Source organism: Tachypleus tridentatus, chromosome 11, assembly GCF_004210375.1.
Source record: "Tachypleus tridentatus isolate NWPU-2018 chromosome 11, ASM421037v1, whole genome shotgun sequence".
NCBI classification, from domain to species: Eukaryota; Metazoa; Arthropoda; class Merostomata; order Xiphosura; family Limulidae; genus Tachypleus; species Tachypleus tridentatus.
In genome coordinates, this window is record NC_134835.1 from 66,896,971 (window position 1) to 67,041,149 (window position 144,179).

Sequence of the window (144,179 nt, forward strand, 5' to 3'; positions counted from 1 at the left end):
CACTACTAATAAACTTCGATTACGTGTGTTTCAACAACTGATACCCACTATTATACTTCCTTGAACGGCGGAAAGACACTTGCTGTTACCTAGAGCCTTAGATGCTTATGAACTCTGATATGATCACATTTTTGCATTTCTAATATTTACGCAATCATACATCACATAATTGCTCATTTCGCGTGAGCAGACAAATGGAATGTATTACTTATTCCATCATCAATTTCTGACACCGTCATGCCTTAGGTTTCTTAACTTGAACATTGTATGTCAAAGTTTAGCTGTCAGTATTTTTTGATGAACTAATTATTGCGATCAAAAAGCATCGAAAATTGAAACCCACACATATAATTAAAAGAAAATTTATACACAGAATACAACTTCTTGAAGTAATAATGAAAGTACAATATTGTTTATTCATCCTCAGTTCTGGTATACACAAGGTTCGAGGAAGATGAGAAATTCCATTTAATAATATATGCCACTTGTAAATCTAGGCTTTGATCAAACAAGACCAGCGAAAAAAGCTTGTTCAGCCCATCAATCTGATATTATACAAAAAAAGACAGATAATATATTTCCTTAAATATTATGATACAAAATACGTTTCTAGCTTATTCATCCACGATAAGGACCCTGTGGGTGTTATAAGTTGGAGAGTGAGATCCGTGCGACAATCCCCTATGTCACTCCCCAGAGAGTATGACAGGTTTCGTGAAAATCGGTTTAACAGTTCACTAATTATAACCGGACGCACATGCACACACAGACTTTGGTGAAGTTAAGTTTAAACTCAAATGGTACATACAAAATAATTTCATGCCATTATCTAATCTTTAAACAGCGGGAATGTTGTAGGTAACAATCAATTGATGATGGGCACCGTCTAAGGGTTAAAGAGCTTTATGTCTGACAGTCAATAACTTTGGGTAAAGCCCATTTGTTGTTTATACTAAAAAATTGCTATAAAAATCTATAATAATAGCAAGACAAATTATCGAATAAACAATCTGAAGCTATATAGATATTTAACCTTAAAACTTAAACACTGTTTTATTTGACAAAATCAGAATAAACTAAATACACTAGCTAACTTAATAGAACTCGCAAATGTAATACTTGTACGAAGAGAATCTTTTTAACAATTTGTAAATTATCTTAGTTCAATGTTAAGAATTAAATGACGAAAGCGTAAATTTAGCAGAGTTTGTAAAAGATATTTCCGGCATATATGTATAAAAATGTCTAGTTTTATTTTTTTTCTAAGAACATTTACTAATTATATTAAATATAGTACATGGAACGCAATTGCCACAAAGCCGATCACCTAAATTTATAAAACGTTTTATAACACGCCGTGAAAAAAATTACTATGAAAATGCAAATAATAACCCAAAATCGGGTTTGAGGTAATCCTCGTTCACAAAGACTTTGTTACTTTTGTGAAATTTAACTACAGTTGTGACACAGTGAGCTTTTTAAATACAATGTCATTCCATTTCACATGTGTTTAAGATATTTACACGAAAAGTTTTATGCATCTGTAACAGTGTCTATACACAAAGTAAAGCAAATATATCTTTTGAACATTTTCTCCTACATACAAACCTAGGTGGTTTTGTTACAGTAAGATTTCCTACACTTTCGACGTAATTAGAATGCATTGTAGCAGACAGAGAAAACCCTAATGTATTGCTCATTCTTTTCAAAGTATTTCGCTCAGATTTACTTTTGAAGATGTACAAACGAAACAAAATAAACGTAGACACGTTTAAAGCTTCTATAAAATGAGAAAGAAAGAGGAACAGGCTGAATGCAATTTGTGAAAAATAACGAAGTCAGACATATGTTCTTAGATCTTTACAGAGGAGTCAGGGACAAGTAAGGGCCAAAGAAAACCCGGAGAATATTCTGGAAGGAACGGTTGGATGTTTGAGGGCGAGTTGTTCTAGCTTGAACGGGTACAAGCGTTGCTACAATACTGAAAACTCCCGCCAACACCAGGATAACACTCAGGGTCAGCCGAAGTCTTGATTTTAAAGTTGTATTGTCCCACTCTCTCAGTTCCCAAAAAATCTTACGAATTATAGAAGATTTATCCCTACAGAGTGAAGAAAAACACATATCATCTACATAGCTCTTCCTTTACGCTTTTGATAGTATTTTAGTAAAATTAGAAATTTATGTAAATAATTTTTAAATAAAATAAATATCCTTTTTACACTACAATTTGCAAGAGGTTGGTATTATTAGCTTACATAATTAGTGCTTAAACATATGACAACAATGACATGCTATAATTCGGACAGACACCAACACCAATGAAGTTGCAAGATTTTGCATATCACGTTTCATCCATCTTTTTTGAAAAGTTTGCAATCAGAGATGCATAAATTCTATTATTTTTATGCAAAGCGACAACTATAATGTTTTTAAAATGTTAAATTTAGAAGTTTCGCAGGAATTCGATTAGATTAGGATTACTTATGTTACTCAGTAATCAAGTCTGGCTAATTATTTAGGTTTTAAAATTCTGTTAAATATTGTTGTGATAACATACATTTCTTGTTATCATGTATATTAATACGAATATTTCATATGCTTACAATATTCTGTTTCGAACAGCCCAGTGTTCATGAATACCATAGTTTCCACCATTATCTCCATTATCGCTTCCTTGTTCCGTTAATCCGTCGTCTTCTAATGAACTCTGGGAGTCGAATTCTAATGGCTCTTCCTCACATATTTCATTGGAAATCTGTCTTGCTAAACTATCAGGAAAAAGAGCACGTTCTAGAGCAGAGGGTAGTGTTATTGTTCTACAATCATTTACTAGAGGCTACGAGATCGGTACAGTACAGCTTAGTTAATATTAACTTACGATCTGTATTAATGACATGTATAGTAATTCACAGCTTCTTGAATATTGTTCGTTTGTCCGTGTATAAAACAGTGGGATTAAAACGTAACTGTCAATCTTAGAACAATGCAATTGTGGAAGTGATGGTTTGGGAGTATTGTTTATATTTCTTATAATTTGAAATATGCAAGTTATGGATCTGTTATATTTTCGGAGTTCCTTATATAGAAAATTACAGAAAATAACCAATTTGTTTAGACCGAGCTTAAAGTGTCTTAACATGTAAACAGTTTGTTCTTTTGTTTTACCAGATATTCTAAGTTCTTGCTACTCAGATGTTAAACTGTCGTTTGTGTCTTTTTAGCTTACATAAAACCAGATGTCTCCACCATTTACATAATCACCACGATGAATTATTGTGGAAGGTTTTACGACTGATTAGTTCAAAACAGTAGCCACTATAAAATAAAGTAACACATTTAAACAAGAGTTTTATTAAGTGAATGACATGAATAACAATAATGTATTAAATCAATTTTACAATCGTTGTATCAGGTATTATCTTAACAACTGTATCCCTCACTTGTCTCTTGGTGTAAACTTTTATTGTGTACTGCACGTGCAAAGCGAGTCTTAAAAGGTTCTCCTATACAATAAAAAGTTATAAAAATATTACATGCCTAACGTTAGTTTGGTCTGACCTATCAGATAAACCTATATTCAAAAATCTTATTTTTGTTCAAGTAATTTGTATAAAAACTTTAATACTTGCTTCTAAGACATACGTGAACATGAGGATTTGTTGTACAGTTTGGATGAAAACTATACACGCATTCATCGAACACTGTAAACACCACGCATCCGACTGTATGATTACATACGAACATGACATTACCTCTCAAACTCTGGTTTTCTCTCTGCTGAAATCTTTCCAGCTGAGTCAGTAGAACAAGTTCTCATCACGAACACATTTTCCTTTCTACCTTCTTCAATGGTCTGATCCAATTTGCTCGAGGAATCGTTTTTCAAGAGATATTTATTTCTGTAAACAAAACAAACAAATTCATCGTGATATGAGCAATTACATTACACGACCAAATGATACATGGCCACGAATTTTATACAGCTAACATTCTGAAAGTATGCGTCATAAAGTTGCTGCTAATTCAGTAATTATGCTGAAACAAACATTATGCAATGGTTATGCAGTAAAAATTCTTATTATGCAACCCTTACCAAAGTAAAAACATCTTAACATTTAGCAGGATGTCAGACGTAATTAATGTAATTTTACCATCAACAGCAATTTAACAACAGTAAACACTTTTTGACTTAAGAAGTCTTTTGACAGGTCATTATCGTTTGGCTAGCATGCTCCACATGTCAATCAACAAATCAAGATCAAAATATGGCGGCACTACAGTAAACTCAAGATTATTAGTCCAGAACTTTTAGACTGACTGTACACTCAAACTCAAAACAAAAAATGCCGTGTTTACGTAATCTCTTTAAAGTAAGCTACACGGTAAATATTCTGGTGAGAAAGTTGAAAAAAACAACTACTTAAACTTGACTGACTATATTTATACTTCATATTAATGGTTCTACGGCCAATGTTTCGTTCTTAGATAATTTATCCAAATCTAGCGAGTACAAATAGTTGTATTAAGACTAACAAAGTAGATATCACACCGCACCCACTACGAATGGGAATAACGAGATTCGTTTGTAACTCCTCTCTCTGGCGAAGCCATTGCTAACTAACTATACATGAAAACACTTAATTAAAACTTGAAGATCTGTATTTAACCTCATTATTTAATGTATGCATGTACATCCAAACGTTTAATCACCCTTCGTTCCCGTTAGGATAATAGTCCAACTCCTGCTCAGGAATGTCTTCTGCGTGTAGACCCTTGCCGTTCAGTGGGGAGACAGTAATCGATGCACGGCCAAGACCAAACACAGGCCCAGTAGCCGCCGGTAAGGAACTACGTCTACTCATGAACTGTTTCGGGGGTGTAGATGAAAGATGCGTTGAAAGTCTACTTGATAAGTTAGGGTTACCTGTGGTTGTTCCTAAACTACTAACTGCAGAGACCACAGTGCTCAGTAAGCGACCACGGCTTTCCTAGGGACAAACATTTAATATTTCTATTAGATATCAACTGACTTCACGAAAGTAAACATCACGAAAAGTACTGACAACAAATTTCACTAGCATTACAAAAATCATTATCTACACACACACACACACACATTTTCAGTTCTATAGGACTTAGCTGTTTGTTTATTTTGACATAAATGTTAAATATATTACTATTTAACGAATATATTTAACATTTTATCTTCTAAATGTTCCGAATGTTGGTTAAAAACAACCACTAGTGTTTCCAACATCTGAACTTGACTGGAACATTAAAATTCCTGTCCTCACAGTATATATAAAACTAGGCCTTCTCTTTCTACAGTACAAATTAAATCTTTTTGAAGTGCCTTCCTATAAACAATACTTCAAATACAAACTACGTTGATTTACAAAACCTTCCAAATCTTTGTACGAGTTGTAGTTTTATTTCTAGCATTCTTTATTTCAAATTAAAAGAACATTTGATCCCATTCATATGAATAAACCTATTTGTTTTTGGTATTTTGATTGTATAATAAAATCTTAACTTAGTAACGATCTGGAAACCAGACGCAAAGCTTCTAACTTTGTTTTTGATGTTTTAAGATGAAGGTTTTCTACACACATGTAACGCGCTCACTTCACTACACAATAAAAATAAATTGCATGTGTTTAGTAAATCTCCTACACTGAAGAAACTTACAATTATAAAACAATCAAAAGATCACATGAAAGATCTTCAAAATAAAACAAATGTGGGTTTCTACAGATGTGATGTAATCGATAAATCTATTGTTACGTTAATACAGCTGACCACAGATTAAACTTTTTCTGATAAGCAAACTGAAACTTTCAATTAATGAATGCTCTTATTAATGACACTATCAATAATAAACTAAACTTATACTCACCCTATTTGGCAAGTGAAGATTTCCCTTTATGCTGGCATGTAATAAACAGATAATGTCAGAACGTTTAACACTACTGTGAACGTAGACTGACACGTTTTTATATGTTTCAGACCAACGAAGTATTAAATTAAAAAACAACACTTATTTTCAAACCTGTATCACAAATACGATTTCAGGTATGATTACTATTGGAAAGTAAGGACTGCAACCGAGTTAGTACATCTGTTACAGAAATAAAAGGGGAAGGAAGTTTTAAGACCGGTTTCACGAATTTTAAGCCGTACTTTATCCTAAGACTTATTAACAATATTAAGAGTTGAGATTAAATTCAAATATTACAATTAAATATTTAGTAGAGAGTTACAAAGTTTCGTGTTCAAAAGTTCCATTTTCTTTTTATTTTAATCAGCATTCTACCAAGTTGAATGTCGAATATAATTCTAAACACAACGAGCACAAATAAATAAAAGAATGAGATGTGGTCTTGATATATATAAAAGAAATTTAATCAAACCAATACATGCATTATTTCACTTCCGAAGTTTTAGGCTTGTTTGTTGTTAAGCACAAAGCTACACAAAGAGTTTTCTATGCTCTGCCCAAAACTGGTATCGAAACTCGGTTTCTGTCTAGCATTGTAAATCCGTAGACATACCGCTATGTCACTGATGGGAGAATTCTAAAGTTGTTTTTAGAACTACCTCGGCCATAAAATATTCATTTTATCAAGTTTGAAAATTATATGAAAATTCTATTTACTATTAGTATTTATATCAAATACTTCACGAATAGAAACTGATTCAGTGTGCTATCATCTAGCTTCAACAATTAATTTGTATTCTTAAAGTGTTCCAGTTTCCGATTTCATTTCTTTACTGACTTCAACATTAGGCTACAGCTATTATTATTTTAAGTACTTTTAGTTGACCTTAGTATAAATACAAACAGATGTATTATTGTGTGAATACAATAAATAAATATCACATTTTAGTTCTTATTAGTGCTGTTTTATCAACTAAAATACAAAATGCTGCTATTAAAAAATGACAAACTAATTGTATGAGCTAATCCAAACCGGATGGTAAACCAAATTTAAATTAACATATAAATATTCAAATAAAGGTGAATGTTTTCTAATAAAAGGTGGTTGCATTCTTGCTTTTTGTGACTTGACTTTCAGAGAATATTTCTTGCACTGTAAATTTTCGAAATTCTGATAAAAACAGAAGTAGAACTGTGGGAACGAAAGTTTCGTTGTTTTAGCTCTTACCACACTATTTGAAATTACAGAACCACGTGATCTGTCAGAAGGTAAATAATGATGCAAAGTAGAAAAACTGGCTCTTCTGAGGCTAGCCTGCAACGAGAAAAAAGGCATAAGTTTGCTGTTATCATGTGCGAGTCACAATGTGACTAAAGAAGATAATTATCTACATAAACGAACACAGATTTGACTCTGATGTATATTCACTTTTGTTACCTAATTTTACAACTGTTACCATTGGTAAACTAAACTGAAAATTGCATGTCAAGTTGAAAAAACGTGCTTTTGTTATGATGAACGTGGTTACTTTTGTTCATCTAAACTGAAGGCTACTATGATTAATTAATGATAAGAAACGATAACTTCTCAATGGAGGTTTTGTCATATAAATGAACTTTACGTTATTGTTTTCCACTTCATTCACCTATTCGTAAAGTTGTTGCTATATCGTAAAGGAAACCTACTTAAAATTTAATATTTACTCAAACATAAACAACGATTTTTTTGTTGAAAGACCATAATACATGACTAGCCTTTTATCCTGCATAGCTTAAGTGCATTTTAAAACTAATATTATTTCAGTGTAGTACATAAACCCAGAACTTTCCTCCAAGCATTTTTATTAGTTTCTAAACCAAAACGAAACTCATTACTAGTAGTATTTTTCAAATTATATTTACTAGAAACAAACCCATTTACAGAAGCCTCATTTATGGTGTTAAAAATATGAAAATTAACTTTAAATCTCTCGAACATTTTTCCTACACTCCAAATCCTCCTTTCTATTTATAAATACAACTACAGATCTAATGTGCATACTATTCAAACATACTAAAACATATCTTTACACATAAATGCGCAACACACCCCGAAACATGAGACAGGAAACGCATCCTGTCACACTGATTAATAGTAGGAAGTTATCCCTGACACAAGTCAAGTATTCCAAAATAACAATAATATAAAAAATATTTATCCACACAAAACTCTTACACAATTTTATTAGTAATATAAATTTTACAAATAGCCTTTAAGTTAACAAGCTAACCATTATTGTTCTCAAGACTGTAATCCATGAAAGTTTTTAACGAAATTTTATAGTATTTTAAATGTTAAAATAAATTTAAAAAAAAATAAAAATGAGAAAGTTACGCAATATATAAAAAGTAGAAAACAAAAACTACAAAGAATTAAACACGTCGAGGAATGAATAAATGTAAAACATAGTTACCTGTAGCCAGTCTTGAAGGTGCTGACATACACAGTAGTGGAGAATGGTTAGACACTTACATCGACAAACCACAAATATTTTACATCTTACACACATCCACAAAAGCAAAGAAGGCGCTGTAATGAAGACACTAAGTGCTGACTGAAATAAAAGCTATACAGACAAACAAAACTAACAGGAACTTGTTTTCATTGCAATGAATCATACAAATCACTTTCACCAAATATAACTCATTAAATATACTTTGATTTAAGATAACAGAAAAATCATAGTGTCTAAGTTAGAGAAAAAAAATTGTTCTCGCGCAAGATTTTTGGAAATGGTCGCCTAAATCAGTCTGTAAATTATGTAGTTTCGTTGAGAACTCCGGACGTCATATTCCTAAGATGTTCCTTTGTTAAACAGAACTAATCAATTACATTGCTTTTACTATATTTTTCAAAAGAACCTTTTTTCATGCCGAGCACTACATTTAAAAAGAACCTCTTTTACGTCCAGCACTATTTTGGAGTTTGTTAAAAGTTGCGTTTACCTTTGAAAATACCAACAGCTAATACAAAGCAAGAATGCAACACACCACCTTCATTGCACTAACTTAAAGTAATTCGTATCGTACAGACTAGATAACATACCAAAACCAGTAAACAGTATCCAACAGAACACAAAAGCATCAAATTGTTAAATTAATAATCCCGAGTAACTTGAAAACTTAAGTTTCAGTTGTAATTAATCATATCCTTAAGTGTAATAGTTAGCCTTACAGAAAAGGATACAATGCAGTAGAGATATATCATCAGCACATAAACACATTCTTTACATCTAATATCCAGTGTTTGACAAACTTTGTTTTACTTAAAAAAATTCTCTTACTTTGTTTCAATTCACAAGTGTTTAATTGTGAATATTTTCACCCGTTTCACAATTGAAATAACATTTTTGATGCTGCGTAAATGAAGATAATTTACATGTGAAGTCAATTAGAAACCGAAAACATGAAATGTTCAAGTTCAACGAGATGTTATAAGTGAACGTTTTCAGGAGCTTGCGTTTGTAAGTTGTTAATAATATCAGATTTTTATGTGCGATTGAAAAACAAATCCAGTTTTATCAAGCACATGGAGATAACACAGATACGAAACAGCGCACAATACATTTTACAAATAACACTAAAATACGTCACTCGTCAAGTACAACAAAATACACGTTTGGTGTTTTTGAAATAAACAGTTACTCTGCGAAAGCAAAACTCACAGTTTTTCCAACTCCACCAACAGACATTGACCTGAGTGACCGTAACATTTTGGACTCGTCATTTCCGACTTCACTACTGTTGCTAGGCAGTAGACGATTCTCTATCAACAAACGTCGAGTCTCCTCTAACTCCTGGTGCTCCTTTTCGTACACTCGTTTAAGGTTCTCGACGTACATGACCATAACTTCAAAAGCTCGGTTCATTCTTTCTTCCTGTGTGGAATTTATTGAAAGTATTCCATAAGATAAGCAAATGAAAAAAAAAGGTTTTGAAAACCAAAGCTAGAATTTTCGATAAAATAACTAAATTCATAAAGTTCGTTGATTATAATTTTTACATATTTTTTATCTGTTTTTAGTTCTTTTAAGTATATTTCAGCTATTGGGTACTTAACTACGACTAATGCAACACTGGAATAACTTGAATTTATACAATACAGAGTTAAAAGAAAAGCTACAACATTCCAAGGCAAGTGGAAGAATGTAAACCTTTAGGTATTGTTTAACTATGACAAGTATAAATCTTTTAAAAAAGCTATCAATCATAGAGAACACTGTTAAAAGACAGTGACTATCATATTTTACTTATTTTAATAATAATTTTTATTAATTAGTTATGTAAAACTGATTTTGCACAGATACTGTTTGCGCTTGATTCTAAAGGAACAGGATAAATAAAATAATTAGGACTTTAAAATCTTGCTAGTAGGTATAATAAAATGTTAGCAAACAAGCCTGGAGATACTTTACACATTATTTACTCAAACTGCAAACCCTTATTTTAGCTCCATGTTATTACCTAGAATTATATTTGTTGAAGTCCGCAAGGTATTAAATTTCCAGTTGTTTATTTATGTTGTTTGTTGGCTGTTGTTCTTTTTTGTTCAAATATGGACAAATTATTACTTGATATGGTAGATATTTTTATAAATTGTATGATAATAAACATCGCTGATACAGCTCATGATGATTTACTGTCACTATTGACTAGTTGATAACATTAGTTAGAGATGTAAAATGTTAAACTACAGCTGGGGATTGCCATGTTTGAAAACACAGTGAGCATTTATAGTTTGTACAAATAAATTTTCTCTCATAACGTATAGCAATAGGCAAAAGCATGCCTAGACTAAGACACAACACCCACTGACCACATGAAATTTTACCATAATAAAAGCAGCCTTTTAAAATGAAACAGTCTAAAACACCTTTTAAAATAAATCTCTGTCTTTTGAAGTGATTATAATTGTTCTACTAACGTGTGCTTATGTGTGTAATGAAATTTAATGTTATGTGCATTGGATATTTTTTGTTTCTTTATTTCATGTATAACATGGGAGTTGATTCACTAAATATAACAATTACATATTGTACAAAGTATATGCTAGTCATCAAACGTTTATGTATTATTTGCTGCCAATTCCCGTTTCATTCTGTACTTAGGCTTTTTAAAATAACACCATATATTTTGGAGTAAGATAACTTCAAATGGTAATGACAAAATTGTTTACTACAGATTTAAGATGTTGTTTAGCTTATGTAAAATATGTGAGCTCAGCAGATAGCCCGATGTGGCTTTGCTACAAGAAAAACACACATGTAAAATATAGAAGAACCTAATCGACTTTAAGATCTCTCTACTCACCCTCAGTGTCTTATTTAGTATTATATTAAAGATTCGAGTGCATTATACCAAGTTGTTTTTTTTTTTGGAGGCTGGGGAAAAAAATAATAAAAAGAAATACAAACAGGCCGAATTTGAGCGGATTATCTTATCCTTGTAAATATTAAAGTTTTACGAAATTCCTATTGTGAACCCTTATAGTGGTTCATGGTAACTATTTCGCGATGAATTGCATCATTTTTATTATACCTCGCACATAGTTTTGCTTTGTTCCTTAACCATTCTATAAGTAAATACAAGTAAAAAAATTTAAGGAGACTTTGAAAGATGGACTTAAGACGCTTTTTTTTTTCTGTACAAAACTACTACTCACTGCCATAGTAAGAGTTGGTGTAAATCTTATGATTTTCAAGTTTCCTTGATTTAGAATTAGAAAGAGCAAAAGAGTTTCGAAAATGATGCCTTAAACAGATTTATGGGGAATTATTCTTTTACTTAGACTTGATTTGAACCAGGATCTCAATTCACATTAGAAGGCTGAGGTGTTTTTTTTTTTAACGCGAATGAAACGAGAGTTGACCAACTAGACAGTCGCTTTTCAGTAGAAAAATTGGTATGGTCTATATTGTTTCTTTTCTTTCTGTCTGTGTGTGGAGAGAGCGGTTTTTTTTATTTCCATTTTTAATTTTTTTTTCAATGCAGTGTTTTAGGAATGTCACGAGTTGTGCTGTTTCTTTGGTAATTTGCATTCCAGCGTCACGTCAGATGTAGGTTTGGAAATCACGTTTTACGTCACTTTAAGCAGTGACCAGTTCATAATTATAAGCAACCATAACGTTAACTTAATGATAGAGTGAACGTTCTCAAACCTGTTGGACAGCACCATATATTTCGGCTCGACTGGACACGCGACAGGTGGACCGGTGCACAACATCTACCTGTTGTTGGATCTGGCTAATCAACTCTCTCATTTCATGCGTGGTGCTAAGTTGGTTTAATGCCTTGATTAAAAAATTAATTCTGTTGTAGAATAACTCAAGTCTTACACCATAGAAATTAGCTTTTTCTCCTTTCAATAAAAAAAATTCGTCACTTGTATTAAAAAACTGAATTAAGTCATTTTGTGTACTTATTACATACGGATCGATCTAACATTTTAAAAGATTTGTTTATTTTCATAAACTACCAAAAACAAAATTACCGATCCTAGGTTACGTAAAAACTAGAATATTAAATCATCCTAGATTTGCAACTTGTAGGAAAGTAGTTATGATATGTCAGTACAACGTTTCTCTTATAAAAGAAACTTTACGTTATATTCCAATTTTGTTAGTTTCTTTAATAGATATTCTTACATTAAGGTATTCTTTCAGAGCTTTTGTTTCATTTTCCACGTTCTTCTCAGCGGTATCTCTTTGGCGTTGTTGAAGTTCTATTCTTTTGCTTAAAGTTAGCTTATCTGTCTTGAAGCCCAAAGAGAGTGTGCTAAACTTGCTCTGAAAACACCAAGAAAAGTAAAATACCCAATATGTTTAATCTTTGATTAGTTAGTGGACAGAATAGTCAAATCTCAGAAAGATAGATGTAATTTTCCCTCTCCCATTTTCATGTATTATTGATGCTGACATATATGGCACAATTGGATGATACCACACTTTCCTTTCAGAAACTCTCACCAAGTCTATAATATTTAATTTATAGGTTTCCTTAGATGTTCATTCTTTAAAACAAATCATACAGACCCAAAAGTTGTGAGTATTGCTATGTTTTAAGAATTCTTAACTGTATTATTAATACTAATACTTTTTAGTAGCTTTACGTCACCAATTCAGAGGCTTTAATGTCGTAAGAATATAAATGTTATGTTCACAAGTAATTTTGCTTTTACTGTCAGATCAAAAACAACAGTTTACACAAATACAGAGATGCCAACTATTTCAAATGACTGAGCGTAATGATTGTAGATAGAGCCCTTTCACAGTTTAGTTCTTTTAGATTTACCAAAAACAAGACAATCTGGTGAACGATGCCTCTTTTTTTACATCTTGTGAACGATCGCATTGGTGTTTCTATGCCGCTTAGAAATACCCATCTACGCGAGCGCTGATTGGCTGACAAGCACTAATGACGTAACTATAGATTCCCCCACATACCCAGTATGGAGAAGCACCGCACTCAGACTATTGGCAGACATCGAAGATACAAATATTTTTTTATTATTTCAAGCACAAACATGATTATCGCAGGTAACCATTTGGACTATGTCTTTTATTTATTATCAAAATTTACTTGTATCTTACTAGAAGTTTTCTTTTTACCCCTTTCAAGCCTTGGTGGAACAATTTTTCACTTTATTGTATAGGCCTACATAATATATAATAATTTGGGAGTTGCAACGAGTCGTAATATTTGTCTGTATGAGCATATAGTTGTAATGTATACACCAAAATCGTAATGGTTGGCATCTCTGTAAATGTAAAAAAACAACTTTTGAAATAGATTCTAACACGAATAAAATAATTCGTTAAATGAGCTACAAGTTTGACTCCAGAATAGCTTAGCAATAAGATTTTTTTTTTTATTAAAGTAGGAAAATAGTTAAAGAATCTCACCTAAGAAAACAGTTGATCTGAAAAGAAATGAGTTGCACTGAACGACAGGAAACAAGTCAGGCATGACACACCGAATGACAGGACAGTGAGTTAAATGTTTTGCCTTTAGTGACAAGGCAATAAATCAATTCGTAGTGGTATTCATCACTGATACCAGTACGTTTTAGTTATTAAAACTAAGCTGAGGTTATGAAAACATCTAGCGTCATTATGTAAATATCCAGTTAAATGTAAACTGAAGGATCTTCAAGTGGGCGATGAAAGTTAAATTAAAAAAAATTTCAAGAGTCAGTATCATAAAACTAAATAAACGGAAATAATTAATATTTTAAATTTAAAACATTTTAAAAGAATGTTGAAATTTTATTTCTTTTAATTTAGACCGATTTATCTACATTGTTATCCTTGTTATTACTATAAACTAGATAAACCAACGAAAATGTTAAAATAGCTGTAAGAAAAACAAACAAAAACAGATTGCCCATGAAGAAGAAAGGTCCACCTTTTGAAAACGATCGGGTTATAAAGGTTTCTGTTTCAGTTTTATCAAGACATTTTGGACACACGTGTTTTTAGCACATCACAAACAAAAACTGTTGTATCCAATGGTCATTATTGGTAATGTTGTTTCTCAGCATTATATTTGAATTTCCCCAAACTTTGTAGTTCTTGAAATGAAGCAAAAGTGGACAATTATTGCCACCATTCCATTTGAAATTTGTTTGGTTGAACGTTTCTTGTCCCTATTCCCTACGCAAGTTGTTTGGTTGAACGTTTCTTGTCCCTATTCCTATGTAAGTTGTTTGGTTGAATTTTAAACACAATTGTTTACATTAGTGATTTTAACAGTTTTCTTTCACTTCCAGATTTTATTTTGTGGTTTTCCTTGTTTCTTAGCTTATTACCTATGATATATGCTCAGAAGTGTAGTCCCTTTACCCCTAACAATATAAAAATAACTAAAGTATTTTTAGGATTACAGTTACAAAATTTCAAACTTAAATTCCTCAACTGTAACACTACTACGAATTTGAAAATTCAAATAGAAACAATGCATCTAATATACAGAAAATAACAAATGAATACTACCATTAGATTATAGTGATGGAATGTATTGTTAAGCTATAGAAGTGCAGAATATTGTTAATGTAATAATTTATTTTCTTACACTTACTTCCAAAAGCCTTGACAATCTGTTTATTTGCTTAAAATATAATAAAAGAAATACAATGTCATAATTTTCTTATAACATTTTAAAATCCGAAAATACTCGATTGAATAAAACTAAAAATAATTGATGTAAGTCATAATTACTTCTTACCTCAATTTGTTGTTCACTTAGTTGGTCATTGCTAAAAAAAACAAAACAAATCCGTTAATTATTGCGCACAAACATACAAAAGCATTTTTTAAGAGACCTATAGCTTACCTCCCCTAGTACATTTCAAAAGATTCGAATACCTGAGTACTTTTTGAACTATCACTAATGCAATAATCGTATTCATTGTTTTCATACAATATTACGAACGTGTCAAATACAAAAACTTATTTTAATTTTGTTTTTTAAACAATTTGAATGACAACACACATACGTATTTCATCAATGCTTGGCCCGGCATGGCCAGGTGGGTTAAGGCGTACGAGTCGTAATCTGAGGATCGCGGGTTCGCATCCACGTCGCACCAAAACATGATCGCCCTTTCAGCCGTAGGGGCGTTATATGTGATGGTCAATCCCCCTCTTCGTTGGTAAAAAAGTAACCCAAGAGTTGGCGGTGGGTGTTGATGACTAGCTGCCTTTCCTCTAGCCTTACACTGCTAAATTAGGGACGGCTAGCGCAGATAGCCCTCGAGTAGCTTTGCGCGAAATTCATAAACAAACAAACATCAATACTTACGAGTTCTGTAACCGTTGTGCCAAACCAAATATGGAGTTCATCTGAGGCATGCTGTGTTCATTCATGTGACGTAGTACAAACCTTTTTTTTTTTTAAATAATTTTACAAGTTCCCACACCAGGATATAAAATTCGTGTTAGAATATCTTGTAGCAATCTGGATAAAATGGGGCATAAGGTGTTTCACTTACTGAAGGTGTTTTTGTATGTGTTAAGAGTTCTCTGTAGGAACTTTGCCCCATCTACAATAATGATATAAAAACCAGCTTTCCGCCTCTCTAACTCTGTTTCTTATTGATAACCAATTCGCAGGAAGCACACATGATACCATGTGCTCGTGTACCTCGTTTTCACTACCGGTGTAAATGTACGTAACGTTGCAAGTGTCTTCTAAAACTAAATATTTAGTTGTCAGGTTGTTGAAAGAGATGTGACACGTGAAGAACAACATTAATCTTATTCAAACATTACAGTTCTGATTAATGACATCGCCTGCTTGAGTATTATTATATACTTGCGACTTTCAGATCTCAAAGCTGTCTTAATACACTATGGAGACATTGTGCTATTATGTTTATCAAGTGACTATTTTAATTTATAAGTGTCAAACCACAACATAAACCACCAGAGGAACCGAGCGCACCTTGTTACGTTCTTTAATCTACAATTCACTCAGAGGAACTGAGCGTACCTTGTTTACGTTCTTTAACCTGTAGTTTATTCAAAGGAACTGAGGGTGCCTTGTTTATGCCATTTAATCTGCAGTTTACTCAAAGGAACTGAGAGTACCTTGTTTACTTCCTTTAATCTGTTGTTTACTCAAGAGGAGCTGAGCGTACCTTGTTTACATCGTTTAATTTATAGTTTAATCTTTACTTGAAAGTCAACTTTGTTCGTACCAGATCTTATCAGCACATTTTGTTATATGTTGTTTAACATATTCATTGTACTAAAGACTTGCTAGCGACCGCTGTTTTTCAATTCTGGAAACATTCAATGTTGACATTTTTTTTTAAACTTGTGACGAGCCAGATTATGAACGAAACCTTTAATTGGAATATTGATAGAGTGTTGTTACTTTTGGACATTAATCGCTGACTATCACTCACTTTAAATTGTATTCCTCTTCAAGAATCAATTCATAGCTTCATACCTCTGAGGTTGTTATTGATTTACTTGTTTTCTATGATCCAACACGCGTCATTTTTGTTCGATCACATGCTCGTCATGGACTCACTAAAATATATATAATTAAAAAAATTAACATGTATGCGTGAGAAATTATTCATACTTCATTAAACTGTGCAAAAATGATATTAGGAGTAGGGAAGTACAGACGGCGTCACCACATGCTTAACGGAGGAGTAGATGATACTTACGAAATAGATCTGGTATCCTTCAGAATCCCACCTTGTATATGTGTTTGTGTCTGTATTTCTCCATTTGTTTGTAGACGCTTAGAGTACTGGCACTACCAGCTTGTCGAGTTTTAACATTTGTCCCCGGTATCAAGATTTGTATCTGGTGTCTTTTACTAGACACGTCGATCTGTTTGCCATTTATTTATCACACCACTCTGCAAAAAGTGTCTTGTACAAAAGGCATCTTGTGGGTATCATGTTTTGTTTAATTGGTTCAATCTCACAGTCACTGCAACGCTTTGCTTGGCCACCAGATTCGTTAAGAACTGAACATATTTAAAATTTTACACGAGTGGTTCAGACAGGGCACATAACTGCTTAATCACTTTAAATAGATCTGACTGCCTTTACATTTATGAACTTTCTGTATTTAATTAAAAGACACTACGACCCCTAGTGTGTTTCTTACACGAAGCCCGAATTCTTCCCCGTAGTGTTTATTCAATGCCTGTGACTCATCATCATAAGGAATAGTCTAGGTTATCCTTTAATTTCACAAATAGTCATGTCACAAAGTAGAGAATACCTGGGCACCTTTATCATAATACCGCGTAGTTGAAGATGACGGTGGATAGATCATGATATTTAATAACATTACTTCAATTGACAAGCCTGATCTCCAGGTGTTTTTTGAATGGCTCTTTGATAGTTGTACGTGAGCTAGGAGGCTTACGTGAAGACATACTCTGGCATCTCAGACACTAACTTTGTGAGTGACAACGCAAACACACCCACACCGCCCTTCATTCTTGGAATTATTTAAGAGGATAAATGTCCAACACCGCCTTTGGGTCTTTGAGGAATTATTTTAAAGGAAAGTGGCGCAGGACTTTATATCGGAGGAAAGGAAAAAGTTTCAGTAAACTTAAAATCGTGAGGTATTACACATGAAATATATTAACTAGTGATTCAATATACACGTTGTTTTGAAAGTTTTAATCTTAGGTTGGAAATGTTATTGTTGATTCGGTCCTATGAGAATTTCCGTCGTTAAAGAAGTCTGAGGTGAGTGAGGTGGTTCCACTGTGCTGTACACCACTGTCAGTGTTTTTTTGTTTTTGTTCACATGTTAACCCACTTCGATATCTAGTTAATCTCGAACTGTATTAACCTTCTCAGTCCACACTGACTCTACAAGCTGAGAAAAGTTATTGTAAAGATATGGAACATCGACCATAGATAAGTACCTACAATCTTTCAAGAATCATTCAGTGGTTGTGCAGTTTGATGGACACCTTACTGAGAAAGCTTGTTTCGTTACTTGTTATTTTCTGGCATATTAAAGAAAAACTTCCACATACCTATAACGTTTAATTTTCAGGGTATCTTAATTTATCTGCAGTTGTGTAAAATCACGCAGGAAAACTAAGCACAGTGTTTTAGGACAAGTAAAATAAATAAAGTACAGTGTTATCAGTTGGCCTATAGCCATCTGTTATTTGTTATATTAATTAAGAAGTAACCCCATGTAGCTTTTGAGCAGTATATTATTTTACTCTATAACATATAAAAAATTACGATTCTATTTCTTACAGAAACCTTGGAAACGTGATTTAAAACAACCTGTAGCTGTACACAGTATTTTCCGTGTAGTTAGTACAGTATCGTTTAACTCTTGTATTGTAATAATCTTGATAATACTAAGGGCAGTCCTCGCTAATACAGCAGTAAGACTACGGATTTATAACGCTAAAACCAAGGGTTCGATTCCCCTCTGTGGATTCAGCAGATAGCCTCATGTGGCTTTGCTGTAAGAAACACACACAAACACACATTAAGGGCAACTTTGAGGCAGCAAAAGACCATAAAACCTTCTCAAGACTCTGACAGACCAAATGTTTATTTTAGAAAATTGCGTGAAAAATCGCTTCACAATAAGTTGTTTTATTACGTTAAAAGCTCAAGAGGCTTTTCATCAAGAAAGAAAAATACTTAAATATACATTTCACATTTTGTAAGTATAAATAATTTGCATACGTGAAACAGTTGCTAACATTTTTTCTAAAAGGTAAAAATTTCTCTGAATGAATTAGTCAATGAATTAAATTCATTCACTTTTAGTATTTTTCAAAGTATAATGTAATTAAAACTTTAGAATTTTTTGGTTTCATTATAAACGCTTGTAGGTGGTACCAAAACTGGAAGGGCTAATCCTCAAATTACAAACTTGTTTACACCATCATGGGATCACATATTCCACAATACTGAGTAATTATGTTATTTTTGTTTTCTTACACAACATTCAGTGTAAAGAACTGGACAAACGAATTTGGAGAAATCATCCATTTTCTGTATGAAACATAATAGGCCACAGAAGAATTAGTGAAATTAGTTGTAATATTGGCGGTATTTTTTATTTAAATATTTGTAGCTTCTGTTATTGGGAATCCTTTATTTAGTGAAGAGAGTTTATATTATGATGAAAGATAAAGTAAGAACAAAAACACAAACTTTAAGCCGGAGTTTCCCAAAGTGTGGGACAAGCCAACTCGGTGTGTGTGAAACCTTTGATATATTTTTATTAAAGAAAATAGATAGCAACACCTAAAACGTTGTAATGTGTATCCACCATGTATGACATCTGGTTACATAACTCGATCTTTCACTTATCTAAAAGTAGGTGGCGCGACCAAGAAACTATTTCTATTGATGGAGAGAAACGCGCGATGAGCAACTGCAGTAGACAAACCCTAAGTGGAGGTTCCATATAACATTGAGGTACTTATGTCCCCAAATTAATCGTATGTAAATCAACTAAGAACACATTGATCACAGCTTTTGTTCTTTAAATGAGAGCCTTGATTTGTACACGTATCTGTACAGTTGCTATAACACACAGACAATCACTCTTTGTACCACGAGAAATGTTACTGCTCTAATATTTACTATAAACACTACTTTTTACCAACCTGAACTGAGCCAGTAAGTAGCTGTTTTATGAAGAAAAAAACTAAGCTCCTTCCTATTAGGGTTTATTAATTACCAATCACCTACTCCTGTGTGCAAACAAAACCTACTAAGTTGAAAGAAATGTTAAAAATTCTTATATAACACTTATGATAAAACACTGTTGCTATAGGCGTAGCAACAAAGAGGAATGTGTACTTATTTTCATACAGTTTATATCAACGATAATTCCCTAACATTTACCTGTAGTGTTCTTACTGTGTATATACTAAGCAGTTTCCTCAGACTGAGGAGAAAGTCTTCCTAACAGAATAATACCGACACGTCCAGCATGAATGGAGAAATTATTCTAAAGCCCTTTATGACACAAATACATATCTTTTCCCTTTGCTTCCAGTTATATCACAATCCGACGTCACTTAACGCCTTACAACGACAGTTGAGAGAGTAATGCGTAATGTACGTGTTACAGTCTTATTCACTACAACAATAACTGATATTAATGAGAAATATTCAGGCGGACTTTTCTGTCTAATTGTCTACACGATTGTCATACGGATGAAGCTAGTACTGTCCTTACAATGTGACATTACAAGAAAAATATGTTGGAATATTAATCACTACGTTTTACACTAACTGATTACATGTCTGATAAACTTTACAAGTTTTCTCTAATTAAGGATCTTTAACTGTCAACAATGACAACAAAATATTTAGAGAGTTGTTAAGAAACCACTTTCGCTCCTGGATAAGTATGTAGTAATTTGGATTATAACACAAGATGCGTAATGTTAAGACAACAATATTACAATTACACCCAGCTACGTACCTTATTATTTATATATACAATTACACCCAGCTACGTACCTTATTATTTATATGTACAATTACACCCAGCTACGTACCTTACTATTTATATGTACAATTACACCCAGCTACGTACCTTACTATTTATATGTACAATTACACCCAGCTACGTACCTTATTATTTATATGTACTCCTACCTAAAAGAAGAACTTCCATGAAGACCTAATCGCTTGAGGAATGTGTCTGGAAAACTCGGATATATCGGATTATTTCCTGGAGCAGAGAGAACAGCCATTTCCACAGCAGGCTGTTGGTCGATACTTTCGCTTTCTTGATTTACATTGGCACTTCCTTTGACAATTTCTGTCTCCGACGTCTCCATTAAGTCTGGCATGAGAAATTTGTGTTTCGGTGTTAAAGATAACGCTCGTTTCCTAAACGTATCCTGTTGGAGTATAAACCCATTATCTGAATACATAGTGGAAACAACATGGTTACTTAATCAAAACAAATGTTTTTGCAAGCCAATTCAAAGATGCTGCCTATACATTAGAGAAAAACTAAAAATAAAATGTTAATCAACAGGATAGCCAGATCATTTATGTTGTTCAACTTTATTGCGCATTAAGAACGGGTCTTAGTAGTAAAAGAAATAACAGCAAAGTTATTTGATTAGAGCGAAGAGTAGCATCTCTGAAGTGCAAACAGCCGATGTTGTAATTCAGTGTAGAGTTACTTGTACCTAAACTAGTAAAAACATCAAACAACAAAATAGGATTTAAAACCTAATGTGAGCACAAACAAACAGGGGCTTTAAATCATTGACCTATTCCGTGAATTACACTGCAAGTTAGTCGTAGTTCAGGGTTCGATAAAGTACTTAAAGTATTAGGTCGCCAACTGCTGTTTCATACGACAGCCCAGTGTTTTCTAATATTCAACGAGTTTAAAGTCAGAAAGAAAAATATTAACTTCTGTGTATATAACTAAAATGTACATTTCAGATACAAATAGCCTAATATATTACCTATGAGTTGTAAACATACACACATTACTTCTAAATGTCATCTGAAAATGCGCCATTTGTCACATTCACATCTGTACAAGTATGTCTTCGTATTTTTATGCATGTCTCAGTTGTAAACACTTTCATTAATTACAATACCTAGATGGTGTTTGTAAGAAACAAATGAGTGGTTAAATACCTAGCTATTGTTTGTATGTACAAGATTGAACAAATGGTAATTTAATAACCTGCAAATAGGAATCATATAAATGTAAGGAAACAAAGCTGGAGATACTTCAGACATTATTTACTGAAACTACAAATCCTTATTTTGATTCTAGGTAATAGTATGGATCACTATAGCAAAACTAACGTCATTTGTAATTAGAAAAATTAAAAAAGGGGAATGTCCTGAAACATAGCGACTAGATAATTAACAATAATAACCTAACCTGACTAAACATTTGTCGGCGACATGAGAAAACAGGGTACAAGTCATGTCGCAAAAGGGATTATGTGCAATGCAAATTACAACTTTAACAATTAGTTAGACATGCAGAGAGAAGAAGGAAAATTCCAAGACGAACCATGAATAGCATCAGGCTAACATGCTGTCACCATTATACCTCGAGGTAATACCATCTCTAGAAGGAGCAGATAAAGTATGGTTCCATCGAGACAAAGCATACAACCACAAATACAATTCAACATACCATTTGCACCACAAAATGCGAGTACAAACATATTCACTCATCACAGTTTGCTCTTCTCTCACGAAATTCTGTACTTTTGAAATGCTCAAATGTGAAAATCGTTATTTGCACTCAGACAATGGACTACAGAAAGGAAGTAAAGTAAAAGTTTCGGTATTGCCTTCACAATATTGCGCAAAAGCCTTCAAAAGTGGACACTGCCGAAACAATAATAATAACCAAGACTATCATGTGGAATACCAGGTGACTGGGTTAGACATATAAGAAGCTATTAATATATTCCAGTTAAACTAGATCTTGGCTACTAGTGCTGTACCTCAAGGAACAGTGTACGGGGTTTTGCTTTTTTCTTTGTGCATTAATGATAATGATAGATACCTAACTAATATGTTATTGACGGCATTACGCCGACGTGTATTTGTAGTTGTATTGAGAATTTCTGTTATTGCAGAATGACTTGATTCAACTTGTAAACTTGACAAACATCTGTAAATTATATATTTATATTATATACTGGAATTATAATTTAAACATCACGTTTAATATAATGTAAGTAAAGAATAATGACAGTGTGGATGTGTTTCTTGAGCCATCGAAGCAGTGCTCTGTTGCTGGAAGTAAAACTAATATAATTTTTGGATCTATTTAAACAGTTACCGTTTACAAAGCAGAAGTTAACGTTTTAACGGTTTAGGAAATGTCAGCATTAGTGAAAGCAAGCACTTTTAGGAGTTGAAGAGGGAATTGTTACTTCCTAAAATATAATTGGTGGGTTTATTTTACCTTTCCTTAGAGATGTTTGTGAATGGCTACATTATATGTTACTAGTATGTCATATTACCATAGAACTTGTGTACGCCACTTTGTTTTTAATTACTTTTAAAATCATTATGTCTATAAACAATGTTATACACATGGGTTGAAGATATACTAACTTCCACTTGATTACAGTTAAACTCAAACAAACTTAGTAGGCCAAACATGGAGTTAGAACAACTTCAGTAAACACGTGTGACCCTGAAATACGGCATTTAGGTGGGTCATTCATTCATGTAAACATGACGTGCGGATGACAAATTGTTCTGCACGACGTCCCCGACTGGGTCTACGTCACGAGCTGAAAATATTCAAGAAAAAACATCCCTTGACTTCGTCCCAAGACAACATCAACAGTCTTTTACACTTTCTATGAAACTTCACACAAAGCTGTGCTGTTAAAACTTTGCGCTACCTATTACTCTTAAGCCAAGGATTTCATTTCTGAACCTAAAGTGATTGTGGACTGACGTTTAAACAGTCCTCACGCTTTAATTGCAATTATGCTCAAGTGATTTATAGGCTACTGGATATTTTGTTTGTTTGTTTGTTTTAGAATTTCGCACAAAGCTACTCGACGGCTATCTGTGCTAGCCGTCCCTAATTTAGCAGTGTAAGACTAGAGGGAAGGCAGCTAGTCATCACCACCCACCGCCAACTCTTGGACTACTCTTTTACCAACGAATAGTGGGATTGACTGTAACTTATAACGCCCCCACGGCTGAAAGGGCGAGCATGTTTGGCACGACTTGGATGCGAACCCGCGACCCTCGGATTACGAGTCGCACGCCTTAACACGCTTGGCCATGTCGGACTCCCTACTGGATATAATGGAATAACGTTTAACATAAGATACAGGTGAGTTTTCGTACACCATGGCTCCAATATACAACCAGTGCAGGTTAGCCCTCAAACATGACGTCAACACAACATAAGCGGATTAAGTTACAGTTAACAAGTTTCAACAAGTTCAGATATTCTTCTTTGGACATTTTAAAGTTAAAAAATCACCTCAGATAGCAGGGCCTGATCATTGAAATGTAAATGATGAAAAAATAAATATTGTGTACAGAAACTTTATTATAGTTCTGTCCAATAAAATATTACTGATAAGGGTCTGTCACAGAAACAAGGTCCTCTTAATAAAGTTTAATTTTGAAATGAATTATTCTAATTGTACATTCTGACAAGTAGGAAATGATATTAGCCCTAATATCTGAACCATTTTCATGGATTATAGAATCATTAAAGCCAAAACTGTCATTTTCCTCATTTTTGAGTGTATGTTCATGTTTCTATGTGGATAATCTTTGCACAACTGAATACGTTTCTGTTACAAGTTTGACACGTAATTTGCGAGCTGATGTATGTATAATTAGTTCGTACAAGCTTAAACTGAATATAGTATCAGAATTCCGTATTATTTAAACAATGCCACAAAACTTAAGCACGTCACCCGGTTCTGCATAGTTACCATCTACTTTCTAAACACACAAAATTTAGTTACTCGTTTTCAACTCCCCACAAAATATAATTATTCACACACGGACGACCAGAACTTACAGTACCCAATCATTCATAACGAACTGAAGAAAATGTCCTTGGTTCTAATGTTCTACATGGATTATACATACCATGTTAGAGAAGGTGTCAAGAAATGGACATTGTACATAGAACATGTGGTGAGTAATTCTATAAAGTAGGCGGCCAGCGTGGGTTCTCCTAATAGACGTAGAAACAGAGTTTACTTAACGTATGTTAAACGTAGCCGTGTTGAATTTAATTACACGAAAACACTGCGTTATTAGAATTAAAATACATACATTTTATTTATGTCTTTTCCACGTTGAATGGATGTACAATACCTTATTAAATGAACATGTTTCACAATACATGTTTCTCTTCACAATCAATTACCACTTTAATAGAGACGTTAGATAATAAGACACAACAAGTATTTACTATTATAATAAGAGTAATTTCTAACTTAGTTACGCACCATAGCTCAAACTTCTTAGGAGTTATAATATAACACTATGATCTTTGGTCTAAAAGTTATCCTATTTTTTTCAACAGCACTAAAGATAATTTACAAGTATAAAAACTTTTCATTTTTCATCATCAAGTTATGTAGAAAGAACAAACCAATGAACTCCTCACTCAGGAGAGAAACTCTTTACACACATACACAGATGTTTAATGTTTGATTTCTGTGTTACTGAGAGTTGGAAATGGTAACGTTAAGGAGGCCGCCTACCGAATTTAACATTTGACATAAGTCTGTATTTTTGTTATAGCTGCTGTGTACACGAGGGTAATTGAATCACTGATTTTAGCGTTCTAAATTTATAGACTTATCGCAGTCCCAGCGAGGGACGTTGTAGTGTTGTAACACATTCGAACGCAGATTATAAATGTGAAATAGTTGGGAAGTCTGTAGAATATTTAACACGAGAAAATAAAACAATGTGTATCGTGGTTACTATGTACAAGAAGTTTGATTTGTTTTACATGAGTTAACGCCATTAGTAACGTAGGATTAAAGCAATTTTTGGCAATGTAAAAAGGTTCAAGCTTATAGAAACGTTCATAAGGAAAAAATATTACTGTTACGAGTTTCATTAGATACCCGCCAAAGGAAGAACTGCGCTACAAATCAGGTGTCAGAAGTGGGATATTTTAGTGAAAATAGAACTTGAATCTACTAGAACAAGAATATCAGCTATGGAAGATGGCGACCACGAGTTCAAATAGCTTCATTTGAAAAACGACTTCAACCAGGAAGAAAAATTAATCAGTGAGAAAATAAAACACGTGAAAATCGATTCATTAAATACAAACTATGCCAGTACCACTTCTTTCCGCATAGACTCAGTAGTTGATCTGTTACAAAATATGGAATATGAGGACGCATTTTGGTCTACACGTGTTACAGCTACACCATTTGTTACTGAAAGATATCTGGTTTACTTCAGACACAATATTACTCAATTTAGTTCCAAAATTTATCTGGATTAATTCCACAAGATAATTTTAAAAACCCGCCAATAAAGGAACTACGCTACAATGTTGTTTAATTTAAAGTTTCTTGTTTTTCGCACAAAGCTACACGAGGGCTATCTGTACTAGCCGTCCCTAATTTAGCAGTGTAAGACTAGAGGGAAGGCAACTAGTCATCACCACCCACCGCCAACTCTTGGGCTACTCTTTTACCAACGAATAGTGGGATTGACCGTCACATTATAATACCCCCAAGGCTGAAAGGGCGAGTATGTTTGGTGCTACGGGGATTCGAACCCTCGACCCTCAGATTACGAGTCGAGCACCATGCCGAGCCAAACTATTGAAATTAGTGTAGAGATCAGTGAAAGTTATTTTATGATAAACAGAGGTATAAAACTGCTTAGCTCCTTTGGTAACCCTGACGATAGTTGTGTAATATATATATATATAATCATTGTTTTATCCGTTCATTTACTGCTGCGAACTCGCGACCCTCGAATTAGGAGTCGCACGCCTTAACACGCTTGGCCAACTCTTGGGCTACTCTTTTACCAACAAATAGTGGGATTGACCGTCATTTTATAACGCCCCCACGGCTGAAAGGGCGAGCATGTTTGGCGCGATGGGGATGCGAACCCGCAATCCTCAGATTACGAGTTGCACGCCTTAACACGCTTGGCCATGCCGGGCCTTTAATTTAAAGTATTGTAGCGTTATGTAGTATATGTTTTGCACACGCAAGTGCTACTGACATCTCTATCAATTAAAGTCAACAACCAGACATTCTAACTACACATGTTCTCACCAACAGTGGTACTCTTCGAAACGTGACCTATTTTAGTATTGAGTGTTGAAATCAAGCCTCATAAAATAACACTAAATATGGTTTGGCGTGAGTTAACATATATCCCGTTGTGTTTTTTTTTTTAATATAAATATAACAAGTGCAGGGTTAACGAAAATACTTCGTTTATAGTTATTTAATTGTTTAGTCACATTGTAAAGTATTGTTAAAAAATTTCTCCTCCTTTCATGGCCGGTTTCTAGTTAGATAAAATATAAGTTCTCCTTTCGTCAAAAGTTAATAACTAGTCCTTTATGAAGTTTAACTTTGCTATGACTGCAAGCATAACATTTCTCCTAGTTTTTGAATTCCAGTAATTATGAAACATGCTACACGTATACACATTAAGCAGAAAATTATACTGCAAGTTTTAGTAATAGATTCAGAGTGCGAATATTTTAAATGCTTCGTGATTTTAATCTGAATATAAAACAACCGTAGCAATATGGTATTTGGAAGATGTTTCATTAACAGTTGGAAAAGCATAACCAAACCTTGAAATTAAGATGTTTAAATTACCTAAAGTATACTTAGATACCTTTTACTAATTTTATTCGAACAGCCACACACGTATGCACAATCTCATTAGACAGACAACACTGACGAAGTATTGTTCACATTAATACATCCGAGTAAATAAAGTTAACGACAAATGTAACAAGACGGAGATATTACATAATTTGATTTATGCGTTTGAAAAGTTGAACATAACTTAGCCTTTAACTTACCTGATGATAACGACGAAAGAATTTTTTTTCTAAACTTTGTATGCTTGTCAGATAATATTACAAATATAAAAACAACAAAACAATACATTAAGATGGCGTCTTACTCTTACACAGATGCAAAAAGTAAGTGGACCTGTATCAAAAATTTGTCATTGAACAGATCAATTAAACAATCAGTTGGTAACAATTGTTGATAATATAACATTAAACAAATTACCTACGCATAGCAAATGTATATTTTAATTAATGGAATGAAGTAATTGGTGAAACATTAAAGATAATAACTAGTATCATCAGTATCCAATGAATAATTTAATAAGTTTATTTGTGATATTTAAAAAAAATTAAAAACTATTAAAGAAGTTGTAACTGTACAAGTATATTAGTACTGTACGTCCATGTAACTATGATACTTTGCAGGGTGTCACCAAAACCGGTAAGGAAGTTCATTATGTTCATGTGGCCCTACATACAAATTTTAAGTACTTCGTTCTGCGTTTTGAGGTTTTTATCGGATTTTTTAAACTACTTCTTCATCCACTCTTTATGGATTTTTACGAAATATGATATGAATGTTTACGGTGTCTATACAGAGATACACACAAAGTTGCAGTTTCATATTTTGTGTTTTGCTGTTTACATGGGCCTTCTTCTTTTCAGTTGCAAATATGAAAGTAACTTTTCATGTTTTTAGATAACCTTTCGTTAATCACGAATTTACGTCCGTACACGGGACGGATTCTCCAATTACTTGAACAATATTTCTTTAATAGTTATCAAGCAACTCGAGTCTAGTGCTATTCCACTGCCATACATGTTTAGTACTGAAAAAATATTTTCAATTTCTTTAAAAAGAGCAAAAATACTGATTTTTTTGAAAAGGGTGATAAAAGACAAATTAATAATTATCAACAACTGTATAAAGTTTATTCTAAAAGTACTAGAAATATCAATTTAAATACGATTTTGGGATTTTGTTAATAAAATATGATTTATATCCTGAATATCAGTATCTATGTCGTAAGGCAATATATTCACATTATATTCGAAATTATTATTGACAATATGAAAACATTTTGTTATAGCAATGTTTTTAAGGATAATTTAAAGTTTTGTGTGAGCTATAAAACTATACAACATGTAAATAAAACATAATCGGTTACTTAAAAAACAGAGTTTAAAGAGCTAGCTCTGAAAACATATATTCTGATGAATGTATAAAAATATGTTTGGTTTCTCAGAGTTGTGTTCTGGGGTCACTGTTATAATAATAATATATCAGATTTATTATTTGATATAAAGCATGTTTTATTTATGGATAATACAATTTTAGCTCACAAGTCTAGTGATTTGTAAATTGTACTTTTTCACAAAAATAAAATATGAAAACAATACTTGAATACAAAAGTTTTGGGTATGGTCTTAGCACATAATGACTATTGGAAAAATCGTTGCAAGTATAACAAAAAACAAAAATATTAGTTAGCAGGAAATTATGGCTTTTGATAGCTTTGTATCATACTCCTAGTTATCCACATTTAATATAAATACAAATATATTAAATATTTGTGAAAGTCCATAAGAATATAATTAATTCTCCATTGCTTCTTCAAAGAAAAAAAATAGTAATTTTTGGGTTTAAATTATCAAGTTTCTGTGTATCAGTTAAATAAGAAAAGCCATATTAAATATTCACGAAGTTGTTACTTAGTAGGTAATTTTATGTTTACGATAAAAATAGATATACCCAGTCTTCCACACATTATGTTTAAACAAGACAATGATTGTCATAATTCAGTAAATAAATGTTTAGAAGTTTGATGTTCAATAACTTTTATAGCGGTAACATTTGAAATGCTACACTCAATAACATGGAAGAAATTAGCTGAATAACAACAACAAAAACTCGTTTTAAAAAAAGTGTTTTTAAATATATAATTTATTTGGTTATTTTAATTTATATTAATATTTATATATAATATTGTTATTTACTGGTGTGTGTGTGTGTAATACCATTCTATGTACTTATAAAAACGTATTTCTAAATTAATTATACTTCTTCATTTGTTAGAGCAGTGTTTCCCAAAATTTAAATTGTGGTGAACCCTAACTCAGGGAAGGTTCTGTTATGTCCCATTCTTCCAGTAAAATAATTTTCGCAAGTGATAACAAAGTCAACAATTCTTTTACTTGTTCTTAATATGATTTTAAAAATGGAAAAACGCTTGTGAGCACGAGTGAATGTCAGAACAAAAAAATAATACAAAAGTATTGAGAGAAGGGTGATAGTTTCGTTAGGTTATCGTTGTCTCCTACCCACATTAAGCACATAAATAAAGTTGACTCGTGTTTGATGATATTTAATAAACTGATCTAGATGCATTTCCAACTAAAATTTCGTATGCCTTGCCATTATTTATATTACGATAAATTAGATCATATTTCTCACTCATCTTCTACGACGAACCAAAGGAAGAAAAGTCGTGTACCACAACATTCTAGTTTCGAAGCTCAAGTTCTAGGGCGAGCGTTCATGTTTTACTTCAACGTAATGTGTTTTATTTAATAGTTATCGATTATTATAGACGAAAAACTGTTGTATTTATGACATACAAAGCGTTGCTTGAGTGGGGCGAGATTATGTATGTCTAACAACAAGCAGCAGATATTCTAAAACAATGTAACAATATATTAAAAGTATAGTTTGTATACTAAATGCTACACTTTGTATAGAAGTAGTTTTCTGTTTTTGAAGGGGTCTTTATACTTCTCGGGACGACGATATTGTTACATTCAGCCGACAAATCGAGGCAAACAGTTCTTCAACTAAAATGTTTTGTTTTTTAACTTCTGTATGCGCTGTCATGCGCGTGCCACATGTACGTGCGTTTCATGCGATACTGTCACCTCCTGTTATACACGAGGGCGTCGTTTACCGTTTATACTTCCTTAAAAGGATACAGCTTTTCCACATAATATTAAATTCAAAATAAACGCTTAAAGGCGTTTGAGAACTAGAACTTTGTCTCTCACTTCTGAACAGTCCAGTTTCTCATTAACATGACCATATCAATTCTTGTTCTAGAGATTTAATGGCGCACTATCTATAATTACGTGACTAGCAAGTTTATTTCCTATTACGCTACCTAGGTAACCACCTAGGACCCAGCACTTTCAGGGTGACAAGAGTGAGAAGGAAAGTTCATGTAAATCCCCCCTCTTCCTTTCAGACCACTGGACCTGACGGGGGAGCTTACAGCGCTTCACTCAAATCCCTTGTTTTTAATTAACTTCTGAAATTTACTTTTACTTCTGAAATGTAACATTTCTTTTGTTGTTGTTTTTCGCTGGAGGGAGGGCTCGTTATGAAATATTCATTGCTCAAGCAAAGCATAATTTTCATAGGCTTCAATTTTGTTTGTTTACAGAGTCATCAAATATAAAAAAATCAAACCCCTCTTTTTGTTTGTTTACAGAGCCATCAAATAAAAAAATCAAACCCCTCTTGCCACGCGCATCTGTCTCATCCTTTCTTTCAGGATTTGTCAATAGCTGTTTTCTTACGTTTAATATTATTAATATTTATAACCAATACAGAGACAAAGTCTTCATCTATCAGATGAAGTATTTTATTATGTTGATTATTGTACAGAAAAAAAATTTAAATTCATATTTTACTACAAAATTGGTTCTTACGGAAAACACTTTGACTTGCTTGAATGAGTTTGTAATGGTTTTTGTATTCACGAGGTCCAACAAAGTAATTGTACACGTTAAGGTATTACACACTAGACCAGTGATGGCGAACCTTTTAGAGATTGCCTCAATTGGAACCCAAAATTATTTTGTCTATCCGAACGTGCCAGGATTTTCATAAAAATGACAGTTACTTTCCAATAAAAAACCGACTTTTTGATAAGTATCTTTATTTTAAAAAAAAGTCGAATTACAAAAGTTTCAATGAAACTAATAAATAGCCTTGACTTAAAATTTGCATATTTTGTCCTGAATTTTATTAAATCAATGCAATCTCTGCTGTTGTGAACACTGGGATAACTTGTTAATTGATGGTTCATATTTTGTTAATTTGAGAGCAACACATGCAGCACTCAGTTCATCTGTAAGCTTGTTTCTTCTGTCTGATTTGATGAAATTCAAAGTTGAAAACAGCTGCGTAAGATGATCCAAACAAAGTAAGAAGAGCTATTCCAAGTAATTTCATTTACTTAAAATTAACTGGTAAAGAATTCCACACTTTAAGAATTTCATTTTCACAACTCTTTGCAACGTTTTCTTCCAAGATCCTTCCACACTCTATTTTCTCAAGTGTTTTACGCAGGGCACAGAATTTATTAGTCCAAGTATAGTTTTCCTGAAATTCTACCAGCTCCATTTCTAGAGTTTTCAAACCCAACCAGTGTAAACAGGGAAGATCGAGATCTTCAAATTCAGTTTTATCGGGAAAGGTAAGAAAATAAAGTTTTTTCTATCTTTCGAAACTGCATAAATCTGTTACTAAAATTCTCCTTCGCTACCGCGATAATGCTTGAAAATTCTTTGGAGATTTCCTGTTTGCTTAAGGAACAGTCCGCAAATGTTGTCGAGTTTTCTAAATGCATTTTCAGATTTGGAAAATATTTGAGTTCCCACCTTCGATGTCTTTTTCAAAACTTGCAATTTTCTCTCAAATGCCTTTATATCACAGAACATTCTTTCTGCTGTTTTCCTACTCCTTGTAGTTTTGTGTTCAGTGCACTGAAGTGTGATATAAAGTCTGTAAAGAACATGAGGTTATTAAGCCAAGCCACATCAGTGAGCTGTGGAAAGTCTTGTCCTTTTTCATGCATAAAAAATCTAATTCCGTTCAAGCAAGCAATAAATCTTTCCAGAAAACGTTCTCTGCTCAACCATCGGACATTGTTATACATAATTAAAGTACTATATTGTGCTTGAACCTCATCAAGAAGTGTTTGAAACTGACGAAAATGAAGCGCACGAGTCATAATGTAATTCACCATTTTTGTAACATCTTTGAGTATATCATCTAATTTTTTGCTACTTTCTTTTGCACAAAGAGCTTCTTGATGTATAATACAATGAAACTGGATGACTTGATGTTTTATTTTGTTCTCAAACAACTTTATGAAACCAGATGTTGACCCAACCATACATGGTGCTCCATCACTAGTGATCGAAACTGTCTTTTCGGGCTTAATACTTTGTGTCAAAAAACATTCCATCACAGCATTGTAAATATCTACTCCTTGTGTTCTTTCGGTTAAAGAAATCAGTTTCACCAATTCTTCCCTCATGGAGTCACCAACAGCATAACGCAAAATTACTGCTAACCTTGCATGATTATTTATATCCCTACTCTCATCCAAACACATGGAGTAACAAGAAGCCTTTTGTAAATCAGTACTGAGTTGTTGATTGACATCATTTGCCATACGTAAGATACGATCTTTCACGGTATTTCTGCTAAGTGGTACCTCACAGATTCGTTGTAAAATTTCACGTTTATTTGAAAAATCACTAAAAGGGAATCACTTCCAGCTAACATAGTCGTTTTTATGAAATCTCCATCAGATAGAGACTTACCATGTTTAGCGATACATAATGAAATTTGAAAGCTTGCCTTCGTCAAATGATTAGGTTTAGAAAGAAAGTTTCCAAGATTAAGACATTGAGAATGATATTTCCTCAGTTCGTTTGCAAGAAATTCCTCCTTTTCTGTTTCATCAAGTTCAGCAACATTTTTGTGGTTGGTTTCAAAATGCCGTTTGACACTTGAAGTACGACACACAACACTTTCACCACATAACATACATAACGCTTTTCCGTTGCGTTCAATGGTTCCAAATAATTTTGTCCAATTTTCTTGAAATAATCGTTCACTATCCATTAGCTTTGCCTTCTTTGCATTCATTTTGGTATAACTTAAACACACAAAAGTAAAGTTTAATGAAACAAACTTTTAAAAATTTACTTAAACAAAGAACAGTTAAATATTTAAACAAATTAAATTGGCCCGTTTCGTTAATGTAGCTTTTTTAATGCCATGATAATGTGGAGTACAAAATTTAAAACTAAACACGATTGGTTGAAAAATATTCTCAAGTTAATCAATAGTTTATAATGTTTTGCATTTTTAGCTGCATTTAGCTTGTATTATATTCAAATTTTCAATAAAATTACAAAGAATGATTTATGACAAGTTTTCTGTTTTTTGTATAATTCTTCATGATTGCAGAATAATAAGTAACCGATATAATTATTTATTCATATTGGTTGAAGACCAATACGAATAGATGTAATGACTTACGATGCCACCCCCGTCGTTCAAAGGGTTCGACATGCAACCTGTAGGGATAATATCCCTAATATATCCCTGGGATATATTATAGTATTAATCTAACCCGAAGTAGAGACAAGGGCTGACGTTAAGGCGCTTTAAACTGGGAACAACGATTTCCCAGGCTTTACCGATATCCAATCCTTCTCATCGATCCTACCGGGAATATCCCTAGTTCTAGTGTTAGCTACACTTACGCGCATTGCCTCCTCTGCACCACGAGGAGGCCCTGAAAATCGAAGTACTTGAACCCTAGTGCTCTCAGGTCATGCCACCTCTCATAATTACCTAGCTCGCTACATACTTCTTAGCAAAGATGCGGGAATCCTATCACGTGCCAGCAATCGTGGCCTTGCGTGCCACCTCTGGCACGCGTGCCACAGGTTCGCCATCACTGCACTAGACTATTGTGTTGCGTCGTTGATCCACAACTCGGCAGAGTGCTGAACAATTAATTCCCATTATTTGTACCCTTTAGTCGATACCTCGATCATGCCTCAGCCGTAACTTCTCGTATTGATAAGACATTACAATGGATAATTTGACTAACACATAATAATATACGAACGATAATGGTAGAATTTGTACAACAGCTTCAGTGGTAACATTGATATACCGTAGACTCATAGAAATTGCGCACACGTAGCTATACTCGTTTCTATATTGTTTGCCCCTTTTCCAAGTTAGCGATCGCGTTACTGGGCAAAATCACATAACTATGACATCATGCCGACATCAAGATATATTAGAAAGCCAGAATAACTGTGGTAGTTATCAGACATTCTCTGCCTTTTTTTTTATGTTATTATTTTATGAGCCGTCGGGGTGTATAATGTGACGGTCAATCCCACTATTCGTTGGTAAAAGAGTAGCCCAAGAGTTGGCGGTGGGTGGTGATGACTAGCTGCCTTCCCTCTAGTCTTACACTGCTAAATTAGGGACGGCTAGCACAGATAGCCCTCGAGTAGCTTTGTGCGAAATTCCAAAACAAACAAACAATTATTTTATGTTCTTTGGTGTATTATTTAATTAAATAAACATTATGGTTAGGTGTCTTGGATGACCGACAGGAAAAAAAAAGTGCGGATCAATAAGTATTTTATTTCTTGTTCTTCATGTGTAATCTTTATTTATTATGCTGAAAGTAACTAAAATGTAAAAGTACGAAATCTTACATTAGTTAAGGCTTTGGTTAAAATAAATAAAATACTAAAATATTTTCATTAGACACTGGTGAGTAGCTCGGAGTCATTTATATTTGATAGTTTACAACTTATAATGGCGCGAATAGTAGTTATACACGGCTTAATTATATGCATATTGTTACGATAAACAAATGAAGTTTCATCTTAGAAAGACAAAATTGTGATTTTCTAATTTTTGGTGGTTACGAGGTCAGTAAAATTAACCAACTTTATATAATTGGGGTTGACAAAATAACAGAAAATAAAGTTTTACTGTGAAAAAAACACGTTTAAAATGTATTTGAGGAGTTTTAGAGATTATGCAAATGATAGATGTCATTTGCAAGGTAAAGAAAAATATTATTAAACTTAACATGAAAGTCACTTTACACGCAGACAGGTGAAAAGAAAGGGCACAATATATTCTTGTACAAGTATTTAATAAAAAATACTCCATTTAAAAGTTGTACAAACGACATAACATATCAAAATTTATGGTATTAAAACTATATACGAGTAAAATTCTTCACCCCTGGGATCTGGTCCAGAGAGAATTCGTAATTGGCTCAATGTTCACTGTGTCGAAACTTAGGCAGTTATTACAGTTGAATATTTTACCGGTGCATTCCGAACTTCATGAACATAGTACTATGCATGCGCATAGGATACATACATGATAAAGTGTGAAAATATTGTGTGTCATTTGGAGGGAAGTTCCGAGAAATGAATATTAACTTTTTAACTTTGATATAATAAACTCAAACCTTACGACACTCGCTGTGTTGTTGTAGAGAGAAAGTCTTGATTTATACGTTATGCCAAGCAAAGAGGAACGTGATTTGCAACTGTTTTTTTTTTATTTGAGTATCATACCCACCAGTAGGTTAACACCTTTCACGATACTAAGTGTACCCTTATCCATGTTAAACGAAGAGATTCAAATTATCACAACTCAATCCCTTACCTTGCAATTACTATAACTTATAAGGCGGTTAACCGTATATTTTTCCAATTTACTAACTGATCCAAATCCATCAAAAGCTTCTTAATATCCTCAGTACAGCTGGATGTACTCAATAGTTTAATATTCTCAGCGAAATTCACTCCTTTGTTAAGTCTATATTAGTATCAATTACGCAAATGAGAAAGATCGGAGCACTGACCCCTGAAGCTCACCATTAGTATCAAGGGTACAGTTTGGCTGGCCCCCCAGTGGCACAGTGGTATTTTTGTGGAAGCGCACCACTAAAAACCGGGTTTCGATACCCGTGATGGGCAGAGTACAGATAGTCTATTGTGTAGCTTTTGCTTAATTCTAAACAAACAGTTTGACTGAATTCCAAAAATAACAATATATTGCTCTTGTCACAAGGTTCTCTCGTCCAATTCCAAACACCTAACAATCCAATAGAATAGCCCTTTCCACCTTCCTTTTACCAACGCGAATTTTTTAGCTTATTTTTTGTGGCACCATAACAAAAGTTATTTTTAATCGATATATAACACCAGATCTATAACCGTCTCATCGCTCACATTATAATTGAATTAGTAACATAGTCAAATATTATGAAATCTAATTCGTATAGCATTTTCATTTTAAAATAGTGTTTGCAATTTTAGAAAATATAATTTGCGTTAGAACATTTTGCATAACACGTGGTAACAAGGTTAAGTAGCTTTTGACAGTTGACACATACTTATGCTAATTGATTTGCCAAAACGCGAAAGTTAAAACCTTCCCAAGACTAGTTTAATATTTATCAGATAAACTGCTAATTAACCGAGTTTTCGTTTTTGTTCGTTACAAGTCAAACAGCTTGTGTGAAAAGTAATCTAAAACATAACTCACCTCAATGACATCTATCAAGCCAGACAGTAAATTGTGACTCGATCTCAGCTCAGGAAAGACAAAACTTATCAAAAGTATGCAGGCACTCACTACCAAATATGCCCAACTCACACGTAGGAACTATTTATATTTTAGTACGCAAACAGAAAACGTGTGACAAAATACACTACCTACTACGTTTCACACATTTTGAGAAATAGACATTTTATTATTAGCATCGCTCTTAATTTATTTTAATTCTCGGCGGTAAAACATTAACTTCGTTACGTTTTCCTTAATCAAACTTTCGACCTATTTGTAAACAGACTTTTAACGTCATTGCCTTTACAGGAAGTGGAATATATGGTCTTACACATGCTACCACAACGCCCACTATGAAATTCATAATTTATGCTGAACACGTTCTCTGGTTTAGAAAAAAAAAAAAAAAGAGTCAAGGGTTTTGTCTTTTTTGTTTGCATGATGAAAGAATGAAGTCATTGGTAAAATAATAACTTTTTTATACGTTGTTACATTTATAAAGATGAAAAGGTTTAGCCTGAAAGTTAGTAGCTTTAGTTTCACTTTTTTTGTTACTCAGTGTAGAAGTGGAAGATTACCATAAGAAAAGTGATAACATATAACAATCTAGAAAATAATGATTGGTTGGTTGATTTGGTGTTTTATGACACAAAGCAGCAAGGCTATCTATGCCAAACATCAGGTAAAGAGATAAAATTAAAGTAAATTTAGTAAAATTCATAAAAGGAAATTAAAGTGAGACAAAACAAAGTTTTTTTAAAAAAAAGAATACAACCAATGTTTACATCTAGTCTACAGCATTAAGAGAAAAACTACAGTAATACATGTTGTAAAGGACTTTCTGTAATATAACTGTAATTATCATAACTTGCCAGGAAGACTAAGAGATAAGTACAAAAAACAGCGTCAGTCACCTAAAGTTGGCTTTTTCAGTCCTGGTTCCGAGTTATTTGACGTTATGGCCATTTTTGAAAAGTAATAAAGTTTTAAAAGAACTGTAGCAAAATTTTAATAATAACTCGTCAGGATGACTAACAGGTAGTTCAAACATCAACATTAGATACCTGAAGTTTGCATTTCCAGTCCTGGTTTTGAGTTATTTAACGTTACGGCCATTTTCTAATTTCAAATTGAACTAGATGGACCGTGATTCTTAAAAGAGAGTCACATTAAAAAGGTCTAATGTATATATTTAAAAAACTTAAATGGCATTAAAAAGATTAGTGGCCTTTAAAAACCTAAAAAAATATTTCAAAGGTGGACAGTGTCACCATCACTAATAACACTGTCTAAAGTTATGGACAAACCTTGGGACAGAACATGTTTAAAATGGTACCGTCGTTGAGAGTCATAACGAGTAATGCTTAGATTCTATGTGATCCAGGGCAAGAGAAATGGCGTACAGTTCAGCAGTGAACATAGAAGCTGTAGAGGAGATTCTGCGTGCAACCACCAAACCACAACCACAACAAACCATGACAGACCCAGACAGTCACTTGATTTTGAACCTTCTGTATAAATAGAAACGGAAGGATGGTTCGAAAGATGTTCAGCAAATAGCAGACAGTATTTCCAGTCAGGAGTGTCTACTTTTCTCAGATGACTTAAAGATAGGTCACATTTGGGGATTGTAAAAAGATTGTGGGTTGGGCTTACCAGTGAATACAGCAATGTTATTCAAGGACAGACCCAATTTATCCAACTGCGCCTGGACACGAAGGCCAAAAGGAGCAATGGCAAGTCGTTTGTTCTGAAAATGTATGGCCCACCGAGAAAGAAAAACACAACCCCAGGTGGGATGCTTTTGTAAGGAACAAAGTTTTGAAGCATATAGTAAAAACAGCTTCAAACGGCGGGGGTGCAAAGAAGGTTCATGAGACTCTGTTTATAAGCTCTGAATTGGGGAAGTGCGAAAAGCCCCAGCACAGAGCCGAAGTCCTTGATGATGAATGAAATCCAACATCTTTAAGACCGAGGTCCTGGCAGAGCCATAGACCAGTGATCCATAGTCGAGTTTCGATCGAATAAAAGCACGATAAATATTTAGCATAGAACATCGATCTGCTCCCCAAGTAGTTGAAGAAAGGATACAGAGGATGTTCAGTACTCTTGTACATTTGACCTGCAGCTGTTTATATGTGGTATAAAGATCAGCTTACAGTCAAAGATAAGTCCCAAGAACTTTGTTCCAGGGACCACAAATAGCACAACTTCACCGATAAGGAGTTGGAGATCAGGGTGAATAACCCGTTGGCGGCAAAAGTGCATGCAAACGGTTTTAGAGAGAGAGAGGTAGAAGCCGTTTGGAGTGGTCCACTTCAGTAAACGATTGAGGGCTGTCTATAGCTGCCACTCAATATACCTCATGTTCCACGATTGGCATGAGATATTAAAACCGTGGACATAGAGTCCGTTTGCAACAGTAAGAGGGAATTGTTCAGTGATGGCATTAATCTTTATACTGAAAAGTATAATACTCAAAACACAGCCCTGAGGGACTCCAAGATAATGTAGAAAAGAATGAGAAAGTGTCGAACCCACATGAACTTCAAATCTCTTGTTCATTAAAAAAATTAAAAATGGGCAAGTGACCATGCCACCCATATAAATGGAGGTCTCGCAAAATGCCATACCTCCATGTTCTATCATAAGCCTTCTCAATGTCAAAGAATATTGATACAAAATGTTGTCGTTTGAAAAAGGCTTCTCTAATTGACGTTTCAAGTCGAATTAGGTGGTCTGTGGTGGAGGTCTGTCGTCGGAATTCACACCAGATAGACGAGAGAAGATTGTTTGATTCGAGGAACCAAACAAGACGAGCATTAATCATCCTCTGTAAGGTCTTACAGAGAGAGCTCGTCAAAGCAATTGGACGATAGCTTTGCATCTTGATGTAGGAGAAAAAGATGTACCGGAGGAAATGCCCGTACCCGGAACCAAAGGAAGTGGATTTTGGGATTTGCTGGAAAGTATGTGATAGACAGAGATGGATGTTAAAGTTGATTCATCAACTTTTTTAATCATCGTGGTCAAAAGACTTTTCATTTGTTTTGAGAACAATTCTTTTGAAGGCACAGAGAGATCCGTTTGCACTCCCACTCTACTAGTGGAACGAAGTACAGCAGCATACGTCCGAAATGAAGTGGTGTACAGCAATTTTCGAGCCTCAGGTGAATCGTTTCAAACGTTGCACCTCTTTTTCTTCCAATCATTTAGGGCAAGAACGAAAGTAGGACAGGTGAGAGCCATTGCAATTGATGCAATGAGGGTCCATTTCACATTCATAGTCATCATGGTCCTTGCCAACACAACGAGCACACGTTAGGGAACCACGATATGATGTCTTCGAGTGACCGAACTGCTGGCACTGGAAACATCTGAGAGGACTTGGAATGTACGGCCATACTCTGCAATTAAGATAACCTGTCTTGATGGTGGCAGGAGGACGTGATGACGTAATTGTGAAAATGATGACATTGGTCAGCACCATAATTCTATCTTTGCGAGTTGACATACGCCTCACTGCAGAAACTCCTTGGGTGGAGGAAGCAGCGACAATCTCTGATGCTAGGATGTTCTGCAAGTTCCTCTCAACAATAACTACTCGAGATGAATTTAAAGTAGCATGAGGTGTAATCTCAATAGGTATATCCCCAATCACCTTTTAATGCAAGAGAAGTTCACTGTGTTGAGATGTGGATGTTTTCCACCAACATATCACCAGGTTGAAGCTTCATTACTGACTTTGGAGAACCAGCAAGCCCCTCTAGTCCCTTCTGAATGAAAAATAAAGACATTTGCCTTGAAGGTTTATCTAAAAGAGAATGTGGTATAAGAAAATGAGGTACAACAGGAGTTACAGATGTTGAAGATTGCTGCTCAGAATCTTCAAGACGTGATCGTTTATCTATGGACTGTTTTTCACTATTTTATTTACGTTTTATTTTGATGATCCATAATAAAAAAAGGAATACTTCAGTGCCCACTGACTCCACCCACCATGGAGCCCTACGAGGGGATACACTACAATGTCAAACAAGGACACTGCAGCAACGCCAGGGTTTCGTGAGCACTATACCTAAACACCAGCATCAGATACAATGTCCACAACGCCTGTTAAGAACATCGAACACTGTTACTTGGTTAACAGTAGCCCAAGTTGACCACATGATTGACCAAAGGGGGCTACCCCAAGGCCGCTCGTCTACAGGAATTCAAGGCCAAAGTGGTGTGTAAGGGTTGGATCTCTCAGCCACCAGGATCCTCTCCTCTCCTTCACGGGTCACCACACATGGCAAAAAAAAAAGGGTGATGTTTAGATCCCAGAGGAGGTAAGCTGAAAGAACAGAAACTTCCTTGGCCCCCCAGTGGCTCAGCGGTATGTCTGCGGACTTACAACGCTAAAATCCGGGTTTCGATACCCGTGATGGGCAGAACACAGATAGCCCTTTGTGTAGCTTTGTGCTTAATTCAAAACAACCTTCCCTAGGAGGTCCCCTCACAAAGTACATGAATTCACACCGAGGGGAAGAAATAATGAACAAAAAATATATGTAATAGCCAAATGTATGCCTGCTTATCACGCTTTTTATCTTCCGAAGGATTAATCGCAAAAATTATATATCAAAATGCTTATTTTTATTAATAATACATTACAGGATATTTATTCTCTTTTTCTTTGGAATTCCTTATTTGGAGTTAAGTAAAAAACTACACAGTTGACAATTTATGCTCTATCAATTACGGATATTGAAACCCGAATTTTATCGTTATAGATCCACAAGTCCACAGACATATCGTTGTGCTACTTGGGAACTTGCAAATCTTCCTATTTAATATCGATGTCAGCATTGATCTGTCAGTCTTCATATGAGCTGAATAGTTAATCTAAAAGAAACTTTACTAAAAACAAAAATATATCTTTTTTCGAAGGTATTTCACAAAAAGAATGGAACATCCTTAGTCGACTTATTGAAAGAAGTATTTCAAAGATAGGAATATGAACATAAAAACGCAAAAAGAGTGTAACGTGCTGGAGCATGTACTTGTTGTTGTTCGGTTTATATATATATTTTGTTTTCATGTCGATATTATATACATGTATGATTTTATTGTACAAAGTACAATAAATTGAATTAAATTGGATTGAATACCACTTTCTGACACTATGCATAGAAATAATAACTGCCCAAATGTTCAATTTTTTAGCGACCTTTCCTTGCACTCAGTAAAAGTTTGTTTGTTTTGAATTTCGCACAAAGTTAATCGAGGGCTATCTGCCCTAGCCGTACCTAATTTAGTAGTGTAAGACTAGAGGGAAAGCAGCTAGTCATCCATCACCACCCATCGTCAACTCTTGGGCTACTCTTTTACCAACGAATAGTGGGATTGACCGTCACTTATAACGCCCCCACGGCTGAAAGGGCGAGCATGCTTGGCGCGACAGAGATGCGAACCCGCGACCCTCAGATTACGAGTCGCACGCCTTAACACGCTTGGCCATGCCGGGCCATCTTAGTAAAATGACAAGGAACAATGGCTGTTAATGAATATAATATCTCCAGTTACTTGGCAAAGCTGGAAGCTCTGTTGTGAAGGATATACTCATTGCATCAAATACCAAATATTTTTGCCAACTGTGCACTGTATTCAGTTTTTCTTCTTTAAAAAAAACAAACGCAATGCAATTTTATTCACTGAAATGATAAAATACAGTTGTAAACGACCCATAAGAAAATTACATTGTACGTATGCTATGATCCAAGATATTTTGTTGACTGCACATTTTATATTTATTCATTATAACTCTTTGGAAAACCCTAATTGAATTGTTTTAACGGATATTTGTTAGTATATTATAATTAAATTTTTCGTATAATTGTATTTTGATAATGTTTAGCCATTGGCCTTTTACTTTCAATTTTCATTACATCATATCCATAAATGTAAGAAAAGTAACAAACGCATGCTTAAAGTTGAATGTTAATCATAACACTTTAAGTGTGATGACATCACTCTTTGTTTACATTTTCTGGAATAAATTGAGAATATATATTCGTCTATATGTATATATATACACACACACACACACACATATACTTACATTTAAAATTAAGAGAGAAATTCAAAGGTCAAATGTTCGTGACAAAAGATTGCTTTAAGAACTGTGCCAACTGTCGTTATGAACTGGAACTTGTTAATAACATTCCATAGGACACACTTCCACTTTGTGTCAAAGTATGTTCTTTAGTTTCGGATATAAGGCGAAAAACTTCAATTTCTGCAAAGTTTTTACGTGTAAATTCAATTGGTTCGCTAGTTTGAGAGGCAAAATTCTTAATAATTTTCTCTTAGCAGCCAGGGTAAATGTGTATGTTTATTTATATACATTATATATTTGCAGTCACATATAACCATGTGATTGTGCGTTCTACACCACGTTATTAATCTACGAATGTGTGAAACTTGTTTCAAAATCTTCACTTTTCTGTACTCTGCAGATTAACATGAATGGAAATGAAGGAACTATACCCAACGTGCAAAAGACACAACAGCCTTACTTTCTAAACTCAGTGCAGATATATCCTAGTGGGTGAGAGATAGCTTTACATTAGATCAACGTTTGTGCAGTCATGTCTTGCTCCGTGCCAGAAGTTATTGACGTCAACTTATACGACTATCTAGATATAGTATGAAATAAACGGGCATTGTCAGAACAATACTGTAATCCTAGTGTGCTGTATACAGAATCATGAAATACCACATCATCAGACTACTGGAAATTTTCTGGACGCGGAAAACGAATGTCCAAAATGGCCGAGTTGTGATCAAGTTAACATTTAAAGGTCGAAAGAAGTCTTAACAGCTTAGGACTGGAATGGCATGAATACATTTAATCCAGGGTATCCAGTAGAATAGTGAATGGGAGACTGATCAAATGAAAATATTTTTGAGAGAAGTACTATTTGCAAACAGATATTAACCAGAATTCATCACTGTCACTGTGTTACTTATATAAAAATAACAACTTACAGTTAGGACACTATCAACATGTTATCTTTTTAGAACAGTAAGATATCCCCAGCGTACTCTATCCAGAATCCTGAAACGTCATCAGACTACATGAAACATTGTTCCAGAAAAGTTTACGAGCAAACACTGAAAAACTATTGCCAGATATAATCGTGTTTTTCTCAGGTTAACACGTAAAGGTCGTAGAAACGTTTTTTAAGCAATACCTTACAATAGGAATGGTACGAACACATTCATTCCAGAGACAGGAGAAAAGTTAAAAGAAACTGACCAAACAACTTTATTTTGCAAGAAGAGCGTTCTGCAAACAGATATTAATAATAATTCACTGCTGCTACCATGTTACTTGGGTAAGACAGCATGTCACCTTATAGTTAGAACACTGGCGACATATCATTTTTTCAGGTGAATTCTGTTTCCGGCTTGTTGAAGGTGACTGTAGGATTCATGTTCGCTGTTTAACTGAGAACAGATGCGGGAAGACAATATTTTCCACAGAGAAAGACACAGAAGGTTGTATAGTACATGGTTGATCATTTTTTCTTCATGCTGGAAAAACTGCTCTAAATTCCTAAAAAAAAACGTAGATGGCGCCTCATGTAGGCATCACACGAGGATCATATTTCTCTTATAAACTAGAATAAAGTTTGACAATAACTTTGTGTTCCAGGATAACAATGGCACTGCCCACAGCGTACGTACTGCACATCATTATCTCGACCAGGAGGACGTTATAAGACTGCCATCAAACTCTTCAGATTGTAATCCCATTGAGAACTGTTGGGCAGAATTAAGCCTGAAAGTTACTAACCATGACCCTAAACCAGCTATTGTATCTCAGCTGCAGCGTCTTCTGTTGACAAATGGGGATAAAATCATGGTAAACAGTTATCTCATCAACAGCATGCCACATCGCCTTCAGAGGTTATTATAGTAAGAGGAGGACCAGCCATGTGCTGAATGTTTATTGTTAACTGATGCAAAAATATAGATGTTATTTGTAATAAATTGATGCTATATTTGGTGATTATATATGTTTTGGTACGATTTTGTTGCGGTAGATGATGTGTTGAAATACACATCTTTCTATAAGATAAAGTTGTTCGCAGTTCTAATAAATCGTTCATGATGTCCATGGAACCTGTGTCATTATACAAATTATATGTATAAATGTTTAATATAACATACATTTTTAGTTTGACAGCGTTTAGTGTATTTGTATTTCATCTTAATAATAATGTTACTAAATATACAAATATTTTGACCAAGACTTTAAGTTTTAAAGAATCAAACTATTTCAGTAATATAATTTCAATGTACAAGATACGTAAAGTTACGTACCGTGTTGTTAAGTACGAAACTGTACAATAGACTGCTTGCGCTGTGCTTCCTGCAGGGATCTAATCCTGAATGAGCATTACAATTTTTCAAGATTACAACTGAACCCCTTCAGGAGGTCATGAAAGGTTATATTACCTCTGACAAACCACACGAATTTCCTCTGGGAACATAAGTAAATGTATCTGATTTCAGCTAACCAGATTATGATTCAATTAATTTGATGAATAAAAATTTTAAGAAATGCATGGTATTATTTTGCTAAAATTAGGTATATAAGTATACGTTATGGTATTTGAAGAATTTTAACTTAACTATAATTTAAGTACTTTTTAGTGTGACATGTTAGAGTCACTCAAAATTATTGTGGTTAAAACTCAGCAGAGGTTAAAAATTCGAAACATTTTTACATCTATAATAATCCATTTCGTTCACGAAAGGCCAGGTGAGTTAAGGCGTTCGACTCGTAATCCCGAGGGTCGTGGGTTCGAATCTCTGTCGCAATACACATGCTCGCCCTTTCAGTCGTGGGGGTGTTATTATGTGTGATTAGTCCCACTATTCATTGGTAAAAGAGTAGCCCAAGAGTTGGCGGTGGGTGGTGATGACGAGCTGCCTTTCTTCTCGCCTTACACTGCTAAATAAGGGACGGCTAGCACAGATAATCCTCGTGCAGCTTTGCGCGAAATTAAAAAACAAACAAACATCGCTTATATAAACACTTCGGTTCGTTTTTACTTTTCATCTTTTTTTTTTTTTACTTAGTCACTACATCGAAACAACTGTTCTTGTTTTTCGGCAATACTGACGTCAGCCATTTTGATTCTTTTCTATACAGAATATTTTTTGCTAGTAGCTAGAATTCATTTTCAAATCTTTTCACTGTTTCTGTATTATAGCACCTGAGTGCGAATAATACAGCAGTTTATCAAGTTTTTAGTATCGTGTCATGAAAACCACACAAATAAAATAATTACATACAGTCAATTCAGAATATTTCCTAAAGTAGAAGAGTTTGGCTACGACTCATGCACGAGGTGAAATCACTGATAACGCAAACGGGCTACGTGAAAATGGCATGATCCCGGAAGCAGGAGAGGCCTGTTTTTCATCTCTCTCTTAAAGCTGACGTTTGGTGTGTGGAGTTCTTTATCAAATGAAAATTTAATTTTGATATAAGGTATAACAATTAAATATATTTGGATGCTTATATTTGATGTCGATGATAAATGGTTTTAGTTATTTATTAGACTTCCTCATAGATAATAATAGGATAGTTTAAACTCTTCTACGTAAATTCAGACCATTAATGGTTTATATTGAAGAATAGACAACATATTAATTAATTTCATCATGCTGTCAAATCTCGCATACCAAACTCAGAGTCAGTTTTATGTCATTCATTTTTCTTTGTTTCTGAAACATAAGTGTAATTCTTTGCTTCTATGTCAACTGTACTTTCATATATACACGTCAATGTATTTATTGCTATGCATAAGTTTCTTATTACAAACGTATAATAACCCTACTCCTCCACATTAGCGTCAATCAGTTAACCAATATTTTGCACTTCGTTACGACTGCGAAACTTGTGAGATCGGACTAACCTTGGCACACTGCACCTTCCATACTAGTTTACAGTACGTCGCTTAAAGTAATTACCTACCTCTCTAGGTTTATCTGAAGCCACAAAACTACTTCTCTTTTTTTCTCCATCAACTGTAGTGTCATGTATCGCCGCAAGGATTTCTTTTTTGATGTCGCTTTGAGGCGGTACAATTTCTGGGACCTGAAAGAACCCATACAGTATTTAACAGAAGTAACAGAATAAACTGTTATTTTATTAATTTTAAAGTCAGCGAACCTTGGCCTATTTTCTATGTATTATCCTTTATGAAGTGTACACAATTTGTTTCTACAGTGAAATCTGTGACTACCTGAACTGGGATTCACTTGAATGTGCAACAGAAACCCTTGTGTAATAATGAACGAAATAAAATATATAATAGTTAAAAATGGGTATTCCTCATTTCCAACTAAAATCCACGCTTATAATTTTAAATATTCTTTTCAAAAAGTTTGATACTTGTTAACATAAATCAAACCAGGAATAATTATTTTATTGTTACAATTTAGTATTAATGTATTTTCCTAAACTTTACTGGGCTTATCAGTTACGACCAGAAGTTCTAAACAATCACAACTGTAAACGTTAATTAAAGATTCATAAGTTAATTTAACATTCGATGCGATATTTCATGTCAAACATTGGTGTGATGATTTCCCTTATACACTGAAGAACTGTGAGTTGATTTGGTATATGTCTATTCGTAATTAGAGCTAAACAAGTGCAGAAAACAGTGGCCCATAATAAGTTTATTTGTTTGTTTTTTTAATTTCGCGCAAAGCTACTCGAAGGCTATCTGCGCTAGCCGTCCCTAATTTAGCAGTGTAAGACTAGAGGGCTACTCTTGTCCCAACGAATAGTGGGATTGACTGTCACTTTATAACGCCTTTACCGCTGGGAGGGCGAGCATGTTTGGCGCGACCGGGATTGGCCCATAATAAACACTACATTATAGTTGTAATTGGTATCTTTCAACATCATGTCGAACTGTGAATTTTAACTATGGTCTAAGTAACTAAGATACAGTGAAATTGTTTTGTGTTTGTTTGTTTTGAATTTCGCACAAAGTTACACGAGGGCTATCCGCGCTAGCCTTCCCTAATTTAGCAGTGTAAGACTAGAGGGAAGGTAGCTAGTTACCACCGCCCACCGCTAGCTCTTGGACTACTCTTTTACCAACGAAGAGCGGGATTGACCGTGACATTATAACGTACTCAAGGCTGAAAGGACGAGTATGTTTGGTGTGACGGTGATTCCAAGCCGAAATTGTTCCGACCGTTTTGCAACAAAATAAGATCGCACTATTATATATATACAGGTAAACATATCCATATCATGAAATCAGAAATGTGATTCTAGTTAAATATATCTATAAAAACACATAAAAAGAAGATATTTTTAACAGAAACTCAGACATAAAATCTCAATCTATGTATTAGTTCTGATGAAAGTAACAAAGAGCAGCTTCAAATTCAAAAAGGTGCAAGGTAAGTGATAAAAATAACAAAAGCTCTTGAATTTTATCTCAACACGTCAAGCCTAATCTCTCCTTACGGAAACAACAAAACACCATTAATCCTGCAGTTATTAAAGATAGCATATGTGCTAAAATGTAACCCCCCAAAAAATTATGTGACGAACTATTCTTTTCACTTGTATATCAATATTTAATATGGCCCTTCTACCATGCAAGCTACAAAAACTTATAGTTTTCGTATTGTTTTTAAGAGTGCCTAATTCGGCACATTCAGTTCCTCAAGAAGTACGGCTCTGATTCTATAAAGCAGTAACAAAGAGAGCGACATGGCACACTGATACTATCTAATCTGCAACGTATACAAAGCGGGTTTTCCTATAACAAAAGTAAATGAAGACTTGCAAGTCACGTTTTGGAAGAGAGTTTTATCTTGTCCAGCCTGTGAATTCCTTGCCGCAAAAAACACATTCCGCAAATTTTGAGGTTGTGGATGCGCTATAAGTGTGACAGTCAAATCCCGCTATTCAGTCACACAAGAGTAGTTCAAGAATTGGCGATAGGTGCTTTTAATTAACTGCATTATCACTAGCCTATCAATTAAAAATTAGGAACAAGTAGCTGTTTGTATAACTTTGAGTAAAAAATCTGGATAAAACAAACAAGTAACATGAATTTTAAATCTTTTTACGGTGATCTAATTACCCGAACGTGAGTTTCTTTCGTTAAATACATACTGTTCAGAAAACAAAAGCTACGAACTCTCAGAAGCCACAAACAAATGTTGACCAATACAATTATCCAAAAGTATAAAGTAACTCGAGAAAATTGAAGTGGGAAGATAATTTGAGTTTAGGTTGGTTTGTTTGGTATTAAGCACAAAGATACACAATGAGCTATCTGTGCTCTGCCTACCACGGGTATTGAAACCCAGTTTGTAGCACTATGAGTCCGCAGACATAACATATCGCTGTGCCACTGCGGGCTTGAACTTTAAAAGATAAATGTTTAAACTTTACTGAATTAACTGTCAGGATTGGAGCTGGTGGAGAGTAATATTATGGACTTCTCCAGTCAAATATCAATTTAAAATATAACTGAGGCAGTGTTAAAAATGATTTTTTTTCTTCAATAAAATCAAAGAAGATAAAAATTAACGTAGCATTAAACAGACTGTCTGACTTTATATGCCTACCTTTTAGAATATAAAACATTTATTTTTTATGAGTTTCTAAAGTATATTTCAAGTTCCCCAATTTCATTTCGGTTTGTTTCATAAATCAGTCTACTTAATTCCAATGTAAGGTAATATGGCCGCCCACAGATATATCTTATAGGGAAGAGCAAAACATGTATGTAAGGTTTGTTTTTTGTTTGAATTTCGCGCAAAGCTACACGAGGGCTATATGCGCTAGCCGTCCCTAATTTAGCAGTGTAAGACAAGAGGAAAGGCAGCTAGTCATCACCACCCACCGCCAACTCTTTTATCAATGAATAGTAGGATTGACTGTAACATTATAACGCCTCCACGGCTGAAAGAGCGAGCATATTTGGTGTGATGGGGATTCGAACCCACGACCCTCAGATTACGAGTCGAACCCCTTAACCCACCTGGCCATGCCGGGCCACTGTGTGTAGGAAATCAGTTTTTACAGTGCAACTCAATAGACTAAAGGAACATGTTACGTGTGCTTAAACGCAAACAGAAATTTATAGTTTCAATAAAGGTTACTAGAGATATTTAGTTTATCTACGATGTTAATTTTACATCATAATATGTGAAATGTATGTGGGGTGATTGCCCTCTCTTGTCCCTTTCTGTGAGTGCCCATGCAACGCTGGTGTACTGATTCTATTAATAGTTAAATAAACTTTATTCTCTTTTAATTTTTCAGTGTTGATATATTTAGTTTGTATTTTCACTTTGTTAAAAAACAACTCAGTCCTACATGCTTCGAAATACAATATGGACAAACATTTTTAAAGAGATAGAATAAATTATTATCACATGAAATATAAATAACAGACAGGAATAGTAAACGAGATTTATGTAAACTAGCGTTCGGTAAGTGCATTTCTATTAAATGTAACGGACTCGTTCGTTTCATTGTACATATCTTTGGATTTATTCTGAAAAAAAAAGGTTATTTAAATAATTACTTTTTGTGACATACAATCACATTCTTTCTTATCTACATTTTAACGAGATTGGTATAGATTTATTTTTCTGTGTGTGAAACTTACAATAACTTACAATATATTCCATTGCTTCATCCATAATTTGTTTATTTCTTCCTTTAGTTTCGTATATACTCCGCTCAAATCGATCGTTTTCTTCGCCTATTATACAAAAAAAAAAAAAAAATAGAAATGTAGAGTTCTGAATTCCCAAAAACGTTTTAGTACATTTGCCTAGTTGTTGACTGCTTCCCCCAGTGGCTCAGCGGCATGTCTGCGGACTTACAACGCTAAAATCCAGGTTTCGATACCCGTGGTGGGCAGAGCACAGATAGCCCATCATGTAGCTTTGTGCTTCATTCAAAACAACAACAACAACTGTATGTTGCCAGCACAAAACTACACGAGGGATTTTGTACTCTTCCCATCCCAAGTATCAAAAACCAGATTTTCAGCATAATTACTATTAAAAGTCATTGTGGGGCGGAAATTTTAATTAGTTACACTACAATAGTTTCTTCACAATATTTGTTATTGTGAATTTTGTTGGTAATTTTAAAATCACTATAACATAAGAAATTATCTGTTACTGATTCAACTCCACTTAACCCTTACTATATGACAACAAATATTATATACATATTATTACTTAATAATTTTGAATATTACTGTTTTTTATCAAACCCCTCTGTCGGTTATTTGCAGTTACCTTAAGGTGAAAATATATTTCTTTTTGTAATTAGCCCAAAACTTCTTTCTATCTTACGATGAAAAATTACGGAATTGGTCCTGTTTTTTGTTTTTTTTTCATTAGGGGCAGAGAAAGCTGAGTTAGGCTAGACATACAACTGAGGGTGCTGCCCTCTACAGCTTTATAATACACATACTGCAGCATTTATGAAGTATTTAACATTAAGCATTGTTCGTAATTAAGGCTGAGATACAAGTTGGGGTAGTTTCAGCCAAAACAAGCCCCCTTAGAACCCAGAAGATTGACTATTTATGTGGCTTTTAAGATTAATTATTCTTAGAAGTTATCATTTCTCCCACTAATTTAACAAAAAAAAATGTTTTAGAACATACGATAAATCAAAAAGTGACTTAACATACGAATAGTGAACGTCGATATGTACAATCACTTAAAGGAAATATTGAACATAGTTCTATAAGCTTAACTTACTTGAGAGTTCCGCTGTAATTGGAGCAGATGATTCCTTAAAGCTGCTAGTAGCGCCCTCTCGTTTATCGTCATGAAAGTCACACGTCAATCCGTTATGTTGCTTTTCCATTCGACAAAACTGTTTAACGAAACAGTGTAAATATACAAATATTTTTTTCTTATATTGCAAATAACCCTAGCATAAGTACCTTACATCCACACGAGAATTACAGAACCAAAGACTTAGTAGAAAAAGTGCTTTAGTCGTTGTTGTAGAAAAATATAGGAATTTCTTGGGTATTTGTGTTATAAATAATAGAAATGGTTATTTTATACTTAATGTTTCAACCTATCTTGTATTTACAAAAATTATGTCTTGTAATTTTGAAAATATATTGTATTTCTCAACGGCTCTTTGTTTGAAGAAAAAAAACATGATTAAAGCAAAGTTTCTTACAAAATGTCTACAAACGATAATAAACAACTCTGCTGAAAGAATTTCACGAAAAACTTTTAGCACGCTCATGAGTTAATAGCGAAGGTGTGTGTTATATATTTTTTATTGTTGTTTTGAATTAAGCACAAAGCTACTCACTGGGCTATCTCTGCTCCGCCCACCACGGGTATCGAAACGCGGTTTTTAGCGTTGTAAGTCCGCAGACATACCGCTGAGCCACTGGGGGACCGTTTTTTTGTGTGTTTTTTATCTTATAGCAAAGACACATCGGACGATCTGCTGATAGTAGCGAAAGAACAAATAACAAAACGCGTGTATAGTTAAGTATTTTTCAGTAAGAAACAAACATGAATCTATATTTATTGACAAGAAACACAGTTACTAACATGCTTATAAAGAACATGCTCACTTGTTTGGGTGGCTCCTTGAAGTTCTTCATGTTTGAGAAAATTTCCTGAATAGATGGACATGGTCTTCCAGAATCCGGAACGCTACTTGATGAAAAATGTATTTATTTTCAGATTATAAATAATAGTAATTAACATGAAGAAACACAAACAAACACTGTATATAATATTTCACATGATTGTAATGTATTTAAAGTATATATATCTATATCTATATATAACTATCTAAAATCGGTAACAATATATCCTGAATGAAACTTATTAGATTTAATATTATGATTTAAATGGACTCTCAGTGAATAATTACTGCCAAGATACTTAGGCTGGTATTTAGAACCAAGCAATTAACTGAATAATTCGTGCTGCAGGGTATAGCAGTAAGTTATCTTTCATAACGCTAAAACGTGTGTTGTCGCTGAGTAAGTTCTTTTTAAATTGAGGAAATACACTAATAGTTCCATCTGTAATGATACTTTAAAAGTAGTCTGAATACATTGAGTTAAAGTGGATAAGTATTTCTTAACAGTTAACTAGTTGGCTGTTCTTACTTTCAAAGATAATCACAGACCTTCAGTTTAACACCACTGCCCTTCTACATAAACCACATTATTGACACGTTTGACTACAGCATAGAAGTTTTTGTAACATCTGCTTAAAGTTAGAGATACCTCTTTTTAGGGCGTTTCATTATTTACCACTAATGCCATTCTAGACCATTCTTATCCAATAAGTAATCGGCCTGAGCATCTTTCTTTGAGTGCTGAATTATACTGGCTTATTATCCTCATCTTATTTGTGAATTTCTTCTCTGTTGCACTTTAGGCTAGTCATATTGTTCATGATAATGCACTGGTATTTTTATGATTTTTTTAAGGGCAATGTGTGATGTTAAAGTTGTAGTCCTGAAGTTTCTGTATCTATTTCACTGTCTAGCCTTCTGAAGTGTGAAATTTCATCAACGTCTTCAATGATGTATAATATTTCTTTAAGTCCTCCAGAGCTTTTGTAAATGAAGTGGTAAGTTCTTTTTTAAAAGAAATCTGATATCAGACTTTAATACATTTTGTCTCTCAGGTGACCACTACTTACGTTGTTGGTGTGGAAGTACTCTTTGTACAGCTTCATATCTTGTAATGTTCTATCAAGAGCTGGTCCTGATTTCACGGTTTACTGACGTGTTTGGTTTTACCACGCCTCAGTTGTTAGATGTAAAGTTATTCCTAGAAACATCCTGGTATGTGTATATTGGGGTCCCGGTATAACGTGGTCCGTTAACGCGAAACTTGGTAAAACACGTATCCGGACCTCAAAATTTCCATCCAAATTTATTCTTTCAGAAAGTATTTTCAGTCTTTTTCTGATGTATCGAACATTGTTCAAGTGTAAATGTTTCACTAGTGACAAACTTCTACCCAAGAAACAATTCAATACAATGAGACATTATTGTCACACTTCTTTATTTTCGATCAATACTTTACACAAATATATTAATATATATAAATATGACATTTAATATAAAAAAACTGAGTTTTTATCAACTGCTGAATTATTAGTTACGGCTTCATTTGTTATTTTAATAATAAATTATTGATAACAAACCATGTTGTTAAATTTATAATGCGTCGATCATAGAGAATCCTCGTAGATAATGAAGGAGCTTGGGCAATGCAATTTCCCCATCTGGTAAGAACGGGTCGACTTTAAAATAACGCTGTCTCGCGACATGGATCTCGCGCGTCCCCAGTGTATTTCGTTTCTTGGTTGTATTAGGCAACGGTAGCATGATCTATGTGGGACTCGTTCGGATTGTTCATCAAAATGGTATTTTAAATATATTTTCAGTAGATCATCAGAACTTCACAATACTATACAGTGTTCCTTTTTTAAAATATCTATGTAATGACTGAGTCTCATGTTCTGGGAATGTCTGTAAATATCACGGTAAAAAAGTTTAAGTTTGAATTCCTTGTTCTCCTATCGTCTGCTTCTCTTTTTATCACACGATAACTCAAAATCCAAAACAATGGTGTCAATTTCAATGAAATAACATTGTTTCAAACATAATACCAGATTCTATAAGTATTATTAATAATTAGTAGTGCTTAAAATCATAACTCTATTGTAAACGAGGTTATCATTATCTCTAGAAGTTAGCTTTCTTATAAAATTTAAATACAGGGTGAAAAATCTTCAGATCAATCTGTCTCTTCAGTTGGCTAGGTAAACTATTTGTGTGTATCATATCAAACAAACTTGTTCTATATTGTGAGAATAACAATATGATTCCCCGTCACACCAAACATGCTCGTCCTTTCAGCTGTGGGAGCATTATAATGTGACAGTCAATCCCACTATTCGTTGGTAAAAGAGTAGCCTAAGAGTTGGCGGTGAGTGGTGATGACTAGCTGCCTTCTCTCCAATTTTACACTGCTAAATTAGGGACGACTAGCGCAGACAGTCCTCTTGTAGCTTTGGACGAAATTTAAAAAAAAAAACACAAAAAATAAACAATCTGATTCCGTATAGGTAGACAAACCATAGATCATCTAACCAGATTAATAGAATTCATTCACAGAGCATTTGTTAACAATTAAACCTCTACTGCTGTATTCTTCAACGTAACGAAAGCCTTTGACTGTGTTTGACACAACGTTCTCAGATACGTATCACATAAAATGAAAGTAAATGACATGATCCTCAGATAATTATCAAATTTCCTTAGTGATCGAACACCATCTTTTAAAGTTAATAACACCATCTCTCAACAATTTAACATCACAGCAGGAGTTCCACAGCATCTGTCAAAGTTAATAACACCATCTTTCAACCTCTCAACATTACAGCAGGCGTTCCACAAGGTTCCGTCCTCTCACCATTCCAGCATAATCTCTTTGTTAACAACATCCACTTTCCGAACTTAACAAACACATTATTCTAACAATATTCGCTAAACCCTCTTATAGCTACCGATAGAATTAATAAATCCCTAAACATTATAATCAGCTGGTGTAATAATTGGAAAGTAATTCTTAACTTAGTCAAAATGACGTCAAAAATGTCAATTAAAATCAAAGGATCAACACTGAAATAAAAAAAATATTCCTCACAACCAAGTTTCTAGATGTAGCTTTCAACAGCCGTCTCACCTGGACTGAACACTTCAAGCACGTACACAGATATACGAGTAAAAGTATTTCACACTTAAGGTTAATTGCAGGAAGAAACAAAGGTTGCAAGCCATGAACACTAATAAAAATCTATTCAGCCTATAAACATCTGATGGAATACGTGTGTCGTCACCATCGACATGTCAAGCAGAATCAAAAACAAATTACAACAAAACAGAGCTCTCAAAATAGTCCTAAAACTCCCATAATTTACCCAACAAGTTATTTACATAAAACATGTAACAATCAAATAATAAATGATAGATTAATATCCCCTGCATTTAAATATTACAGTAAAGCAGAAAAATAGAAAACCATAATGGCTGTTTTTCACACAATAAAACGAGCACTATAAAAAGTAATATCTCCGTACAGTGAATATCAAGCCTCGAAAGAAACCTAAACACACGCCAAAAGTTTTAATAATCCATTTATGTTGTTTCATTTTCAGCTCTGGGCACAGGACAGGTAGATTATTTGGCGCCTATCCTGTTAAAGTTGGTTTTCTCGGGAGCTCCCGTTTCCCTTACATTTAATTTCCTCGTGCTCTTGGATTTTCTGATCCTAGCAATGGAATTGGATTCATCGATTCAAGCCACTAGGTGACCCTGTTAAAAGGGCGTCCATTGTAACATACTTTGTACGATCGCTGTCAATTTTCTTCTTTTCATCAAAGCCATCTTCATCATCGACCTTGTTCTCTATCTCTACGTCCACCAAACATCCTCCAAGTTTCTCTGCCGTCAAAAACCAACAATCACTATAATTACCATTAAACCCCAATCTTATAAATAATTTAACATGCAGGAAGAAAAGGATAATAATATTCCTGAACACCCCAATTTAGGAAAATATGAGATCTTTCCTTAAAAAACATTTTTTTTTTAGTTTTTGAAGCAGGAATTACCAGCCAACAAAAGACAAACAATAAATATTAAAGTTAAAACCTCATATTATTTATAATTTGGTTATAAATATAATCTTCCTATGTCTAGTAAAACATTGCAGAATAAAAACAAGAACAACAAAAGAAATAAGTAAAGAAAAACGTTTGTAAAACAGATGTAAGTGCAGGGGTGGCTAATATCAACCCTTTCAAAACAATACAAACAAGATGGTAGGGACGACATTTGCATTTTTCCTACATAATAGAAATGTGTTTTTTTCTTATAGCAAAGCCATATCGGGCTACATGCTGAGTCCAGCGAGGGAAATCGAACTCCTCATTTTAGCGTTATAAATCCGTAGACGTACCGCTGTACCAGTGTGGTACTACATAATAGAAGGCAAGAATTAATATATAGTAATATATATATATATAACTTTTCAATCACGAATGACAAATAACTTTAATTTATCCTAGTTTTGTGTGTTAACATTCTTCTATTCTGTGTGCTTGTGCAATTATATAGGGATGACACAGTCCTATCCCTACTGTCTTGTATTAATTGAAGTTTAATGCAAATACCACAGACTGTGAAACTGATTGAAGCAAATCAAATCTCACATTTATCTATTTTCTTGTTTGTACATTGCTGTCTTCTTTGTGCTTCATCTATGGAGGTAATTTCCTGATTTTCATGACCAGATCTTGTCTAACAATGGTAGCTATAGAAACAGTTAAACGACATACCAGAAGGTTTCCAATCAATGAATCTATTAACACCCCTGTAACACCAAATATTCTCGCTATTTTAGGTATGAGGCGTTATAATGTGATGGCCAATCCCACTATTCGTTGGTAAAAGAGTAGCCCAAGAGTTGGCGGTGAGTGGTGATGACTAGCTGCTTTCCGTCTTATACTGCTAAATTAGGGACGACTAGCGCAGATAGCCCTCGTGAAGCGTTGCGCGAAATTCAAAACAAATCAAACCTATTAACCCCTTAAACTTGTTTCTTTAAATAATAAATCTGTGTTAATTGGTCTAGCCGACAATCTACATTACTTTAATGCCCTTTTGAACTTCAGCTATGACATTTTGAATTTCTTTAATTTTATTATAGTTTGTCTGTACTTCTCTATTCTTGTTGTAGTGACTCTTCTGCACTTTCCCTTTATGTTGATCAGTCTTGTCTTAAACGACATTTGTTTTTATTTGTAATTTTTCTTGAAGCCATGTCTTGTTTTAGTAATTCATCTTTCAAACTATTGTCTTGGTGTTTTAATCTTCTCTTAACTTACTGAAACTTTTTCTAATCTTTTTGTCTATTTCTTCTTTATCATCTTTCAGTTATTTCATCATTTCCAGCAATTATTTTATATTTCGATTTCGCTTCTAATACGTATCTTCATTTTTAAGTTAGGTCTGGATTCTATTTTCTTTTCACTCAAATGATTCTACTTTCCCAAACAAGCAATGTATCATCTGTTTCCACCATTGGTCAGGTTCTTTTGGATCATTTAAAAATATATTATAAATTTAAGTTAATTTAATGATAACAAAACATTTTATTTCTTCGAATATACAATTTTTTTAACTTGTAGAAATTATCTCATATATAAGTACTTCTAAAGCACAAACTCAAATTTATAGATTTGAAATGACTGGCTGATTCAATAATCAAGCAAGAACACAAATTCGTTTCGCCAAACATGCGTTTTATAGTTGAAATCATTTTCTCCACTTTCAAGGAAATTACGGACGTTCATCTCAAGATGTCAAAAATACCTTTAGCCAACATTACTTAAATTAAATTATAACCTTATCTTACAACAATGTATATATATATTAAAGCTAGTAACAATAAAAAATAATTTCGTGTGCGTTTCTAATTGTAACATACTGAGAAAAACTATTGAACGCCAACGTAATTTGGTGATATGTAAAATGTAGTGACAATAAATAAATCAATATTTGAGCCCAGTCAGAACAATCTGATGGTTTGTTTGTTTTGACTTCATACAAAGCTACACGCGGACTATCTGCGCTAGCCATTCCTAATTTAGCAGTGTAAGACTAGGGAAATGGCACCTAGTCATTACTACCTACCGCCACCCTTTAACAACAAATAGTTGGATTGACTTACAGCTGAAAGGAAAAGCATGTTTGGTGAGATGGGGATTCGAACCAGTGACCCTCAGATTATAATTCGAGTGCCCTAACCACCTGACCATGCCCAATCTGATGGATGTCGGACCTCATAATCAATAGTTTAATATTTGAAGTAAGAAATATTATACAAATGTTTGAAGCCAAAGCATTCACGAGAGTAAATAAAACAGACTTACCTAAATATTAAAAATCCAGAATAATTATACAAATGTTCAGTATTTTAAATGTAGCAGGGGATACGTATTTACTGGATAGCAGATATAAATTTTACGCAGAACAACTTGGGAAATATTTAACATCAGAACTAATAAAACCTCATCAACTTCATGCCAAAATATATAGGTAAAATACCTAATACTTAAACAACTAGTTAAGTGGTATATCAGAAGAACTAGATATATTCTAACATAAGAAAATTAGGTAAATACTTATTACATGTTCGGCCTGGCATGGCCCAGCGCGTAAGGCGTGTGACTCGTAATCCGAGGGTCGCGGGTTCGTGCCCGCGTCGCGCCAAACATGCTCGCCCTCCCAGCCGTGGGGGCGTTATAATGTGACGGTATTATTCGTTGGTAAAAGAGTAGCCCAAGAGTTGGCGGTGGGTGGTGATGACTAGCTGCCTTCCCTCTAGTCTTACACTACTAAATTAGGGACGGCTCGGTGCAGTGGGCTAACAACCTACTCACTTAAATACTTGTTGAAGAATCCGCAAGCGATTGCGGCCCTATGCTCCTAGATGGAATCTAATGGTGATAACTAGCTATTACATGTTCAATAAGTAATATGAACTCCCAATGCTAGAATAAATTGATAAATATCTAATCTCTGAATAACTGATTAAATATAAAACCAAAGAAATTTGGCGAATATCTAGTCCCAGAACTACAACGAAATATATATTTAACAGAGAACTTTTTCGAGCAAAGCCACTATGGACTATCTGCTGTGTCCACCACAAAGAATTGAACCTCGGATTTTAGTGTAAGACCTTGAACTTATTGCCGACCCACCTAAGGACCTTTGTAGAGTCCATGTTACACTAGTTTATATATTAACTATATTAGTGAACTGGGTTAATATTTAATTCTGATTGATGTGGTAGCTTACTTTGATAAGAAGTAAATGATACGAAATATTATCATCCGATTGTTTGCTAAGCACAAAGCTACACAATGGGTCGTCTGAGCCGTGCCCCAGCATGAATATCGAAACCTGGTTTTTAGCATAATAAGCCTTTACACTTACCGCTTTTCCACTGGGTACTGAGCACCTAATATTCCAAAAACTAGCCTAAAAGCTAATACCAGAAAAAATAGGTAATTACCTAATGCCAGGACAAGTAGGTAAACACGCGGTGCTAGAAAAAAACCCAATACCATAATAAATAGACCAGCAGGTAGTGAGAACAACTACTTACTATACTGATAACAACTACGTTAGATTAATATATAATGGCACCAGAAATACAAAGGAAAATGTCTAATAACAGAGCAGCTTAATATTTTGAAACCAAAACCTGTATAGAAGTATACAAAATTAGAATGCAGATTTAAACATATTTAAAATTCATACAGAGTACAGTGTAAATTATTTGGAATCTTCATCAGGTGATATGACATCCTATTATTTGTAAGTAAATTATTTTTAAAAAACATTAAACTCTTCGAGTCCAGAGATACAGATATAATTATCTTCCGAACAATCTCAACATAAGTGGCAGGGCTAAACTAGTCATGAAATGGGCAAAAGTTAAAGTTACTACTTTTTGGTAAAGGAAATCCAAAGTGACATTCTGAACCAATGGTTAGGAGTAGGGTATTCAGTTCCTCACTTGATTCCTTCCAGTACCTAATGAGAAACTACAGACACAAATTTACATCAATGATTAATAGGAGAGTATAACATGTCGTTATTTAGGTCTTACAAATATAGAAAACTTGGTCACTTGTAATATCCATTTATCTGACAAAAACAAACCTATTTTATTTCCACATTCGGACCTTTATTTCTTTATTGACCTAACACGAGGCTCTCTAAAGTGTTTTAAAAATGTCACATCAACCTATAAACCCTCGTCAAGGAAATATTTGTACAACAGGATAATTACAGTAAGAACCTATGTGTGAAAGAAAGATTGTACAACAGGATAGTTACAGTAAGAACCTATGTGTGAAAGAAAGAATATATAAAACAAACTACATCTGCCATATCCAGTGCCAATGAGACCTTTCGCCCAATACCAGGTCTCATAAGGCCCATGGGAACACGACAGTCTTAGAAGATGTCTAGGCGCTATATAAATATACATCACCACCGTTAATAACACATATAAGCATGAACTGTTAAATTATGAAACAGATTAAATAAGAAACTTATAATTATTTTTTATTTAAGCCACAAACCAAATTTTACATATTGTTTGTTTGTTTTTAATTTCGCGCAAAGCCACACGAAGATTGTCTGCGCTAACAGTCCCTAATTTAGCAGTGTAAGACTAAAGGGAAGGCAGTTAGTCATCACCACCTACCGCCAACTCTTGTGCTATTCTTTTATGAACAAATGGTGGGATTGACCATCACTTATAACGTTCCCACGGTTGAAAGAATGAGCATGTTTGGTGTGATGGGTATTCGAAACGGCGACCCTCTGATTGCGAGTCGATCACCTTGATCACTTGGCTATGCCGGGCCGATCTGAGACCGTAACAGGTTCTTTTCCGATCTCTTTCTTGGACAACAAGTTCGTTTGTACAATGTTTCAATCATTAAATATGTTCTTATTACGTTCGTGTATTTGGAGATGCATAAGCGCAACGTCTAAAAGAGACGCATGGTTGTGCCCTACACAGTTGTTTTTGTGAATTATTTGCTATAATACCTTTATGCATACCCTAGTCACAGAATCTGTCCCAGACTATATTTGCAACCTTAATGATACAGGTAAAAAAAAACAACAATTATTTATTCTTCATCTTAACAATTTACAAGTTACTTCTGTTTATTAATTTACACATCTTAGAAATATTTAATATTAGAAAAATAGAAGATAAAATATTGACACGTTATCTAAGCAAAGATATTTAAACACAATCCTATTATAATCGTAGTATTATATAGGAATATAAATTATAGCATCCAATGTTTGTTTATTTTAGAGAAAGCTACAAAATGGACTCTGTACGTATGCCACGGTTAATCGCGCCCTGAGGTTCATCACTGTAATTTGGTAAACTTACAAATGACCCATCGGGGGATAGTTTGTTTGCTTTTTTATTTCATGCAAAGCTACACGAGGGCTATCTGCGGTAGCTATCCCTAATTTAGCAGTGTAAGACGAGAGGGAAGGCAATTATTCATCACCAACCCTTGGGCTACTCTTTTACCAATGAATAATGGGGTTGACTGTCACTTAACGCCCTTACGGCTGAAAGGGCAGGCATGTTTAGTGTGACGGGGATTCGAACTTGCGACCCTCGGATTACGAGTCGAGTGCCTTAACCATCTGGCCATGCCAGGCCATCGATATTTGCACAATACAAAATAAGATATATAGACAAGAGACGCTTTAGCGCTTAATGATTGACTCTCGATATGGTTTTGAGCTTTCAAGTATTATGACTGGTCAACGGGAGATCCTATAATAAACATTCGGTTTCTTATATGAGGATTTGTTAAAATTTTCTGGTCAACGTGAGTACAAACCGATTATTTAAACGCAAAATATTGATAATATAATAATTCTGTAGCTGAAATATAAAACTAGAATATATTATTGAATGCTATTAACACACCCGGCCAAGCCGGGCCTCTGGGGATGATGTGAGATTCAAATATAAATGTTAAGCTGTATGCCATCTTTGTTACTTCTGTTAGTAGAGAGTTTTTTTTTTCGTCTATTTTTCTGACGTAAGAACACAATATATTTATTTCTATAATGTTTGGAGAAACGGGCTGGTTTTTCTTAATCTGTCTCTCGAAGAACTACACAATTTCTATGTAATGAAAGTTTATATATTCTTCACCCCTACACAGACTTCTTTAAAATAAGAAGGAAAATGAAATTAACAGCTATTCCCAAGTTGTGACGGCCCAGCATAGCCAGGTGATTAGAGCTTTCGACTCCTAATCCTAGAGTTCACGGATTGAAATTCCTGTCATATCAAAACATGTTCGTCCTATCAGCTGTGGGAGCGTAATGTTGACGGTCAATCCCACTATTCGTTGGTAAAGAGTAACCCAAGAGTTGGCGGTGGGTGATGATGACTAGCTACCTTCCTCTAGTCTTACACTGCTAAATTAGTGACGGCTAAGGTAGATAGCCCTTGTATAGCTTTGTGCGAAATTCCGAACAAACCAAACCAAACTTGTGTTATTTCAATATATGGTTACCAACCGCTAAAGAAGGCACAGTTGTAGTCAAAAACATTTTACTTTATCTCGAATGCATAGGATACATCCTCTGTAAAAGTCTCGTATTCAGTAATCAGGAATTACTACTGACACAACATGTACATAAACGTGAGATAAAGCTTGTGCCAATCTGATAAATGTCTTTAGTTTGCCCCAAGTAAAAGACATAAAAAGTAATGAGGTCTGATGGTAACATCTAGAACGATGTAAAGATTTCAGATTCGTAAGAATTACTACACCTAAGATTCAGTTCAGAGGTTTGCAGTTCATTTTATTTATCTACTAAATGAAAAGACTGGGGAATTTATGTCAAACGATATTCTGATTATAACTGAAAATTCCAAGAAAGTCACGCGCCGTTTCTTATATGTAATGGCAAACGAGAAAAAAGCGTCATATGTCGACACGTGAATCGATTTGTGGTATTATTTGTAACTCGCTTGTTTGCTAAAAGGGAAGAAAACAAGCTGTGTCCAAAACTTCCAGGAGTGGTTTTAAAATAAATATGTATTAAAACACAAGTTAGTTTTTCACAGTAAAGTCATTCACTTACGTGTTTTATTTTATTTTTGTTCTTGTTCTTTTCTTTCTATTACTGACTACAGAGTGCGTACCACACGGTTAAGATACATAAACGTTGGTTAAACAAAAATATTCTTTTATATTTGTCTGGGGTGTAAAGGTCGTTTTTTTTAACTCTTATCAAAATGTGTGAAGCCCTCTGGTATGCACTACACAGTTTGAAAGACAACAAATAATATTAAAGACAATAAATAAAATTGAAACTATTACGATTCTGAGCTTCAGAGTTGTAACCATGGTTATCCTAACCGCTAGGTTCTCCATAACTTCATTTATTTAACATACAAAATGTATGTAATATTTCTAGACTTGGTTATTTGTAATAGTTCAGTAAAAAGTGTATTTGTTCTTTTTAATTATTACAAAATCCGAATTTACATCAGACTCTCTTTGCACTGTTTCATGGCGGTCCGATGTTTGATTGGAGACCCTTCTTTCGATTCACGACACAGAGAAATTAAACATCTTAAAAGTAAACCTTCATAGGGGAAAGATCTCTTCCCGGCGGACATACACATCCTTTGATGCATTCTTTCGTCAGGTTGTTTATAATCAAGTTATTACTGATATACTTTTCCAGTGCCCATACACACATTTAAAGATAACATATATGATTTTTTCTAATACTCAAACTATTTAAGTTAAAATAAGTAAATACTGATGATAAAGGTGATAGATATCACAACGACAATCATGCATAAACTATCGTTCAGCTACTAATATATCAATGATTTATGTTTATGTTTATTTTTGGTAATTCAGTTTTTTTCTCCTGTATACTTCCTTTTACCTTTCAGAAACGCTCTGAGTAGCACAGTGGTATGTCTGCGAACTCATACTGCTAGAAACTGGGTTTCAATACCCGTGTTTAACAGAGCACAGATAGCCTTACGTGTAGCTTTGTGCATAATAAAAATGAAACACACAAACCAACCTCTAAAAACAAACCTTCGCCCTCGAAGCCAGTCTGTATGCCACCTTATACACCTTCCTACTTTCAGAATCCAGGAATTAGCACTGTTCAGAAATTTGCTGAATTCCGGTTAAATATTTAATGACTTTTATGCGATCCTGGTTATAAACAAATCAACTATTTTTTTTCTGTGTGCATACAGCTCAACTCTTCCCGAATAGGTATCTTACTGCGTACTGCTGATCTAACTTGAACGCTAGATTTCATATGTTTTTATAAAGATAAGTCGAAATAATTTAAATAACTTCGGGGTAGTTTTGAGTTGAAATATTATAAATATTTCATCTAAAGCAGTGTAATTATTATTTTGTTTTTGTCTCTAGAGGCTTAAGGTTGACTGGAGTTTATCTCAGGTGGAAAGGCTTAAGAACTCTATATTATTGACCATTGTTGTGGTATCACGAATGAGACTAATTTCCTTACAAACATGAAGCAGAATATTTTACAATAATCAGGAAATTTACAAGGATTGCGCTACAGAGATGTTAGACCCTGGTGTTCGTTTCTAGTGTATAGGTAAATACGCTGTAGACGGTTTGAACAAAAAAACAGAATATTTATTTTCACAATAAGAAGGCTAGCACGAGGACTCTCCAATAGATAATCATTTCTCTTTTTAGTTGGTGCCCAATCTAATTAATTTTCCTCTCTCGAGAATGAACGCTCCAACTCTAAGTTAGCACATCGTCTAAAAAAGACAAGTCCTCTGTTGAACATCTAAAGGAGAACTGAAATAAGAAAGCATGCTCGGATCTAAGATATTAGCCACTTTCTATGTCCAGTGGATAGTGTTATCTCGTCATTTATGTTTCCTGACAGCACTGGTCAGCTGTCACCTTCAGTAAAAGTCATCAGGGATATTTTAGTATTAACTCGTTCAACCCGGATTCTACACAGCAGTTAGAACAAGACTAAACACACTAAATGATCTGAAATATAAAAAAAAACACTTTAGAAAATAGAGAATATACTATATAGACGAATTTCATATTATTATTAGGGGTTAAGGCAGGAATTTCCTAAACATTTGCTTACGCGAATTCTTTGTTTGCTTGTTTTCTTCCAAGCGACCTCTCCCACATATATTTTGTTATAGTTATAACATGACAGGGTTTCAATATACTATTCATTATAGACCTGAAAAAATGGAATGATATTAGTACTTAATACCATCGCGAAATCTAAGATTTCTAATTTGTCTAATGTTAGACAAACCAGATATCTGATTCTTGAAAATGAATTTTATATCAGCGGTAACTTAAAGTTTCTAAACATCACTCCTTTTGGTTTCTCCTGTAAGTGTTTAGTGGGTAAACGACTTTAATTGAGGGCGTTTTCTTACGTATGTGAAAGAGTAATCCAAGGAACTTATATTTTTATATCACATATGTGATACAAAGGTTTCTTTTGTTTGTTTTGAATTTCTCGCAAAGCTACACGAAAGCTATCTGTGATAGCCGTCCCTAATTTAGCAGTGTAAGACTAGAGGGAAGACAGCTAGTTATCACCACCCACGCCCACTCTTGGGCTACTCTTTTACCAACGAATAGTGTGATTAACCGTCACATTACAACGCCCCTACGGCTGAAAGGGCGAGCATGTTTGGCGCGACGGGGATTCAAACCCGCGACTCTCAGATTACAAGTCGAACGCTGTAACCCACATGGCCATGCCTGGGCTGTGATACAAAGAAGTTAAAAGGTATCAGCTACTTATAGCCAAACTTACTAATATTATTATACGTTTATTGTTTAACATGTTAACATGTATGTAATGACAAATTGATGGATATTTTTCATTAAATGAAGTGAAGTGCTGAAATAACAAAGATGCTATATGTATTACACCTTAAGCAAGTGAAATTAAGTATTCAGATAACGAAGAAGTTATTTGTATTGCATCATACAGAATTTCATTGAAATAATGAAAATCTAAATTTCTGAGTTATATAAATTTTTTTCTCTTATCGTAATAGAAATGTATCAACATTCAATTTGTTTACACCTTATGAAAACGACACGTATGAGTTTTAAAGGAACCAATCAGAAAATGATGTAATTTAGAATCAATATGATTAAACGAAGAAAAAAAAAGGTGACAAGTTTATTGTTTAACGACCTGTCACATCAGTCTGTTTAAAACTTTGAAAAGTTAAATAAATCTAGATGATGCTCACGTGGAACTTAAATCTATATTTATCAATAAAGCCCGTCAGTACGACATAAACATGTAGTATTTCAATGGTGTTCATTTGAAGTTATCAAATTATCTACAGAAATATTCGTCCTTTTAGTCAATTCAGAAGCTATAACTTGTAACGTAAGTAATAAATCTATCCTGTAATAAGTTTGAAGTTGAATTATATTCGTTACTTTATTTCAATATTACATTTACCTGTTTATCATTTAACTTCAAATTCGGACTGCTTATTTTATTTCTTGATATAATCCCTTGAGCTAACAGAACACAATGCTATATCCAAGCTAAGTGGCTTCGTTTATTGTGTTGGGTAGTAGGGAAATAATTATTGCTTTCAATGTTGGATCAATTTCATAGAGAGACGACTATGTATCATAGCGGTAGGAAGTCCTTATGAGAAACTCCCTGACGGGTGGAATGAAATACATTGCATTAAATACTGAGTATTATAGATCGTAAAGTATACTAGAAGAATGTCATTGACTAAATCGTATAACAGTGCGGGTGTTCTTACTGCGTTGAACTTAACACGAAAATATACAGTGATGATTTAGTGTATACATACACACACGTTTACTTTACAGTTTGATATAATTAATTCAAACTTTGCCTCTTTTCTTCATTAATATAACACTAAAATGTTTTCCGCCACCGATCGTTCGAATGATATACAGTGTTAATCTGCGCAATGATTTAACCACGAACGAAAACAAAAAAGCCACATCGAAACAAGCAAGTAATGGAAGTTGTTTTTACATCTAACTGAACTGTAACACATCAGGCAACATAAAAAAGTTTGGAAGCCTTCCCGAAGCAATTCAAATAGATGGTCCTAAGGACAGCGTACGTGATAACCCAGATCAGTGGATAGCATACCTGCCTTTCTAGCACGAAGACCCTGTTGCCGCCTCATGTAGTCCTTCACATGGGTTTCCGTGAAGAAGGCAGCAGATTGGCAATAGAAACGTATAAAAGAAACAACGAAAACTCCACAGCTAAAATTAAATTAAAGAAAACCTCACTAAAAAATTGGTAGTTATATTTAAGTGATAGTATATTACTAATCTTAACAATGAGTGACGTACAATATCCGCTACCTTAGTAATGTTCCGGATATGCTTCAGAAATAGTTCAAAAACGTAAAATAAGATTTAAGCTCATAAGGAAGTTAAAATTAGTGGATTTTAATTTATAGGTATAAATAGACAGCTACACAAAGGGTTATCTTTGTTCTGCCCACTACGGGTATCGAAATCCGATTTCTAGCAGTATAAGCTCGCAGATACACCGTTATGTCACCGGAGGGTAGATATAAAGAAATAGGGCATAAAACGCTTTCTTTCCATCATTGTTCAACTGATACCGTAACGAATGAATCGCACAGATTATGTTAGGAGAATCTAGAAACAATCATAAATTCTCTGTGACTGATTAATAAATGACACGCCCCTCATTGACTCCTACATGTATAGGTGGGATTATGGAAAGAATTATCGGAGCAGTTGTGCGCCACACCGTTTTATCAAAGTGTCGATAAAGCTTAACCCTATTTTTCCGTACTGTTATCGATAATATATTTCGTAACATTAAAATAATGTTTAAGAGTTAGATGGCTTTGCAAACGACACACACAGTAATTTTATAACTCACAGTTGTGTACAGTAACTTTACAACCCACAGTTGTATATGGTAACTTTACACCCTACAGTTGCACCTTCTCCTTGGTTATCTAGTGCAAAGAGCTGTTTTTTTTTCTTTCGGCAGTAAAAATTAAGTAACAGTGACCCGTGACTAAAACTGCTAGTAAATCTGTAGGATATATTACACAGATAAAATTCACAATAAAGAAGTAACACTTTTTCTCGCCTCCTAAATTTTGTCTCAGATTCTGCACGTGCCTACACAGTATGTAAGAGTATAAAAACAAAGATTCGATTTCAAAAGAGTATATTTGCTATATTTATTGGTCCGTAACATTAGACTGTGTAAACTTTTGTCTGAAGCTTGACAAGATATGACACAAATGTTTTAAATATTTTTTTTCTGAAAAATAAAAGATCGTTAAATCAGTTATCTTTCTTTGTGTCAACACTTATTACCTGCGCACATGAGTAAAGTGCCAAATAAATAAATCACAGAATATTTTACCTGTTATCTAAAGTAGCGTTGTGGTCTGTTCCATTCTGGTGTACCTCAGACTCGAGATGGACACGTGCACTTGACTTTATTTGATTGGCCAGCTCTTCGTGAAGTTTTATTGTAGAAGGTTTCATGTTCGATAAATCACGTTTACAAAACCTGTGTTCTTTAAAGTAGTTGAATCAGGTTCATATAACAAAGACACTTGACTTTCTAACGAATGTCGTCTATATGGTTTAGAAAAGTCGGGAATGTTTGAAGGACTATTACTATTTTCGATGTTTGACGTTTCCTTTCTGATAAATTTAGATACGGCACTTTCTTGACCAATAGCTTGATTACTTTCGCTTGTAGGCGTATGGTTCCTAAGCTGACAATTATTTTCGATAATAACAGGTCTTTCTGTGTAACAAAGTCGTGGGACCCATCTCGTTTGGGTTTTATCGGCTCCATTTATTGACGTTTCTGCCTGTAACGATTGGCTTTCACTAGTACAAGGGAGAGACGTTTTGTCGACTGACGTGTATGTAAATCTCGCTGGCTGAAGGGAATCTGGTAAACCACTGTTGTAGGGATTCAAAACAGATGGATACAAAGGTGATGTATAATACGAACCAGCACTCATAAAACTTGTCATAGTAAAAGATCGTTTTTCTTCTTCAATACTATCGAGTAAATAGAAAATGAAATACAGAGAAGGTAATAACAGTTAAAAGCAAAGTAGGCATACAATAACTCCAACTAATTGAATCACAAGTAATATGATCCTTAATAATCAAATATTATAACATTGTAATAAAATCCATCACAAACACAGCATTAGACATAAATGTTTAAAAGTTATTAATTAACATATTCCAAAGAAGTGATACTAAAAGATGGCGCTATGCAGAAAGATTTAGGGAACTTACCGTAGAAGCATTATTGGTCTGGCATGGCCAGGTGGTTAAGGCACTCGACTTGTAATTCGCGGGTTCGAATCTCCGTCACACCAAATATGCTCGCCCTTTCAGCCATGGGGGCTTTATATTGTGATGGTCAATCCTACTATTCGTTGGTAAAAGAGTAGCCCAAGAGTTGACTGTGGATGATGATGAACTGGTTGCCTTCCCTCTAGTCTTACACTGCTAAATTAGTGATGGCTAGCGTAGATAGCCCTCGTGTATCTTTGCCCGAAATTCAAACCAAACAAGGATTACTTTATCAATTTTGTACATTTGCAGCTCGATAATACGTTGAATTTTTTGTTAGTTTGTTGTTAAGCGCAAGGGGGTTACATGTGCTTTCTCCATCGCGGGTATCGAAGCCAGATGTTTATCGTTATAAGCCCTCATTATTGCAGCTGAATGACCAAAGAGGAGGGAGTTGATAATATGTCAACAGATTACACAAATTAATGCTGTAATTTTTGTCCAAATAAACTGAAATAAGACAAAAGATGATACTAAGTTGAAAACATTCTGTAAAGAAAGTTCCCTTTATTAAAATACTTTCTTTTGTATTTTTGCTTTTCTAATTATAACTATAATGTAACTTGTTCAAACTACTTGTTTGGACTTTAGTTTACAAATTATTAGCTATGTAACATATTGTAATAAATAGGTCTCCTTGTTGTTTAGGATCATTACAACTAAGGTTAGAAGTTAAGTATCATGCCTCTTGCTGACCGGATGTAAATGGTTGAGTGAGTGTTGTTAATTGTTGATTGGATATAAATAATTGCTTATTTGTTGTTCAGCGTAAAATTATACAACGAATTATTTATGTTTTATCCACTACATATTGAAACCACATTTTTAGTGTCGTAAGTCTGAGATGTGCCGCTGAGCCCCTAGGGGTCTGGATGCGTGTGTTTTCTTATAGCAAAGCCACATCAGGTTATCTACTGAGTCCACCAAGGGAATTCGAAGGATTTGGATGTAATACTCATTTTTTACATTCAAAACAAAATATAACTAACTAGTTTATGGTTCTGTTATAAAGTAGATTTTCAAACAATCCTAAAAATATGAATTCGAGATGTGTTATGAACATTTACATTTCTTTTTATATTGAAACTTCAGTAAATTTCTAATTTTTGGGTAGATTATAAATTAGGTATATGTAAAAAAATGCATGCGTTCATAATATTTGTATATTGTGAGTGAATTCTCATAATTTTTGTTTTATCACTATTTATATAAATTTAATTTATATTAAGTCAATACCTTAACATACTGAAATGAACTTGTAAAATTCGTTTGTCAATCTTCACATCAACGTGAGTTGCATTTAACCTGTATCATGTACATATTGATGTGATTAGTCTATAAAACTTATTCTTAACTGACACACAAATTAAACAGTAGTGGACTCAAAGTAGAGCCTTGTAGAACATCATATTTTATAGTAGCTGGATCGCTTATTATTTACCTAATTTTATCAGTATTATCAAATAATTCATGAACCAATTACGTAACTTTTTCTTATACAAACATGTAGAGTTTATTCAGTGTATTTTATGATTTAATGTATTAAATGTTCTACTTAAATCAAGAAGCAATACGAGTACTTTTTTCATTTTTAACTAATTATGCATTTACCTCATTTGAAGAGTTGTTAACAGCAATATGGTACTTCTATTATTGTCAAACTTATGTTGACATTTCTCTATAATATTATCTTTTCTAATAATCCAATAAAATATAACATTTTGTTATATATATATATATCTACTGTATCTTTCCATTACGAATGTTCTTGTTCGTCAAGCCTGATTAAAAGGTCACTCGACCCACAATTTATATATTTATGTACATATATATATATATATAAATAGGTCGTGGGTTCCAACTCCACCACTGAAAATGCTCACCTTTTTAACCGTGGGAGTTATAAAGTGACGGTCAATCCTACATTTTGACAGTGAAAAGTAGCCCAAGAGTTGGCAATGAGGTGCTGAATAGTTACCTTCCTTCTAGTCTATTACTTCTAAAGTAGGGATAACGATCGTAAATAGCCCTCCAGTACATGTACGGGAAGTTAAACAGACAAACACGAAGTTCTTGGGTTTCCATTAGTCCATAAATATCATAAACTGTTATAAAATACACTAGCTTTATATCCCCCTTCTTAACAGTGGTACAACGATAAGTCTATGGACTTCTAATTCTAGAAACTAGATTTTAATACACGTATCAGACATCCTATTTTGCAGCTTTGTGCTTAAATACAATAAAATAAAAATAGTAAATTTGTAAACAAACTCAAACTTCTTATTTATCCGGAAATTTATACCAGTAATATACTTACTTATATCTTCTTTATGATTAACCTAATGTTAGCAGCTTACTGGTATCTTGTATATGTATAACTGCACTGTAAGCAGCTTACTGATATCTTGTTTATGTTTAACTGCACTGTAAGCAAGCCTCTAATAATGAAAACCGACTAAGTATATTTTAAGCAGTTTACCATCAAAGAGAAAGAAGTTCAGGTACATGAGATTGATTTGTTTTGTAATGTAGTCTGTGGCAGGAATATGTAAAAACATAAAGCCTTAAAAACTGCAAATATATATTCATTAACTTGTAGCGTGTCTACTTACTTAGTTGTATCAACAGTATATAATCAAAATAAAATAGAACACGCACTAAATATTTGAGTTTCCTCCAAATCATTCGAACCTTCAAAGTATATTTTCTCTGTGAAATGTTTATCAGCTTTTTAATAACTGCTGGCATCAAGTGCCATTCTGTGATTAGACGATAACGTGGTCCAGATTATCAGAGTTAGTGATAAACGTAATTAATTTGACAACTTAGCTCACACCATCACGAGAAAAAAATATTTAATCTGTACACATTGTCAGTGTACGTTATGATGTTTATCAGATTTATCACGTGTAATCCGTACTTGTGTAGAATTAAGAACTCCTTATCTCCTATTTCTAAGATTGTGTACACATGGGCTGTAGCTACTAAACGCAATGAATAACCATAATAAAACAATAGACTAGAGCAGTTTTATGTAACATATCTATATACATATATATATATTGCGCAATTTATGTTAACGCCGAACTCTTCTGTGTAAGATTAATGACTTCACAACTGACAACAAATGAAATCATTGTTGAACTATCATTTGTTTCGAATTTTTCGCTCAAAGTTATTCAGGAACTGCCTACATTATGGTGGTTTGACTTTGCTCACTTAATGCCTGGTATCTCTTAATAAAGATAAGAACAGTTCATTGTCAGATGCATAATCGTAACTTTACGTCTACAGAAATACGTAACTTTAGAAGCTTAGCTGTTCTAGAAAGTTGACAGCCACACAGTTCTTGATGATTCTTGCAAAGTTTCTCTAAAGGTCAGCCTTTCTTTGTCTGTTCCACCCTCGAAGTTAAGTTTATTAAAATGATTTTGCCTACCAGTTGTTCGCTATAATTTGAATGCAAGATAACTTGTTGCTATCTTTCTTATATAAATCTCGTTCTCCGGGAAAGTTGTGGTAAGTCTTCGGATTTACAATGCTAAATTCAGTCGTTCGATTCCTCTCGGTGGACACAGCAGATTGCCTGAATGTGGCTTTAAAGAAACTCCAACACACATAAAGTCGCATGGCCCAGCATGACCAGATGATTAAGATGTTCAACCCGTAATCCAAGGCTTGCGGGTTTGAATCCCCGTCACACCAAACATGCTCGCCCTTTTAGCCGTGGGGGCATTATAACGCGACGGTCAATCCCACTATTTGTTGGTAAAAGAGTAGCCCAGAAATTGGTAGTGGGTGGTGATGGCTAGCTGCCTTCCCTCTAGTCTTACACTGCTAAATTAGGGACGGCTATCACAGATAGCCTTCTTGTAGCTTTGCGAGAAATTCAAAACCAAACAAAAGTCGCAGTGCTGCCATCTATCCGAGGTGACTTTTAGGTTTTTGCTGCTTTCACCATGTGGCACAGCGATATGCCATACTGGATTGTAACGATCTGTGCATTTTAAATTCGAGTCTTAACTGCAGTAGTATTTTACAAAATACCTCGTTTTGGTTCACCTAACAATTGTTACCCTTAGTTATGTACTGTTGTTATTTTAGTAAAATGTTTACAGAAGTTAAAGGAGTTAAAATATTTTGTTGAAAAAATGCAAACATACAAAAGTTTACATAACCTTCTAATATTCGTTTCATGTGATTGTTGATCAGATTTATTAATACAGATCAATAACGTATCGATACTGCAGAGGAGCAGTCTTTCAGTGATGTTATATACATGTATATTTACATCCGAGAGTTTCCGAAAAATTCGTGACCTGATCTTAAAATCTGTAATGTATTATTTTTCCTGATAAATATCAAGTTTGACTCTTTTTATGAGCAAACAACATGTAGCGGGTAACTTAACGAAGTTACCTTTTGTGTTCTGGACTTTTGAATGAACGGAATAGTGTGAAACATCATAAAGAAGAATGAACTTCGTGCTGTGACCAAATATTTTGTTGATAAGAAGATTTCCTGCAAGAAATCCAACAGGAGATGATAGGAACACCAGAAAAGGGTGCTCCGAGATATCAAACAGTTAAAAAATGTTATGTTGAATTTAAGTGTGGTAAACAATCATGTAAAAATGATACGAGGCCAAGTTGGTCCTCGATATCAACGTAAATAGAATGTGTAGATAAAGCTCACGAGGTGGTTATATATGACAGAAGAATTACCACCAGGAAGTTAGCAGACAAGGTGGGAATCGCTAAAAGTACCTTAGTAAGCATTCTGAGTGACAGGTTGGGCATAAGTGAGGTTAGTACCAGATAGGTTCCAAAAATGTTTTTATCTGAGATGAAACGGATCTGATCTGCTGAAAGCCAAAGTTTTCAAAATATTTGTAGCTATTGATGAAACGTGGGTTAAACACTTCGACCCAGATACAAAAATGCAACGTTTGCAATGGAAACACCTAAGTTCTTCCACCGCAGAGAAATACAATTCACAGCTGGTTAGATCATGGTATCAATATCTTGGGATGCCAAGCGGAGTTTTACTAGTCAATTATTTGGTAAAGAGTTATCTCGTTACAGGAGGTCACTATGCATCCATAATCAACAATTTACATCAAGAAGTAATAAAAAAGAGAAAATAACTGCTCAGAAAAGGCGTGTTTTTCCACTACGACAGTGTGCTCTTTCACCAGGAAGATGCCCCAGCTTCCATGTTGCTTGAATACTATCCATGATCCTGGCTTAGAATTACTCAATAGCTCTGTTATTCACCAGGTTTAGTTCTCAGTAATGATTTTTTTTATCTTCTTTTACCTCAAAATCCTTCTTAAAGGCCGAAGATTTCAGAGTGATGAAGATCTCATACACAACGTTTAGTCACGTATTGAGGTCTAATAAAATAAGTTACTTCAAAAAGGTATAAAGGTCTTCGAACACCGCTAGTGCAAGTGTATAGACTCGTGAAAAGATTATGTCGAAAAATAAATCACAGTTGAACTAGTGTATCTTTTCGTTATAGGCCGTATCACGAACTTTTAGACACTTCTCGTATATACAGTATCGGAAATAAACATGAACACATGCGCATGATACACATACAGGAGTCCCTAACAATAATTAATTGTAACAAAATGGCCAACGTATCATTATATTTTTACAAAAACACGAAAAAAAAACGAATAAATTACACAATTTACTAGCATTATGTTTTTACTTTAAAAATAACAGTAAACCTGTTTTAAGTTACAATATGTCTGTTAGTATATAATTGTATAATATCGTTACAAATGTCATGTATGTTCCCCACAATTCAACTAAGTTATTTGCTCGATGGCTGAGCTTTCAATTTTCCATATAACCGCATACAACCTTAATAATATTTATATTGTGACTTTGTGTATGCCAAACCACGTATCGTTTCATACCATTTGCTGAATACTTGGAACTGCTGTTTTATTAGAATATGAGTTCCTGACCAGCACATCTGCTCTCGAGGAAATAATGTGATGGATGATTATAAACATATAATTACACTTGTAAGCAGTTAGGGTGCCACTAATCTTGTGTAACTTTCCAACATTAGCTATGATGCAGCTTACACTTGTATTGGTCCTCTAGCATGATTCACTGCAGGTGTTGTAGTGTAAAGAACGTGTTTTACTCGTTATAGTGTTTAATGTCTGCTCATGTTAACCTTTTGATTTGGTTATACCTCCTCATCAGTGGTTTTTGAGCAGTTACAAAACTACTAAAGTCACTTTGTAAATCTACAACATTTCTTTGGGTTTTATGATTATTTCATTTAAAGTATAATAGTGCAGCCATGAGCAATAAGAAGAAATTTACAGTCTTTTAAAATATGTTGAAAAGTCGCTGACTGATTACATAGAGCATTTTGCTTACGCTCTTCAACCCTTGAATTCAAACAACAAATCGTAGGGCTCGCGTACCCATGGTTATAGAGGGTGTTCGGATAGTCACTGTGCAGTTTTGTCTGTTAATAAATATATAAGTGCACAGTGACTTTCCGAACACCATGTACTTTTGACATGTAAATTCACTTTATAAATGGTTTTAAAACTCTGCATTTTTGAAACAGTGCCTTTAATTTTGAAAAAGTAATTACTTAATTATCGCTTTAAAAGTAATTCTGAGTTAAAAGTGAGGATTAATCTTAAAATTCAGAAATGTTTTGTCACGGTTATGGAGGTAACACTCACACTTGTACTATTAAGATTAATGTGTATCTCCTAAGAACTTGTTTAATAATAACTTTGAATAGCTTGGAATTTATTAGAAAGTTGATTTTATTATCAACATTACCAGCTCCACGTATTCTCCAACTTCTGTGCAGTTCGGCTCGACATGGCCAGGTGGTTAAGGCATTCGACTCGTAATCCGAGGGTGGTGGGTTCGTTCGAATCCCCGTCGCACCAAATATGCTCACCCTTTCAGCCGTGTGGGCATTATAATCTGACGGTAAATCGAATTATTCGTCGGTAAAAGAATAGCCCAAGAGTTGGTGATGGGTGGTGATGACTAGCTAAATTAAGGACGGCCAGCGCAGATAGCACACCTGTAGCTTTGCGCGAAATTCAAAAAACAAACAAACTGTATAGGTCCTGTTGAACTATTAAAATTTCGCTTTAGTTTACTACATGGAGTAAATTTAGCAGACAAAATTTGATTTATACACGTACGTCATGTAACATTTCTGTATTGGGGAATAGTAACTGCCTCTACATTTAAATGTAATATGCTTGTGTGGCACTGTCTGACTGATGGGATTATCGTAAAGATTCGCAATATGGAAAAATTATAAATAGTTCGTTAGAACAAATGTTCAAGTTTTAATAATACCAGTAGTTATTCAGTTTATATTAAAATATTCTTTCAGGAGAAAAACATTGAGTTATTCTATTGTCTCTTTCTTTTGTTTTATCATCAAACAAAGCTGTAGAAGTTGTTTGCTCCAATTAAAAAAGAAGTTTCTTTTTGTGTGGTATCGGTACCATGAATATATTTTCAAATGCTCAAAAGTATCTGTGTTTCTATAGAACATTTGTGTAGATTTCCTTTTAACGGAGTTTTTTTTACAAATCCTAGTTCACTGTTTTTTATTTCTTCTGTAAATTTTGTGGAGCATTGTAGATAATTTAACACACTTTCAAAAAACTGTAGATCCTCCGTCGATTTGTTTTAAAATATAAAACATTAATTTAAATAGCGTTTTAAATTTTGTCATTTATTTTGCAAATTAATTTCCGAAACTTCTTTTTAGTCTTCGTATGATTTTGCTTCCAACTAACATAAACTATGTGTAGTTTTAGTTGTTATTGTTGTTGAAGATTACATGTACCGTTGAAACAGACAAAAAACATTTTGTATCCTATAACTATTAATTGTTGTAACACAAAATATTTGTTACATCTGCTGTTTAACACCTTCTGGAGATTTTGAATCCAAACAGAAACAGCTGTCAACCATGTTCAGTCGGAATATTAATATGGACTCATTAAATTTGAGCTGCCCATTAATGCTGTTTCTTACACTTCTTCGGTAATCTGGTTATGAAATTCAATGTTGCCATGAACGAATCGAGATCATTTGAAGCAAAAAAAATGTTTTACTAAGACATCCATAAGGCTACGTAACTGATATGTCACTGACTAAGGTCTTGCTACAATTGGTTGTAATCTTAACTCCACAGGATTGTGCATGTTTTTTAATAAATGGATTTCTGTTTCTTTGTAGCTCCATGAATTTCCTTAGATCCACGAATTTTGTGAAGTACATAGACATACATAGCTTGTTTTTACCTCAAAGTCTGTTAAATGGTTAGCTTTATTATCTGTTTAGTTTTGTGGAACTGGATTTTTAAGGTTTTCTATCTTGTGCATCATGTTTCTATGAATGTCTGTTATACAACTAATTCTCCGACGAAAATGTTTACATAGAATTAACGCATTTATCTAGTTATTGTTATTATTACTATATATTCCTTCTGAACCATACTCATTGACATTTCATTGTACACACACAATCACACACACACACACATATATATCTGCAGAGTATATAGGTGTGTGTTCTATTGCTTTTTCCAATTTTTATAAATAAGTTTCAGTCTAAAATATCTCAAGGAGTTTTGATATGTTCTAATGTAGAAAATAACTACGAAAAAAGAGCCCATGATTTGATAACTATTAGAGATTAATTAAAACCTATGTTATGAAGGTGTTTCGGAGGAGTATAACGCTATGTGTGTTTTTCAGTAAGATAAACTGTTCTGGAGTATTTCGATATTAAACGTTAACATTCAGCTTTGTACATAAAATGAGCTTTTGGGATTGTTGACTTAAGGTGTTGCTTTGACGTTGACTCAACATGTTCAACGACCAGAAAGAATGCTTAGATTGAAAAATTCTATACGATAACTTACATAAGAGATGTGGCACTTATGATAGGCCTCTTTCAACTTATTGTAAATGTGAATTCAAAGACTTTTTCCTTTTCCTGACGTCCATCTGGAAAATGTTATGAAAATCATCAAAGTGTTTCAGTGTTACAGTCTGCGTTCAACCATCCGTGATTTTATGGTAATTTCGACGGTGATTAGTATCAATCCTTTTATCTTAAAATAGTTGATCATCGGTAAACTAAGAGCATTTCATTGATGACCTAATAGGTTGTGAGAAGTATATTGTAGTGCACTGAAAATTGCAACTTATTATCAGCTATGAGTGATAAGTTCCTAATTTGCAAAGAAGAAATAAAACCCTTACCTAAATAATTTTACCTCTATTCTAAAGACAGTTTTTAATTTTTAATTTAAAACAACAAATACTTACGATATTAATAGGTTCAGTGGTATTCGAAACTCATGTCTAAAGGTATAGTTCCTCACAGAGATCTAGTGTGCACGAAAAATGTAAACACATGTATACTTCATCTTTTAGTAGGTTCCTGTTTTACGCGCGCATAACACATACATGTGTAAGTATCCAATTTTTGTGTACATCATCAGTATCTGAATACATCAGACAATGCACCAGCTGCTGTATGCGTTAATTAGAGGATTCTGAGAGCATCACTATGATATGACTGTTTGGTATCTCACTTAGAATGTTGGTTTCACTATTTATAAACAGGCAGGCTTCGAGATGTTCAGATGTTAACAGGGTCTTTAGTCTTGTTTTTATTACATTTAGCTTCGAGAAAAATATTTCATGCAAAGATACATGACGGCTGTCTGTGTTAGCCGTGCCTAATTTTGCAGTATAAGAATAGAGGGAAGGCAGCTAGTTATTAACACCAACCGCCAAATCTTGGACTACTCTTTTACCAACGAATGGTGGTATTGACCATCAGATTATAACGCCCCCTCGGCTAAAATGGCGAGCATGTTTGGTGTGACGGGGGTTCGAACATGCGACTCTCAGATTACAAGTCGAACGCCTTAATCACCTGGTCATGCCGAACTTAGGAAAGTGATATACTTTACGTAAGTTTTCATATGCTTTTTAATTTAGCATGCAGTTCTCAAGCAACTGTACCCCTCAGAAGCTTTGCATGAAGTAACGTTCTCGTGTTCTACTCTGTGGTTATTCTCAGATGCATCAGTGGTATCATCTCCCTCACTAACACCTCTTTCAAGGTACTGTACTGGTCTTCTAAGCTTTGGTTTAGCTTCAGATATAAACTTGTAAAATGTTCCAATTCAATTCTTACTTTTGTTAAATCTTGGTGTGGTATGAGCCGAACGATTTTATTCAGTGATCTGGCAGGCAAGCCATTTTTGTTCATGCCAACATATCGTTGACCACGTTCTGCAAATTGTCTCATCAGATTTCCTATTGCTTGATCAAATACCACGTTGAAAGTATCAACCCTGCATGTAGTTACAGGTGATGTAATTGTATCACTTTCTTTTAATTCAAACAAACAATTCAGCTGATACCCTGACATCATCACATTCCTAAACATCCAATAGACCTGATCAACCAATGTTGCACAGAATTTGTCTCATTTTTGTGACAGATTCGTCCATTCTAACTATAATGTTTTGCATCTCGTACCTTAGTACTCTAAGCTGAATTGTACACTCTTGTATTTACCTCCAAGACTGAACTAAACCAAGTCCATTTGTATGGTCAGGAGGTTAAGGCACTCGACTCGTAACCTGAGGGTCGAGGGTTCGAATCCCCATCTTATCAAACATGCTCGCCCTTTCAGCGTTGTGGGCGTTACAATGTGACGGTCAATCTCACTATTTGTTGGCAAAAGAGTAACCCAAGAGTTGGCGGTGGGTGGTGATGACTAGCTGCCTTCCCTCTAGTCTTACACACTGCTAAATTAGGGACGGATAGGGCAGATAGCTCTCGTGTAGCTTTGCAAGAAATTCAAAACAAACCAATTGTTTAAAGGTTTCCGGTAGAGGTGCCATACGATGGAGAATAAATATGAATGTGTAATGTCCCAACTGTTTCATACCTTAGAAGGTACTCCACCATTCATCTAGCCTCTGTTTTTGCGGCAGCATCACGTGACTTTGAATGTTGTAATATAAATAGATACTTGATCAGATCTGGGAAACCATATTTGAATTGGTTTGAACACAGCAGATAACGCACTTAATTTTCCTAATCAACATGCTTCACCTATCAGCTTAATCTGCTTCAGCTTGTCTGCCTTTCACTTGCTCTAAGTTTTTTCTGAAGGGACTTTTGAAGAAACCTGAAGTTTTTGAAACAGAATGAATAATTATATTGCTGCAACACAAATTTTTATCACAACTAAATTAACTACATTTACATAGTGCTAGACGTGAATGTTCTTACTCATGGTAGAAGAGAGCTTTGCCTGAAAGTCACTGTGCTGTATATGGCAAGCTGTTGCTCCTTGTGTGTTGTTTGAAACACGTTTGTTGATATCAGTGTTGTAATATCTAAATACGCTTTTTACTGGATCAAACAGTTGTTGTTCAATGTAATTATGACTCTTGAAAAGAAGAGCTACCAGACCTTTAATTACTTACCAACCAAGTACATACCTGACTATCACAGTACAATAATGAGTTGTAGTGATGTCTTGAGTGAAATAAGCCTGTAGTGAACCAACACTTCTAACTTCATCTAACATAATTAGATGGGTCATATTCTTTATCATAACAAGCAGCTTGTTGATTATTTTACTCATGAAAGTAAAGGAGGCACCTCTTTCAGTAGCTCCAGATTTTTTTGTTTCTTGGAATTAGCAATTACTTTGTTCAACTGCCTTGAGATTGATGTGTCATACTGCCTCAGAAGTTTTATCAGTTCCAAAAAATGTCATAATTTATTTCACCTTTTTCAAGTTCGTGTTGAGTTTCATTTCGGTGTCTTTTAAACAGAAAATTCAGCTTTCAATCTAATAATTCTGATAATAACAACAAGTCTATCAACAGCTTTACGATTTTCCTGAACTTCGTGTTTTCGTTTCCAGGCAGCAGATCATGTACCTTAGACAAGATGTTTCCACCTTTCATGTTCATCACACACACTTCATAATAGTTAATATGTTTTTTATATTCTTTATGTTCCACTACACATCTATTAACATGTCGCCAGTCACTGTATCCATACACAAATAAAGACCTGGTATTACTGCTTGAAAAACATGGGCAAATAGTGCAGAAAAGATTCTGTTGGTGATTTGAAAACAAGGCTGATCGTCTCTTAATTTTTTATCATAAACTGCTTTTCCATAGTACACCTTTCTGAACTGGATGTCGGGCACAAAATGCTGTACATTTCGTGATTGATGGTTTCGAAAATATGCCCTCATTTGGAAACACCATCAGAGAGTTCACTTTCATGAAAGTCGTCACTCCTGTCTTTATGGCATATTTCTCACTTTGTGTGATTTCCGTGTGTTATAATTGTAACACCATCATCATGTTTACGTGAATCAATAGGTCACATAGTTTAAAGGGTTTCTTCATGGTCAGTTGCTTGTACAATCTTTAGGTTCTTTTTTAAATGTTCAATGTGAGAAATGATTTCATAGTTCTTTCTATCAAATAAATGGGTAGATTTGAAAGTGCCCTTGTATCTTCTAAAAATATTATTCACATTCGTTGAATGTTGTTTGTAATTAAGCACAAAGTTACACAAAATACTATGTGTCATCGTCCCTCTCAGGTATAGAAATCTAGTTTCTAGCAGTAGAAGTCGATAGACATACCGCTGTGTCGAGGGAGGCGCTGAATGTCTCCAGCAAACGTTGTTGTCGTCACGTTTGTAAAATATGCCATAACAGTGCCATTATCAACCAGAGCTATACTGACCAACTAGACGAGTTACTACTTCCTCATGTCACTTGGTCACTTTTAGAACAACTGATCAGACGTGCGCGTGCGAAATAAATTAATTGGTTTTATAAATGTCTAAAAGACATCTACTATGATACAGTTTCAACTGTTGAAAACATATATTATTATACATAATACATGTAAATGTATGACATATTGATGTTTGGTTTGTTTTGAATTTCGCCTAAAGCTACTCGAGGACTATCTGCGCTAGCCGTCCCTTATTTAGCAGTGTAAGACTAAAGGGAAGCAGCTAGTCATCACCACCCACCGCCAACTCTTGGACTACTCTTTTACCAACAAATAGTGGGATTGATCGTCACATTATAACGTCCCCACGGCTGAAAGGGCGAGCATGTTTGGTGTGACGGGGATTCGAAGCCGCAACCCTCATATTACGAGTCGAGTTCCTTAACCATCTGTCCATGCCGGGTCATTGATATTTACAAAATATAAATTAAGTTATATAGACAAGAGACACTTTTGCGCTTAATGACTTCCTCTCGATATGGTTTCGATCTTTCAAGTATTATGACTGGTCAACGGGAGATCCTATAATAAGCATTCGGTTTGTTATATAAGGAGTTGTCAAACTTTTCCGGTCAACGTGAGTACAAAATGATTATTTAAACACAAAATATTGATAATTTACTAATCTTGTACCTGAAATACAAAACTAAAATATATTAGTGAATACTATTATTTTTGGCAAGATTCCTTAAATATTGGCAAATTTTTGCCTGTGAAAATATACTGATTGTTTTTAGCAATTGTAACTGATAATTTGAATAGGGAATACCGGGGCAAAGTGGAACCCACCAAGTACAGCCTAGTAAGTACTGCCATCTTATCTGTAATTTTTTATCCAGAAACTCACATGATCTCGCATTGTTTGGAATAGTGCATAGTGTATTGCCAAAAGCATGCAGTTGAGGCAATGTGGAACGTCATTCCACTTTTCCTCCGGCTTTGAGAGATTAAACGAGGTTTGTTTTTTTTGTAAGATGTTTGGATCAATTAAGAACTGAGTACATTTTAAAATGGCTAATGTCACAATTTCAGTTGCTAGCCTGTTCGGGACAGCCTATCTAAACGTCTTATCTTCAGAACAGCTATCAGTGGTTTCAAGAAAACGAATATATGTCACTTCAACCTTACATATTTCCAGACCATATGCTTAATGCTGCTGAACCTACAGATCAACTTGAGCCAGAGGATTTTATGTCTAATCTGGAGAATGGTGACCCTAACATTGAAAATCCAGAACTCACAAATGCAGAGAAAGTTAGCATGGTAACGTCAGATGCTACAACACAAGATTCATCCGATGTTGCATGAAGATGCTCATCAACATCGTCAGATAAAGCAATCTCAGGTACGGTGACTGTCACATTAGCTGCCAAAGGAAAGGATACGTTTTGCCAGCAGATACTGTGGGAGTAACCCATATTTAACAAAGTAAACAGAGACAACGCAGAACGAAAAGAGGAAAACACTTGCATTTTGATTGGTAGTCTTTACCTGAAGGAATTACAAGTCGAAACAGACAATGTTGGCAAGAAAAGGAAAGCAGAAAAGGAAGTCCATTTATTTGATGAAGAGGTAAAACATGGAAAGGGCAAGGGAAATTAGAAGAGAAATGCAAATAAAAAGTAACAATAAAAAGGAGGGTTAGAGGTAAATAATATGGAAGTGATGAAATGCCCCTTGCATTTATTGTTCAGGCCTATATTCTGAATCAGACTGAATAACCGTGGGTCGTGTAAGGCACTTGCAATGATTGGGTCAATCAGAAATGTACAGGAGCCAATGATGATGACATTGATTTCAATTGTGAATTGTGTATGGAATAGATAGCTTAGGGTAGGGTTATATGCAAAAAAAAAGAAACATGCAATGTAATTGAAAATGGAAAATGAAATGCTAAGAAATAGAACATTTCTCAAAAGCAGAGAAAAAGTAAACTAAATTTTGCACAGCCAAATGTGGTGGAAATAAAAATGTTTATAAAAAACAAGGCATATGATACGGGCACTATGTGTATTTATGATAACTTTGATGTTTAACACTTATAGGTTAAAAGATATTTAACTTTAGTTGCTGTCCTAGGGAAAAAAAAAGAAATGAAGATGACCTAAGAAGGTCGAAATGTTGTTTTGTACTTTATTTTAATTAAAGCGTTAATACCCATTCCAACCGTCTTGAGAATACATTTTTACTACAAGTGGGTTTCTCGTCATCACAAGATAGCCCACTATTTAAGCTTTGTGCTTAACGTCCAACAAATTAACAACCAAACCTTAAATATTACCTAATTTCATCCTTCGTTTTCATTATTAATCTGCTTTTGTGTAGGTATTGGTTCGGATTCGATCTTTGATCTTCTTATTCAAAGTTTGTTACATAACACACTCACAAGAAGCTTGTCCCCTATTCCGAATTTGAGTCATTCTGCAATTTGAAGATTTTCAAGGGAGGTTTCCAATTTTGCTAACGTTCCATACTAAATTTACTGCATATGTTTCCAGTTAAACTGAAGTAGAATACCTCTTTTTCTCGTGTATGGTTCACATCTTATCATTATAGTACTGTTTAACTTTGCGACCTTCTTACCTGGCATGATGGATTGTTACAGGCAGATTGATATTATCGAATCTTGTACGTTCATAAAGCTCCTGAATTCTAACATTTCTTGCTCTTTTATATTTCTCCAATGTATTGTAGTTCACATGATTGTGTGTCTGTAATTTTGTTACTTTTAATTTTGGTGTTTACCTTAGTTTCTACTTCATCAAATACTCTGTGTGTCCATTTTTAAAGAAGGTTACACGATGTGTCTTTCTTCTTCTTCTTCTTAATATACTCAGTACAATAAACCCTATTAATTCTGAAAACTGGACATTCTATGAAGCCTGCTTATACAAAGTGAAGCAATTTGATTTACAGTGAAGGTATTTACTAATATATTTATGCTTTCGTTAAACTTCTACCAATTATATGTCCTGGTAACCATCATATCAAAAAATATACACTTGCTATCTTTGTTATTTCCATTATAAATTGTAGTGAAGAATGTTGTCTGTTCAGGTGATTCATGAATTTTATAAATTTATTGCCTTCAAAACAGCTGACAATCAAAACTAATAAGACTTATGACAAAAGAAAAAGAAAATTCGTTATCAGGAGTTTGTGAAAACTTGAAAATAGATGAATTAAAGTTCACAACTTTTAATAAAGAAAGGTTATTATTTCGTTAAGACGATATTTAATACACCAGACTGTAAAGATGGTACTTGTCTACAAGCCTACGATGTTAATCGTATGGGAGAGTTTCTAGCAATGCCAAAACATATGAATTTGAAAAAATGTACAGTTCTAATCATATTTATGTCCCATTAGTACGGAATGTCTACTATTAGTGGTCAAAACACATTTATAAAGTCTGTACTACACACTCTGCAGGCATCTCAGGATAAAAATATTGGGAACTTCTTTTCCCATTTCTTAGACAAGGCGTTTACCAGCTGATCAGGTGTATCTGATAGGTAAGTTGGCATGAGTTCACCTCTAAAGCTGGTCCCAAATGTGTTATAAGTTGAGTAAGAGTGTGAGAAATTAAAGACCAATATGTTCACACAGTTGTTTCTTATATGTGTATTGATGGCATGCTCAGTGGGAGACAAACGTATCACTCAGCAAAATCAAACCAAGTCCAATATCTTCAGCAAAAGACCAGACTAAGATAGTGTTTTAACATCTTATAATTCATTCTAACTCTAATATCGTTTAAGTAAGTACGTCTATAGTAACATATGTGTCACCAGCCATGAGAGAAAACCTTGTAAACTTGTCATGTTCACCAACTATACAGCCACACTATAAAGAAACATACTTGTGTATATTGATGGGCACAAACATGTTAAAAAACAAATACTATAACGTCCAACCTACGCTTACCTCAAGCAGCTAGAAGACGAAATGGGTATTCATATGAAGACAATCCAGTCAAGTCGTCACACACACACACACACAGTGTCTATGGATTTCTGTACGATTGGACTGTTGAAGTGTATGGTGAATTATAGAAAATAATCAGGTACGGGAAGTGTGCTTTGGGTATGTCAACCTTATAACATAATCGTTTGAATGGGTACTACGATATAAGGTCTACTGTCAAAATACACAGTCGTGAGATATAGCTCCACCAAGAGTGACGACGTGTACTGTAACGACTTGGTGAGTCTCCTCCAAAATCGTTGTAGTACACACTCAATCTCAGTAATTGTGAAAGGAAAAGTAGATAGTTTTATTATAATAAAAATAAAGTTTTACCGCCATACATTTGCGGCAAAAAAATGCATAATATTTACATCTCAATCTTTAATGAATGAGTGAGTAAAGAAAGATTTATCTAGATATCATATTACCACCTGTTATTTTATGTTTACTTCTGAAACAAACAAGTAATTTTACAGCATGGCCACAGATAATATTACAATATAGAGACGTTGAATATGTTTTTAATTGTAACATTCTCAACTCTCTTTATTTACTACTGATCGTAAATCTGAGTTTAACAAGATTTGTTTAGAATTCGTGTAAAGCTACACGAGAGCTATCTGCGCTAGCCGTCCCTAATTTAGTAATGTAAGACTAGAGGAAAGGCAGCTAGTTAGTTACTACCACCCACAGCCAACTCTTGGGCTACTCTTTTGTCAACGAATAGTGAGATTGACAGACAAATTATAACGCCCCCACGGCTGAAAGAGGGAGCATGTTTAGTGCGACGGGGATTCCAACCCACGACCCTTAGAATTCAAGTCAAGCCATGGAGTCCAACAAGGGAAAAACATGCACCTATATACTTCCTATCACTGAATCAATAAAGAGGCGTCGTACAATTACCTAAACATTGATCGCAACTTGTAATTAAACTTCCTCTGAAACAACAAAGTAGTTTTACAAGGCTATGATCTTTGTTAGTACTGATCATAAAAAAAGAGAAAAAACTTATTTCCCTATAAAACTCTACAGTAACTGACCTCTTTCTTGGTAAAACGCTAGTTGTTTTTTTTTTATTTGCTATGCCCCTCTGTGTTATATTGTTTTGTAATCATAAGAAAAGCAATTATCTGTTTTATAAATAGTGTCACGTAATAATTGAACATTGATTACTATATACCTTCGAAGTGAATTGGATAGGTTTGGTTCGTCCTTACATGTTTCAATAATGATATACTTATTTTTACACTGTTTTAAATCAGCAGCACTCTTGTTTTAATTGAGATAAATGAAGCAATGGCCCAGAAAGTGCAATCATCGCCAAATATTTTGCAGTTTTAATAAAGTTAGAAATTACAAAAAATAACTTAGATATAATGAGTCAGAATGAGCACAGATGTTTTCTTTAGGTGTTGAAAAAATATCACAATGTATTCTTGAAATGCTTATTGTTTCACAGGTTTACGTTTGAAGAACATTGCAACATTTGGCTGCTAATGAAAACTTAAGGTTTAAAGAGAAAAGAGACATCGAAAAAAACATCCCAATGGAAAGATGTTATTCGATGAACTTCGACAACAAATAGAGTTAGAATATCCCCACAAAGAAATTCAGGTATAATAATGGTAGTACAATTGTTCGAAATTGATTGAGGAAAAGTGACTTATGTGGAAAAGTTGCAGCAAACAAACAAAACCATAATGTAGACACAGTCAAGCGTTTAACCTTTACAAAGGATCAGAAAATTGGAAAAACGCAGTATGGGTTGACAAAACAAATAATGAACTCTTTCGAAAACTGACCAAACGAAGTGTTAGATAGACCGCCTAAAGCCAGCGCTTCCGAAGTGGGTGAATGAGTCACTCAGAGGTCCATGAGATTTTAATCAGGGTGAATGAGAATGACGGGATGAACGGCAGGGTGAATGAGTATTATTATTTATAAAACAAATTCAAGAGCAAAAAAAATCGCCCCCTAGTGGCACAGCGGCATGTCTACGGATTCATATCACTAGAAACCGGGTTTCGATACTCTTAGTGGGCAGAATAGACATAGCCCTTGTGTAACTTTGTGCTTAAATTTCAAACAAATACAGCAAAAGTCATTATCACTTATTGTGGTTGTAGTTTGACGTATATTTAAGTCATAATAAATAATTTTGCATCTTATTAAGAGCTTTTTTCGTATTTTATTTTCAAACTCGGGTAAATGCAATGTTGAATGAGGGGTGAATGGTATTGAAAAAGCAAAGAACAGGGTGATGGGTTTTTAACGGTTTGTTTGTCTGTTTTTTTGAATTTCGCACAAAGCTGTGCTAGCCGTCCCTAATTTAGCAGTGTAAGACTAGAGGGAAGGCAGCTAGTCATCACCACCCACCGCCAACTCTTGTGCTACTCTTTTACCAATGAATAATGGGATTGACCGTCACATTATAACGCCACCACGGCTGAAAAGGCGAGCATGTTTGGCGCGACGGGGATGCAAACCCGCGACCCTCAGATTACGAGTCGCACGCCTTAACACGCTTGGCCATGCTGGGCCCGGTTTCTAACAGAGTAAAGATCTCTATTGTGAGGTTGGAAAATATTGTTAGAAATTGATGATAATATAAAGTGATACAGCTCTATACCAACACTTTTATTTAGCACAATGTGTAAGACGTTTATTTGACCTTACCTTTAATATTTAGGAAGCTAATAATTTAGAAGATATTGTCGTGGAGAAGAAAGCAAATACGATATAATCAGCCTTATACTGACGCTAATCCAGTTTAGGATTTGTATGGAACCCGTTGAAAAGTAAGTTTATGAAAGAAAAGTTAATTGATCTATTCGAGATTTGGGTGACTGGGCTGCAAAAATGGAAGAAAAACACGATGACAATTTCAACAAAAGTCGGGTGGCGCCCATGCTTGTTGTTTTTTGATGTATTCACAGAGGTAAAGTTAAAACTGTTTGCTTGCTTGTTTTGAATAGGTAAAACGAAATTAACACACTAAGTTACAAGTTACAAATCTCCAATTTCTGGACTATTCTTGTCTGATCGAATAGTGGAATCTGACTGTCATTTTTATAGCTCACCCCAAAGAGAGGATTTAATTTTTGAGGTAGCAAAAATGGAAGAAAAACACGATGACAATTTCAACAAAAGTCGGGTGGCGCCCATGCTTGTTGTTTTTTGATGTATTCACAGAGGTAAAGTTAAAAACTGTTTGCTTGCTTGTTTTGAATAGGTAAAACGAAATTAACACACTAAGTTACAAGTTACAAATCTCCAATTTCTGGACTATTCTTGTCTGATCGAATAGTGGAATCTGACTGTCATTTTTATAGCTCACCCCAAAGAGAGGATTTAATTTTTGAGGTAGCAAACCGTGAATAAATCCGTGCACTCTTAACACCGGCCACAATTAACACCCACACTTATTATGTGTCAAATCTGTAATCACCAGTATACATATTGTGAGCAAACAACGCTTTTCTTTTGAAATATTTCATAAAAGCCTTAATGTTGATACTTGGCTTAAACTTCTCTCCGATACTGTAGTACGTGATTTCATGTATAATAATAATATATATATAAAATGCGTCGTTAAAAAGCAATAAATGCACAAAACAATGTTATAACCTTTCATTTTCGAATGAAATGACCTTGAGATTATTCATGTTAATGAGACACTATGAAATAATGGACGTTAAATCTGGTAACTAGGTAATAAAGAACATTTTTCAAACTCACCCAACTGAAGAATTACCAGGTATTTCCTGAACAGGTTCTGATGTTGGTTTCAGTTTAAAAGGTTTATATCCAGGAGAACAATCGATGTTGCAAAAGTCGTCACTGCTTCGTTTTGTATTATAATTTGAGCTAAAATTATTGGCTATTTTATTATTCGAGCAGTTAGGTTTCCCCTTCTTTATAGCTAATATAAAGCTGTCGTTTCTATTCAAGTGTGTTGTAGGAGATGAAGTTACACTGTCACTTTCGTCATACACATATTCATCAAATTTCTGAGAAAGGATTTCATTTGCGAGACATAATCCTGTGTTTCTTATCTCAGATGGGTTTTCTTGAAGGGCCATTAATAAGACCGACGGCTCATTCGTAATCTGAGATACTGTGGTTATAGAATCAGTCTGAATGGACGTAGATTTAGTCGTGGCGGGCGTCTGGTTAAGAAGAATGGGACACGATCGAGTTTGATGTTGTGGTAAACTTAGAAACTTGGAAACACAAAGTAGTTCTTCGACGTCACAACTAAACAGGTATGAAAAATAAGAAACTCTAAGAAAGCGTGCTTTTAACAGCTTTACTGGACACTTTTAGTGTACATAAATAGACAAGCAAGTTTTAACAAAATATTTGACAGCTACTGTTACTAAGAATGAAATCTTGAAATGTTACTGTTTAATATTAAGAAATTTCAAATATCGGCTATTTAATGGTAGGAATGTTTGAAAGCTACTGTTACAAGGAATGAAATCTTGAAGAGTTACTGTTTGATGTTAAGAAGTCGATTATTTAATGACAGAAACGTTTGACTGCTATCATTAGAAGAAAAAAGATCTTGAAGTGTTACCAGTTAAAGCTATGAAGTTTCAATTCTTACCATACAAAGAGAGAAACGTTTCAAGAACTGCCATTGAATAAAAAGATTTGAAGGTTAAAATAATGAAAAACAGAAGTTTAAATTGTTCATATTTTAACATGTAGAAGGTATAGATTATACATTGAACAGATGGAATGTTTTAAATGTTTACATTTAACAGAAGGTAAGTTCGTAAGTCATCGTTCAACAAAATGAGCTTCTGTAATTGTTCAAAACAGATTTGATAACCAGAAATTTTTACATTTCCGTGATAATTTGCGGTTTTACACATTATGAAACAAATAACTAATATGTAAATGGTAATACTAAATCAATTTACATAATACTCCTATTAATGTGTTACCATTACATCTATATTTGTTAAATAAAACCTAATATTTATGCTAATTTGCTCTAATGACTATGGCTGCATTGTGTTAATATGTGGAATAATAAGAAATTATTTGTGAGAACATTCAAAACTGACCTGTGGCATTGAGGCTCCTTAGAAAAGTAAATTCGTTTCTGAAGTAAATTGGAGTGGATAACCGACGAGTTAAGACTAGAAAACTGAATATTTTCTGGGTAAAAGAATAAATACAAAAGCGTTTTATATTATGATCAAGTTTTGAGTACATTACTCACACTAAAAACTATTACTTGTAATGTGGTTTGACGTTTACGAATAAATGATAGATTGTTTTTTGTTGGGTTTTTTTGTTTGCTTCCGAAACAATCTTACGTTGCGTATACATCTGTCAAAAAATTCCATTTTTCTCTTCAATAAAATCTTCTATCAGTAAAGTTTAAAAGAATAATACACTATAAAATTATGTAATTTAAAACTAGAAACTGATCTAAAACTAACTGATAAATGGAACTCTTCCATCCAGTGAGAATGGTTGCATAAAATTTAAACTTATTTATTACGTCTAAGCATTGATGCTTATTACATCTAAAGATATATAAATCTAAAGAGGTCACGAAACAAGAGCGACTTAGAAAATTAGATGTTCTCTCTCAAAGCGCTTGTCTCATCGAGTTATTTGTTTTAATTAATTATTTTTCTATCTTACCTGCTTAATTAGTAGGAGCCATAAGTCTATAGAAAGGCATTATATGCTATTAAGTGTTATAACAGGAATCTACGGAACAAAGTAAAATTAAATTGTCATAATGACTTATAATCTCAAATCAAAACTGTTCCTTAGAGCATTAAATATGACCGAAAATTATTTTACTTCACACACACAGCGATTTAATTATATTTCTAAAACTGCTTAGACTTGCTTTCATAAAACAACTGTTTACAGTGATTACAAATAAGATTCTGTAGTTTTATAAAAGTAAATTATCCGAAGAAGTAACGAAAGAGTAAGAATTTGACATCGTAAATGGAAAATATTATTATAGTTCTGAGCTGGTTTCCCCTCAGTGGCACAGCGGTATATAGTCCTGACCTGGTTCTCCCCAGTGACACAGCGGTATATAGCCCTGAGCTGGTTCTTCCCAGTGGCACAACGATATATAGTCCTGAGCTGGTTCTCCCCAGTGGCACAGCGATATATAGTTCTGAGCTTGTTCTCCTCAGTGGCACAGCGATATATAGTTCTGAGCTTGTTCTCCTCAGTGGCACAGCGGTATATAGTCATGAGCTGGTTTCCCCCAGTGGCACAGTGGTAAGTATTATGGCTTATAATGTTATATATTAAATTTCAATACAAGTGGTGGGCACAGCACAGATGGTTCATTGTGAAGCTTTGTGTTTAATTGTAAACCAACCTAAGTTGATCACAAAACATTATTTTCTTAATCTTACTTTGTCGTTGGGTTCTCGATGAAATTATTTTAAAAAGGTTAAATCACCTTGAAGTGTAGCGTCAACAGTAACTTTTTTTATTGTTTTGTTGATTTCATGGCTCCAGTGAGCTTCCAGAGGTGGTTTTAGCACAGTGGACTGCACAAAACCTAAAAAACGTCTTTTCTTAATCCAAACATTTTGTATATTGTTTTGTGAACATTATTGTCGGGGAAATGTCATGTTTTATCTATCATCTAAATTCAAAATGTTTAGCTTTCAACTACAAATGGAACTAGCAATTACACATTTATCAAGCGAATAATAGAAAATTTTAAAATGCAATGAAACTTATTCCAAAAAATAAAGGTCAAATATTTTTATCATTTTCATGAAAACTTATGATCTTCCTACATTATTAAACAGCTGCAGTTTTCCATAGATATTGGAAACACAGCTGTTTATAACATATTCTAACCTTTTTTTCCAAATACGTGTAGTCAAAGAAGATATTTAACTTCCAGATTGTTGCAGAAACGTGTAAGGCAAATGTAAATTGGTTTTCATTCAGTTTCTTACTGAAAACGTGCTAAGAAAGTTGAAATATGATAACTCGTAGGCGGATGAACATTAATGCATTCCTTTTTTTTAAGTGTCGACATTAGACATGATCTTATTGGGAAGAGTGAATGTAATGTAAATTTATCAACAGGACAATAAACTCCCCAAGAATAAGATAATTGTCCTTAAACAATCTTAGGAGTGAACCAATCTAAAAGAATACAATATAAAAGCCAATAACACGACGGAAAGTAACAAACAAAGGTAATAACAAATGAAATTAAAAATGCATATCATCGTAGTATCAGGTTAAAAGATTTGGACATATCACTAGATTATGATAATCGGTAGTGTTTGTGTACAAGCTCTACTGATTCCTGGACGACTTTGTTTCGATTTTTTTCCATACTTTAATTCTTTTTTCATCTAGTTGATGTTTTGCAATAGTTTTTGTCTTTATCTAATATTTTGTAGTTTTATTTTGATTTTGTCAGACATTTTTCTGACCCCTGATTTACACTTTTTATCATAACTTCTTACTTATACCTTCGTAGCCTTTATTTAAACAGTTGTTTTATAATTATTCTTTTATATTTCCACATTCTTTCTTTGATTCTTTACATATCTAAAACTAATATCGTTTTCCCTACGTTTCTGTATATTCTGTTTCTCCTTGTTTCGCTCCTTTTAAGAATCGACACTTTTTAATTTTACAGCCTCTTTATTTACTGTTGAGGACTCAATGGTGCTAACGATAATTTGTTTCTGGATTAATTATTTACTTTCAGAAATATCTCAGTCTCTCCATTATGCTTTTATCAAAACAGGAAATATTTTAATTTTTAAAGTGCTTACATTCAACCTCATGGAGCACGCTGCAACATAAAAACTTGAATAATTACTTATTTCGTAAAGATAATTAAACATTTTCACTTGAAGTACAGCCCAGAGATATTAGAATTATTTCACTTTAAAGCTCTAACCTGAATCAAAGAATTCACACCTCATTACTTAGTCTGCAAAATTTAGTGTCATTCGTTTTGTCCTCGTTCCAAGAATAGTCCAGTTTTATTTACTTAAACTGAACTCAAACTGAAGTATCCCAACATAATGCTTTCTCTCTCGTGGTCTACAGACTCTTCTACCTACGAGTGATCACTGACTATTCAGATTGATTTTTACTGTCTATAATTTTGTCTTGCATTTCTCAGATCATTTTTCCTGTAGTTATTGATCAAAACAGTTAATCATATAAGTCAATTCAGGAAAATCTTCAGTGCTTCACATTTCTTCTTTCAACAGATCGATATCAATTTACAATGTCTGTTCTGTAACACATTACTAGCCATTTTCAAACAATATACAAAGACATCCAGACAGACCTGCAACCAGGTGATGGGCATTTTCCTATAGCACATACTGTTTCACCAGCTTTATAACACTTTACAAAGTGTCAACACTATCATAAACTTGTTTTATATCTCACTGCATAGAAGGTTGAATTGATGTTAATACCCAGTCTAACCAGATTTATAGTCTGCCAAATTACTTATATACATACGTGTGTGTGATTCTTTTCGTTTTCTGACTATTTTAAATTTTATTAATAAAACTTTGTTTTATATTTTGAACAAAACTAATTACCATGCTTCTACAAGTAAATTTTGTCTCAGATATCTATTTCTTTGTGTAAAACCATCCTAAAACGGGCCTCTTATTACAGTCCATTAGTCAGTTCATTTTTTTTTTATCTAAGTTCAGGTTTTTTTTGTTCAACATTACGACTCTTTATTTTTCTCTTAGATCAAATTACTTACAGATATCATCTATAACCTTAATTCATAAGTACAAATTTTAAATGTGAACCAATTTGTTATCGAAGAATCATGACATTAAGCGCAGTTGATAAGGGAAGCTATTAGAATACACACACAAAGAAAAGAATGACATTAACATAACTTAAATACATAAACAGAATAACTAATCTCCGTTTACAAGAACTACACAAATATGAAATTACATGAAAAAATAATATCTTACAGTAGACTACATAAATCAAGAAAAAACAAACTGTAACATAAACCATGCAGAAATACCCTTTAACATTAACCACAAAATAGCACACAGAAGAATCATTGCTCTTGAAAATTAAACCATTTATTTACTTTAACAAATTACGTTCTGACCATCCAGACATTGAAATTAGAAAAATCAAATAACATTATTTACTGTCACAGGTGATATCATGAACTTCGAATTTTTTTGTATAAGATAAGAAAACTACAACTCTTTTAGTGCTACAATGTATACGGCTGATTGATTTAATTTTATAACAACAATTTTTAGTTGTTTTTGCTGGAGATTCTAGCAGTTGATCACAGATGTCATGTTTAGTACCTAAATATTTAGTTCTCAATCAGTTAGAGTGCCATGCTGCCATGGGAAGACTCTTTCCGTGGAAGAAAATTCATAAGTAGTTAAATAATTGACAAAACACATAAATCCTATTCTGAGATATGGAATGAAACACAGATTAATAGAGTAGCTATTAAAATGTTAAATGATTAGCAATTGATGAGGGTGACATCTAGCTGGTAGACATTGCTGCCATAGTCGTTGGTCCTGTTGTTGTAACTAACTTTGTTTTTTTAGACTTGAAAACTAATGCTTGAACTTTAGGAAGGTGTAGCTTCGGTTAGAAGTGCATATATATAGTTGAATCTTTTTATTTTTGTCTTCTTGAACGTTTCTTCAGAGCACAGGAACAGTTTAAATGCTGTTCATAATTTCATTCTGTGTTTTTTCAGTTGTGAGGTACCAATGTCGATGATGACAACTTTGTGGTAGGAGCCTGACCATATATATGCATATATATATATATAGGAGGAGTTTTCTGAATTAGTTGAAGCATCAAATATGATGGAATATTTTTAAGACATACCAAAGCTTCTTTGTTTGTTTGCTTTTTGAATTTAGCACAAAGCTACTCGAGGGCTATCTGTGCTAGCCGTCCCTAATTTAGCAGTGTAAGACTAGAGAGAAGGCAGCTAGTCATCACCACCCACCGCCAACTCTTGGGCTACTCTTTTACCAACGAATAGTGGGATTGACCGTCACATTATAACGCCCCAACGGCTGGGAGGGAGAGCATGTTTGGGGCGACGGGGATGCGGACCCGCGACCCTCGAATTAGGAGTCGCACGCCTTAACACGCTTGGCCAACTCTTGGGCTACTCTTTTACCAACGAATAGTGGGATTGACCGTCACATTATAACGCCCCCACGGCTGGGAGAGAGAGCATGTTTGGGGCGACGGGGATGCGAACTCACGACCCTCGAATTAGGAGTTGCACGCCTTAACACGCTTGGCCATACCGGGCCCTATACCAAAGCAAACTAAAAGTTTTAGTTTTTCTTGTAATTATAATGTAAATACGTTACATATGTCACAGCTCCCTAAAGGCCAACTAATGAGAGTCAATTCGAATTAAAAAAGGTAATCAGATATTCTGAGATCTTTAGCTCCAAGACAAAACACACACCAGCAATCCATTATGATCACTTAGAGAATTTACAAACAAATCAACCAGATGCTATCTATCATAGACATATCATTGTATAAGCCTTCAGCCACATGTTTACAAGAGCAGGACTATCGCAGTTTAAATGTGTGTGTGTGTGTGTTTGTGTTTTTCGTATAGCAAAGCCACAAAGGGCTATCTGCTCAGCCCACCGAGGGGAATCGAACCCCTGATTTTAGTGTTTTAAATCCGGAGACATACCGCTGTACTAGCGGGTGGCCGCAGTTTAAGACTGAGAATATATTAAACTATAACGTGCGCTCAAACATTTACGAAAATATTGAAAAATGAGTACAGATACGTTATTATTCTAGTTTGTAAATTAAATTAATTTATGATACTTGAATGTCATATGAATATCAAAACAAAATTATGTAAAAATTCTTACTGTATAGCGTGACTTTTTCACGAATATTACGCTCATTAACTATAAGCTATGCTTTGCCAGAGTTTTATTTAGTTTTTGACTGTTAATCTAATTCCCTCTATGTTTTCAGATTGAAAACCTTCCACTGTGTTTGTTGTTTCTCTCTAAGATAATTATATCTGTCTTTATTGCAACTGCAACCATAAATAATCCATTTGCTACTTCCAGTATCTTAACTGTATTTTTTGTAACCCCACTCTGACATTAATAAATTCCTGAGCAAAGTAGATATGGACACTGGTCAATTGTACGAAACTTTAGTCATTTTGTTCTAGTTCGAGTCTATGACAGGTTACTAGAGAGATGCGTCTTCTCTTCGGCCAAGAAATGTAACGAGGCTGACAATTTATAGAACATAATGGACACGTGCGTGTATCAGTCAATTGATGAAGGTGTGTGGATAACGTTATGATTTAGAAATGAGATTCATTTGTGCACCACAGATAGAACAAATGGAGAAAAGTAGAAATAAAATGATTCATCAGCTAGCCGAATAAATGTACTGGGCAAAAATGTCATTGGAAAATCAACATTTAATTTCATATTACTTTTTAACAGCTATAATGAAAATGTGTAGATTCAATGATATGTAACGTTACTTTTATTACATTACTGTTAGTTCACAGAATAGAGAATTATATTGATACTAATGTTTCATTTAATTGATGTGTTTAAAATATTTATTAGTGTTTTCTTCACTAATTTCTGGTGAGACAAAATGTTTTTATTGTTCAGATAAGAATCCCGAGTACAATACTCATGATTAAATGTGTCAGTTTAAAATAACTTTTACCAGAGTATTATTTTGTTTTGACCTAGTCAAAACTACCAGAGATGAGTGTTATTACCCAAAAACAAGTTTAACGTAGACTAAGTAAAGTAAACAATGAATATGTACCTGTTTGTATTCTGATGAATATCCTGTTTAAAGAAAAGTATGGGTATGAAATCTCTCTGAAAATGATAAGCACAAATAGAAACACAAGTCGCTTATTTTATTTCTATAATTGTGCTGATGTCTATTACTAGCCGGTTGTTTTAGACTATTCTGGAAATATATCTATATGTATTGAAAATAAAGTGTTTAATGACCAAAAACACATTTTATGTTTTCGACTTTAAGCTTTATGGTCAGCGTAATAAACACTCACCAATGGGATTAACTTCACAGATAGCTCACTTACTTCTCTGATTCTATATTTCTGTATCTTCCAGGAAAACAAATTATATGTTAAAACGTAAAGGGTACACTAATGAAGCTCAGTGTATATATCGCAAATAACCAAAACTATAGCTATACCATTTACCATTTCGTTTGCAGCCAATGTTTCGTATTTGCCATATTTCCTCATGAACATTTTAAATGAAAGCAAAAGAAAGAACTTTTTATAAAAATGGTAAATAAGCAGCAAGAACATGAAATAATATAAAAATCGACTAATTTATCATAATAAAATCTGTAGAATTAAAAGACTGAACTTTTATAACACTAATCTCACAAGAGGCTTGGTTACTATCATGTTACAAACCTAAGCCTGTTTAAAATTTTATAACAATCAACACCTGATAGGACTTACGTGAGGCCCTTAGGCGGCACTCAAAGTTGATAATACTTTGTTTTAAGTGTTCTGTTCAAAATAACATTAAAAAACACGTCATTCGAAAATATTTGTCTCTACAAAATGTAAATATATAAATTTATTTGATTGTTTCTAATGATTTATGCGAAGCTAAAGAAAGAGATATCTAATTTTGAGATGACAGGCCTGATACAAAGCAGCAAGTCAAGAGCTTTTACCACAAATACTTTTGAATAGTGGGATTTGAACTTCACATTTATAACGCACAAATTGGACAGTGTATTCTTTGGTCAAGCTAAGGACAGCGAACCACGAAACTTAGATTCACAGCCCAAGCACGATAACCAATGATTCATGAATGATCCTATATATGTTGCACTTTGTAAATACTCTCTTGAAACAATGAGTTGCTAAAGTTAGTATTTTTTTTTTCTAGGAGCAAGCGAGTTAGAAAGCAAATAATAGTTTTCTGATTTTCTTATAGGAATATTGAAGTATTTAACCAATGTAATAAGTTAAACGTTCACCAACTTTCATTTTCATTTACTAAAGTCCAAGTAAATTAGTATTTTCTTTTTGTTAATCACATTCACCATAAGCAAACAAAGTTAGTGAACTGCAGTGAAGTTCAAATATTGACGGTTTGGGGGCTCGGGAGCCGAGAGGTTAAAAGAGGTAAGTGTTTTGTAGTGAAATCCCAGTAGGAGGCTGCATTTCGCAGAGTTTTAGTGCGTTACTCAACACTAATTTAAGTTAGCCTAGGGGAAATGTGTACTGACAAGAGCAGATTGTTTTATTAAAGTTTTCGTTGTACTACGTGCTAATTCTATACATTTTACTTGAGTACACACATAAACCACGTGCTCTGGTGTATTGTAGTATTATTGTGTTGTTTTGTAGTGTATTGTATTCTATTTTATTTTTTATTGTTTATAACGGATTTAATATTATTTTAACATCTATGCTTGTTTCAGTTTAATGCTTGTAACGTATATTGTTAAATGTGTATTGCGCAAGTTCTACCTATTCTATACAATTGTAGAAGATTCTCGAGTGTAAGAATCAACAATATGTTTTACGAAAGCACTAACGTATCTTTGAATAATTTTTGCCAGGTGAATTTTCGAGAATCATGCCTAATGAGTATAAAAGTTAGCCATCGCAACATGCAGACACAGTTTTAGAATATTGTTTGATTGCTGCAGTCAGTATACTATAAGCCACGGAAGCTATGATTGTGGTAAACGCTTATTAATAAAAAAAACTACAAATATTTGATCATAAACGTGTGTAGATTTCGAACATTACAGATTGTTTAACTTCTGTGAATTAACTTCTGACGTTAGTATTTCTATTACGACAGTAGATAATTTTTTCGGGAAAAACTCACGTGTGAAGTATAGAGCTAGCTAGCATTTCTATCAACTGAAGTGTATCTGTATGTCAATATAAAAGTGAACAGTCGAGAAAGTATTTAGTTCCAGACCCGATAGAGGACTTAATGTTGTTTGTAAAACTGTTGTATATAAATCATTATTTGTAATAACCGTTATTATACACTGTATTAATGTTTGTACATTAAAATGTATTTCTGTTAAGAAAGAAAACTGTGTGTATTAATCTTATTGGAAAATACAAATTTAATACATATCGACATTTAATTAACTTCGTAATTAAAATTGCCTTCTATTAAAAAACGTAATACGTAATATAACAAACCGGAGACTTGTCCGAGATTAACTATAAAACGTTACATGTTATTAATATTTTTTATTTGTATATTACAGTTTCATTTCTTTTTTTTATTCTCGCGATCCGCATACTTGAAACACCAATGGAAATACATCATAAAGGTCGAATTCCTAGAACGTTCAGGTAATGTGTGACCATGACAGTAGGTCACTGAGGTCCGGACCTTGGCAGAATTTTGAAATTAAATGTAGCGTACTATTCAGTATTACACCCATATGAAAAAGGTATACAATACGTTATTCTGACCCTGTTGGCTTGTTAGTGTTTAAACCTCGGGTATATTTTTGTTCTTCGTACTAGTCCACGAGATACAACAAAAATAACTGAGCTGTGTTGTAATTAATTTGATTTGCATATACAGATGCCGCTGAAATTGACTATTCTAAAGCAAAACAAATTAGCTTAATACAAGAACTCTGAAAAGCAGAAGTATTTTAGTGAATTAGGGAATTAGGTGATTTACCTGATTACTTCCTTACTCTAAGTACAATCCCTTCTTACTTTGAATCATAGTTGATAAAGAAAAGTGTTAATCAAAACAACAAAAAATGTTGCACTACAGTTCATCTAATGTTCTTATATTCGGAATCGAGTGCAACCCATTGGAGGCCCTGCATGGCCAAGTGTGTTCAGGCGTTCGACTCCTAATCCGAGGGTCGCGGGTTCGAATCCCGGTCGCACCAAACATGCTCGCCCTTTCAGTCGTGAAGCCGTTATTATGTACAGTCAATCCCACTCTTCGTTGATAAAAGAGTAGCCCAAGAGTTGTAGGTGGGTGGTGATGACTAGCTGCCTAGTCTTACCTCTAGCACAGATAGCCCTCGAGTAGCTTTGTGCGAAATTTCCAAACAAACAAACAAAATTACATTGCTAAAGTAGGGACGGCTAGCACAGATAGCCCTCGAGTAGCTTTGTGCGAAATTCAAACAAGCAGCCCATTGGGTAGTTTTCCGAACTATAGATTCGAGATTCATGGTTCGCATTCCATCCCGAAAAAACGGGATCTGCATTTTGTAGCTAAATATTTGTTTCAGCTTTCTTCCTTCTAGACATGTTTTTTTTCAAAATAGATAGCGAAATTCAACAAATAAATAAATCATTGTATTCAGTTAGTTTCTAATCGGTTAATCCTCAATTATAACTTTGTTATGTGAAAGAATCCCCTATTTTCTGATCCACCAAATAGTGTGAAAAGTACTGAATTTTGTTTCTAAGCACAAAACTGTACAATGGGCTATGTTCGCTGTACGTACCACAGAGACAGGACAGGTTTAACGATGAGTCACCGGGGTCAGCTCAGAAGTTAAAAACCTACAAAGACAATTACTGTTCGTTTGTTTGTTTTTCTTAAATTAATTAATGTTCAATTCATTACAATAGAGACAACAGTAATTTGGCATATTTTTGCATCGTCTTTCAACTAATATTATTTATATAGAAGAATTATAAAATACTTACCAGGTTTAATTTCCAAAGCAGTTTGTGATTCCACGTTTAATCTGCATTAATACAATTTAGTATATATAACTAATAAGAATCTTAATATACATGTACATATTTTTCTTTTTGAGAAAATATCACCCTATACTTTAAATCGTATAAGTATTATAAAAAGCCTGTTTTATTAGTTATATCAATCAGTTCAGTGTTAGATTATTCTTATGTTGGTTAACTTCACTTTGCTGAACTAATTACTTCCTTCGCTAAGTATTCATAATAAATGTATACGGAAAGTATCCCTAAACTTGTACTAAAGTAATATCAGACAGACAGTTACAGAATGTATTGTAAATTATCTCAACATGAAATATATTTTATGAGCTTAGTTCTTGATGCTCATACTCTATAAAACTATACTAAAGAATGTTTAAAACATCAATATGCGGGAAAAGATATAAATACGGTGCTAACTGTGATTATTTGAACTTAGATAGACAGAAAAATACATAGGCGGGCAGATATATTTTTTCTTCTCAAAGCACTTGCAATTTTCTAAATGAAAACGTTTCCAACACTACGCATCATCGTCTGCACATGTTACAAATCTGTTAGATGTTCGCCTATCTCCGTAAATATTCGTGACAGTTTCTTACTTATTTTAAATTGTTTCAATCAGTTCTTCCAAAAGCAATTAATTTTTATCTTAGTAGATTTATTTTTGTATGTGATTTATTTTTCATAGTAAACATACAATATCACTTAAAATGCCATAAAGTTGTTAACGTATTATGCATTGGAAACACATACTAGATATATATATATATATACATCGAAAATATGTAATATATCTATATATAAGGGTGTGATATTTTTGAGCGTACACAAATATATATATATATAAATATTCAAGGTACCAACAGGTTCAAAATAAAGTTTTATAAAGCAAAATATTTTGCTGAAATCTACAGAGAGCATTTATCTTTAAAAATGTCTTTGGTCTGAAAAAGAAATTTAAAAAATACTAGTTCATCATTAAGTTAACAAGAAAATCTGGATAGGAAATCACTCAAAACTGAAGAAATGAAGATTAAAATTAAAGCTTTAGAAATACAAGCAAATTTCTACTCAGTAAAATTACATGAAGATGACAATGTTCTGAAATATTTTATCGACAAGCAAACAAAACTAAACTGAATGTCTCTCGATAAAATGGATTGAAAATTGTAAGGAAGGACAAGAGAAAAGTAAAACAAAAAAGGTTAAAAAACAAGACTTCTTTAAGAACAGTCCATGTAGAAATTATTCCAAAGAATTTAACCAAGAACTTTAAGACGAAATAGTCAATGTCGAACATCCCTTTCAACCCCTCCCTGTTAATGAACACGAAAGAGGAATAATGGGATATTTTACTCTGGAAAGACGTGTATCATCGAGAAAATTACACGGAACAGCCTAAACATTTCTGTTGGTAACGACTTCATAGCAACCTTCATTATAATTTTAGTAATAATCTTCAGAAAAATAGGTCAAATTAGCGGAATAAAAAAGAACTAGGCAAAGTCATTACAGGAGCGATCGAATCAATCCATAGTATTAAATACCTCTAATGTTAGCCTTATAAATGATGAGATATTTTCACTAAGAAATGGTTTATTTTATTGTTCCCTCAGTAAGCCTAATCGTTTATAAATAAAAGAAAGGGTAATTCATAATATTAGATAAATGTGACGCAGTTTTATTCAAGACAATATCAAACTGATAACGATGATGATATAATTTAGAGAAATACATCAACTGTCACATCAACATCCAATATCTGTATTGAACTGGACCTATATTATGTAATCAGATAAAGACCTACCTTTAATTTAAACTCGATATAAGAATTGTAATAATACCAAGAATATTACCACGTATAATCTTATTCTAAAGATATGATTAAAATATTGATAAATAATATATTATAGTTTTAATGTCAAATATATTTTGTAAAACAATGGTTATGGTTATACGAAACTTTAGGAAAAAGGTTATGATAGAGACGTATTACAAAATATTAAATATTTTGCTCAAAAATATATGGGTCTGCTTAATAAATTAAGTATAGATTATTAATTAAACTTATTTTACGCTTTATATAATATAATGCCAATATATAATTGATATCGTTGCTGATCAAAAAAAGGACTGAAACGTTAGTTCCTTATGTGATGTCACAGTGCTTCAAATATATTGATAGTTGTTTCATTATTTGGAATTGAGATTTAAAGTGGATTAATTTTAGTCATGTTTTCAATTATTTAGATCCAAACATTAAATTTGCTGACGAAAAGTCTTATGAAACTTGTAAGGGATTTACCGTTATACGTCTAGTTTATTATCTCCGTGCGTTTCAGTGTGATGTATGTGACATACATTGTTGGATGCGTATTGCGCAAGTCCCACCTGTTCTGTAAATTTATAGAAGATTCTTGAGATTAAGAGTCAACAATATTCCTTTTACGAAACACTAGTGCGTTTTACAACATTGTTGAAAGTTCGAGAATTTCATGTAATTGTTATATAAAACCGACGCGCCGATAGAAAATTATTATTATTATTATTAGTCAGCTACAGTCGGTGTGCTAAAGGCCTCGGAAGCTATAATTTTGATTAACGTCTATTAATCGGAAAACTACAAAACTGGACCAGGAACGCTTATAGATTTCGAACATTGCAGATCGTTCAACTGCAGTGAATTACTTCGGACATTATTATTTCTACAATGAGGCTAGCCAAGAAAAGACATCCTTAGCTCAGGCGAGGTGTGACAATATCAACTTCAAATTAATTTGTTCGTCGTGGACCCAGATCGTCGATAAAATATTCAGTTCTAGACGAATTTACGACTTAGTCTTGACTATAAGTTTGTAAAACTCTTGAATATAAACCATTATTTATAATAACTATTAGTAATAAACGATATTACAAATTGTATTGTTTTGTTTGTATATTAAAATGCATCTGTGTTAAAAATGAAAATTGTGTGCATCAATCTTGTTGGTAAATATCATAAGCTTAATAAATATCAACATTTAACTTACTTTTAAATTAAAATTAAATTTTCTAGGTTATTCGAAATCGTAATGCGTTAACATACGTAACATGATAAATCGGAGACTCGTCCGATACAAATGATAATACGAAACAAACTATACATTTTTGGATATATAGATTGTGATATCTGACAATGGCTCTTTTGAAACTAATATTTTTTTTCTATAAGCCGACCAATTCAGATTTTAAAGTGTCCGACCTCGGCATGTCAAAAGAAATACCCCAGATAAATAAGCAAATAAAATTCCACAAATACTTAGCAATAAAGAAAAAAAAGAATTATTACATTAATGAACTATGAATGATTTTATTACATATCAGTTATGTTGTCCAAGAGTTGACAACCAATCAGAAGTGTTACTAGTCATTACTATGTATACCACAGATTTAATATTAAATATTAAATACTAAATACCTCTAACTCTATAAGAAAAGCCGTAATATTAATGTTATTGTAGCTTATATTCAACCTAAGATCTTGAACCGTGAAGAAAATAGACAAGAGGGTATTATTCAGTGTAAGAACCTAAGATGTCCTCTTTGTAATTATATTACAGGTATTAACAACATTAGAAACACAGATGAAGTCTTGTCACAAATTAGAATCCACCAACACAGGCGTGAGTGATAAATGCATTCACATGACATAGTCAATAATATTCAACGTAACCAAGAAATATCTTGTGCAAATGGGACCAACAAGATATGGATTCACTACGGTAACGCTTTCTATTAATTGTTCTGTTGCATGCCTCAATCAGTTGGAGATTAAAACATGTATTCACAATATTTTCTATAAAAATATACTTTTCAAGTGGCGAAATGCAGAACCTATGAATTGTGATCAGACACTTGATGTGGACGTTGAGAAAAAGTTGTTTAGTAAACGAGACGGTTATGGAAAACTATAGAAAGGACGATATGCTTTGAACATGACAACCTTACGAAGGACCTTTTGCAGAGGAGACCACGCTGTAGGGTTTATTCAAGACGCACGGTTATAAGACATGACCATACATGGCTGCATGAACTCTAACAACGCAGTAAGGTTCCAAAATCGTTTTAATACAACGGTTTAACCTCTGTATAAAACTTCTTTTCTACATGTCCACGATTGTAATAGTTTATTTTTCACTATTATTTTTTGTAGCTCGCGACAATACTCAGGCAGGTGAGCAAATCATTTATCCATCGAAACAAACGTAGTTATAAATGTAAAAAATTATGAGTTTTGCCAGTCAGAAGTTATGTGTTACAACTAAATAACACATATTTTAAAAAAATATTATGAGATATTGTTAACATTTGTGCATTATAGAGTGCATCTGTGCTACATAATTAGCAAAATAAGCATGCTTTGTGTGTGAAAAATAATAGTTTTACCTGATGGACTGTTCTTTCATCTGATTCTGGGAACAATGGGAGATGCAAGTACCCATTATAGGAAGCCTTCTTCCTTACTGCTGTAGTCGAACTTAGTGTTACATTAGTAGCGAAGTCCATTAATATGTGATATTTGTGGTATAGATAAATTCCACCTAGATAGGAGAAGCAATGAAGGATTACAGTCAAGTACCCTGCGATTTATAGAAAGTTCCTTTGTAATGAATTTTGTATTTTGTCTCTTTTTGGTGAAAAGAAAAAAATACTTGGTAAAATCGTGATCAGAGAATGAAATATGTTAAATTATTTTTATAAGCCTCTGTAATTTCAGTAATGCTAGTATTCTTAATAAATTGCAGTTTTAGTATTCTAAATGTGGTCAGAGAGTCTTAAGCTGTAGCTTATTTAAATAGTATTATATATTACAAAGGAACTACTTTAATGTATATTTGCACCCTGAAGTACTATTGTCTATAGAAATCATTGAAAATAATACTTGAGGGTGCATATAAACATCGAAGTATATAAATGTAAAAACGGCTTGTTTGGGTTGAGAATTTTTTTTTTTTTTTTTTTTACGTAGAGGAGTGAACAACGTTTCGACATTTTTCGGTCATCGTCAGGTTCACAAGGAAAGGAAGAGGTAACTGACCAGAAGCTGACCGCATGTTTGAAAGGGGTCGTGTAACTGAGTGTTGGAATGTAGAGGGCGGGCTTAGATGTTTGAATATATAATTTTATATTATTTATTTTATTATTATTACTTATTATATTATTTTTAATATAGGTATAAAGGTGTTCCTTTGTGTTGGTTTATTTTGGGCTTGAGTTGTTGTATAAGTAATGCTTCTTTAATTTTGCGTTTGTTTATGTTTGTTTCTTTATTTAGTATGTGGGTGTTTTCTATGGTTATGTTGTGTTTATTTGACTTGCAGTGTTCTAAAACGTGTGAAGGTGACTTTTTATGTTCTTTGAATCTGGTTTTCATTTTTCTACTTGTTTCTCCAATATAGAAGTAGTGACAGTTATCACATTGTATTTTATAAATAATGTTGGTGTGGAGTTTGTTAGTGTAGTGTTCACATAGTATAGACCTCAGTTTCGTGCCTGGTTTTTGAATAAATTTAGTATTAAATGGAATGTCATATTTTGTTACCAGTTTTTGCCAAATGTTGGTTATTTTTCTGCTGATGTCGGGAATATATGGTATGCAGTAGTATATGGTTTCGTGATTTTTTTGATTCGTGAGATACATTTACTTTTATTGGTTGATTTTGCTTTCTGTCTAGGTGTGTGCGTATAATGTTCTCTACGGTTTGTGGAGGAAACTTATTGATGCTGATGAAGTATTGTTTTATTTTATCTAATTCATCGTTAATTTTATCTGGTGAGCATAGTTTTATGGCTGTGTTTATTTGGTTTCTTAGTATGTTGTGTTTTTGTTTTGTTTCATGTGCTGAGTTCCAAGGAATATATAGTCAATTATGAGTGATTTTTCAGTGGATTTCTGTTTTAAATTGTGTATCGGTTCTTATAATTTTGAGGTTAAGAAATAATATTTGATTGCTTTCTTCTTGTTCAAATGTGAAGTTAATGTTGGGATGTATAGCGTTAATGTGATTGAAAAAAAATTAAGTGTTTGTTCTGTAGATGTGAATCCCGCAATCGTGTCATCTACATATCTGTACCAGTATAGTGGTGGATGTAATGCTGTGTTAATTACAAGTGTTTCAACTTGTGTCATAAAAAATATTGGCTTGAACTGGTGATACTGGGTTGCCTATGTTTAGGCCATTTGTAGTAGTTCTTACATCGAAGTAGTTCCTTTGTAATATATAATACTATTTAAATAAACTACAAATTAAAATCATCTGACTACATTTAGTAGACTAAAACTGTAATTTATTAAGTGATACTAACTTTACTGAACTTGTCGTAGCTTTTTTATGTTTGTGTTTGTTAAGTAAATCCTCATACTATTGATCTACAGCTATTTCTGCTACTTATATGTATGAGTATTTTAAGCCTTCTAGATTTCTACATTAATATAAAAACTTGTAGCTTTTGGTTCAATGGAATACATATAACTTGGAATTCAACCAATGACGGTTTTTATGGATTCATTCATACATTCACTATGATCAAATAAGTTAGTTCAAACACAGTAGAATTCCTAGAGTTACCGACATCTAACCAACTTTGAAAATTTTGTTCTATAATAATATAAATATAATAATAAAAGATATTAAAAATATTACTTTTAACAGTTTATGTGGCCTTACATGCATTCTATGCATATGAAAACTAGGCCCCCGCTAGTACAGCGTTATGTCTACGGATTTACAACGCTAAAAAAATCAGCGGTCCGATTCCCCTCGGTGGGCTGAGCAGATAGCTCGATGAGACTTTGCTATAAGAAAACACAAACAAACAATATGAAAAGTACCGATAAACGCAGTAATAATTAAAACTAGTATGTTAAAGAGTTAAGTAAAGGGAAATTGAACTGGAATTAGACCACAGTGGCTCAGCGGTATGTCTACGGACTTACAAGGCTACAAACCGGGTTTTGATGCCCGTGGTGGGCACAGCACAGATAGCCCATTGCGTAGCTTTGTGCTTAATTCAAAACAACAACTGAAATTAATTGATTTACAATGTATCATAAAATCAAATATACTTGAGAAAAGATATTCATTTTTTCTCTCTCATTTCGTTTTCATCGATTTATGATTTTGATTGATTAAACATGTTATTGAATTTATATAAATTTTTGTGCGCGCGCGCATGTAAGAGAATATGTGTAATATTTAAAAAACAAACACGTAACAAATGGCAACTGTAGTGAATGATGTATTATCTGAATTCGTTTTACTTTCTGTTGTATCTCTCGCGGAATGAGGCATCTGGAAAGCACTTTTTTCTGTTGCTTAAACTATAAAAAGTGTTTGTAAATATCGATACGTTATTAAATCGTAGGATTGATAGAATCGATGAGTTTTGTGTTAAATCACGTTTCGTACATTTTTCTTAGCAATGCTATACTCACGTGTTCTTCAGTATGAAACTCGATTTTTATTTTACGAAAAACACATTTTCGAATGAGGAACGTATCGACAAAATATACTTTATCGAATTTTTCAACAGCAAACGTCAGAGCCGAATAATTTTAAAATAGAGAGACATGAGTCAATTGTACAAGAGCTAGCAGCATGCTCCAACAAAAGCAAATAAATTTACTTACGCCAGAGTGTTAACATAACCACAACTGGTCTTAGCAGTGTTATTATCAGGAGTTGATCTTATAACATCACAATACTTGTTCTTATTAATGATACACATCGAAAGTTAGATCATGTTGTAACACAGTAAGAACTCGTAATGACAAGAAACCCACTTGAAGTGAAAATGTATTCTTAATACGGCTATACTTTATTTTAATTAAAGTGCTAATATCCATACCAGCCGTTTTGAGAATGCAAAAAGAACTGTTCTTATTAATACTAGAAATAAACAACCTTATAACACCAAAATATGTTTTTATTTAATTAGATACTTAATACTCACTCAAGGTTACAGAGTAAAATAAAAAAATAGAATAAAGATAAAATAATTAAAATTATAGACACCAACCTTTGTCCCTATTCATTTGTGGTCGTTGTTGTTCGATGAGAAGAGCATCTTTGAATTGTTTGTCAGTAAACTTGGTGACTTTGATTCTCAGTATACTAACCTACAATGTAATAAAGCCAATTGTCTTAGAAAAACGTGTTTGCAATTTAGAGAAGTGTTGTTTACCAGCTGACATGTAACACCTACCATCATACATATATAGGAGAAACCAGAAGGACCATACCCACAAAGATATGAAAACATACTGACGCTTTATATAAAGCACAACATGAAAGAAGAGTAATTGTAGATCGTATTTAACTACTCATGGACAACTACGACCACAGATAAATGGGGAAGATGGTTGACGCCATGGATAACTACGATCACCGATGAATGGGAACGATGGTTGACGTCATGGATAACTACGACCACCGATGAATGGGGACGATGGTTGACGCCATGGATAACTACGACCACAGATGAATGGGGACCATGGTTGACGCCTATACTTTTTAATTATTTTATTTCCTTTTTATCGTATCTTTTTCTTATTTCTCTCTGTAACCTTGGTAGAACTTTTGTTTACTGCAGGTAACACTTGATTATTTCAACAACACCTTTTATTCAATAATAACCTTTTACTACTTAATATGTCTAAAGCTGTGCAAATACGCATATGTTTCACTATAATTTATTATTTAAACTATTCGAAGCTTTGTACTGTCAGTTTCGGTATGTGTTTTAGTAAGCACTCCTGAAGAGGCTGTAAATTCATTTATTTGTGGTAATGAATATATTTTCTAGACATCAATATGAACTATAGAAATTAAACAAAGAATAGTTCTTGCTGTGAATACTGATAATTTTAAGAGTTAAATGATGTCCTAACACAACAAGGATTGTTCTTTTTAGTACCGTTAAGTATGAATAGTTAATCCAAGCGATACTAGTATATATCAAGAGTCAAACATACGAACACCTATTTATAAGCAGCACTAAACTTACAAGCACTAGTATATATCAGTCGTTATTAACTATCCATCATGGTAAAAATCAAAAGTTAATCTAACCGTTTTCTATACTTATTAAGAGAGAATTTCATCTGTATATATACCAAACTCAGTCTGCCCAAGAACAATGTATGTCAGAACTTGATCCTATCTATATTAATGTATGTCGATAGTTAACTTTAGTTGGTATATATCTAGAGCTAATATGATTGCTGGTTGTGTATATATGCATATATGTATATTCTGTTTTGTATCAAAATTAAAGTTCCGATTTTGGGTGGATAAAACGTTTCATCGATGAGAAGACCTATCAAGGATCCAAAATTTTGTTAGAGGTTTAATGAAGTTTGTTATAAATCTATCCGGATTCTGGATTATGCTAAATGTTGTTTTTGCAATGCATTTGGAAATTCTAAACGATATGAATTAAAAGCAATGTTCAAGATTCGAGTTTACCAATTATACTTTACATTTATTTACATTTTAAAACGTGTTAGTTCAGTGTTGTACAAATCATGTCAAATTATTTTCTGATTTTATTTATAATAACAGTGTTTAGTTACATAATGAACTTATACTATCTATTAAATAGTTTACTGTACTGTGCCTTTTAAATGTCGAATCACGAATAATGGTTTATATTTAACGGAAACTCTCAGGGAAAAGCATACTTAATATTATACGAAACATAAGTGCCCAGAAAAACTTACCGTTATTCAACTCTGGCTGTGAAAATACTGCCAATCGCAAAGAAGCGTTTCGTTTGTCTTTAGGGAAAACTGTTGAGAGAAGCTATAAGTTATCACTCATTAACTAACTAAACATATAGAGGTTATGTGAGCACAGTCATTGTAATTACTTGCATATTCGCTCGCTGCTTACTGTCCTAGACACGCCTGATTGTCAGTCCCCTTCCAATACAGAAACTAGCCAAGATTCCGTTCGTTACCGTTTCTCAGCAGCCGATAACTGAAACGCGTAGTACAAGAAGAAAATTCTGAGCAGAAAATCAATAAGCTCGAGGCGCTCCGAAGACGCCCATCTCTGTCGTGAGCGCCTCACGTCAGTTATTAGAATGTCACGCTAGTGATGGTAATCAAAGAATTGCTTTATTTTTAACGAGTTTAAAGTTATAGAAATAGTCCGGAAAACATCAGTACAGAGTTGCCAGAAACCGCTAATTGTGTATTAATACATTTTGTTCTGCCTGAATCGGGTGTGCTTAACGAAGTTGTCTGTACAAATCGCTGAGCTGAGTTGAGATTGACCCTTTCACGTAAAGCCACCGGAAGTTATAAAGTTACTGTCTTATTGGTACTTTCGCTTCATAGGGCGTACTGTATCTGCAAATGTTTTAAGTTGTAACCTGTGTCTAATGTAAAAATGCTAATTTGTGTTTCACAGACTTGTAACAATGGACCAACAGCTGGTTCTGTGTCGTTTCACTGGTGAATTGTTGTTTTTTATTATCCGTAGATAGACTGATATAAATTGGTTTTCTACAGCCAACATAGTACATTTATTTAGATATAGTAATGGTAATAACTACTTAACTGAAACTAACTTTCAAGTACTGTCCACTTTTGTTTTTACGTTCGTATTTTTCTTTTAGTTACACTAGTCTAGTCGTAAACAAAATAGATTTCATACAGCTTTCCATGAAGGCAAACCCGAGGTGTTCAGAAAATAGATTGCAAATGTTCCTAAAAACAAGTTGGCTCAAACAAAAGTCTTCACGATGTGCTCTGAAGAAGAACATTTTGATAGAACAGGTCAAATCGCTTGTCCCCTTTATTTTCATTTCCCGAGCATTTGCAAAAATTATATAACATTATAACTTTGGCGTTATGATATTCTAATTATTCAAATGTTTAAGACGTTTCGAAATTACGTTCAATATTTATTATAACTAAATCATTGTTCAGTCATAGTGATATATATATTCTATTTGATTAGCAACGTAATATCTCTGTCAAATTAGTGAGATTATAACTCAAATTTTACTAAGCAATTATGATACTATTGCAATTTTTATCAATATATTATAACCCAAAACAATGATGCTTAATTGCACTGGACATAAAGGATGATTATAATTTTCTTTTTGAGTGGCACTATAGCATTTCTGTAGAATTAATGACTAATAACAAATACGATAATAATCACAATAATAAAGAAATAAAGCAGCTTTTTCATGTTACGAATTACTTACATAAAAAGGGAGGAAATACGAGTGGTTTTAGTAAATTGTATTCAATTATATGTTGTGATTTACTTATAACTTGTTTAAAAAGAAGATATCAGTACAAATATTACATTCTTCAAATTCAAACACGACTGGAAATGTTGTTCCAGATTTGCCTTTAATACAATTTTAAATATCATGTACTTCTAGGCCATAGTTATCATGCGAGTGACAATCCTGCAACAGTAAAAAGAAAAACGGACGAAACATCAGATCATTTGAACACCACTCGTAAAGTTCCACAGTGAAAGAATAAATAGGCGTTTGAAACGAACTATGTTTAAAGATGAATGTGTACGTTCTGTTAAATCCACCAATAATTTTGATATGATGATTGTTTGTTTGTTTATGAATTTTGCACAAAGCTACTCGAGGGCTACCTGTGCTAGCCGTCCCTAATTTAGAACTGTAAGACTAGAGGGTAGGCAGCTAGTCATCACCGTCAATTGTTGGGCTACTCTTTCATCAACGAATAGTGGGATTGACCTTCAGATTATAACGGTCCCACGGCTGAAAGAACGAGCATGTTTGGTGCGACCGGGATTAGAACTCACGACCCTCAGCTTACGAGTCGAACCCCCTTAACCCACCTGGCCATGCCGGGCCTTGATATGATGAAGAGCACCTTTTCTGGTACCCCTTTAAAAAATTATAGAAAGTATTGTCCTCTGACAGATGAAAAAAATATTTTCACAAATCATATTGTCCATTTTTCTTGTCTTTCAGTTTGTTTTATCCCATCAAAGCTAACACGTTCGTAAGTTGTTGTTGGTTTTGAATTTCGCACAAAGCTACTCGAGGACTATCTGCGCTAGCCGTCCGTAATTTAGCACTGTAAGATCAGAGGAACGGTAGCTAGTCATCACTACCCACCGCCAACTCTTGGGCTACTCTTTTACCAACGAATAGTGGGATTGGCCGTGACATTATAACGCCACGACGGCTGAAAGGGCAAGAATGTTTGGCGCGACGGGGATGCGAACCCGCGACCTTCAGATTACGAGTCGCACGCTTTAACACGCTTGACCATGCCGGGCCATTTCGTAAGTACCATTTTCAGTCTCGCTATAGCACATTCATTTCTTATTTGAAAATGGTATCAAAACATTAATGTCACACAAGCCTTTACAGAAAGCTATAGGTGCATTACAGCAAAAGGGAGGAAGAGAAAATGATGAAAGTAGTAAAGTGTTTTTTGCTTTAATGTCAGATGAAATGGTCATAAGAAAACATGTGTAGTGAAACGGAAATGTTTTGAGTACATTGATGTTGGCGTACATAAAGAAAACGATACAACTCCTCATGCCCGAGATATATTCGTGTTTATGGTTGTTTCTATAAACGGCAAGTAGAAGGCGCCTGTTACGTAATTTTTTTTATTAAAGGCATGGCAGGACAAAAGCAAGAAAACTTAACAGAAGTACATCTACGAAAGCTATCAGATATTGAGATTAAAGTGTGGAGCTTGCTTGTGATGATATAAGTTGCCACTACTCCATGTAGAAATAATTAGATGTCAAAGGATACCAGACACATTATCACAGTTATACTCTGGAAATTAAAAAAAAAAGCAATATTTATGCCATACTTGATATATGCTACATGCTGAAGCTCATTTGAAACACTTTTACACATGAGAAAATTATATTAAAATGGAAAAGGTGAATATTTTAGATGGCAGTTCTTCACTGATCTTCATAGATTGCAAAACTAAAAAGACTTACATCTAGGAAGTAATTCATAATCAACGCACATTCAATAGCATTACCAGAAATGAAAGTTATCTTTACATACAAACTTAAATTCAAGTGTGACAAATGCCATAGGATTTTGCAACAAGACTCAAACTTACCTAATTTTATGAAAAGAGAGTCATCAGTTAAATTCATAGACAAAAGAAAAGGTTGACAGACTCTTTGATCAGTTAAACTCCAGAAATCCATAGAATGAACAATGAAATTACACCGCGCAAAGATTGTATGCAACTTGAAGAAAAGCACCATTTATTAAGTTTATTGTTGTTATAATATCTGTGCAGCAATTATATTAAACTTTAGTGTCATTATTTCTATCCTCCTTAAAGTAGCTTTTGAAATATCTTACAGGTATAATAACAGCTCTACTAATCAACAGTTCACAACTACATATAATATTGTTTATGTACCAAGAAATAAAAGCAAACACAAAAACTACACTGCACAGGTTAAAACAAGAATTTTCATGCCAAAAATTCACATGGCGCTTCCTAATTATGTGATTGATAGACGTGTGTGATATGTGAGTATGACTTCGAACTATGTGAGCCAATACAGGATCACTATGATTACGCAGATCACCAAATTTCACATCCCTTTCTACCTATAAGAAAGTAGCTGTAGGATACACGGCTGGCTGTGTAGACAGAGTGGTAGAAAATGAATGTATTATACGGATTGTTTTAGAGCATTCACAGGTTAAAATTCCAGAAACTTTTCAAATCTATAACACAGAAAAAACGGAAGTGGTTTGGTAAAGACATTAACAAGTGTGATCAAATATGTTAGGCAACAGAAAGTTGTTTTGAGATACTGAAGTCAATAAAGCAATTACAATTAGCTTTAGAATACAGTGTTGTTTTTAATTGAAGTTTACTACGTTCATAGGGCATATGTTTAATTATATAACAGAAGTTAACAGTATCTACAATTTGACAGCGTATAATTATGTTTTACATAAAAATACAAATAACGATCTCTAAACAACATACTACAAAAGTTGCAGATGACAAAGTGAGAAAAACTTTTAAGTTAATTTCATTTAAACATTAGTCGTTTAAGTTGTGTTAAATTGTATAAAAATGTTTGTACAACATCTAAACTGTATTACAAATTTTCAAATGTATATAATGATTTATCAACTGATTATCTTCTAATTTGTGACATTAAATGTAAAATAGGCATATTAACATTACAGTGTAGCTTACCCAAGTAAGTAGTACAAGTAGGCCCGGCAGGGCCAAATGGTTAAGACACTCGACTCGTAATCTGAGTGTCGCGGGTTCGAATCCCCGTCGCACTAAGCATGCTCGCCCTTTCAGCCGTGTGGGCATTATAATGTGACGGTCAATCCCAATAATCGTCAATCGTTGGTAAAATAGTAGCCTAAGAGTTGGCGGTGGCCTTCTCTCTAGTCTTACACTGCTAAATTAGGAACGGCTAGCGCAGATAGCCCTCGTGTAGTTTTGGGCGAAATTATAAACAAACCAAACCAAATAGTACAAGTACTTTACATGTCTACTTGTACATACATATATAATATTTATATAAACATAATAGTAGTATCTGTTATATGCTCATGTTACTACTATGCACGGTGTGGATGGAATGTTCACCAAATTTGGCACGGAAGGTTTGTTGGGTCCATTCAGAGATAACGTGCAAGTTTGGAGTTTCATATTTTGTGTTTTGCAGTTTTTGTGGACTTTGTTTACAATCACATATAAGGGAAGCAACTTTTTGTATCCAAAGAAAACTTTTCATTAATCATGAATTTATATAACTTCCGTTCAGGAGACGAGTACTCCAGCTAGTTCAAAATAATATTGTTATGCTATATTGATAAACAATCAAAACGTTAGAATGTTTTGACAATGAAGCTAGATTTCTTCAGTTATTTTCTTGCAATGGTAGTTTTAAATAATGCGTTCCCCTGGTTACGTGTAGACAATAATCTCACCATAGTAATAACAGATAATCATCTTAGCATGGTAACAATAAATGATGGTCTCATTGTGGTAACAATATATATAGGTCTTGCCATTATAACAGTGAATAATAGTCGCACCATAGTTACTACTTGTAATGACCTCACTAGAATATTCCTAAGATTAATAGGTGGATTAATTTATTATGAGTTATTCTTGAACAGTTCGTATTTATGAATTTTATTACCTGAACATCTAAGAACAAACCTTATTTTCACAGTCTAGAAATTGGTCTATTGAATATCTTCAAGAGGCGTCATTTTAACCAAATATTGATCCTGTTGAGTCACTGATTTTTGAATTGAACTGGACTGCACATTTTCTAGTGTCGCCATATTGTCACTTAATGTCAAGTTGTGGCCATATTGTTGGTTTTTAAGTTATCTTTAATGGCTAGGATAGCCAGTGATCGTTAAGTGCTTTGTAATAATTTCAGTCTTTTAATTTTAGTGATCTCATATACACGGTATTTCATAGCATATCACTTTGAACATTTTAATTTATTTAGATAATATTAGTTTTTATAGTTACTGTAAAAGAATATTACTATGAAAGTTTAAAAAGTGATTTATGGAATTGGTATTGTGAAAAAAAAACAATAACTGGTAATATTTTGTTGGTCTACTGTATAAATTAGTGCATAATATACAGTTTCTAAAATTCCTTTTGGTACTGTTTTCATATGTATTTGAAGTATTACATGTAAAAATAATTTGATTTTGACTAGTATTATAGGCTTATATAGTTATATTCACTTAATGCTAGTGTTATTCTTCAGTTTGGAAGAGCTTAAAGTTAGTCGACGCATATAAAGTAGCCTATTTTTTTCTCTTAAGGCACACTAAATTTTGTTCTAATTCATAAAATATTTAATCAAAATTTTAAGTTCTTAGATTAAGATGCATTATACAGCAAGAAACATAAAAATATCACCTTGCAGTTTGACGTGTCATCCACTTGACTCTGATTTATATCAAAAATACCTGGACTCGAATCTTGGTGAACACCAATACAGAAATAGACCTTTTCAAAATTTCTCTGAAAACGGACTCAGATTAGCAGGCGAAATGTAGGATAAACTTAATTGTAACTCTGGAAACTTTCTCTGAACAACAAGGTGTGTGGGTAATTGATTTTGAGAAAAGAGAATATTAGGAAATGACTTCATGTTGAATCAGGGATGTGGGTTTAGACTTACTTCAAATAATTTTGCATTCATAACAAAATATCTGTACTATATTTGATAGTTACATAACCACAGGTTAAACCTCAATGACAACAAGGAAGGAAGCGTAATATATTAAAAACAATCGACGTCAGATAAAACAGAACAGAATCAAGATGGATAAACGGTTGAAGTCTAAGTTCATTTACCACTATCACTTACAAAAGTGTGTTGGCTGGGAAATAGTCAACTGGTTACTTTTTGGATCGACGTCACTAGAACTAAGTTAATATACTGTGGAGCCAAATGATTCTGTTCACTTCCAAGGATGGATTAACCATCAGGTTCCCTCGACAATCTAATTGAAGAACATTTTAGAGCAACAAGACTGAAAATGACGAGAAAAATGACCACAAAAGAGAAACCAACCAAAAGTATCTGGACAATAAATATATGAAAAAAAGAAAACTTGTTTTGCTGTTCGTATGTCAGTAATGATTTGATTTAATAGCTGTGATGTTTTGATTTTTGAATGGTAATATTGTTGGTAATTATGGAAGTTCATATCTGATGTCTCATTTTTTTTGTATTGGAATTGATCAAGGGACTTCACAACTCAGAAATAAGCCAAACTAATGGCTTATATTTTTCCTGATTCTAAAATTTGTATTGTTGTTAAGCTGGATGGAGGTTCGACATAATTTTATGAGTGTTGCTTTAACGTCTGGAATCTTCTCCAAAGTATACGAAAAAAAACAATAACAAGTTTTAAAAGATTTAATTTTTGAATGCGTTATAGCAAACGATCGAGTAATTGAGGTTGTTAGTCAGTTAATAAATACTTAACGCTTGGTTTACTTTGTCTATCACTAAAGTTACATCCTTCGGCGAACGTTCGTTGCGCGAAGTTCAAGAGATATAAAGATTTTGTTATCGTTAATGGACTGAACTTGTGTTATTATTTTTGGCATTTCCATTACTTGATTTAATATTAATCTGTGTTCAAAATAGTCACCCGCTGGTAGAGCGGTAAGTCTATGAACTTACAACGCAAAAATCAGAAGTTCGATTCTCCTCGGTGGATACAGCAGATAGTCCGCTGTGGCTTTGCTAAAAGAAAAACACAGTCAAAAAATAATAATTGGAATCTTTGTAAAACGAGTATGAATTTTACAATTTTGAGAATAATTTCTATATAAGTGTATGTGCGTGCGTATTTATTTATTGAGAGTTCATTTTACATGCTCTCTTATGCTCTAATTCTGTTCTAACGTATTATTTAGATATAAAAGTAATATAAGTTAAATCTATAAGTATTATTCATACTGACAAATGGATACTAAGGTAGCAGTGACACTAGAAATGCAATAATAGGATCTTTATTCTTTCAACATTTCAACTACAAGTCTTCTTCCGAAGAATATGACATCGTCTCATCAGTGAAATTACCCATGCATGTTGGGAGTTAGATGTTTAAAGACATATTTTTATGCATCTACTATCTTCTTACAAACATCTATAGATACAGATCTCTACTTTTTCTTATTAGGTGCTTGACCTGGTATCTTCATGAATCACCATCGGAGGTGGGGTATATGCTGGTTGTCATTTTATTTCATTTTTTTTCGTATAATTATCTCCCGTCTAAAATGATTTATGAATTCAGCTTCACACCATGAACGAGTTCAATCTTCTCATTCACAATTAATAACAATTTTGATTGGTTCATTATCGTCGGCTACCACCCGTCCAATCAGTATCGTGTTCTTGTCTGTCAGGAATCTACAGTATCCTACAGACATTCTTATAAAGCTGAAGGAGAAGGCAAAAAACATAATAAAAAGAAACAACAACAAGAGACACGATGAAAGCAATAGGAACTTCACAGTGGTCTCTAATGCCCTGGATGCAAGTCCTATCAACAGACTAATAAAATACAACCGTAATGATAGCAATGAAAACAGAAATAAAAATATTAGAGATGGTAAAGGACAGAAGACAGAAGCACACAACAGACAAAAGCATGGTATACAGCATTCCATGTGGTGGATGCAGTAAAGTTTATGTAGGTGAAACTAGCAGAGGCCTGAGAACCAGAGTAAATGAGCATAAAGCAGACATCAGAAGACACAAAACAATCAATTCAGTAGTAGCACATGCACAAGAAGCAGGGCACCTGTCTAAATGGAAGGAAACTACAATTTTCATCAAAGGGGTAGAAAATCAGTAAAGAAAAGGTGTAGAAAATACTTATATTTTATTAGAAAGTAACATATGTAAATACTACAGCGGAAGATTACAAATGGGGAGGAACAGCAGCAAATTAAATGAGACGAGAGCAAAATGTTGATTGGCCGCATAGTGGTCGAAAGATAACGATAATGAACCAATCATGGAGCGGCTCGACGCTGTGATCAGGAACCTAATCTTGGAAAATTTGTATATATATATACCCCTATAAAGCACAAAGGCAAAATTTCCTAATCCTTGAACGAGGTGGAGGAAGATTGACTAATCTTGAAACACCCAGATGTTTAATTATTTTAATAATTAATTTTATTGAAATTACTGCCAGACGATACCAAAACCATCGCGAGAGGGCCAAAGAGAAGCTGAAGCTTCTGACAACACCCAGCAATTCCCCAAGGTTTCATCTCGGAAGATCTCGTACTCCAATTTCTGCCACGTATCGTAGGCCCGGCATGGCCAAGCGTGATAAGGCCTCCGACTCGTAATCCGTGGGTCACGGGTTCAAATCCCGGTCGCACCAAACATGCTCGCCTTTTCAGTCGTAAGGGCGTTATAGTGCGACGGTCAATCCCACTATTCGTTGGTAAAAGATTAGCCCAAGAGCTGGTGGTGGGTGATGATGACTAGCTGCCTTCCCTCTAGTTTTACACTGTTAAATTAGGGAAGCCTAGCGCAGATAGCCCTCGTGTAGCTTTGTGCGAAGTTCAAAAATAAAACAAACAATGTAAATCATTAATGTCATTAACTCGTCCTGTTGATAATCATCGCTGTATTGACTCTTATTTCTGAATATATTCCCTTCATACTAATACTAATGGAGTACTTTTAACCTAAGTTAAACCATTCTTTGTCTGAAATATAAAATCATTACTCTCGGATAAGCTTCTAGACTTTTGGGTTTATTTTCAATCAACTGCACGCTCCTTGTTCTCATGGGTTTGTTGTGTGTTGCTGAACAGAAAGTTAAAGTTTTTGGAACTATTTCCCCTACGGCTGCAGGGTTGTTTTCAGCCTTTAGCTAATTACTGACTGATATAGCTAAGAAAAATGATTTTCGTAAGCGTCCCATTTTTTGTTACAAAATTCCTTTTGATGGATACTTATTAAGTTTTGAGTTCCTGCAAAACTACAACTGTAGATGTCTTCAATATTATGAGTACATACGTATTTAGTCTTAAAAGTTAAGATGTTTCCTACTTTCTAACAGTTAGTTACTTAAGAGATTTGCCGAAACAATTAGAAAACAAATGACTTAAATATTTGCTACATGATTAATCAGTTATGTTTTTATTTTTTATGAGCTTTGATTGTTTCATATACATTTGCTTCACTTACCTAATTCATCAGCTGTGTTTTACCACTTTCACCATGACGCTCTAACGCCTTCACTTTCAACTATACCTGTGGCCCAAGTTTTTACATTATTTGATTTTGTAGTTGAACTTACTTGCGTCTCGTTCCACAACACCAAATAATAATGCTTATAGGTTAGGTATTACGATTTCCAGTTCATAACTTGTACCTCAGTTTTATGCATCTGTTCTTTCATTTCCTGTTTGATGTTGTATTTATGTTTAGCCACGTTTTCAAATTATATGTAAATATATATGTGTGTGTGTTATGTGTAATTTCAGAGATGTTCCATGTCTAAACAAAAAAAAAGATATAAAAAAGTAGCCTAAGAGTTGGCGGTGAGTGGTGATGACTAGCTGCCTTCCCTCTAGTCTTACACTACTAAATTAGGGACGGCTAGCGCAGATAGCCCTCGAGTAGCTTTGCGCAAAATTAAAAACAAACAAACAAACAAAAACAGAACAAAATATTAAAATAATAACAAAATATTAATTTTAAACAAATCTAACGTTAGGTCATTATAAGTTTATATACTCGTACTATTAAGTACGGTAAAATTTAGCACTGAATAAACTAAAACAAAAACGTGCACAAGTTACAGTATTAATTCATCTGTATAAATTCAGGCTGCGCTTAACTTAATAAAAGGTTTAACTAATGTTACAAGTACAAGTGGATTTATAACTTAGACATTTCAATGTCTGCACTTAATTTCTTTTGTATTATTCAATGAAATTCCGTATTTGAATAATTACTGTTGCAATAAGTATACTACTCTGGCGTCAAATATTTTGTAGATTTTCGTAAGAATACTACATACAAAACAGGAAGAAAGCGGAATAAAGATAAGGGCATAAGCCTAATATATAAGTATATATAACTTCAAATAGAAATGCAGTTTTCGTTTTGTAAACATACATTTTCGAAAAAATCCCCAAACGTATCTGTATCTACAAATAGTTGTTTCTTACTTATTTTTCTCTTTGCTGCTGTGTGACCTACTCCTTAAAACGTAAATAGGAAATTATACCTTTTTCTGTTTGGTTATTATTGATAAATAATTATAACCCATTTAAGATGTAAGATTGCTCTCAATAAGAAAAACAAGTCACCTGATACAAGTATTTCTTCTTTTGAGTATGGTCGAAGAGTAAATTCAAGTAAAATTATTACTGCTTGGAATTTTTGACTAACACTTATGCATGTAGGCGTACCGACGAAAGCTCGAACAACTTTTTTGATAAATCTCAAAGTGGAAACTTGTTGATATCGAAAAACGTCTTGTTAGGTACAGAATCTACCATAACTCGATAATGTCAAAGTTTAACCATAAGCTGATAAAAATATCTGATGTTTTTAATGTAAACTTTCTTATCATTATTCGCAAACTTTTATCTAACATTTAAAGTCCAGTTTTTTTCTTGATTCTGTACAGGTTTTTGATTTACATGTGAAATTTTAAAAGTTTGACATTAAGTCAAAGCCCTGTAGACCCTAATCAATTTTTTTTTAAAATCTGAAAGTTATTAGATTAAAAACAACTGTTGCTACTTTAAATATTATTCAGGTTTAAGCATGGAACAAAGAATATGATATATGTGTATATTATTAATGTGGACGAAGAATATATTATATAGATGATGACCTATAAATTTACTCAAAGTGACCCTAAATTTGAATAGTTTTTTTTAATAAATCAAAATTAACTGCAATTTGACAATTTTGAACATGTTCGTAAAATAATACTAGAAAAATAATGAGGTGAAAATTTGTAACTTGAATTCCATAAAAATACTTATTGTTCTAAAATTGTAATTCTAATTTTTACCGGTTTTATAAAGCCTCGATACAGTATTTTGTCACTAAATATTCGAGCATATAACAATGGTTGCACAGAAGTAAGGTAGACTAAATTGTGTTTAACTTTACTAAATATATCTAAATACAAGATTTCAGGACAGGAGTTACTTTCCCTGATTTGAAAGATCCTACTATATTGATAATATTACTCTTTCGAATCTGTGATTCGTATGTAATACCATTCACCTATGGTAATTGAACCTTGGCATTATACGTCTGACGAAATTCCAGGCTTTTTAAACATAGTGTGTGTTGAACTTGTAACGGATTTATTGTTATACATTTATTTTTGTTTCAGTTTGATGCATCTGATGTATATTGTTGGATGTGTATTGCGAAAGTCTTGCCTGTTCTCTAAATTTGTAGAAGATTCTTGAGCGTAAGAATCAACAATATATGGTGTATTTCGAATATTGTTGAACATTCGAGAATCCTGCCTAATTGGTGTTAAAGCTAGTTAAGAGGCAGTAATAGAATATTGTTTGGTCGCTACAGTCAGTATATTATAAGCATCAAAAGATATAATTGTGATAAACGGTTATTAATCGGAAAACTACAGATATTTGACCAGGAACATTTATAGATTTTGAATATCACAAACCGTTTAACTTCAGTGATTTAACTTCTTTAGTATTTCCTCAAGGACATTAAATATCTTCGTCGGTAAAGATATCAGCATATAAGCAGCGTAAGACCAACCAAGTTAGCTAGCTTAAGCGAAGTGTAACAGTGTCAACTCAGAATTAATTTGCTCGTTGTAGACTTGGACCGTTGATAAAATATTCAGTTTTAGACAAGATATAAGACTCAGTATTGTTTGGAAGTTTGTAAAACTCATGTATATCAACTATTATTTTTAATAACCGTTATTATAAATTGAATTGTTTTTTATATTAAAATTTATTTCTGTTAAGAAAGAATAGTGTATGTATCAATCTTGTTATCAAATACCATGAATTTTATGCGTATTAATATTTAATAAACTTCTAGATTAAAAAGTGTATTAAATGTAATGCTTTAAAAAGAAAATCGTAATCTCGTCGTAACTCTGACAATGTTACTTTAAACTGAGAAACCTGTTTCTTTTGATGTCAAAAACATCAGATTTTTATTCTAATAATTATAATATTATTCAGTTAAATATGCTACAGAATCTTTTTATGTCATAAAATATTTCGTTACAGTTAGTTTTAGTTTCAACAGGAAATATTAATAAAGTTATTTAATTGTGTGCTATCGTAAAATGTAAAGTGGGTAATATATGTTTGAAAAAACTGTATCTTTTGGTTGTTCAACGAACGATTTTTTTGCTCATATATTAATCATGTAAATAGTTGAGTAGTCATTATCATCAGCATCTTCTATAAAATATTAGTTAGCTGATGAACCAAGACTTCAAAATATATTAGACGGAATTTAAAGGTAAAGTAACGTTAATAAAGATGCTTTGTCATTCACTCATTTGTGTGATGAGATACCTTAACCGAGTGCATAGTATATCCATATCTACACTGTATAACGCTCAGCGAAACATGACTCTAGGTGATGAAGGGTTGGGGCATTGAACGAAATACTTTCTTCTACGCCGTTTGTTATGCACCGTTTTCGTTTAAAACTTACATTTTGCTTGGATAATTGAATGATTAAAGTTGTAATTAGTATTGCTATGTTGTATTATTTGACCATTTCATATTTTTAGTTATGAAGCCAGATTCTTTACAGCAAGTGCCTGTAACTTGTTGGTGATAAATTTCAACAGTAAATAAACAGCATAATATCCATAATGTTTTATGGATAAGTTAAATATATTTACAAATGTTCGTTACACTGTTGGTTATTACAGTTGTATTCAAGGCTTTTAATATAGTTTTTTATCGTCAAAGTCCACACAGGAGGTTTCAATTACTTAAGAACACAATTTGAAAAGACAAATTATACTTCTTACTCTGCTATAACAAGTCGATCTGTGATAATGTTACTTTTAGAAATCTTACTATAATGTTGATTACTAAAGTTATGTAAATAGCTTTAAATAATTGTTTCTTTTTTGTCAAAGTTCACAAAAGTCTAGTTTACTTACTTTAGAACACATTTCACAAGACAAGTTATTTGTTCTCTACTCTATATAACTATATAATCTATGATAACTTTAGAAATCGTCACTATATGGTCTTTATTATGAATAAACTTACAATTGTATTGTCTAGATCTATCTAATGAACTACATCTTTGAAAGCGTATTTATAGTCTGACCGAAGCCTACAACGTTTACTCACTAAAAGAGAAAAGTAGAAAGTTCTAGTAATATGGCGCAATAATACAACAATATCCAATTCACAACAACTGAATTACATGATGCATGATTCGAAAACCATTTTGCAAATTTTTTATCTCGGACGAGTCTCTGATTTATTATGTTACATACGTTACGTATTATGATTTTAAATAGCTAGAAATTCTAATTTTAATTTAAAAGTTAATTAAATGTTAATATGAATCAAATTTATAATATTTGCCAACAAGATTGATACGCGCAATTTTCTTTCTTAACACGAATTATATTAATATACAAATAACAGTACAACTTATAATAATGGTTATTACAAATAATTGTTTATATACAAGAGTTTTTACATACTTACAAAGAATATTAAGTCTTTTATCAACATTTATGGAGAGCGAATTAATTCTTTGTTGTACACTTGTACACTTCACTTGACAGCTAGGTCTCGCTTCACACACACGTAATCTTTCGCCGACGATAATATTTAACGTTCTCGTGGAAATGATAACTTCCACAGTTAATTCATTGAAATTAAACAGTTTGTAATGTTCAAAATCTATGAACTTTCCTGGTCCAATTCTGCAGTTTTCCGATTAATTAGCGTTAATTACATTTATAGCTTCCGAGGCCTGTATAACACTGGTTGTAGCAACCAACAATATTCTAAAATTGTCTCTTGGCCTCTTCTGAGGATTTGCTTTTTATACTAATTAGGCGAGATTCTCGAAAGTTCAACAATGTTCGAAGATACGTTAGTGTTTTCGTAAAACATATATTGTTGCTTCTTACTTTCGAGAATCTTCTACAAATTGAGATTACCAGTGGGCTTTGCGCAATATACATGCAACAATATACGTCACATGCATCAAACTGAAACAAATGCAAGTATTAAAATAAATGTTTAACAGCAAATTCGTTACAAAACAAACCTGCAATAAACTATTGCTTCTAGAAATACAGTTAATACTGGCGATATACTTAAACCATCTAAATCATAACACTTGCTTTAACTCAAACAGTTGTGTATATCCAACATACCCACTACTCTAAAATTTAAATATTCAATTTCCTGTAAGTAACCATTATATATTGAGAATTGAGTCATTTTTAAAACACATATTTGATACATGTAGTAGTAAACTTGCAAATTTAACTCATTGAATATGATTATAAATACACTGATTTTATAACTTTCATTCAAGAATTCACTATGTAACATCGCAAACTTAAAGCTTAAAAACTCAATGAGCTGATAATCAAAACTAATGTGAAATTTAACTAACATTGTTGTATACTTCGGTGCACTGATTTCTCGCAAGACAGTCAGAGCTCACTGACTGGAAGTTTGAAAGCTACCGTACATCAGCATATGAGGTAGTGTTACATTCAAAACTAAGACTGAGTTTCTCAATATGTAAATCAAAAACACTACCAGAGATAAAAATTCGTAGAAACCAAGGACGGGTAAGTGTTTGTTGTGGATGTGTTTATTTCAAAGAAAATACGTATAATAAACCTTTGTTGACTTTCTCTTTGCTGGTCCAGTTTGAGCCTCTCCACCTCTAAGTGAGAAAAAATAAAAATGTTTAAATAAAACAAATCTCTGAAGTTAGGATAAAATAAAATTAATCTTTACAACTGAATAAAGAAACATTCAAATCATTTTAAAAGCTAGACAAAGTTAAGTGCAGTAAATATCTAAAACTATTATAGAAACTATAAACTTGTATGAAAACTAAAAACTGGTTTAATAGCAACAACCATGGTTTTAAATATAAATCACAATAACTAAGTCACGTTGCTCACGCCACATTCCTCAGAAACGTGACCTAATGTCTCGAGTGCAAGAGAATGAGAAAAGTTGAATTGATGTTGTTTATTTGAGCGACTTTTTGTACTCAAAGTGAACTGAAGATTTAAAAAAAAACTCGAAAATTTGACTTTGACTTGACCACTCTAAGACATTTACAGTCTTCTTTTGAAACCACTCCAGTGTGGCTCTATGCTTCGGATCATTATCCTGCTGAAATATGAATTTCCGACTCAGTTTTATATTCTGGGCTAACTGATGCACCATCCATCTTTTCCTCAATTCTTACAAGCTTTCCAGTCCCTTCGGATGAAACTCATCCTCCTAACATGATGATTCCAAACAGTTGGGGTGGTGTTGATTGGGAGTTGTGGTGTGTTGGGCTTGAGCAAGATGTAACGATTTTAATTTAGACAAAAAGGTCAATTTTTGTCTCGTATGACTACAAAAGCTTCTGCCACATATCTGAAGTATTATTTACATCCCTTGTCACAAACACCGGATGCGATTTAAGATGATTATTTTCTAGTTATGGCATCTTTCTTGCTACTACTCACCCTTATAGGCCAATTTTGTGTAAGGACCGGGATATTGTCAGTATATGAAAACTGACTCCTATCTCAGATATGGAACTTCGTAAGTCTTTCAAAGTCACTATTGTCTTCCCATTATTATCCCTAACCAGTTTTCTGCTTTCCCAGTTGCTTAATTTGGGATAACAGCCTGGTCTGGGTAGTGACTAGGTGGTTTAAGCGCACTCCACTTCTTAGTGATGAACTTCATTATATTCAAGAGGATAATCGCCAACTTTGAAAATTTGTTGTAACCTTCTTCTGAACTTTGCTTCTCTACCACTTTATCTCTGACTTGTTTGGAAAGCTTTTTGATTTGTCGTATCGATGTGTAAGCTGTGGCGTGAGTAGTTGCTTTTACTCAGAAGTCAAGTTGAACCTCTTTGATTACACACAAACAGAGACCATTAAATTAATTCTGTGATCTTTCAAAACTAATCTTTTGCATCTCAACTGATTTAAAACTGTCGCAGAATAAAGTTTGAATACTTATACACTTAAGGATATTCTAAATTTGTTTAAAAATCTAACCTACTTAAATAACATCATTTTTTTCTTTAGTTTTTTTTTCAATTTGGAACAGATTGTGCAGATTCTAAATATAATGTCCCATTTGCAAGTTCAAACGACTACAAAATGAAGAAACTTTACAGAGGCTTGAATACTTTTTCAAGACACTGTATCTTAGTCCCTGGATTCCCACATATATGCTGGTGTGTATCTAGGAAATAATATTAAATGAATATTGCACTCCATGATTTGGATAAGTAATTTGATTTTATGTTATTGGTAAATAATATCATTATCTAATATTATAATAAAATATCGTTTTTAGGCTAAGATATATTCATATATCCATTTCTATTGTAGATCTCCTTGTTGAATTCCATGAAGCTGAAGATTAAGGTCTATGGTTATAGTGTACTAAAATGTTCACGTTGCGACTCTCCTGTATCATCTGTCTTATTATAAAATGCTTGAGATAAAATCAGTACTCGGTATTATTTCAAAAACTTCATGTCCATCGCGGTTCCTCACGAAATTACGGTATTAAACGTGAAGGCTTAGAAAATGTAAAATTTGTTAAACCCAAAATGCAACACATTCAGTCAGAGTCCTACGCTTAAAATGTATTGCACAATTCCATAAACACAGATGTTACAGATGTGTATTTTATGTCAGGATTAAAACATAGTTTATCCCCTCCCCCCAAAAAAAAAGACTCCAACGTATAACTGTTACATACCCTTTCAGACAGTTATGAGAACCTGGAAATAGAGGAGACATTATTTGGTAATGTTTTCAGTGGACGCATATCAAATAAACTTCCACAACCAAAACCAGGTGGTTCAGTTATTATAGCAGAGATGACAGTGAATTTCCAGCGGTACCTCTGTTTACTTACGATCTCACTCTCTAATCTCCTGTTCTAAATGAAGCTCGAACTTTTTTATAAATGATCTGGTAGTAGCTTAAGAATAAACCAGAGAAATAGAAGTGCTTACTCGGACCCAAAGTAGATGTTCAGAGTGGCATAAGAGAAGAAAAAACATTCTTATTTAAAGGTGTTATTGTGACAAAAAGTTACCGTTTCCTGTCAACAAAAATAGTTTAACCACCTATTATGAAACATAGAGCACAAAATGACAAGAATGCTGATGTGCAGTATATAACTCATGAAATGTAAATTTAAAACCATGTGCTATTGTCATAAATTCACAAGCATCATTTCTCGGTAGTTCACCAGATCAAAACTAGTGAAGCTAGACCGTTTGAGATCATGAAAATTAAACGACCCCCTAAGTCCCCATTCAAATATGCAGTTTCATGCTGAGAAAAAACAACCAAACATACGTATTATGTGCAATAAATGGAACAGGTAGAAATAACTAGCCTTACATGGGCAGACTTTGGTGTATGAATACAGAAAATTATCTGCTCAATGAAAGAATAAATTTAAACGAGTTTGCATGAGAAATTACTGTGAAAAAGTTAATCATTTCTACTCTGAACACTTAATTTACAAGTTTGTTTCAGTTAATCTAAGAATTAAAGTTACATGAGGTCTTTCTATGAAAAGGTTGAAGTTTTATATAAAATATAAAGAATCATGTATGTTATAAATTCCTAATGACCACGAGTTTGTGCCTGTGATTGAGCTATAAAAAGAATATGCATGATTTGTAAAAAATAGGTGCAGTGTTATGTGTCTAAATAAATAAATTAATTACTTATAATATATTTGTTTTTAACTTGGACACAAAAGAAATTACTCATAAAAAGAGTTGAATATTATGTTTTAAAATCAAGATTTCATTTAATTTGCACTATACAGTTTACCTTATTTTCTGTAAGTAAGAACCTTTAGAACAGGTACAACGTTTCGATCATTGGTATGATCATTCTCAAGAACATAAGTTTTAGCGATAAAAAACGTTCTACTAAATCATCATTCAACACATTTAAATCCAGAATTGTTAGTGGTTACTTAGTTATGTACATTTCAATCCGTGTTAATTTACAGATTATTTATGTATGACTAAAAACGAAGATAAATAAACACCAAACTGGAATATTTTATGCAAACTGTCCACAAAATATTAAGAATTTCTGAAGAAATTATGATGAAAGATATGTGGAGATGTGCCTGTGATTGTTTTGTTTTAGCATTAAAGCTTATATAATTTTTTTTCTATTAGCGTCAGGCTCAGGGGCGTAGCCAGGGGAGGGGATTGGGGGTTAACCACCCCATGGACCCAAACTTTTTAGACAAGTTCATTTGCCACCTGTGAAGTTTCATAAAGATCCGTGATTACATGCCAGATAATTTCACACACAACAAATGGTCAAATCCAAATTTCTGATTGAACACTCTCTTAATACAGCATGGCCCGGCATGGCCAAGCGTGTTAAGGCGTGCGACTCGTAATCTGAGGGTCCCAGGTTCGCATCCCAGTCGCGCCAAACATGCTCGCCCTTTCAGCCGTGGGGGCGTTATAATGTGATGGTCAATCCCACTATTCGTTGGTAAAAGAGTAGCCCAAGAGTTGGCGGTGGGTGGTGATGACTAGCTGCCTTCACTCTAGTCTTACACTGCTAAATTAGGGACGGCTAGCACAGATAGCCCTCGAGTAGCTTTGTGCGAAATTCAGAAAAAAAAAATAATACAGCAAATTTTGTCAGAACTAGAGAAATACAATCGAATATCTATGAAAGGCTCAAACGCCTGTTCCTTCTTGCCAAGACATCTACAACACAGTTTGGTTCAACTTTATATCATGGTGAATGTATAATAAGGCCAGGCCATTCAATCGATCTTTAGTGGTGGTATTTCTCAAATACGTTTTGAGTCTTTTGAGAGTTGAAAACGAACGTTTCACTGAACTCGTTGACACAGGCAGCGTGGCAAATACTTTCAACAGTCTAGAAATGACTGGGAACATTTATGCATATCCATCTATGACATTTTTGGTCTGTTGGTCGCAAGTGATTTGTACCAAACCCTAAGTTCACCTACTACAGCTAGTGAAGTGCTGTCAATGTCAGCCTTCTATATATTGATCAATTCTTTAATTTGGTCACATTGTTGTGCTGTAGGTTCTGACCGTTCTGTGGTAGATCCTGATGGTAGTTGACACATAAACTTTGCAAGGAGAGTTTTGTAACTGGACAGACGGTCACATATTTGTGAAAGAAAGTGATCAACAAATAGTACAAATACAACAATACGAAAGTACTACTCAGGGCTAGTGGTTTGTGGGTTAGCACGATACATCTGTCTTTTAGCCAACCTTGGCCTTATGATGTCAATTTGAAGCTCACTACACAGAGTTTGAGCCTCACAGAAAATGTTGTTAACTTCATTCACAGTATTATTTCTGAGTGAACGGATTAAATCTTTCACTATTTCTGCGTGATGCATCGCAGCACCTAAATCAATGTTCTGTTGCTGCAGTAAGTTGCACAGAGGTAAACTAAAGGAAAACAATTTAGCAATGGTAAGTAGAGTGATGATAAATTCTGGCTGTGTTATAGAACACAACAACTGATTGGCTTGCATGGCAGAATCTCTGTCTTGCCAACCTGATATGGTCTCAAGGGCATCTGCAACTGCATGGATTAATTATAGAAAGACAATGACTGAGTCATGCCTCTCAACCCACCAAGTGTGGAAAAGGCCTTTCAAACTTTTTTTTCTATTCAGGTGCTTTATTCTCCACCGAAAGAGCCAAAACTTGCTTTCGTTTGAGTGTATTGAGAAAGTTTTCAATGCTAGAAATTACTCCCATGCAATTTCGTACAGGAACTTCTTTACAAGCATCAGAAATTGCCAAGTTTAGGGAATGGGCACTGCAGTGTACATAGGGTGCAAGTGGAAATTTATCAGTTATGTGTCTCTGGACACCATTGAATTTCCTAGTCATAGAGGCAGCTCCGTCGTACCCTTGTCCTCGCAGGTAAGCCATGTTAATACCATATTTTGTCAGATTGGTTATGATAACATCAGCCAAGTTTCTGCCTGTCACATCATAAACAGGTATAAATTGCAAAAAAATCTCTCATTGCAACAGAGTTGTCATTGGCCTGCAAATATCTAACACACAGCAAAAACTGTTCAATGCCTAAAATATCTGTTGTTTCATCAGCTAATATTGAGAAACACTTTGCAGCATTAACCCTGTTGACCAAAGCATCAAGAACATGAGTATTACAGGCATTGCTGATTTCATTTTGAATTTGAAGACTCAGATACGTAGCATTCCTCTTGTACTCTTAAGGCTTGCTGAAAGCTTGACATCACCCTTTGTCCTGTAGCCCAAAATTGCCCGAAAATTTCCATCATTATTGATGGGCTCCTCATCAGTTTCACCAACAAACATTGGACCATAATCATGTTTTTCCCTCAATGCTAAACCCTGTCTCCCACAAAGCAATACAGTATCAATAAAAGGCATTAAATATTGCCGGTTCTGTTCAATTTCTTGCTTGTAAGTTGCATCAAGCTGCAAATGCACAGATGAACTTGTGTTTACGACCTGTAGAAAATTGTTAGCTTTTTTCTTGCTGTCTTGGAGATACTGTTTCAATTCACGTGCCTTGAAGTCTTCAACAGCCTTCTTCCAGTTTGTGTATGGAAATTTCGCTAGTTGTCCCAATTACTGGCTTCCAACACCAGCACCATTAGAAGAAAAAAGACAGCAGTACTTGCAGAAAGCACCCTTTGCATGTTGACTGTAGAGTATCCATCTCCACTGTGAAAGCCAACGATGCTTAAAACGCAGCTTTCTTGGAACACACTGGGGGAAAACATAACCACTCCCCGGCTTCCAGGCAGTGATCAAGACATAGTTCTAATTAAGTTATTTTGCACACAGGAAAGTTTGTTATGAGAGTACAATAACCTCAAAGAGACAGGCTTAGAGCTGTACTTCACAGAGCAGGCCTAACATCCTGTGGTTGTAGGCCTACAATCATTAGCAGCAATGAATATTCAGTCTTAACCTCAGCAGAGTGTTTGCATGATTTTTAACACAAAATTAATATAATGAGGAGTCGACTTACCTGTTTACCAATGCTGACAGCATCAGAAATGTAATTTACAATGTCCCAGACTGGACCTGAGGTGGTAGTGGCAGCACTAGGAGAATGCCACGGTGATGACTCTCACAATTCAATTGACAATTCTGATTCAACCTGATTGACTGCAGCAGATTTATCAGGTTCAGCCTCATGAATGGGTTTAAAGAAACCATGCAGTGTCTTTTGCTTTTTCAGGCTTGACATAGTGAACGATTGTTTATCGCAACTTCTTTTTGTCAACGTCACATTCACTATAAATGGCGCCAATGGTGCTAGGTTAGGGCCATGGTGCCGCCAGCTTACCAGCTTGTCTTGTCAGTTGGACTCTAAAGTTAATGAATCAGTCTGTGTGGACTTTTGAGCTTTAGATACAACTGCGGTAACCAACAAAAGAAGTTAAGAAAACGTTCAATTAGAAAACGTTAAATAATTTGAAAGTGAAGTCAGTCTGCGTGCTTGTTAGTTTAGCGCTGTTATTATTATATATTTTTCCAGGACGAGTGTCCGATTTGTTATTTCATACAATACGTATTAAAATTTCAAATAGCCAGAAATTTTAATTTTAATTTAGAAGTTAATTAAATGTTAATATGTATTAAATTTATATTTACCAACAAGATTTATACTCACAATTTTCGTTCTTAACACATATATATTTGAATATAGAAACAACAATATAGTTTATAATAACTGTTATTACAAGTTCTTGTTACAAATAATAATTTATATACAAAAATGTTACAAACAAAATTCATTCTTCTATATGCTCTGTAACTGAATATTTTACCAACGGTCCAGGTCCACTATGTGCAAATTAATTTTATGTTGATACACAAATACACTTCACTTGACAGGAATGCCAAATAGCTCTATTCTTCAAACATGAGTTTTTTGATGATAATGTCCTTATAGAAATTATAACATCCGAAGTTGAACGGTTCGTAATCTTCGAAATCTATATACTTTTCTGGTCAAATATTTGTAGTTCTTCTAATCAATAAGCGTTAATCACAATTATAACTTCCAAAACTTACAGTTTACTGACTGTATTTGACCAACAATATTCTATTACTGTCTCTCAGCGACATTTATATATACTCATTAGGCGAAATTCCTAAAAGTTCAAGAGTGTTCGAAGATACGCAAGAATTTTCTACAAATTTATAGAACAGGAGGGACTTGAGCAGTGTACTACCAACAATATATGTCACATGCATCAAACTGAAACAAACGCAGATATTAAAATGTATGCATAACAGTGATTTCTTTACAGCTATAACGGATAATATTTTAAAGTGAGTTTCACACTGGTTTAGTTTGTTTTGAATTTCGCGCAAAGCTACTCGAGGGCTATCTGCGTTAGCCATCCATAATTTTGCAGTGTAAGACAAAGGCAGCTAGTAATCACCACCAACCGTCAACTCTTGGACTACTCTTTTGCCAACGAATAATTGGATTAACCGAAACATTATAACGCCCCCATGGCTGAAAGGACGAGCATGTTTGATGTGACGGGTATTCGAACCTCTGACCCTTAGATTACACTTTGAGCACCCTGATCACCTTGCCATACCAGGCCTGTAATTAAACTTGCCATTTTGTTACGGAGGTTAAGTTCATTTTTGCAGAGAAATTTTAGTTTTTTTTTTTTTATAGTTTATTTAAAATTTTTATTTGAGCTTTCTTTTATAATACTTTTGATTTTTACGTTGGGCTGAAAGTTCGCTTTTATTTTTAGAAACATTGGTGTCATTTTTTCCATTTGTCTAGTTTTTAGAAATATTAAATTTATAATCACATTCTTCTATTTGAATTGTTTGTTGTTGTTTTTTTTAATTTCGCACAAAGCTTGTTTTGGTTTGTTTGTTTGTTTTGGAATTTCGCACAAAGCTACTCGAGGGCTATCTGTGCTAGCCGTCCCTAATTTAGCAGTGTAAGACTAGAGGGAAGGCAGCTAGTCATCACCACCCCCCGCCAACTCTTGGGCTACTCTTTTACCAACTAATAGTGGGATTGACCGTAAAATTATAACGCCCCCACGGCTGGGAGGGCGAGCATGTTTAGCGCGACTCGGGCGCGAACCCGCGACCCTCAGATTACGAAGCGCACGCCTTAACGCGCTAGGCCATGCCAGGCCCTCTATTGAACACAAAAGCCTGAGTTGCACTTTAATTTCCTATATATATATGTTTAAAATTTCACATAGCCGTATTATAAGTCCAGGACTATCTTGCATAGGACCAAACCCAATTACTAGTATGAGACTAATCTTATATGAATTTACAGATTGGTTTTGCATTATATACCGAAAACAGAGGTTTTTCATTATGTGCGATCTTTACAAGCTACTGTTTCCTTCTGTCTTGGCATTTGTAGAAGCTGTGGAACAGGAGAGATTTGTTGTACCGTACATTATTTATGCACATAATACGTTTTTTTTTTTCATTTATAATGGCGATCGCGTGATTAAGGACTATTAACAAGCAAAATAAGAACAGATGAACGTTCTTATTAGTATTAATATTAATTTTTTTGCTCAGATAAAGAATTCCATTTCGTACGGTTTAAAAACGTTGCTACATTAAATTTAATCACAATTTTTTGGGAAACAACTCACGTCTATTTAAAATATTAAATTGTAAACCGTTCGATAAGTGGGCTCGCGTTGACTTCTTTTATTAAGTGTAGTTTGTTTGTTTGTTTTGGAATTTCGCACAAAGCTACTCGAGGGCTATCTGTGCTAGCCGTCCCTAATTTAGCAGTGTAAGACTAGAGGGAAGGCAGCTAGTCATCACCACCCACCGCCAACTCTTGGGATACTCTTTTACCAACGAAAAGTGGGATTGACCGTCACATTATAACGCCACCACCGCTGAGAGGGCGAGCATGTTTAGCGCGACGCGGGCGCGAAACCGCGACCCTCGGATTACGAGTCGCGCGCCTTACGTGTTTGGCCATGCCGGGCCTGTGTAGTTTTTATTATCTAATATTGTTGAGCGTGATGTTATGTCGTAAAGTATCGCTTTACTCAGGTAAGTTATTGTAAAATTATAGGTTTAATGTTTAAACTAAACTCTTCAAAAAAAGAAACGCAAAAGGCAAAATTTGAGACAAATTGTTAACAAGTTTATTCCGGGTAGTTCTGTATGACATGTGTGAAACTTTGCACATTCACTGCTGAACATCCAAAGTCTGCAAAGGCGAAGTCCACGCTCACTAGGTGAAGTTTAACGTCACTCAACGTCAATAACGAGTATGCCCCCCGTGAGCATCAATAAATGCTTGGCATCTCCTGCCCATGGAAGCGATGAGATGACGAATCACATCCTGTGGAATGCCTGTCCACTCAGCCTGCAAAGCTGCTGCAAGCTGAGGTAGAGTCTGCGGTTGAGGTTGTCGCAGACGTCGGTCCAACTCGTCCCAAAGATGTTCGATGGGGTTTAAATCTCGTGATCTGGAGGGCCAGGGAAGAACGTTGCTGTTGTGGTGTCTCAAGAAGACAGTGGTGAGTCGGGCTGTGTGAAGACGGGCGTTGTCATGTTGAAAAACGTCGTTGACGTTCACCATGATGGGTTGCACATGGGGCCTAAGAATCTCGTCGACGGTTGCGTACGATCTGATCGGAAATCCTACGCAGTCCTGGTATCGTTGAGGCAGTAGATGTCGCAGTGGTGGTCTTATTCCGAAGGTGACGTAACCGGATGTTGCTATCTTGCGCGGGCGTGGTCACACGAGGTCTGCCAGATCGTGGACGGTCACGAGTTGATCCATGTTGTTGGTGACGATTCCATAGCCTTGTGATGGTGCTTGGGTGGACATTCACAGCTCTGGCAACATCTGATCAAGATTCGCCTGCTTCCAAGCGACCAATGGCGTTGTTGCGTTGTGCTTCAGTCAGTCTTGGCATAATTGTATTGCGTGTCGGTGGCTTAACACTGTGCTATGGAAACCGAGAACCCGTCACTTTTATAGGGATTTTGCACACGTTGCACGTGCAGAACATGCATATCTCTCAAACAAATTTATTGGACACGAATGCATTTTAGCGAAAAATCCGATGTTTTCCTCCGTTTTCAAAGTGCACAACTTTTATTGTCATTTTGGTCTGACAATCAGTGCCTTAACACGTGTAACATCACATACTATGAGCTTGTAACGTTATTACATATATTTCTCTTTAAAATAAAAAATATCCCTTTTGCGTTTCTTGTTTTGAAGAGTATACATATCCATAACTTTACAATGGAGTATGGACTAATTAAACAAAAACATGTTAAAACAATACGCGTTAGCATTAATAATAAGAATAAAACATCAAATATCAAAACATTTATGTTAACACTATTTAAAATGAAATTTATTTTAATAATGGCAAACGTTCTTCTTACATCATGTAGGGTTAAGAATCAATACTGTGTAAACACGCCAGGATACTCTAGAAATTGAAACAGAACTAGTAGAAGTATAACCTTAAAAAAATTGTATAAAGTAAATAAATGATATAGAGGGGGATTAAATGCGCTTAAATACCAGTTAAATTTTAATAACGTTTCGTCTCAAAACTCTTTTAAAGATAGTGTATAAAAACTAAATACAAACCTTTGAATGAGTGGAATAAAACTTCGAATAAAAACAACGTAGTGGATTACTATTTTTGTAAATTGTTAATGCTGACTAAGTATAGACATAACTGTTTAATGAAGACGACAAGCAACTCGAGAAAAAAAGATGTTTAATTACTTGTACCACTATGGCATTCATAAATCTTTTATAAAGGCCCAGTCTGAAACGTCGGGCTCCCCAGTGGCTCAGCGGTATGTCTGCGGACTTACAACGCTAAAATTCGGGTTTCGATACCCGTTGTGGACAGAGCACAGATAGCCTATTGTGTAGCTTTGTGCTTAATTCAAAACAACAATTAATATGTCGGGTACAAGTAATTAAACATTTTTTTCTCGAGTTGTTTGTCTTAGTCATTGAATAATGCAAAGGATTGTATGGCACGGAATAAGTGAACGTTGTTTTTTTAATGACATTGCAGTGGAAGATAAGTTACAAAAGTTTATCGCAAGTAACAAGTTAATTTTGAACATAGGAATAAATAAGTCGGCCCGGCATGGCCAGGTGGGTTAAGACGTTCGACTCGTAATCTGAGGGTCGCGGGTTCGAATCCTCGTTGCACCAAACATGCTGGCCCTTTCAGCCGTGGAGGCGTTATAATGTGACGGTCAATCCCACTATGCATTGGTAAAAGAGTAGCCCAAGAGTTGGCGGTGGGTGGTGATGACTAGCTACCTTTCCTTTAGTCTTACACTGCTAAATTAGGAACGGCTAGCGCAGATAGCCCTTATGTAGCTTTGCGCGAAAAACAAAGGAATATATAAATGTACATAAATGTATTAGTTTTAGGTAACTTAGTTTTAAACCTATGGAAAAGGTGAACTCCAGAAGATAATATACTTAGGTTTATGTGCTGTATTTTGCGCCTCACGTATTTTTATTAGGAGCTACTAACTGGAGGTTAGGAAAATATCAAGACGTAAAATGTGTCTTTTATCTTTTCGGAATTCTAGTTTGAGTTTGTCGCATAGAAAAAGAAGTTTTTTAAACGTAAATTGTTATTACAAACCACAAACAAGTCAAAACAAACACAATACGAAACACAGTGGCAATTGTTAATCATTTTATGGTTGATGTGTGGAACTTGCGAAGAAATATTGAAGAAACCTATAACAGTTTATTTTACCACTTCGGTTTGTATTCCTACACGTTAGAGGCCTACTATACCTTTTTAGTTTGTTATTTCAAGTATGAATGTTGAACTGCAAATTTCTAACTTGACTGAATTGGTAGGGGAAAACTGAACACATTGTCAGACAAAGGAAAAGCTATTCAGAACATCAAATAGAACTTCCAGATTGCAGAAAAAACATCTGTAAATCCTTAACCTATATATACAGTATATAGTCTCTACCTATACTGAGACAACTAATTCATATATTCTCTATGGAATAAGACGATTTATCCCAGAGAACATGCATTACTTACACTACTAGTGATTCCATACATAAAAAGAGAAGGACATGACCTCTATGAATTTACAAACTCACACAAAACAGTTTTTCATAAGGGTTCAGATAAAGGGTAAGAAAACTGAACAAAGTTCTCAGCAAGAAAGTCTTAAAATGCCAAAATGAGACAAAATTCTTGTTTGTTTTTTATTGGTAACCAGTGCATAGAATAAGATCATTATTATTTCTCCTTACGTGAAAGGTTGAATTTCGTGTATATGTAATTTTTGGGATGATAGATTTATTTCTGTAGAATTTCGTCGCTGACAATGGGACGTGATCACATACTAACATATAAGGTACCAGTATATTCAATCAAATAACGGGGTGTATGAAATTAACTTCCTCCGATATTAAAGGTAATTAATGTAATACAAATATTTTATGAATGTTGATTTTTAATTCTTTGATTCTAAATGCTCTAGATTTTTCCTTTGTTTGTATTAAATACTTTAACATTTAAAAAAATTACTTATTGTTTTTTAATTATATGCTCATATACATTTGCTCATTTGCGTTTATCGTTTTTCTGCATTTAGTCGTTATTTTTCTACCTATTTTTCCTATAAAAATTAGTTCAATCTAAACATTCTCTTCTATTCCGTTTCATTACCATATTTTTTATAATTATAAAAATTCGGTAGAAATAGTTTACGCGAATAAATCTATTGTCCAACAAATAGCTCTTTCAAAAGTTTTTTCGTAAGTTAATTGGGCATCTGTTAAAAAGTCAGTTTTGTAAACGTGTTTGTCTGAAAAATTTTAAAATTTGAAAACAAACTAATATCTTTCTGAGCTACTAGGAGAAGATATGATTCTTTCTTAAGTATCATACTGTCTTTGCATTTTTTTAGGATTATATTCAAGTCAACGTTAGTTTTGAATTCAAACCAAACCTAAACTCTTTATATCACAATGACTCGAACCTTGGTTTCTAGAATTGAAAATTTGTACACGTGCTGTTGACCTACGAGGGGATATAATCATCATTAGAGTCACATTATCAATCTCATGAAGAGCTTTGGCGTGAATAGAATGGCGTAACCATACAAAGTGAAGACAGTTTTTTTAACAATGTGAATTTGAGGAATTCTGTATTAGAAATACGAGAGTATTAACCATAACTATACAAAATAAAACTTCATTCATTAATAAATATTATCATAATTTATATAAAAAAACAGTACATAAGTACTTAGATGTTAAGTTATTGTTACAGAAGAAGTGTGATGTTTAACTAGTGCAGGTTGATTCTCGATAAATTAAATACCAATACATAAAAATACATTAAACGAAACGCTATAAATTTTATAGTTGGGTATTATTAAGATCATATATCATGGGGTGTAGTACACAGAACTGAGAATTGCCATAGTAACATCGTGATACATTCGGATACTGAGCATTGCCGTAGTCCCAGTGTAGAAACTAATATCTCGTTGAAATGAAAATCCTCATCCAAAATTTCAATGTTCCACATTCACTAGGAAAACTTCATAAAACTTGAGGATTTTTATTGGTATTTTTAGCGTGTTCCAGGTTTTTAACTGTAGGAAGGTCTTTCAGGGTTTAGCCCTATATGTTATGAACCTGTTGGAAGTAAACACACACGTCATTGAAAAAAAAAGGGGGGGCATTTCTGAAAACTCGTGGTCTTTTCAGCTTCTTAGTGTACTTTCATGGTCTGAACTTTGTTGTAATCAAAGTTATTGATTGCATAGCAGGTTAAGCTTCGGGATAGTAGCATGGATGGATGAATTGTTTCCTAGGCTGTTTCTGGTGGTGAAAGGTCCGGCAATGAGTTGGTGATTGTGGAAGGAATCACTTGTTTCCAAGGTTTATAAGTACGCCCATTGGCATTATTGGACAGAGTCAACATGTCAGAGAATCTACTAATAGGAACTTCCTATTCATATACTTGATATGAGCTGCGGTGAGGCTATTCTCAGTCTTTACAAGTTAAGAATACTCTCTAAAGCCATCAAATAACGCTTAGTATTTCATAATAAACAGGTGTGCAGAATGTATCAAACAATTTAAATGATAAGACAGAATTTCTGCCCATATGAAAAAGAAAATAGTTTAAATCTCAGGGTTGAAAAAATGTGTTCAACCTGATTCCTGATTGGTTAGAAGCTTAATTAGAAGTGTAGGTTTGAAACTCGTATCAACTAAGATACACTGTAAGTTTATTCCAAAATCAGATCTCAAACATCCACCATCAAAGATTATTTTGGCATAATCAATTGCTACTTCTGCAGGAATACTTGTAAAGAATGTTTTCTATACATCTTTAAGTTTGACTAGTTGATAATCATGTTGCTTACTAGTTCGTTGCTAAGAAGTACCACATGTAACATAGCTACCACTCAGATCCTTTAGAGGTTTCAATTACTGTCTTGTTGTTAGGAAACAGCAAATACACATTCCTACTCAAATAAAAACTACAAGGGTTGTGAATTATCTTCTGTTCATGATATTCTATTAGCACTGATATCTCATCTCACTTGTTCTATATATCATCATTTTGATAAACTAAGCATAAACTGAAGCACATACAAAGTACTTACTGAGTAGATGGTGTAACAGATCTTAAAGAGCTCTCGGAAAAGTTTCCATCACACACTTCTGTTTCAGAACATTTTCCCTCAGTTTAAATATTCATAATTGAAAACTAATTTTGAAGAGTGTTTTTTAACTCTTGCACCAAGAATGTCATCGGAGATGTATCAGCTAAACTTGCTGTGGTAAAATTATTATGGGACCCTTGAGAAGGATTGTTCATTCACTGATATCAAGTTCATCAGTATTTAGTTGCTGTTAAAGGTTGATATGCCTGGGTAGCTTTACAAGGTTTCTTTAAAGTGAACATCTCAGAAGGATGACCTAGCTAAGATCGACTAAAGCTACAGAAGTCGTTGAAACTTTGCAGAATGGACGGCAACTGCCTGTTGTGGAG

The 144,179-nt window shown here is 33.9% G+C and overlaps 1 protein-coding gene across 7 annotated transcripts; it reads right to left on the bottom strand.

The window, feature by feature from the left end:
- Nucleotides 1-384: 384 nt before the first annotated feature.
- Nucleotides 385-69,775, bottom strand: LOC143232363 (uncharacterized). 7 transcript variants are annotated; one of them, XR_013017504.1, is made up of 15 exons: nt 69,636-69,775; nt 53,107-53,191; nt 52,262-52,379; nt 51,158-51,243; nt 47,469-47,591; nt 21,111-21,358; nt 15,203-15,233; nt 12,625-12,765; nt 12,139-12,270; nt 9,646-9,858; nt 7,170-7,256; nt 4,714-4,991; nt 3,756-3,902; nt 2,607-2,766; nt 385-2,101 (listed from the first exon to the last, which is right to left on the bottom strand). XR_013017504.1 is itself a non-coding variant. In XM_076467700.1 (15 exons), exons 1-15 carry the CDS (start codon nt 69,758-69,760, stop codon nt 1,861-1,863), a joined length of 2,217 nt encoding a protein of 738 aa, XP_076323815.1. In that variant the 5' UTR covers nt 69,761-69,775; the 3' UTR covers nt 385-1,860. The 7 variants fall into 7 exon arrangements, 5 of the variants coding, with proteins under 5 accessions (XP_076323815.1, XP_076323814.1, XP_076323818.1 ...); XM_076467700.1 differs by having other exon boundaries at nt 2,607-2,771; nt 53,107-53,188; XM_076467699.1 differs by having other exon boundaries at nt 2,607-2,771.
- Between the last annotated feature and the right edge of the window lie 74,404 nt (nt 69,776-144,179).

Excerpts from the sequence above, each read along its gene's own strand:
- LOC143232363 (XM_076467699.1), bottom strand. The coding sequence starts at position 69,760 with ATGAAACCTTCTACAATAAAACTTCACGAAGAGCTGGCCAATCAAATA. Across the intron at positions 51,244-52,261 it reads AATTACAGCGGAACTCTCAA|GCGAAGAAAACGATCGATTT; the intron begins GTAAGTTAAGCT and ends TTTGTATAATAG. Across the intron at positions 3,903-4,713 it reads TATCCTAACGGGAACGAAGG|AAATAAATATCTCTTGAAAA; the intron begins GTGATTAAACGT and ends TTTTGTTTACAG.